The following is a 125,000-nucleotide window of genomic DNA, read 5'->3' as shown; positions in this document are numbered from 1 at the left end:
TGCAAGGTCAAATTTGAGGAACGATACAAGACAGGGAAGAACAAATGGTTTTTCCAGAAGCTTCGATTTTAGGTATATTTTTGTTTCCATCATTTAAAAAAAAAAAAAAGATATACAGTTCCTCTCTCTGTTAGGGTTTTGCACTGCAATTGAGGGTCACAGAATGCATGTCTTAATTCTCTCTAGCACTTTCCAATAGGTTAGTAGCTTTTCATAAGATTAGGATTTTTACAGCTTTATCCCTGTGAAGTTTGAACTTTAAAATTTGAGTTGAAGATTTAACTTCAGATCTTTTAGCATGAAAATAAGCCATAAATGCAGTAGAGCACTATTATAGATTATTAGTTTCTTGTATGATTCAACTTATCCAAATAGCTAAAGTTCGACAACATGAGCAGAAAAAAGAAGCTAGGAAAATACTACTGTGAACCTGAGTAGACCTTAAAAACTTACAAATCTTATTTATCAAATGAGCTGTTAACCTAAGTTTTCTAACAGCAAAAGCATAAGTAGTTAGGCATACATCTTGAATTAGCTTTTGCTAGTCTAAGTAGACCTTTATGACCTTAAAATTTCATCATCATCTACAGTATATTCTTAGCCAGAGTTGAATCATATATAATGTTTTAGTAAATGTAACCTTAAATTTTCTATCATCATACAAAAATCCATAGTCATTTAAATACTTTGCAGGCCTGTTGCTGCTTCCTTAGTCTAAAAAGAGATACAATGATAAACAGAGAGCTCATTAGGACTAAGAAGTTTTACAGTTGTTGTTCCATGCCACGTGGTTGTCTGAAGATGGTGACGTCACAGGGCATGTATCCTTTAACCTTAGAAAAGATGGCTGCCAGCCACATGGCTGCTTGCATCCTGATAAGGTCATTAGCCAAGATGGAGGAGAACCACGCGGTTGCTATTTTAAAACATGTTTTCCTAGGATATTGAGTTTAGTTTTTTTTTTTTTAATGAAAGTTGAATCCAAGTTACATACACACATAGAGTTGAACCCAAGTTACACGTGCGCACGCGCACACACACACACACACACACACATGCACACACATGCACACATACACACACAAGAGTTGAGCCTGTTACATACACAGACATATAGTGTTGAATCCAAGTTACATACATACACATATATATCCTAAACAAGAGTTGAGTCATATATAATACACTGCAGAAAATTAAAATTACCTGTGTATAGATTTTTAATTATAAGCCTTTAGTTATAAGTTTAAAGCCAAGTTTTGTTAGAGACTTTATAGACTTTAAACCATACTTAGTGGATTTACAAATCTTTTTTTGTTTTGTTTTGTTTTGTTGTTTTTCAAGTCGAGTCAGAGTCTCTCTGTGTTAGCCTTGGCTGTCCTGGACTCACTTTGTAGACCAGGCTGGCCTCAAACTTACAGCGATCCGCCTGCCTCTGCCTCCCGAGTGCAGGGATTAAAGGCATGCGCCACTATGCCGGGCGGATTTACAAATCTTGAGATAGAGTTTACAGCATAATTTTAAGAGATTTTTTTTTTTTTTTTTTTTAAGAGCAGAGTGCAGGGAATTTCTATAAGCTCTATAAGAAATGCTGAGGGAGTGGAAGCTGTGGGACTTAACAGACAACTCCTGGGGGAGGCGAGGAAACCTGAAATCTGCTGGTCTAGGATGGCACAAAGAGAGAGAGAGCAGGTAGCTGGAGAAAGCAGAGAGGCACCCATGGATGTAGCAGGCTGCAGGAGCCAGAGAAACGCATAGGTGCCACATGGAGGGCAGAGCAGGCCAGAACCCATAGAGAAAAGAGAAAAATGGCTAGAAACCAGGCAAAGGGAAGCCGCAGCTGAAGAGTCGATCAGCCTCTGGAACTGGAATCAAATTTTGTGGTTGGCAGAAGCCAGCAGGAACAAATGGTCCTCACACACCTTAGGAGAGTCAGATGAGCATCTTGGTTAGGAGAACAACCAGGAGCAGCAGCCTTCTTCCTCAGAGTGATTGGTGGGCTGGAAGGTACATCTGTTGTGGGTATATTGGAGTGCCCAGTGCAGCTCAGATCCCCGAAGGGGAGCAAAGGACCTGGGATGTCCTACCAAGTCACTCAGCACCAACGTTAGGGCCTTTTTTGTGGTTATCAGAGAACCAAGCAATGAGGCAAAGATCACACCACAGAACAGATCTCATACAAGAGGGGTGTGCGTGTATGTGTGTGGTGTGTATGTGCCTCTGAGTGAGGATAGAAAGAAGGGAGTAGGCTGTGAAGGTATGGGCTTTACAAAGGCCATATATGCAACCCATGGCAACAGTGGAAATGTGTTGCTATTGGCAAGTGGTAATGACGTGGCCATTGGCACTGAGTCACTGTGTTATGCCCAAATTGTGAGAGACACCCCTCATGATCCCCCGCAAGAGACCACCCAAGAGCCGAGCCCAAATGCAATCACAAGAAAGTCTTTATTGCAAGCTTGAGCTTGGGCCACACCTCCTATGCACTGACAGAGCAGATGCAAGGAATTGACCCCAAGTCTCAATTGAGAGGGCTTTTTTTTTTTTTAAATATAGGTTTTAGACAAAGAAATGGGTTTTACAGTATATAATTGGACAGAAAAACTGCAAGCAAGGAGTTACAGCCTTTGGACTTTCGTGGTTGGGTAATAGGTATGTGTCGGCGCCGCACCGTCCAGCGGAAATAAGACACCGACAACCAGACTTCTTCTCTAGATCTTTACTCAGGATTTTGCTAAGCAGGAATGGCCCCGAAGAAGGGAAGGACAGAGCTTAAGTAACAACCAAGTACCAATCAGCTTTTGCCAGGTGCTAACTCCTCATAGGTCAAAGTCAGAGCAAGGCCGCTCGTCACAAGATCGTCCGTTACCCCTGCACAGCCCTTCACCATATGAGGACTTGTTTATCCTGGAGAGCACTCGCCAGCGAGAAGGCAGAAGGCGGAAACCGGCGCCATGTCAGGGCACGGCACTTCGCAGCTCTCCACAGGTATGGGGCAAGTTGACCTATAGAAAAGACTGGTTGCCAGACCTCAAACAGCTAAGAATGGATCTGCGGAGGGAGGGTGTTTAGGAACTTTGGCCCGTTGCTATGTGCCAGACCATCCGCTGGTCAGCCTGACCAGCAGAGAGCATATCTGGACTCTGGGTGCTTTCTCAGGGTGAGCTGAATGCGTTGCTAGGGGTGTTCTGTTTAGACTACTTTATGGTTTTCCTGGAATCTGGGCTCAGCCCTTGGCCAGGCTTAACACAAAATGGAGTTTCTTTTTCAAAATGGAGTTTGTCTGGTCCTTACCACTGAAGTCCAGCGTCGGGAGCACCTGGTTCTAGCACGCGGGAGGTTCTTGGTTTACCAACACACTCGTAAGTTGTTTCCTCAGATATTTGTCGCAGCCATAGCAAGTCAACCAACACAGAGACATGAACGAACGAGAGTCAGGCACAGTACGGAGGAGTCTGTGAGATGATGGAAAGACACATACACTCACATACACACCCACTCACACACACACATACACACCCACTCACACACACACATACACACCCACTCACACACACACATACACACCCACTCACACACACACATAATTTTTTAAGACAAAAAATGGCTTAGGTTTGTTTTGTTTTGTTTTTCTGAAGTAGACAGATGATGAGCTCATTAAACGAGGTATTAAGGATGGAGAGGTGGCACTGAGGGAGTACAGTAATGGTGGAAATTCTGCTAGGAGTGTTGTTTTGTTTTGTTTTGTTTTTTGATGTTTTGATGGTTTTTGTTTGGTTGGGTTTTGTTTTGTTTTTTGTTTTTTCAAGACAGGGTTTGTCTGTGTAGTCTTGGCTGTCCCGGACACACTTTTTAGACCAGGCTGGCCTCGAACTCACAGAGATCCACCTGCCTCTGCCTCCCGAGTGCAGGTATTAAAGGTGTGAGCCACCACTCCCAGCTCCAAGTGTTTGTTTTGAATACGCAGACACCTCACCTTTCTGTCTGGCTTAGAATGAATGAAACCACAGTCGTACAGTTGGGGAGAGGGCCATGCATGTGCCACAGTGGAGGTCAAAGGACAATTTTGCAGAGTCAGTCAGTTCTCTCCTTTCCACCTTCTTTGGGGTCTGCTGATCAGACTCAGACCCCCGCCTTGTACAACAGGCACCCTTACCTGCTGAGCGTTCTCGCAGGCCCTCTGAACTGTGCCCACTTCGCTTGACTCTCACTTGTCAATAAATAAATTGGATTGGTGGCAGTCTAGAGGGCCTAGCAGGGCTCTGACCTCTCAGGGCAGAAAGAGAACGCCCTGCTTCCGAAGAGATAGCTAACTCACTTTTCTCTGCTTTTTAGTTCCTCCCTTACCCTCAAAGAGCTGCCTGCCTCCTGCCCACACTGGCGAGGGTGGATCCTTTGCTCAGTCTTCTGATTCTCATGCTAAGCATTCCCAGAAGCACTTTTGCAAAAAACAGCCCCAAATCATCCTGTGTTTGCTATCTGGGTTCCCCTTAGCCCAGACGAATTGGTACATACAATTAACCATCGCAGCAATGGCCAAAGCTCTGGCGTTACAGGAGCAGCAGCCCCCAGCTCCGAAGCCATGGGTAGTAAATAAAGGAAGGGACCACTTGTAGGCAAATGTGTAGGTGTCCCAGGCAGCAGGAAACTGAGGGCGTGCCAATCTGATGGCTTCTATTTTCACTTTGAAGTAGGAGGGATGCTTCTGGGGAGATGGGGAGGAGGTGGGGTGTGTAGAGGCTCAGAGAGTGAAAAAGTGAGAGGCTGAAAGAGAAAGGGGTCGGGGACCGACTAGAAACTAGAGGTTTCCAGGTCATGTTGACTTCCCAGATGGTGAGACTCACAAACTAACCTGCAGTTCAAACAAGAAAGCTTGGAGGAGACGCTTCCGCAATCTAAACAGGCCCAGGAAGAAAGGGCATGGCCTTTAGCCCACATTCCTATGGTCTGGTTTTTCTGAGATGGTTCCAGAAACAAATTATTGGTCATAAAATGACTTAAAATATGCTGCCCCGAGGATGGGAGAGCGTCATCATGATGCGTTTGCTACCTCTGTTCCGCATGGAGAGGTCAGACGGCCACACTCAAGCTTCTGGAAAACTCTGACCTACTTGAAGCACTCAACCTTGCTCTCCTATAAACCTTCTACATTCCCAAAGGCAGGAGGGAAGCAGAGACGATGGTTTCCTTCCCAGGTTGCCCGCCTACTGTCTCTTCCCAACACTCACCTCTCCACTGTTGGTTTTTCTGTGACCCCATTTTAGTGACACCAGTAAAGAATAAGCACGCATTCTTATTTAGACCTTCCTGTTAGCATACTGCCCCAGTCTGCCTAGCAACCTGTGATGTCATTACCTACCTGACACTAGTCGTGTCCCTGCCCAGGAATGTATGTATGTGTGTGTGTGTGTGTGTGTGTGTGTGTGTGTGTGTGTGTGTGTGTGTGTGTATAAAACCATCTCGTCTCTCTATATCACTCTCTCTCTCTTTAAAAAAAAAATCTATTTATTATATATACAATGTTCTGCCTGCATGTACGCCTGCACGCCAGAACAGGATACCAGGTCTCATTCTAGATGGTTGTGAGCCACCATGTGGTTGCTGGGAATATGAACTCAGGACCTCTGGAAGAGCTGCCAGTGCTCTTAACCTCTGAGCCATCTCTCCACCCCACCCCCACCCCACCCCTGCCCCCACCCCTACCCCCACCCCACCCCTGCCCCCACCCCACCCCCGCTTCTCACTTGTTCGTTTCTCTCCTCTTGCTGTCTTTCTCTCTTCCTCTGTTTCTCTCTCTCTCTCTCTCTCTCTCTCTCTCTCTCTCTCTCTCTCTCTCTCTCTCTCAGGTACCACTTCTCATATAGTAAAGTCCTCTATATCATATCTGTTGCCTGGCATCTTATTTTTCATATTTAAAACTGGTGGTCCCCATACATGGAAAGCAATCCCACAGTCTTTACCGTAAGAACTTTCTCCACCTGCACACAACAGATTTGCTTTCTCTAAACTCTATTCTCAAGCCACTAACAAGCCTTACTCCCTTCTCCCCTCTCCCGCTGCTTGGCTGCTGCTTGGTTCCTCCACCACACACAGCACGGCCAGCCATGATTCCATCATTACCCTGGCAGGGATGACCACACTGCGGACCACCAGCCGTGCCGTCAGACTGAGATTCTCTGACGAGGCTTCTTGGAAGCTACAGAAAACCCACCTCTCAGGTCAAATGGAACCAATCCTGTCAGTCAACAGCCTGAAGTTCCCCACGTTTCACCTGTCTCACAGGGTGAGATTCCTCCCCGTTTCCCTGGGGGCTTGCACCCAACACCAGCTGATTGCTGAGTCTTTCCTGTTGGCTGATGTAAACGCTCCCTGACCTTCTTGGCAGCCCACACCCAAACCCTTCATCTAGGACCTTCCTTGGGTGAGATCTCCCTCTACCAGCATGGTTCTGCCTCCCTCCCCTCTGGTTCGTGTTTGAAACCCTAGCAGTAGGTAACTGTGTCTTCTCTCAGGCCATGGCCTTGGTCTCTGACCAGCAGCGGACCAGCTGCTGAAATAGATTGTATCTACCTCGTCGAGTTAAACCTTGCTCAGGGGATGCCCTGACAGGCCAATGACTTCTCCTCTCCTCATGGGAGCAGTCCATTTACCGTCCCTTCAGGCTTCCTTCTAGGGATGCTTCCCGGAGAATTTCAAGTCCCTGCGCCCACATTAAGGGCTGCTAAGCTTACATACCTCTGCATCCAAACTTGGACAGATCCAAAATGAGACCTTTTAATTACTGCCAGAAGTCAGGTAAAATGGGAGGGAGCTCCTTATTTTCAAGCCTTGTCTCTCTGCACCCTCTCCCAAAAGTTTCAAATGTACACCTAAAGGGAATTTTGTCCTTAACCTATTAACTTTGTCTTCTGCCCACATATATGTGTTCCAGGGTCCTGTGGGTTTCCTACATCCAGAACAGAGCCAAAGTAGCTCCACACAGGTGCTCGCTCTAGGCCAACCTCACAGATCATCTCAGCTGGACTGCATTGCCCCTCCTGGCCACAGGCGTTCTCAGTTCCTGGACAGCAAATATGACAGCAAATACAAAACCCTGGCCAAGATTTCAACCTTTTAAGTCCCTGTTGCTGCCCCACTGTCAGCAGGAAGAAGTCAAAGACATTGATTTTGTCATCCTTTATGCATTTATAAGAGGCTGAGGTGGTGTGTTCCAGACCCAGGACAAATGGCTCCAGATTCTCCCAGCACTCCTGGGTCCCAATCTGCTGCAGGACATGGCTGACATACCTGCCTTCTGCCCTGAACTTTCCAGGGCAGAGTTTTTCCTTTCCCTTCACCTGAACATTTTGTTGCTTTTGCTTCTCTCTCTCTCTCTCCCTCTCTCTCTCTCTCTCTCTCTCTCTCATATCCCTACTCATATAATAAATGTCTCCATGTCATAGCTGTTGCCTAGGCATCTTATTTTTCATTTTTTAAAAATTTTATTATGTATACAATGTTCTGCCCCCATGTGTGCCTGCAGGCCAGAAGAGGGCACCAGATCTCATTATAGATGGTTATGAGCCACTGTGTGGTTGCTGGGAATTGAACTCAGGACCTCTGGAAGGGCAGTCAGTGCTTTTAACCTCTGAGCCATCTCTCCAGCCCCTTATTTTTCATTTTTAAGACTTTGTTAAAAAAAAAAAAAGATTTTGTATATGTTATTTCATCCTATGTGTTATAGTCATACAGATATCATTATTTCTTCCCTTTTGCCTCTGATGTGTGAGTCTATATGTCTGTGTGTGTGTACGTGCATATATGTATGTGCGTGTACACATGCATGTATGTGTGTGTGTGTGTGTTGCTCAGATTGAGAACACTGACTAACTAAATGATCAGGAAAGAGGCTGGCTGGAGATAAAATCCAGGCCTTGCATATAGCGCTAGGCAAATGTTTTCCACTGAATCCTATCTCCGATCCCCAATACCCTATATTATTTCAGAGGCACAATACCGAGTGAAAAACATTCCACAATCCCCTTCCTTAGTATCTTGTAGAATCTTTGCATTTCTACTGCGAGACAACTCCAATTTCCTCTTTTGGCTACTTCCTATGTGAGGTTAAGTAGCCTCCTGCCCCAGATGTCAATATCTCAATTTTGGTTCCCAGGGACCTACATAGAAAAGGGCAGTTCACAGGGATTGGTTTAGGAACTGGTTTTGTTATGTGATAAAGCTTCATAGTGACCTAGAATATACTACATAGTCCAGGGTGGTGCTGAAGTCATGATGATCCTCCTGTCTCAGCCTTCCCAGTATTGGGATTAGAGGTGTTAGCTCTCTGCCAGGAGGTTAGGAATAAGGGGAAGGTGAGATTCTCTTGAATTATCTGGTCAGGCCCAACAGAATGATAAAGAACCTTACTGGAGTAGAAGAAGAGCCCAGGCTCACCTCACACGCACAGGACCTTCCTTGCTTGACCTTCCCAGCAAACTTTGCAGCCCATTTAGCCTTTTGTCATGGTAACACAGTATCCTCTACATAATTCATGTTCCAGAAGCATGCAGTTGAGGTACAAGGAAAACATGCAAAAAGTTCAGCATTCTCTTCAGCTTCATGTGGCAGGCAGGGTGTACTTGGATGCACCTGCGCAGTCACGAGCAAATTTTTCAGCTGTTTTTCTCGTGTTCGATCAACCACAGGAGATATGGAGAGTTTTACAGTACATCTATGTCAGGCTTTACTTATAGATATAGAAATCTAAATTCAATGTAGGTTTCATTTTTCACAACATATTTTCCTTTTTTCCCCCAAGTGTTTGAAAATATAAAAACTGCTGGGCATGGCAGTATACAACTTTAATCTCAGGAGGCAGAGGCAGGAGGATCTCTGTGAGTTTGAGGCCAGCCTGGTCTACAAAGTGAGTTCCAGGACAGCCAAGGTTATAATAGAGAAACCCTGTCTCAAACAAACAAATGACAACAACAACAACAAAAGAAAATATGAAAACAATAATATCTGTGTATTATATAAAAGTAGGTAGAGGATAAATATGGCTAGTGTGGCTTATAGTTTGGGTTATGTGGTAGATTAGAAAAAAAAAAAGGTGCTCAGATCTCTAAGCAAAACTTAGTTTCTATTGCAGGTGTTTTTGTTGATAAAGTGCCATTGTGTTTGTGTGGTCACCATAGAGCTAGGGATCTGCCAGACAACAGAAGAGCCAGTGAAATGGTTCGACAAGCAAAGGCTTGCTGTTTAACCTGAAAATCTGAGTTCTATCCCTGGAACACATGTGGGGGAGAGAGAACCTAGTCCTACAAGTGGTCCTCTGACCACATGCACACACACAAGCATGCACACACACATGGGCACACACACAGAGACACAGGCACACACATAAACATGCACACACACGGACACACACACAGAGACACACACATGCACACACACACACAGAGGCACAGGCACACACACAAGCATGCACACACACATGGGCACACACACAGAAACACAGGCACACACATAAGCATGTACACACACATGGACACACACACAGAGACACACATGCACACACACACAGAAGCACAGGCACACACACAATCATGCGCATACACAGACATACACAGAGGCACAGGCACACACACAAGCATGCACACACACATGGGCACACACACAGAAACACAGGCAAGTACATGCACAGGCATACACACACAAATAAAGTGACAATAGGGGACAAACATGGAAAGGAAGCAATGGCAAAGCTGGGACAGGAGTGGTGTGTCCTTGTGCTATAATACAGGTAAGACGGAAGGGAGGGAAGGAGGGAGGGAGGGACTGGTAAACTTCCTGAAGAGAGGCCAAGGGTCACAGAGCCCTACTGAGGTCAGAGCACTGTCGTACTAGGAGTGACTTCAGGAAGGCCGGAAGGTGAAAGCCCTGGCTCGGTGTGTATGAACTTCAGACATCGGTAAAAAGTTCGCGGTATGAGCAGATGTGGTGAGTGGTTTACGTGCAGGTCGAAGTTTTTGCCAAGAGAGAAGGAATGACCAAGGTGTCAGCGACGAAGAGATGAGAGTAGAGGTTCATACATGATCCAGAATAGAACAAGGAGATGGAAGTGTAGTGGTCCAGGGCGCAGGAAAGATCCAGCAGTGTGTCCCACAGGTGGGGGGCATTTGTTAGCTTGTGTTGCTTCCTGCTGTACTTTTCTCCCTCCTGTGTGCACATGTCTGAGGAGAAGATACGGAAGGGAGGGAGGGTTTACTTGGCATGTGGTCCATCCAACAGAGGAAGGCACTGCAGCAGCAGGAGGGCAGGCAAGGCTGGCTGCCACGTGTCACGGACCATTTTAGTTAGGTATCGGTCTTCAGGTCGGGAGTTTTTGAAGTGTCAGTGGACAAAGATAGGCGAGTGCACACAGCAGAACACAAACATAAAGGTGTTATTTGATTCTGAGTGTATTTTAGAGACTAGTAAGCCAGACTTATATATACATTTTAAAACGGGGGCATTCACACGTGGTTACATTATTTTTTTATACAAATCAAAATACAGGATGCAGTGTAATTATGTTGTCATCAGTTTTGAACAATCATTCATAAGTCATCAGACTGGTATCAGTGCATTTGCTCTCTTTATCAAAGGTCAATGTTCTCTCATTATGCCAAACATCTGTGAGTCAAGGCAGTTTATTTTCTTAGCTCATCCGCCACTATCTGGGGTTTTACTCAAAACTTTTTTGTAAGTCATAATATAAGCTATTCATAGGTGACGAATTCTTAGCCATGTTTACATTAACAAGTGGAACGGAACTTAGTGGTGGGCTTCACTGAGTGACCCTTGGCTGCAGTTTCAAGGCGAGGGTCTCCGAACAACACAGTTACCTTGATAAGACAAGGGAGAACAAAAGTGAAATGTTCCAAAAACAAATGAATGAGGAGAAAAGGAGGAGGCTGCAATTACTACTCCTGGCGAGAACATCAGACTCGTTTTCCAGGAGGCTCTCCCAAATGAGCAGGGGTCGTTGGCTCGGTTCTGTGGTAATGTTTTGTCACACAGACTCCACCGGACGGGTTGTGACAACCATGCTGCATCTGCCCTCCCTCCTAAGGCAGAGGGTCGGAAGGAAGTGGGGTCAGGCTGGGACACCTCAAGGCCCACCTCTGTAGAATCACGCCCTCCAAAGGTGCCACAGACTTCCAAGACAGTGCCACCAGCTGGAGATCAAGTGTTCAACTCTCAATTTATGCTTCTATGGCCTTGGAATTTAGGGCCTTTAAGATCCTTCCCCTGCCCGGTGTGGTGGCACACGCCTTTAATCCCAGCACTTAGGAGGCAGAGGCAGGTAGAGTTCAAGGCTCATCTGGTCTACAGAGCGTCTGTTTCTGTATGTCTATGTGCACACACATGTGCATACCTTCAAGTGTGTGGGTCCTCAGGGAGGCCAGAAGAGGATGTTGAATGCCCTGAAGTTATAGGCTTTTGTGAGCTGTGCCACCTAGCAAATGTGTTTCCTCCTCTACTGTGACATCTCTACAACCCCGTCTTCTATGGCGCCACCTTGTGGACTCTCCAGGGGGCGCGAGTCAGAGGCGTCTTAGGCTTTGTATTCCCAAAACAGAGCTTGATTTTAATTCTTTACCGTCTATCTGCCTTCATAAAAGACATCACAAACCCTTCCTCCCCACCCCAAGCATGCAAATGACTAGTGTGGTGATTTTCCTCAGTCGGCCCAGCTGTCTCAGATCCACTGCTGCTCCTCTGCTTTGGGCCTGTGTCATCTCTAGTATGGACTACGGTATCATCCGTTCAGTGAACTCCTTAGTAGCCATATCTTCTTTCCAAGTCTTCCTGCCATTCATTATGTAGTTCTTTGGTCTTCTTTTGATTTTCTAAAGCATGCAGTAAAATAACATTCGTTCTGATTTGTATGTCTTCAGCACGAAGTACCTCATGCTGTGCTTTCTGAGCCCTGCTTCCAACTTTTCTACCTCAATCTGTTTCCCATAGGGGAAAGTCAACTGAGACACATTTGTGACTGTGCTATGGAAATGCTCAAAATTCCTCAATATAATATGGGCGTGGCGGTGCACATTTATCACCCAAGCATCTGGGAGGCTGAGGCAGGTTGCAGCCCGACTGGGCCACAGAGTGAGGGACAAGCCTGATGGACATCGGGGCACACTGCTTTAAAATCCCTGCTTTAAAATCAAGGCAAACCAACAAAGTCCAGATCATCGGTGCATGCTCAGTGGTGTTCACTGAAAGGATGCACTGTGTTTGTTGTTCTTTCTTCTTTTTCTTTCTTTCTTCTTTCTTTCTCTCCTTCTTTCTACCTTTCTTTCTTTCCTTATTAGTGTGTGTGTAATGAATGTGAGTGCATCCGCCCTTGGAGTCCAGAAGCTCGAGTCACGGGCTGTTGTGAGCCGCCTGGTATGGGTGCTAGGAACTGAACCAGGGCTCTCTGGAGGAGCAGTGTGGTGGGTTAGTGAGAATGGTCCCCATAGGCGTGTAGATCTGAATGCTTAGTCATATGTATGTATACATGTATATGTGTGTGTGCATATAATATATATTATATATACACATATATGCATATACACACATATACATGTGTATGTGTGTATATATGTGTATGTACATATATGTATGTATGTATATATATATTATGTTTTAAAAAAACATTTTAAATTTTTTATTTTTTGCCTTGGTCGTGATGTCTCTTCACAGAAATAGAACAGTGACTAAGACAAACAGCAAAATTCTTTACCACTGGATCATCTCTCCAGCCATTTTCTGGTCCCTACATTAGAGTTCTTAGGCTTCTTCTTCCAATCCTGGCCCCCATGCTAAGCTGACCTATTGGCAGCAGAGGCTGCTGTCCTCCGTGTCCATCTTTTACTGTACTTTGTTCCCTGACTTGCTCCAGACACATCTTTTCTCTAGATGCCTTTGATCTTGCTCGTTCTGTGTGGACTGATCTCAATTCTATGATCGAATAGCTGACAGCAGGTCTGAAGGCAGGAAGGATGTATAAGGCAGGAAAAGACCAGCCCACAGCAGAGCAGACACGGTAGTGGGCTTGGCGAGTGGCGCTCCCGGCTGGCGACCAAGTGTTCAATGAGATGAGTCTGTGGAGGACGTTTCACATCTAAACATCAACAGATGGACTTTGACAGTCTCCCCCACAGGCTTAGGCTCAAGACTGTTCAAAGTCGAAAGGATCTTGTGAGAATCAAGGCTGTCTCTGCTGTCATTTCCTTAAGGTAAAAAATGACCTATGTTCTTCCCGTGTGTGACAGTACGGAGTCAACAGTGGCCTCTCCTGGATGGATTCATCTTGTATTTGAGGTGCTACCCAGCAGGTGCGCCATGTTCCTGACACCTCAAGTTCTCTGGAGTCCCCACACAGCTTAGCTTTGCCTTACAGCTCCATGTGTCAGTCTCATAGCCCTTCTCATAGCCCTATCTGTGGAGGTGGGTGAGCACCTCCCTTCCTTGATCCATACCTCCTGGCAACAGTGGCTTTTCTCCAAACCCTGGTACAAGCCTCTATAAACTCAGAACTCTGATGCTCTGCACATGATTAAAACAGTGAGTCCAAGCTATGCATCACAGCACTTGGCCTGGGAAGATCACCCTACTGGCTGATGGTAGTTACACAGTTAACTAACTACAGGTGCGCAGTAGCAAAACTTTTCTTTTTTTGGACCTAAAACTATGAAGTAAAGTTGCATGATTCTAGTGTCATTTTGCAAGATACTCCCATTAGGGATTTGAAGATAACAGGAAAATCATGGTGAGAGCAATGCTGAAAAGCTTTTCAAAGTGTAGTTGAAAGGCGAATAGGAAAAAGGGATTCTGTCTGCTCCAGCTGCTGCGTGGATGGAACATGAACTCTGGCCACCTGCATGCTTTTAGTGACAGCATCTGGGAGGACGACAACTATTCTGTGCTGCAGCCTTAAGGCGCACATCAGGAGGTCACTGGTCTCTTGTGTTATTGACGTTTCTGATGCAGTGGTTACTTTGCTCTTGTCTTCTCAAAGGAAATAATTCAGAGGAAAGGTACAAACAATCTAAGCAGAAGTTTACTTGGCAGAAGAAAGCAAAAGCACCCCCAAGATCAGATTAGAGTGGACTGTCCCTACAGAGACGGGGTATAGCAGCACAGTGGGTTCTGTGTTGCCTCTGTGTGTGTGTGTGTGTGTGTGTGTGTATTTTTTTTAAAGACTCATTTTTATTCTTAATTATGTAGATGCCTTTGTGTTGATATGAGCACATGAATTCAATGCCCATGAGGACCAGAGGTGTCAAATCTCCATGGAGCTGTGTTGGAGGTTGGTCTGATGTATTTTGATGCTAATTACTGCTTGCTGTCTCTGCCCTACCTGTACTTTGCATAAGAGCCTAACCTGTTTGACCAATAAAAGACCATCACGCCTGGGCAGGGTAAATGGGATGGCTAAGGTTGGGGAGGTTGGGGGGGGGTGTTTGAGGAGACCGAGAGAATCTGGGGGTGGGGGAAGGAGAGAGACCAGAGGAGAGGAGAGGGGAAAAGAAGGCTGAGCCATGGGTTAGGTGGAGAAGCACATGGCCGGCATGGATGGAGACTTGGCCCAGAGATGATAATTAGCAAGTATTTGGGATTACGGATGGGAGATAGCTTGATAGAAATGATTAGAAGCAGATGGCATGGGATTAGGGCAGGTATCCTATACCTGCCCCACTATGGGAAGTAGCTTAAGGGATTAATATCTGCCCCGCCCCAGGTTAACTAAGGCTATTTTAAAATATAGCAGGTGTCTATGTCTTGATTGATTGCTACTGGGTTAGAAAATACTGCCATAATAATAATTTAACCACAACAGAGCTGGAGTTACAGGCTGTTGTGAGGCACCAGACTGTGGGTGCTGGGAATTAAACTCAGTCCTCTGCAGGGGCAGAATGTACTCTTCACAACAGAAACCAAAACCAACATGTTAATCATCACAGTCCAGAGAAGCTGGGTCCCCTTGACAATACAGGTCCTTTGTTGGGGCATGTGTGCCAGGAACTCTCTGTTCTCTCGGTATTTGATATACCAGGAGTAACCTCTAGCGCATTTACCTACAAAGGGTGCTTTGAGCATTAGGAGATGGCTACCAAGACACCACTGCAGTTTCCTCACTAGCTCCTTGGAGACTCCTCATGGCCCATGGTCGATCTCGTGGCCATTGATTAAGAAAACTAAGGCTAAGCCAGGCGTGGTGGCACACGCCTTTAATCCCAGCACTCGGGAGGCAGAGGCAGGCGGATCGCTGTGAGTTCGAGGCCAGCCTGGTCTACAAAGTGAGTCCAGGATAGCCAAGGCTACACAGAGAAACCCTGTCTCGAAAAAACCAAAAAAAAAAAAAAAAAAGAAAGAAAGAAAAAAGAAAGAAAACTAAGGCTTTGTCCTGAAGGCTGGGCAGATTTACAGTAGCTTGTTGGAGCCAGGTGGTGATAACATATGCCTTTAATCCGGTGGTTTTCACCCTTCCCAATGCTGCCACATTCCACCCCCCCTCCCCCCACCCCCACCTCCTTCCCGGTTTTTGTTTTTTTAAATAGGGTTTCTCTTTCTCTGTTTAGCCCTGACAGTTCTGGAACTCACTCTGTAGACCAGGCTGGCTTCAAACTCATAGTGATCCACCTGCCTCCCAAGTACTGTGATTAAAGGTAGCACACTAGACATTGAAATCCTTTAATACAGTTCTTCATGTTGTGGTGACCCCAACCATAAAATTATTTCATTGCTACTTCATAACTGTAATTTCGCTACTGTTATAAATTGTAATGTAAATATCTAATACTTAGGATATCTAATATTCAATCCCCAAAGGGGGTGCAAGGCTCACAGGATGAGAACTGCTGCAGGTAATCTTAGCACTTCGGAGACAGAGGCAGGCAGATATCTGAGTTCGAAGCCAGCCTGGTCTACAGAGTGAGTTCTGGGACAGTTAGGACTACACAGAGAAACCCTGTCTCAAAAAACAAAAACACAAAACAAAAACAAAAACCCCAAATCCCAACAATGCAATAGCTTATTGGTCATACAAAGAAGGACGGGGCTCTCTTCTTGGATCTTTTTCCCCTTGATCCACTGCTCATGTCTATTGTCTGCTTGGCACTTCCATTATCTGTATGCATTCTTTACAAAAGATTTAGATTCTTATGTTTCACTGATGTATTATTATTATTATTATTAGTAGTAGTAGTAGTAGTAGTTTGGATATGTGTGCATGCGTGGGTGTACATGTGCGTGTGTGCATGCATTTGTGTGTGTGTGTGTGTGTGTGTGTGTGTGTGTGAATGCATGAGCCACAAGCATGTGCAAACTAGGTATTAAGGTTTAAATATGAATTGACCCCATAAGTTCTTAGCTATGTGTACTAGACATTTGGTTCCTGACTCCGTCTGTTAGGAGGTTCTATAAACCATAAAAGTTGGAGTCTATCTGGAAGAAATAGGTCTCTTAGAAGCACGTGTTTGGGGGCTGTGTCTTGTCTCAGGCTCTTTTGACTTTCTGCTTCCCAGGGACCATGAGGTGAGCACTCTCCCCACAAGCTCTCTACAGTAATGTATAGTCTTACCTTGGCCCCCTGAGTCAGTGGAGCGGAGGACAATGGAGCCAATGCAGGAGCTCTATTAAGTCTTTCCACTCTGAAGTTTCTCTTAGGGAGCTGGACATCATGATGTGAAAGTCATGAACACTGAGAAACACCAAGATTCAGCCTTCACATGTGCTTCTGAGGCCCATGGAACTGGTTTGTGAGAAATGTTTGAAAAAGTCCCGAGCTGTACACTAGAGACATTCTATAATGTTGTGAGATCAGCTTAGTGGGTGATTCTGGTGGGAACACAGAAAGCCAGAATGCCAGCGGGAATGCAGGCAGTGAAAGCCAGGCTCACAGAATGTCAGATGGGAACAGGGACTCCATTAGGAAGTGGATGAGCGGCCATTCATATTACTTGTGGAAGCAAGACTGATCAACACTTGTAGGACAATGAGTTTAAAAGCGACAGAGTAATTAAACAGCAGAAGAAATTCCAACAGAGCACAGCATTTAGGCTGTGGCAGGGTACCAGCGGCTCTGTTTGGATGAGTTTGCAATGGAAATCAGAAACCAAAAGTGAGTGGTATGAGAAATGCTCAGCAGCTGGGTGATGGTGGAACACACCTTAATCCCAGCATTCCAGAGGTGAATCTCTGTCAGTCAGTTCGAGGCCAGTTTGGTTTACAAAGCAAGTTCAAGGCAGCCAGGGCTACACAGAGAAACCTTGTCTCAATAAACAAACAAACAAACAAACAAACAGAAACAACAACAGAAAAGAAAAGCATTTGGTTTGGTCATCAAAGGAGCATACGGCAAACAAGGCTGGTGCCGTTAAAAAACTATTCTAGCTATGGCGGTAAGGAGATGGCTCAGTGGGTAAAGTGTCTGCTTCCCAGGCACAAGGACCTGACAGCCCAAGAACCACATTAAAAAGCCAGGCCCAGAGGCTTGTGCCTATAAAAAATAAGTTTTCTCTCTTTTCCTGCCTCCCTCCAACACCCACCTCTGTATGTGTGTGTGCAAACAGACAGATCCTTGAAGCTCATTGATCAGGTGTTTTCTTCAGGTACTAAGCTTCAGCCTCAATGAGAGAACTTGTCTCAAAAGGACACGAGGAAGTCTGGAGGGATGGCTCAGAAGTCAAGAGCACTGGCTGCTCTTCCAGAGGACTTATGTTCAGTTCCCAGCACCCACATGGTGGCTCACAATCACCTGTAATTCCAGTTCTAGGGAATCTGGTGCCATCTTCTGGTTTTTATGGGCACTGCTTGTACATGGTATACAGACATACCTATGTGCAGGAAACCATACTCATAAAAACAAACAAACAAATACATATTAAAATACCCAAGTGTTCATGGCACATTATATATTGATATTACATGTCAGATCCCTGGGATTTTGCCAGTAGTTTTGTCTTAAGAAATAACATGGGGCCAAAGTTGTAGCTTAGTGGTAGGTCACTTGACTAGAATATGGTCCCAATTTATTTTTTTAAAAGCACAAATGGGGCTGGAGAGATGGCTCAGAGGTTAAAAGCACTGTCTGCTCTTCCAAAGGTCCTGAGTTCAATTCCCAGCAACCACATGGTGTCTCATAACCATCTATAATGATATCTGGTGTCCTTTTCTGGTGTACATGCAAGGAGAACACTGTATACATAATAATAAATATATATCTATCAATATATATTAATTAATATATGTTATATTAATTCCAAGAGAACATCTGGGCCTGAGGAGCAAAGGTACTCTTGAGAGCACAATGGAAGGTGAGGAAACTCTGGATGCCTCCCCCTCCCCTTCAGCAAACTTGGCAGTGCTGAAATTTTACCTAGCAGGCAACTGCCTATTCTTATTTTGGAATCTGTGCCTTGTTTAGAATAGAAATGCTAAGCTTTTTTTTTTCTAAAAGTTTCCATCAGATTAGGAAGAGAGCAAATATTTTAAGTACCAACACTGTGACTTTTGTAACCACTAAAAAAAGGAAAGATTACAAAAATAGCCTCAAGGAACAAGACACCTATTTCCTCTAGACATGGTTTCTGTGACTCCTGCCCCCGCCATGTGACTATAAAGTTGTCACGGTTTTCTTCTTCTCTTGGACTGACTAGGCCCTGGGCAGGGTGGCAAGAGGCTGTGGTAAGGTCCTTGGCTCAGTTATATTTCTTCTATGAGAAGCATTCAGGGCAGTGACGTAGCTCAGTGGCAGAGTGCTTGCCCAACATGTACAAAGACCTAGGTTCTACCCACAATGCTGCAAAAATGAAAAATATAGGACAAACACACAGACAGACAGATGTTGCCTATTTTTCTTTCTTTCTTTTTTAAACATTTATTTATTATTTATACAGAGTTCTGCCCACATGTGTGCCTGCAGGCCAGAAAAGGACACCAAATCTCACTATAGATGGTTGTGAGCCTCCATGCGGTTGCTGGGAATTGAACTCAGGGCCTTTGGAAGAACAGACAGTTCCCTTAACCTGTGAGCCATCTCTTTAACCCCTCTGATTTCTTCTTATATGTGGAATATTTTAAATTATACATATGTGAACATAGAAAAAGGAATATGAAGGGGGAGGAGCTTAAAGCGTGGAGTAGGAGAGCATAAGGCAGGTAATGGGATGTATGTGACAAAAAACAGAACGGGGGACCTGTTAGGAGAAGCAAGTGTTCTAGAAAAGAGGGGGGATGGGATGCGGATAAGGGCAAACGAGAACAGAGCATGACTGATACGTATGCATATGCATGAAAATATCACTGTAAAACTCATTTCTTTGCATGCTAATCAAAAATGGAAGGAAGGAAGGAAGAAGATGGAGGGAGAGAGAATGCAAGTAGATAGTTCGATAGAGCACACACGGAGCACGGCAGGGCTTGGGTCCAATACCTATCTCCGCAAACCAAACAAAACAACCAACTCTTTCAAAATAATCATCATGGTGTACATCAGTAGTCCTAGGTCTTGGAAGGGAGAAACAAAGGAAATGGGCTCAAGGTCATGAGTTCAAGGCCAGCCTAAGCTACAAAGCACTGCTTCGATTATCAAAGAAAAAGTGCCCACTACTCTTGCGGAAGACCTGGGTTTGCTTTTCAGCACCCACACGGTGGCTCACAAACAGCTATAAGGACAGTTCCAGGGGACCTGATGCTCTCCTCCATGGACACTGCACACACAGGATGCACATACAACTGTACATACATGCAGGCAAAACCTCATACACACAAAATACCTTACAAAATGATAACAAGAACTGAGGGGAGGGGAGGAGGTGATTTTGTCATTTTGTTTTTGTCTATACCCTAAATAAATTGCAAAATAAAAACTTTGTTGGATATCCTTTCAGGACCTACAATCAGGGAAGATAACTTTGCAAGAAGCGACTGGCTCAACAGGAGAGCAAGTTCTGCAGGGAAGACAGCTTTTGCCTGCCACCGCTCAGGCAGCAACACAAAGGGGCACAAGGCAGAGAGGCTGCCAAACCAAGCCACGGAAGCACTGTTCCTGTTGGAAAAGCTTCTACATGTTCAAATGGTGGAAAAAAAACTTCATGGAACCCAATATGTCAAAGCTGGTCTCACTGTTCCTTTATATTTTTGAGGGGTAACAGGATCCCATGTAGCCCAGATTGGCCTTGAGATGACTGTGTAGCCAAGGATTACCTTGAACTTCCGACCCTCCTGCCCGCGCGCCACAGTGCTGTCATGAACCCTGTAGGCCACCAGGCACAGTTTATGTGGTACTGGGAACCAGTCCCAGAGTCTCGTGTGTGCTAGGCAAGTGCGCTGCCCACTGAGCAGTGCTGCCAGCTCTGGGCTCATCAACCTGGCTTCCCGATGCGCGTTCTAATCATGTCACTGCTGCTTATTTACTCCATTTGAAACTCCTTCCTCTCTGCGCTTTCCTCCCCGTGTATGCGGTGCCCAGCTCGCATCAATCCCTCGGGTTTCTTTCTCTATTTGATTTCCACCAAGGACAGGACAGCTCAGCGATTTGCTTCTCAGCCTTCCCACCCACTAGCGCTGCCACTGCATCTGTGTTAACTTAATCACGTAGGAAACACAATGCTCCTTTGCTTTTTGTTTCCAGTCTCCAGCTTGTCCTGAAATCTCTTACAGCAGCCGCTGTGAAACAGAGTTTGGTTAGTAGGGTTTTCCCCCCACAGCCCTCTTTGACTATACAATAACATTGCTTTCTTGAATCGCCTCCCTCCCAAGTTCTGCCTGGCATGTTGTTTTTCCAGATGTTACTTTTCTTTCTTCCAAATTACCACCTTTTCTGCACAAGTCCCAATTCTGGCCAAATTAACTTTGTCGTTGCTTCTAGTCTAGGTCATTTTACTCTTAATTATTTCAAACTGACTGTCCTTTGTTCAGATTTTGATTAGATGGAAAATGCCCAACTCAGAGGTGGGGGGAATAATCCAGTGGTTACAGCACTTGGTGCTCCTGTAGAAGACCCGGGTTCAGTGTCCCGTGGAAACAATGGGTAGCTCACAAATGCGTGATCCAGCACCCTCTGGCCCCTGTGGGCACAGGCACACACACGGTACACACAAACTCACACAGGCACACATACATACATGTAAATAAAAATATTTTCAAAATGTCTAATTCAAATTTTGTCACCCCCCCCCCACACACACATAGGGTTTCTCTGTGTAGCCTCAGCTGTCCTCAGACTCAACGCACTCTGTAGATCAGGCTGGCCTCAACCTCAGAGATCCACTAGCCTCTGCCATTTATTATATTATATTATTTTCTTTCTTTTTTTGTTTTGTTTGGTAAGACAGAGTTTCTCAGTGTAACAGCCCTGGCTGTCCTGGAACTGTCTTTGTAGAGCTCCGCCTGCCTCTGCCTCCCTAGTGCTGGGATTAAAGGTGTGCGCCACCACGCGGGCTGTCCTTATTCTTTCATTCACAGATGCTTTACCTAGGCACTGTGACTTCCTCATAGCTGGGAGTGGTGGTCTATGGCTGTACTCTGAGGCAGGAGGAAACTTAGGGCCAGCCTTGGCTATTTAGTGAGTCTGTTGCCACCTGGCCTACATGAGCCCTTATTTCAAAGAATAGAAAATATCAGGGCATGAGGTCATCTCTCTAATCTCAGCAGGAGGCTGAGGCAGGACTACTGCCGTTAGCTGATTTTCAGGCCGGTCTAGGTGACAGAGAGAAGCATTGACATCCTTCTAGAGTCTCTGCCTTGTACAGTGTGTTATCATTAAATATTGAGAGGGGGCAGTAAAATTTGGGCCAAATTTGAATAGGGCCACCCTAAGGTAGGGGAAACAACATCAACAATGAGGAAAACATGGTTTCTTTGTTTGTTTGTTTTTTGTTTTTTATTTTTTCCTAGGGAAAGACAACATCAAATCATGAGACAACGTAACAGCAGTAAGAACAGGAGCAATACTGACCACCAGTGTTTTCCTGTGTTTTTCCTTCAAGATACAACCACATTTATTTTTTCGCCTCCAGATTTTTGTATTTGGAGAAAATATGATCACTGAAACAGAATGTTAAAATTAGACATTGTTTATATGCTACAGGAAGGAAAGAGGGGGAGTGTTCACAAAACATAGACAAATTCCCCAAGTTAACCCAGTTTCTTGAAATATAAAACCAAGAGGCCTATTTTTATACTCACAACTCTTCTGCTAGACCTGCTTGGTGGTTAGGAGGGAGGAAACATCACAGAGGCCCCAGTGGTGCGAGGGGAAGGTGGAGCCCTAAGCCAGCAGGTGTCAAAATGTGTTGAAAAGGGCTGAGTAAAGTGGGCATGCTAGCATTCATCAGCACTCTGGAGAGGCTGAGGCAGGGAACCACGCAGTTAGATTAGTTTGGGTCACACTGTGAATGTCGGACCATTGTGAGCTACATATTGAGATCCTGGCTTGAAAACAAAAACAAAAACAAAAACAAAAACAAAAACAAGAGGAGGTGAAGACATTTGAACGGCTCAAAGGTTGGCAAAACAACACGTTGAGAAATAACCCCTTGGATTGAAGCCTTGGCTTTCTCTTTCATTTTCAGATTCATTCATTCATCAACGACACTGCCTATAATAGACAAGGTTTATAAACATCAAGGTTTATTAAAAGAAATATGCCACTTGAAAATAGAAGTTGGCCTAGCTTTCTTAATACAGGTGAAATAGACTTCAGGGCTAGAGGAACAGCCCAGTGGTCAAGGGCACTTTCTGCTCTTGCAGAGGACTGGGGTTCACTTCCTGGCACCCACATGATGGCTCCAGCACCACGGCATCCAGTACTGTCTTCTGCCTCTGCCAGCACCTCATGTGCACACATTCCCACACTGACTATACACATATATGTAGTTAAAAATAAAATATAAGGACCAGTCGCGGTGGTGCGTGCCTTTGATTTCAGCATTCTGAAGCCAGAGGCAATTGGATCTCCATAGGTTCAGTGCTAGCCTGGTGTATAAAGTGAGTTCCAGGACAACCAGAACTAAATAGAGAGACCTTATCTCATAATAAACAAGCAAGCAAACAAACAAACAACAAATAAGATGGATGAAAATGAAAATCAAATCTTGAAAAAAGAGAAATACACTTAAGGATTTGTTTTAAAGTTTATCAGTTTACTTTATAATAGGAAAAAGCTCAGCTGGGTGTGGTGGCGCACGCATGTAATCCCAGCACTTGGGGAGGCAGAGGCAGGTGGGTTGCTGTGAGTTCAAGGCCAGCCTGGTGTACAAAGTGAGTCCGGGACAGCCAAGGCTACACAGAGAAACCCTGTCTCGAAATATCAAAAATAAACAAATAAGTAAATAGGTCAGTTTCAGGAATATACAGCTATTGTGTATGTGGGCTCTGTGTAATGGCCAAATACATACTGAAAAACAATAATAAGCTTAGAGTAGTGACTAATGAGTCCACAGTCGTGGTACGTTGTTATGGAGAAGTGCATTAGATTGTTGTGTCACTGTGACAAAACATCTAACACAAACAACTGAAAGGGACAAACTTTGTTTTGGTTCATGGCTTCAGTGCAGGGTCTTGGGGTTGGATACTCTGCCTGGAGGAACCCGTGGCAGAGGAGGCCTGTTGCCTCATGGTAGACAGGGCGTGGTGGGAAGGGAGGAAGGATGGGGACCACACATGCTTTTCGAAAGCATGTGCTGTTCTTTCTTCCTCCCACCATAAAGCTGTTACTACCTGACACACTGTTGCCATCTGAGATGAAACATTTCACACGTGAGTTTTGCTATGCATAACTCAGCCCGTGGGAACATTCTTATGCAAACCACACCTGGTAGCTAAATTCTTGCACCCCTCTGCCTGTATTTTTGCGTTGTCCCACATTTTCTCTGACTCTTGAGGGTTGTCTTTAAGTTGAAAAGTCGTCTTTTTAGGTTTATTTTATGTCTTTGAGTATTTTGCCTGCAAGGATGTACGTGCACCACATGCATACAGGGTCCACAAGAGCCAGAAGAGGGCAGCAGAGTAACTGGAACTAGAGTTAAAGATGGCTGCAAGGCACAAAAAGGGTGCTGGGAACCCAACCCAGGCCCTCTGCAAGAACAGTAAGTGCTTGTAACTCTTCCTAGTCCTAGGCTATTTTACAATTGCCCTTCATAGGACACTCATGTGCATGGAGATACTTTCCTGTACTAAAATGCATCCAAGTCATCTACCCCTTGGCAGTTTCTGCAACGTTCAAGTGTTTGATGAATACATGGATTAATAAACAATAGCTAAGCTTCTTAAAGAAGATTTATTTATTATGTATACAATGTTCTGCCTGCATCTGTGCCTGTCCTCCAGAAGAGGGCACCAGATCTCATTATAGATGGTTTTGAGCCACCAAATAGTTGCTTGGAATTGAACTCAGGACTTTTGGAAGAACAGCCAGTGCTCTTAACCTCTGAGCCTTTTCTCCAGCCTACTAAGCTTTTTCTTTACTCCCTTGTGCTATCAATACATATTTTCCAGAAAGCCTTTATGTTATAGGAAGGAATAAGTGGCTCACTCAGTTTCGTGGCTGGTAAATGACAAAGCCAAGATCTAATCCAGGGCTATTGTCTATTTGCTAATCCTTAGCATAATTAGTTACACATATTATCCCACTTTTTTTTTTTTTTTTGGTTTTTCGAGCCTTGGCTGTCCTGCACTCACTTTGTAGACCAGGCTGGCCTCGAACTCACAGAGTTCCACCTGCCTCTGCCTCCCTAGTGCTGGGATTAGAGGTGTGCGCCACTACTGCCCACCTTCTTTTTAAGACTGGGTGTTGGCTGTGTAGGTCTGGCTGTCTGGTATTCACTATGTAGCTCAAGCTGTCCTCAAACTAGCTATAACCTCCTTGCCTTCTTGTTCTGAGTGCTAAGATTACAGGAATGTGTCCCTATGCCTAGCTCCATAACAAGATCACACGCAGGGCATGCCATTTCCTTCTCTTAGTAAATGTGTGAATAAAAGAAATATATAGGGCTGACAGGACAGAAAGTAGATTATTGAACCTACTCCTCAACTGTTACTCACTAACAAGGTTATTTTTAATTAATTGGCATAGAATTTTGTATATTGATGCAAAGCAAGTTCAACTTTGATATATTGGTATAGAAATCAAATTCAAGATTATTCTCCACATACATTAAATATATATTTCTATTCTAATAGGAGGTAGTGTACCCATAGAACTCAATTACAGTACAAGGTTTACTTCCAATACTTTGAAGGTGCTATTGCAGGCTAATTAGAATAACTAAGTAATACAAGCTGTTAGTTAATCAGCTCATGGGCATGTCAGTTACTGATCTATTTTAATCACAACAATATACACCCTAGGTTTAACAGATAGATATGATTCTATAGACAGATAAGATAAAATAGTTAGATAAAGTCTTCAAAAACCTGAGACCTACAGAATATGTCACTTAAAGATATTTTTACGATTTTAAGGATCCTTTGACAATAAGACAGGTTAACTCCTGGCAACACCCAGCCTACCTCAGAGAAGATGATGAGCATCAAAGAACCTCCTTATGGAGATGGCTTCAAATGTGGCAAACAAGCGACTGGGCAAAATGTCTTTTGCCTAATGTTTCTGCTACAGACAGAATTCTTCCTAAAAGTGGGCAAGCTTGGACGCAGGCAGAGTCAATGGCCAAACTCTGCCAAGTCAGGGTAAGCAAGTCCTCAATAGTTCCTGCCTCACTAATATGTCTGTCAGATATATTGGGCCAGAAGGCTGAAGATGACGCTCCAACATTAAAGAGTTTGGGTGACTGTTCTGGCAGCAAACTGTCTCTGTCATCTTCTCATTTTGGAAGCTGCTAACCTGCACCTCTTGTCTACTCAGATAATTAATTTTATTCCTCCTCAAGTCTCTGATGGGGTTGAAGACCAGATAGTTTAGTTTTACAATTAAGCTTAGTTGTTTAGAGGTTACGATGTTTTTAGATCTAGATAGAAGTTTTTAGGTTGATAGAGATGAGATTTGATATTGATTTACACTCAGAGTTGTAGACTCACCAAGATAAGAAAGATTTTTTCTTCAAGGTTGCCAAATACAAATAGGCAAAGCACTATGAATGTATTTTATATAATTCCTAATTGTTTCATGGTCCTTCTTGCTGCATTTAGTATATTGTATATATGTACAATAATATAAATGTATATGTAAAAGTTAAAAAGTAGTAATAAAAATAAAAAACACGTGAATAAATACCTGCTGTGTCTGAGCCAGGGGTGCAGTGGTGCGGTGGGAGCAGACAGCGCCCACGTGGTGCGGTGGGAGCAGGCGGCACCAACTCCATGAGCTGGTGTAGTAACACTGTAGAGAGCCAGGAGCTGACTGTATTTGGTCAGAAGGCTCGTAGCACCGGAAGGGATCACGTTAGCTAGTTATTGACAAGAAAAGTGGATCTACTTGGGGGTTCACAGGCTTTAGAATCTGATGTCTTAGCTGAAATTTGAGACATGAGTAGAAATCACTTAACTGGAGAAAGGAGGAAAGAGAAGGGAGGGGCTATGGGCACTCCAGACACAGGGTGAGAAAAGAAGAAACAGTGTGTTGTGTTTTAAGACAGGGTCTCATGTAGCCCAGACTGGCTTTAAACGCCCAGTAACACAGGGAGCTAAGGAGGACTTCAACCCTGTATCTTCCAATCTCCACTTCAAGTGCTGAGATTACAGCCACAGCCCCAGTTCCTTCTTGCCCTGGAAAAGAGCAGGATTCATAATCTGAATTATGGCATCCACTGAATGCATCTGGCTTTCTCATTATCACAAAACTGAAGCCTTATGCATTGGTTATCTAGCATTGTCTCAAAGTTGCTGGGTTTTCCCATTGCTTTGATATTATTATGGATTCTGAAGTTTTACAAATTTTATCTCTTTCAATTCATTGGAGTTATTGGCTTATTTTTATTTCTCTGCATGCATACACACACACATACACACACATACACACACACACACAGTGTATGTATGTTTTGAAATAATTTTCACTATGTACCCCAGGCTGTCCTCGAACTCGTGCTCCTCCTGCCTCAGAATTAAAGGCATGTGTCCCTACCGTGAACTAATCATTGATCTTCTTGATTCTCAGATTGCTCCACTTCTGGACAGAGGGAGCCTGGATCCCCAAATTTCTTTGTCATGACTCCAGAAGTCCTTTGCTTCGTTCCTATGACCAGCCCCTTCTTTAAGGATGTCTTGGTTGCTGGTTGTTGTAGGGAACGGTTTTGGTACTAGAAGAATTTGCTAGCCCTGCTTTGCCAATGCTTATTCAATATTTCTATGGTAATTCTATGAATACAGTTAGAACCCTCCTTCCCCCCACATGCTGGCTAGGCTGGCCTTGAATGCTCAAGCTCAAATTACCTGCAGGCCTCAGCCTCCCTGCAGGTGGGATCTGGGACATACATCGCCAGTAACAGCAGGAAAAACTATTTTCAAAGATAGAAATATACTTGGGTGTGGTGGCACCTGCCTTTAGTCCTCACACTCAAAAGGCAGAAACAAGAGGCTCTCTGTGAATTTAAGGCCAGCCTGATCAACAGCCTGAGTTCCAGGACAGCAGGGAGACCCTGTCTCAAACCAAGTAAGTAAGCAATTAACTAACTAACTGGAAACAAGCCAGGCTGTGGTGCAACTTGGAGTCCTAGGACTTCAAAGTCATCTTAAGCTGCACAGTAAGTGCAGGCCAAGCTGGGCTACATAAGGCCTATGTCAAAACACCCAAGCCCCCAAAACAAAATAGAGAAAATGATTATAGACTTATGCTATTTACGTTTATATTTTAAAGATTTATTTTTTTATGTTTAATTATGTGCATATGTTACAGTCTGTATGACTTGCGAACATCTGTGCAATGCTTCTGGAGGTCAGAAGAGGGTCTTAGACAGCTACAGCTGGAGCCCCAGGCACTTACAAGAGCTGACAAACATGGGGTGCCAGGAACCAAAGTTGAGTCCTCTGGAAGAGAAGTGAGAGCTGTACAGAGGTAAAGCTCTGAGCCATCTCCCCAGCCCTCCTGGCTTAAATGACAAGTTAGAACCACTGTATTGCACTTGCCTAACATAGGTCTTAGTTTTTCTTACTGTGAAAATCTTGCCTCCTGGTGAGATTGGAAGAGAGGCGGTAATGCCTTTTTAGTTACTGTTCTACTGTGAAGAGACACCATGACCAAGGCTCTCCTTTGTTTTGCTTTGTGAGACAGGGTTTCTCTATGTAGCCCAGGCTACCCTGGAACTCACTCTGTAGCCCAGGTTGGCCTTACACTCACAGAGATCTGTCTGCCTCTGCCTCTTGCGTGCTGGAATTAAAGGTGTGTTTGCATCATGCTGAGCTAGAGAGTTCACTCTCATCTTAGTCCATAGACAGGAGAGAGTGAGGGAAAAGGAGAGGGAGGGGAGGGGAAGAGGAGACGGAGAGTGAGAGAGTGAGAGAGCAAGAGAGTGAGAGAGGGAGAGGGAGAGTGTGTGAGAGAGAGCGTGCTGAGAATGGCTTGGCCTTTTGAAACCTCAAAGCCCACCCCCAGTTATACACCTCTTTCAACAACAAGGCCACATTTCCTCCAGTATATGAGCCTATAGGAGGCATTTTCATTCAAACCATCAGTCAAGAGGGTGGTGGCGGCACGTGTCTTTAATCCCAGAAATCAGAGGGCAGAGGCAAGCAGATCTCTGGGCCAGCCTGGTCTACAGAGTGAGTTCCTGGATAACAAGGGCTACACAGAGAAACCTTGCTTCAAAATCCCCCCAAAACAAAACAATGACAAAAAACCCCACCATAGTCTCTCTAAATATATTCATATATATGTCTCTGTGTGCATGTATGCATATATGTATGTATGTGTGCATCTATAAATATATAATCCATATATGTATATGTATATATAGCCACATTGTTATAAAATAGTTTAAGACTTCTTGGCAGTTACTTTTGTTTTTAAGATATTTTCAGCTGGAGGCATAGAGATCTCATGCTACTAAGGAACTTAATTCTTTCCTGTGATTGCTTTTCTCTTTTTACAAATTAGGTTTATTCATTTCACTTTGTTTTCAAATGATATTTCTATTACCTTATAATTATACAGGTCACATGGTTTCAAAGTTAATGCTGTAACATATATTCAGATGGTGCTGGATGGCTTAGCAGTTAAGAGCATGTTTTTGTTGTTGTTTGTTTGTTTGTTTTTGTTTTGCAGAGGACCTGGGTTTGTTTCCTGGCACCTCACAACTGACTGCCCCAGGGACTCTGATACCTTCGTTTGGCCTCCTCACACACTTGCACTCCTGTGTACACATCTCCTGCCCCCTCCATGCACAAAAGTAAAAAAAAAAAAAAATCTTAAAAAAAGATTTATGTGCATTGGTGTTGTGTCTGCACGTGTGTCTGTGTGAGAGCACTGAATCCTCTAGAACCAGAATTGGAGACAGCTGTGAGCTGCCGTGCGGGTGCTGGGAACTGAACCCTGGGCCTCTGAGAGAGCAGCCAGTGCCCTTACCTGCTGAACCATCTCTCTAGCTCCTCCAAAAATAAACCATAAGAAAAAATATGTTCAGAAATGCTTTCTTTCACTCCTAACCTAACTACTCTGTTCCCTTTATTTCTCTAATATGTAAGTGCTTTTATTAGTTTTTTTTAGCCCTCAGTTAAAAATAATATGTGTGTATAGTGTTTTAAAATGTTGCTTTGGTTTCTTAGACAAAGGTTTTGTGGGAGCTGGTTCAAAGCTGAAGAGTATTGCTTTTGTATGCTAGCATGTGAAGCTCCTCCCTTTTCTGTGAAGCCGCACATCCTGCAGGGAGCCTGGAAAGCTGACCACGTGCAGCTAAAAGCCACGGATTATGACTAGGTCCCATCTCCTGTGTGCTGTGTGGAATAACTAATGTGGAGTCGGCTCACTTTCATTCTTCCTGTTAACTTCAGTCATCTGTACTTGGTCCTGTCAGTGCTCTCCTGTTACCTAGTGCTAGTCCACAGCAAGCTCTGTGTGGGCACCGCTCATTATAAACTTATCAGATCGACCTATCTATATATAGCTCTTCTTTACAAGGCACAGCTGATACATGATTAGAGTGTTCCTCAGGAAGGTAACAAGTGAGTGCGGAAATGATGTGTCAATCCAATTAATCTAATTAATGGCATTGCCTCTGAAAAGATAATGGCCAAAGACAGTGTAAAAACTGTAATTTCTAGTGACAGTTGACTGGCAAAGGTAAAAAGATGGACACAGGAGAAAACAGTGGGGGCTAAAATCTCAAGACGTAAGAGCAACTGTAGCTTGGATTTGATGATCTGAGGTGACTTGGGCCCAGTTCAGTTTCTAGAGAATGTCAACATGAAATCAAAGTATTTAGGGCGAAACATCAGTAACTTGTTGAGAAGCCAAAGAACATGACTTCAGACAAACCCAAAAACTGAAGAGAATTCACTTTTGACTGATATTTATCATCTTATAAAAAAATGCCCCCCTAAAGGAGAACATTTTCTGAGTTTTTTAGGAGGCTGGCGCTGACTGCTGAATATTACTTTTTTGCTCTTTCTTCTCTCTCTCTCTCTCTCTCTCTCTCTCTCTCTCTCTCTCTCTCTCTCTCACACACACACACACACATATGCCAGATTCTACTTCAAGAATGTTGGAATATGGGTGTGTGGCAGTGGGCCTGTTTTATTTGGTGCTGGGGAATGGAGCCCAGGCCTTCATGAACGTTAGGCAAGCATTCTACCTGCTCAGCTACATCTCCCATGGCAATGCTTCTCAGCTTGTGGGTTTCTACACCTTTAAGGAGGGGAGGAGCTAACAACTTTTTCACAGGGGTCGCCTAAGACCATTGGAAAACACAGATGCTTACATCATGACTCATAACAGTTTCAAAAATACGGTTATGAAGTAACAATGAAAACATATGGTTGGAGTCACTACAACATGAAGACTATATTAAAGGGCCGCAGCATTAGGAAAGTTGAAAACCATTGTCCTATGGAATGATTTATTTATTTATTTATTACTTACCATGGCTGGCTACTTGTACCAGGTACTGACAGACAAAACTCTGTCCGAATCGCTTTTGTATCATTATCAAAAATGAGCAGTGTGCTCTGCGTATATTGGCACATACCTATAATCTTAGCAGTTAGGGAGCTGGGATTCTAGGAAGTAAACTGAGGTCAGCTTAGGCTATTTTGGTGAGCTCAGGGTCAGCTAGTGTTATTAAGCATGATTGTCTCAAAACACAAAACAAAACCAAACAGACAAAAAATGGTGTTTTTGAAACAGTAAGTTTGCATCATTCTTTCTTTCTGTTTTTTATTTGTTTGTTTGTTTTTGTTTTTTGCAAGGGGGCTGGGAAAGTAGCTCAAGGGCGGAGGCAAGACATTTTGAGTTTGAAGACAGCCTGAGCTGCACAATCAAACTTTATCTCAACAAATAAATTACTGGGGCTGTTTTGCCATTAAGGATTAGAAGAGAGAAAAGAGTAGTAGGGGAGGTGGCCTTCTATGCAACACTTAATGATGGAAGACATGTGTGAGAGATCTTCAGGGATCATACCCGACAGGGAAGCCTCCCTCTTAACCAGCTTTATGACCCTGGATAATCACTGCAGCACTGCAAAACCAGTACTAGCAGGCATTCTGGCATGCACCTGCTATCTCAGCCTGGATGGCTGAGGCACAGGGACTGCTGTGTATCTTAAGCTAGCCTGAGCTAAATAGTGAATTCTAGGCTAGCTTAGACTAGCCTGAGACTCTCTCAAACAAACAAAAAAGAAATGAAACAAATTATTTATCTATAAGATGCAGGCTCTTGGTGGGCAAGATGGTCCAGCTGGTGAAAGTGCTTGCTGCCAAGCTTGATGACTAGAATTCTGCCCCTGGTATGCATGTGGTACAGGAGGAGAACTGACTTTCAAAAGTTGTTCTCTGATACCCACATGTGGGCTTTAGCATGAGCATGCCCACATACATGTCCACATATCCACACAAATAAATAAACACAAAAATGCAGGCTTCTTTCCTAGCTCTCAGGGAAAAAAAAAAAAAAAAAAAAAAAAAAAAAAAAAAAAAAGGAAAGAAAGAAAAAAGAAAAGAAAAGAAACACAAGCAAAGCCTGACAATTCTTACAGGATTTCAGTGAAACGGAAAAGCAGTCGGTACTGAACCGGTGTCTAGTATGCAGCAAACAACGCACAGTAGCTTTTATCTAAAAACCAACTTGCAGGAAGAAGGGCAGCCTAGGAAGCTGAAGGTGTGTTGATCAGAGGTCATCTCAGGGTTTATCTGTCAGGAAAGGAAGCACTGATCCCAGCATTAATTAAAACAAAGGAGGACAGTTACTAGGAACTGGTTAAGCTGAAGCCAGGCTTAATTCCACTAAAAGTCTTCAGGAAGCATCTTAATTATAATCGCCTGCTGATGGTGCCTCAGGCAGCAGGTAGGTGCAAGTACTTTATTAGGAGCTCCGCTAATTAGGAGGCTGAGCCTGCTAACCTCTAATTGTGTAATTTGCAAATATTTTCTACATCACAACATCTTGTAATTCTGAGAATTATGTCCCATTAAAATCATTGCTAAACTTCAGTTTTCTTGTATTTTCCTGTGTATCACTTTGGTCTGTTGTTGTTCTTTGTGGTTCTGCAGATTGAAGCCAAAGCTTCCGTGTACTGAGCAAGTGCTTGGCCATTGAGCTACCTTCCCAGTGATTCTTTCTTCTTTTAACCTTTCTGAGACAGGATCTCACTCTAGCCCAGGTTGGCCTTGAAGTCTCAGAAGTCCTCCTGTCTACCTTTGCTTTTGCATTAAAAAAAAGAAACTGGGGCCAGGTGTGGTGGCACACTTCTTTAATCCCAGCACTTGGGAGGCTGAGGCAGGTGGATTGCTGTGAGTTCGGGCCAGTATCTACCAAGTGAGTCCAGGAGAGAGAGAGAGAGAGAGAGAGAGAGAGAGAGAGAGAGAGAGAGAGAGACAGACAGGTACCGAGGAAATAGATTTTCATTAGAAAAGCCATCTCTCATCCACACAATAAAAAGGCTACAATTGCTAGTGGGCAAATGTCAAACTGAAGGACCTTTGTAAGTTTTTTTTTTTTGGTTTTTCGAAACAGGGTTTCTCTGTGTAGCCTTGTCTGTCCTGGACTCACTTTGTAGACCAGGCTGGCCTCGAACTCCCAGCGATCCGCCTGCCTCTGTCTCCCAAGTGCTGGGATTAAAGGCGTGCACCACCACGCCCGGCATAGGGACAGTCTCTTCTCACTGTGTAGCTCTGACTAGCCTGGAACTCATGATGTAGACAAGACTGGCTTTGAACTCACAGAGATCTGCCTTTCTCTGCTTCCCCTGTGCTAGGATTAAAGACATGTGCTGCTACTGTCAGCTCATTCTAACTGGAAGAAGGCTGGAAGGGTAAAAGGGCTTTCAGTGTACCCATCCCCTTTCCCCAAAGATCTGAGACAGAGGTTTGATCTCTGTGTATCCAAAAGGATGAAGTTCAGGTCGTGTGAGGACACTTCAAAGGTCAGCTAATTGGCAAAACAGCCCAGGTTTACAGGAAATGTCACCCGAAATGAATAGGGACAGAAGAAAAGGCCAGTGGCACAAATGTCCATGTGGGCATCTACCCACCAAGGTGTTTACCATCAGACTACAAACTGGACCAAGATTACCAAAGAGCTCTGGGCCAGAAAGCCAAATCTCCCCAAGCAGGAAGGCAAGGGGCAAGCGCAAGGTAGTAACAATTTAGAAGCTGCAGTAAGAGCAATCTTATGTATAGAATTCACTGAAAACTGGCTAAAATGAAGGAAAAATACAATACAAAGAATGCTGATTACATTTGTAGTGGACCTTTGAATTCAGCAAGGATATTTTAAGGAAAGTCAGTCAGTGCTTAGGAAAAAGCTACCAGTGGATCCAGAGAAATCATGTGCAATTGTGTTATTTTTGTTATAGAAATGTAGAAATGGATCGAAGTTTCTCTAGTCCAAAAAGTCTGCAACAATTTACCTTTTGATTTTTTTTTTCTTTTGAAGAATTTAGCTTCATGCACAGGCAAAATTCTTTTTCCAAGAGGACTTTTTAGAAAAGGCATTTCTGGTTCATTATTGCTTGAGGTAATTTTTCTATCCCGTTTTAGTATTTTGGAAGCTAAGAAGATCATGCTGATATCTTCACTTAGGAATTTTCCATTCCCGATCATTTCAGTGCTATAATTTTCCCAGTGGCATTTTAAATGTTGATTTTGGTATTTGCTATGGAGTATATTGGTAACGCTGGGCTTGCCATATAGCAAGGAGTGATCTAGTTACATCCTGTGACTGTTTCTTCAACCCCCATCTTTTCTGATAGTCTGAAGCTGTGCAGAAGCCCCCACTTTGGCAGGCTGATGAAGTACATAAAGTGGGGGTCAATTTACAAAGACGTCAATGTTCTTCGGGCTTTTTTTTTTTTTCCCACGCTCACTACTTTACTGCTGTAGGTTTATTACTTGCAGCCGGTTAGCCAGCACCTTAGGCCCTTCCTTTGGGCTTATGAATGCTTAGTAATTAGAGAGCTGGGTGTGCCAAGATAAACCCATTAGCCCAGCACCTGGGACAACGCGGCAGGAAGACTGCCATATCCAAAGCTAGCCTAGGCTGCGTACCAAGGAAAGGCCAGTCAGGGCTATATACCGCAGGCAAGACCTTGCCTCAAGAAAACAAAGTTACTACTAAAACGCGTAGGAAGGGTCTTTGGAGTGTGAAGTGACATCTGTGACCCAGTACACAGTACAATTGCCTATGGTTGAAACAAGTCTTTCGGGAAATTATGACTATCTGAGATGTGTGTGTAATTTTTTTTAAACCAGGGTTTTAGTGTTTTAGTATGTCGCCCAGGGTGGCTAAGAACTCGAGGCAATCCTCCTGCCTCAGCGTTCCAAGCTCTGGGTTGACAGGTATGCGCCCCTACACCTGGCTCTAACCTGCCAATTCTTCCTGGAGTTGACAGAAAACCACCACGCGCACTTGTTCCCCTTCCTGACGGCCGTCTTAGGAAACACTAAGAGCAGACTCCTCTGGCAGGCTCGGTTGCAGCCGTCTGTTCAGGAGCCAGGAGTGTGGCGCGGCTGTCACCAGCGCCGGGCCACCGGAGCACCGGAGCGCGTCCTCAGCAAAGTGTCACGCATCCAGCCGGAGGGAGGACCGGTGGATGATGCAGGGCGCGGCCGGTTTCCCTGCTTTTCCAGCTCGGCCCCGCCCCTCTCTCCGGGCCCCGGCGAATTCAAACCGGGCCCCGGCGAAGGGCAGAGCACCGAGTGATCGATCGCTCCCGCCCCTCGAGCCGCCATTTTTGGAAGGTGGGAGGAGAAAAGCGGGTAGGCGCGGTGCCTGCTCCGCGGGATGCTGACTGGACTTGGCGGCTCCCTGCGGCACGCCGGGGCTAGGGCAGCAGCGCGGCTGGCCGGCGCCCTTCCTCCGGCTGCTTCTCCGGAATGAGGCCTCGGCGCCCGCGCGGGACGACTCGGCTCCTCCTCAGAGCGTGAGTGCGCCCTCCGCTGTCAGTTGGCGCGCGCTCCCGTCGCCGTCCCTCCGCGCGCTCCCGCCCCCGCCCCCACCCGCTCCCCGCTCTCGGCCGGCGCAGACTCGCTTGTTTGTTTCTGCAGGAATCCTAGGAGAGGCAGAAGCCGCCGCGATGCCGGGGAAACTGAAGGTGAAAATCGTGGCCGGTCGCCATTTGCCGGTGATGGACCGTGCCAGTGACCTGACGGATGCCTTCGTGGAGGTTTGGTTCCTGGTGCTGCCCCTCAGAGCACGGGGCGCCGAGCCCTGCCCTTCCCGTGTCCCCCCCCGGCTCCGTGGTGGGATGCCCGCCCGCTCTCAGCCCATAGGGATGTGGCCATGCCACCCGGACACGTCCCGCCGCCAGGCTCGCGGTGTCCCCGGGGTCAGGGCGCCTCTCCGACCACCTGCCAGTCCGAGGCGTGGCCGCGGAGACGCTCGCACGACCTCGTTTATGACTAGGAGGTTAAGGGCCATGGCTGCAGCAAGTCCGCGCAGCCAACCCTCAGGGGCACCCGCAGTGCCACGGTGCGACGACATCCAGCCCTTACCCCAACACTGCCTGAATCATCAGTGCAAGTCACATAGGACAGCAGCACTTTCAGCGGCTCTTGCGTGCTCTGCGAGGGAGATGAGCTGTCTCAGGGTAATTTATTGCCTTGAGGGTAGGAAGTCAATTAAGTGCCATGGATTTCAATTGCAAAATTGCTTTTTAAATCTAATGATTAGTTTAAAAGTCATGCAAATTAGCGTAGGCCTACAGCCCGGAAATTAATAACTCAGAGCTTGAAAGAAGCCAAGGAGAAATTGTAATAAAAGTTGACATGATGAGGCAGACCATTATTAGAGCAGTCATCATTTGGGCTATTAATGCTTAGGGTTCAAAGTTATATGATAGTAAATGTCTACTCAATATGTTCTTAAAGGTTCTAGAACCTAACTAACTGCAGTTCATCCTATTTTTATGGGAATTGTTTAGTTCAACTCCTTTTTCAAACAAAACAAAAAACAAACAAACAAACAAACAAAAAACAACCCACCAAACTGTTTGTTCTTGGACGAGATCTTAACAGAGATCTACAGGTAATTGCAGTTTGCATTGCCTTTGAGGCAGCCTGGAGAAAGATCCGCACAGCAGATACTAATAACTAATAGCTATCCTTGAGCTTCGTTATTGACCCATTTCTGCAGCGCCCTTCTCGGGACAGAGCTGCTAGAAGCCTCATCCCAGAGCCAGGCAGCAGAGGCCTGGGGTGGAAGTAAGGAGCCTTCCTTGTAAATGTCCACAGCCTAGCTACAGTCTGTCCTGTTACACTGTTTCTCCCTCTTCAGAGAAGGAGATGAGTGTCCCATTGAAGTATGGAAAGTCTGGAACACCCAGGGTATTTTCAGACAAAGGGAATGGCAAAGGCACAGAATGTGGTCCAGGGAGTGTTCAGGAAGGCATTTTAGGATAAGGTAGACCTGGAGTAAAACGTGGGCATTGGGAGTTGGTGGAGGGGAAGCTGGAAAGGTGGGCAGGCGTCAAACCTCACTTTTAGACTGTATTCCCTTTGTAAGCGGGAGAGGGTTTGCGGTAGAAATGAGATTTCTTTTTAAAAATTAGGTTTTCCATAGGATGGCCTGAGTGGGTATGGTAGTTTTTATTCTGAAGGTCGAGTTTCACTAAATTGCCCAGGGTTATCTTGAGATTAAAGTCCTGTCTCAAGTAAGGCATGGTATTGCATACCCTTAGTCCCTTAGCTCAGGAGGCAGAGGCAGGTGCAAATCTTGAGTTTGAGGTCAGTGAGGTCCGCATAGTTCTAAAGCTAGCCAGGGATACATAGACTCTGATCTCAAAAATAATTAAATAAAATAAAAACAAATAAGACCTTTCTGTGTCAGTGTTCTGAGTAGCTGGGATTGCAGACATATGCATCAAACAGCCCTTCCAGTAAATACCTACTGATACCTGTTCCTAGACCTGTGCTTTTCTGCGTCTAGCTAGTGTCTGTATGCTGATGAACAAGATGAATTTGGTTTCAGCTTTGAAGGAGCTTTTGTTTTGGTGACCAAGATAGACATTTAAAAAGCAAAGAACTTACTAAGTATGTGTTACAAACTAGGAGAAAATGGTTCTGAGTGCACAGGAGAACACCATTGAGAAAGATAAGGGCCGTTGATCTTAGGTTGTGTAGTCAGGGTTCATTAAGCAGACACCTGCTGGATGAGACTCATCAGCCACTGACTGTACTTTGATTTTGTGTAAAAGGACGAGGCAGAGGAGAAGCTGGAGGAGACGGGTGTGTTATGGGAATGGAGGGGTATGTAGGTGGTGAAAGGAGGGGAGCCGCATTTGGGGAAATGGTCAAGTGGGGTGATGGTGCAAGGCTTGAGAAGCTGTGGTTGACTTGGCTTTTATAGATTCAGTGGGTAACTCTTATCGAAGGACACTTTAATTGCAGTGTGTTGAATCCAGTGGAGAGTCTGTGTCCTTCAAATAGCAGGCCCACATGGTGGATTTGGTAATGGAGAGGTGGATGAATTCCAGATCTATTTTGGAAGTAGATTAGAGCATTTGTTGGTAGGTTGGAGCCAAGGACCCAGCAAAGAAGAACTAAATGGCAGTTCCTTGCTTTCTGGAGTAGCTAGGTCATTTTCTGGAACTCTGCAGGAGGGTAGGGACTGATTGAGGAGACTCAGGTTCCACCTGGGAGTGTGAGGGCTTGAGATGTCTTTTAATAGCATTTGCTAAAGAGAGTTGATTTGTGGCTACGATGCTCAGAAGAGCAGTTTGAGTTAAAAGTGAGGCCAGCTTGCTCAAGCCTGTGAGACCAAGCATGCCTTTATTATTTTCTTGGTTGAGCTGTGGATTAAATTCCATGCTGCCCACACACCCTTTAATAAAACACACACACACACACACACACACACACACACACACACACACACATTTTTTGAGACAGAGTTTTTTTTTTTGTGTGTGTGTGTGTGTGTGTGTGTAACTTAACTGTTCTGGAATTCTTGAGATTCGTCTACTTCTGCCCCCCAAGTGCTGGGAGTAAAGGTGTGCACCACCATACTTGGCTGTATATTTTGCTTTTTAAAAGTATTGTTTTGTGTATGTGTATATGACGTGTGTATGGGTGTGCGCATGCCATAGGATGAGTATAGAGGTCAGAGGACAACTTTTAGGAGTTGATTTTCTCCTGACTATTTTAGAGTTCAAATTCTTATTGTAAGGTTACGTGGCAAGTTCTTTACCTGCCGAGCTATCTAGCTGACCCCATATCACGTATTTTGAAGCCTATCTTGATGTATACTCATAGGAAATATAGTTTATCCATACTTATGATAAAGTGAGCACAGAGCTGAAGCAGTGCAGCAGTTTTTGTGCGTACTTATTTCCATGTTGAAGTACTCCTCATAAGTTGTAGTAGAAAATGCGAACTAATCAGATAGAGTGTAGTTTATGCACAAGTTGCTGGTAAAGCTGTAAAGAGTAGCCTGAACTTCAGAGGCCACCTCTAAAGACAAGCGCCTGTTTGCGTATCTCATTGTAAAATGGGTGCAATTTGGATTAAAAAGATATCTTGTGTTTTGTGGATGGTTATATTAGACTCTAGAAGGCGTCTCTACCCCTCCTTGCTCCCAGATAATTGAGACTCTGCTTTAAAGCAGAGTAACTGGGCAGGTATCAGCTCTCTAAGCTATTTTGATGTTTCCCAGCTACACACTCCGTGTTACTTGCCTTAATCAGTCCTGTCTGGGCTGCTTCAGTTCTGTCAGTCCAGCCCTGACGGCTGTGTGTTCACGCTTCATACCGTGCCATGGAACCGCCCTTCTCTGGCTCCCTCTCCTTCTGCTACATCTTCTACTTCCTCTCTCCCTCCTCTGGCCTCGTGGTCCCCCTGAGACCCTACGCCCCTGGGACCTAAGCTCCTCCTACTTCTCTTCTGCCTAGCAACTTTGTTAACTAATCCACTTTAAATTAGGTAGGGCAAGGTCTACACAACAAAGACCAGTGTACGTGGGTATGAACTCATCTACTCGACAACCAGATCTTGGAGGCCAGTAGTTAGCATAGGAATACATAGCACCAGACCAACCCCCAACATTTATTTGTGTGTGTGTGCACCCTCGTACATGTATGTGCAGGTGTACTTGTGCTGTGGTGCATGTGTGGAGTTCAGGGTGCTCTCTTCTGTCACCATGGGTTCTGAGGAAGCTCAGGTAGTCAGGCTTGCAATTCACTTTTTCCTGCTAAACTTAAGTTTTCACTGATTCTGTGATCTAACCAAATTTGCTTGAGTACTAGGTCAAGCACTGGTTCAAGTTGTGTTGGCTGAGGGGATGTCTTTCTCCTCTATGATGCGAAGACCAAGCAGTAAAGGGGGTTATTCTTGAGCAGGGAATGTTGCTCAGTGGTAAAATGTGCAAGCGCATGTTTAATTGACAGTATGGACAAAACCCCAACATTTATTTTTGCAGGAATCTCTAGGATGAATAAGATAGGGAGTTTTAATAACTGGATCTTTACATAAATGTTCATGCTATAAATTGGCTAAACTGTGCTGTCACTTTGTGTTCACCCAAGAGTCTGAGGGAGCAAGGAGAGGAAAAGAAATATATATTTATTTAATCAATATTTTCCATGTGTTTTCATGGGTAATGCATGATTATGAAATGTCCCTGCAACTCTTTTTAGAGGAAAAGCAGATTTGAACAACAAGTAAAATAATGTAAGTAGAAAATGCTTTCCCTCACTGTGGGACTCTCAGTTACAAGCCCTGCTGCTCTAAAGGAACTTGTAAGGATGTTCACTTAATTGCCGAGTAATGAACGCTCCTTCAAAGTAGACAAGACTGAAGGACTGTGGTTCTCACTAGTAGTGGCCATGGTGGTTCGAAATAAACTTTTCCCTTTTACCCATGGAGTAGCTATTTTGGTCTCTTTACTGCTCCCATTTTGTTCACCACTGTTGTGGAAAAAGAGGGCTGCAGACTTAGAACTTAAAACATTGTGTCCTGTCTTCACTGTGAGTCAGAACCCTTAAGTATATTTGGCATTCAGTGGTTTTATAATTCTAACAAACATTTTACTTCAAATATAGCAGTTTTAGGTAAATAACAATATATTGAAAATACTTAAAAGTACAGCTATGATTGGATCAGGCCTCCATATATGCAGTGAGCAGAAAACAAGAGCTGAAGGTGCGGTTAAAGCTGGGAGTGGCAGGTGCCACCTGCAGTCCCAGCCACAAGTAGAAGCCATGGGCTGTATGCTTTTTATATACAGTTTTTAAATGCCTTTCATTAGTAAAAAAACACTTGAATGTTTTTTAGCCAGTATTAAAGATTGTCAAATGAACTATTTATACTTTTAAAGTGTATTTCATTATTTATCCTTAAATAGAGTTTGTCTCTTCATAGCTGAAAATGAGAATTAAAAAGTCTTTCAGGGGGCTGGAGAGATGGCTCAGCGGTTAAGAGCACTGTCTGCTCTTCCAGAGGTCATGAGTTCAATTCCCAGCAACCACATGGTAGCTCACAGCCATCTATAATGTGATCTGATGCATATTGTTTACATAATAAATAAATCTTAAAAAAAAAAAAAGGTCTTTCAGCTTGGCTGTATTTGCGTTCTTTTAAGCATTTCATCAGAGGGTACTGAAAGGCTGACTGTTGGGACTTGTGCTGTGCCAGGTACTATTTAGTCAGTTATTTTAGGGTTCTAACAGTTATAGAAAATTCCAATGTTTAAAATTCATGCTTGTTTGCTAGACTTTTTCTTTTTTGAAATATGTTAATTTCACTTGATAACTTGTTGCACCAACACCTGTAACCACCTTTGTAGAAGAAATTTCAGATTTTTGGTGTTATGTAAGATTGTAGGTTGGAGATGCTGCCTGCCTTTTAAAGAAATTTATTAGTAATCTGTTTGATGTTGTTTAGAGTTGATTTCTTTTCTTAAAAGTTGCTGATTCTTCACTTGAAGCCACCTTGTCATTGTGCAGACTGTGTCCGTGTGTGGGAGGCAGACTGCTTTCCTGTACTGTGCTGATAGTCACCTCAACAAGTCATACTCTAGGCTATCGTTTTTATATGTAAAAGAAAATACTTTCTTAAAAAAGGAAATTGAAATACTTAGTTCTTGGTGATTTTGGGGGGATGGGGTAGGGTTCAAGACTGGGTTTCTCTGTGTAGCCTTGGTTGTCCTGGACTCACTTTGTAGACCATGCTGGCCTCAAACTCAACAGCGATCTGCCTGCCTCTGCTGGGATCACAGCCATGCACCCACTGTGCCTGCCTTCTTTGTGATATTCTTTTATTTTTTTGTGCTTGTTTTTTTGTGGTCTTGGAACTTACTCTTGTAGGGCAGTCTGGCCTCAAACTCTTGGCAGTCCTCCTGCCTCGCCTTTCTGACTGCTGGGACGATAGGCATGTACTACCCTCCCTGGCTAATTGTGACAAATTGGGGGACTTACTTCTTTACTTGGCAAATGCCTTTCTCAGATTCTTGTTTATCTTGATTTTATGATATTCTAGTAATGTGTAAAAGATTGCTGTTTTTTAAAAATATGCTTTTAAACTTTTAATCAAACTGCCTAAGTACCAAATACTTCAAACTGTAAAATTAACTAGAAAAATATGTAGAAGAAAAATTACAGTTTTGAATATTTTACTTTAAATTTCTTAGACTAAGCAGCAAGATCAGCAAGCATTGTAATCTTACCCGATGAAGCAGCATTTGTAAGTATCTGTATATACATAGCTCTGCTAAGTAAGTATTTTGTTAAAGTGACAGCCTTTAATTTCTTGGTCAAGGTTCTTGATGGTAAATGTTAGGTCCTGCTTCAGGGCGTGGCTGCCATGCCCTGCCCTCTGCCTAGGGGCGGGGCTTCCCCTCTCCGGGAGACTCACTATATAAACCAGACATTTTGGTTCCTGGGTGTGTGTGTCTGTCTGTCTGTCTCTGTCTCTCTCCCCTTTATTAGCTCATGAGCTAATTGGTGACAAAGCTATAATATATAAATGCAGGTTTATTAGAAGTGGCACGGGAGGGGGAAGGGAAGAGGGAGCTCGTGCTGGGGGTTGGGAGGGGGAGGAAAGGTGAAAGCATGGGGAGGTGTGGGAAAAAAGGAGAGAGAGAGAGAGAGAGACCCTGCAACCAAAATGTCTGGTTTATATAGTGACTCTTTGGGATAGGGGAAGCCCACCCCTAGGTAGAGGGCAGCCATGTCTGCTATGCCCTGCAGACCTAACAGTAAAGCTGAGGGAGGGCCTAAGGGTCAGCAAGGTGGTAGTGCGTAAAGGGGGCCTCTGCCGAGGACCTACACAGTGGAAGGAGAGAAACAACTCCCCAAAATTGTCTTTTGCTCTCCTCCGGTGCCCCATGACATGAGCACACAAAACAAACAAAATGTGATGTTTTGTTTTGTTTTTGTTTTTGTATGGAAAGAACCTTAAAAAACTCTAGATTGAATTCAGAAATGGAGTCAGGTTAGGGAGCCGCTTCAGGCGGCTTGATCACTTCCTTCTTTTTTTTTTCTTCCTTCTTCATGTTGGCCTTTGTGCTTTAGTGCATGCCAGCATTGCCTGTGAGCTCTCCATCCAGCTCTTTTACTGTCATTGAGGATGGGGACATAAAGTACAGTAGTTTATCACTAACCACTGTTTGCTCAGGTATGGGATCTAAAAAGTACGCACAAGGAAATTAGAAAACACAGGAACTATTAGACTTCCTTGTATTTCTAGTTTCTCTTGCGTAGGTAAGAGGGTGTCTTCTTTACCTTCTGATTTTGCTGTAGCTGTTCTCCTTCAAGAGGTCATACTGAGCCCTTCCTCAGTGCTGACATCATGATGCATGTTTCTGTTCCCTGTGGAGCTGGTTGGGTAGACCTGTAGGTGGTCCCTGTGCCTTGTCTCTTACGTGCTGACTTGGGCAGATCAACGCTTCTTCCCTTTTTTAGATTATGTTTTTTTCCCCCCTTCATTTTGTTAAGCGTCACTTTGCTTAGCTGCCACTGACATTTACTAGCCCACTCCCTTTTCTGTTTTTTGTTTTGTTTGTTTTTTTAAACAGCCTCTTGCTTTGCAGACCAGACTGGAGTTGAATTTAGAGATCTGAATCCTCTTCCTTCTGAGTCCTGGGGTGACAGGCCTGTGCCACCACTCCCAGCCTAGCATTTATGCATATTTTGATATTTACATCTCAATATTTTCTTCTTCTTCTTTTAGGTAAAATTTGGTAATACAACCTTTAAGACAGATGTGTACCTCAAGTCACTCAATCCTCAGTGGAACTCGGAGTGGTTTAAGTTTGAGGTAAGCTGGTGCCTGTCGCTGTTGTTTGCGTGTAACCCCTTTTCCTGGGAATGATAAAGTCCACTTTTCCTTTAAGTATGTTAGTTTTTCTACCTGGGAAGTGTTTCCGCTTCTGTTCATTGGGAGTATTGAACCTTTGAAGCATTACATCGTAGTTAAATATATGCTAATGCAGATGAAAAATGGGTGTCCTCCTAGGCACTATGTCCTTGCTTTCTTTGGGTTCTAGCATATACCAGATCTGCACGGCTTAGGAACAAAGTCTGTCCTTCCAGCTACTTTAGCTGCCCTACAGCTGAGGTTGATCCTCCTGCTCTGCCTCCCAACTGCTAGGATTATAGGCATCTCACACCGTGACTGCTCTTAGCCACTTTCCTAGTTTTATTTTGAGGCCAAGTCTTGCAGTATTATCTGTGCTAGCCTTGAACTGAGATCCTTCTGCCTCAGCCTCCCTTGCAGCTGGTGCCTTCTGTCCTGCTCACCTTCGTTTTTACGTACACCTCAGTAGCATTAAGTACATTTACGGTGTTTTGCAAACATTACTATTTTCAAAACTTTATTACCCTAAACAGAAACTGTACTCTTCGAGCCGTAATTTTCATTCTCTCTCTCTTTTTTCTCTTGACTCTCGTGACTTCTACATCTCCTGTTTCTTTGAATTTTCTTATGACGTAACTCATCATGCAGTTGAGGGCGACCTTGACCTTCTGGTTCTTCTGCTTCTATTGCCAGAGTTCTGGGATTACAGGCTTTTGTTTTAAGTTAATTGATTGATCGATTGATCGATTGATCGATCTATTTGTTTACGTGTAAGGTGTTTTGGCTATTACATATATGAGCACCGTGTATGTACATAGTGCCCAAGGAGGCTCAGAGAGTTAAACCTATGTCTGCTGGAAGGGCTGCCAGTGCTCTTAATCACTGAGCCTTCTCTCCAGCCCATGGCCATTTATTTTTAAATTTAACAATTTATCTTTTTATTGTTGAATTGTAGAAGTTCTTTATGTGTATGCATATTTTCTTTACATATGTATATTTATGCTAGAGATTGAGCTTAGGGCTTTGTATGTTTTATGTATTTTTAATATTTATTCCTATCATATACCACTTCCATATGTTTCTTCTGTTCAGTAGGTTTTACTTTTTTGATTTTTGTTTTTGTTTTTGTTTTCAAGACAGGGTTTCTCTGTGTGGCCCTGGCTGTCCTGGACCTCACTCTGTAGACCATGCTGACCTCGAACTCAGAGCTCTGCCTGCCTTTGCTTCCCAAGTGCTGGGATTAAAGGCGTGCACCACCACTGCCTTACTTCTTGATACTTTTATTGATGTATAGATTTTTTTAAATGAAGTTCAGTACATATAGGTCCGTGTTGCTGCTTATGCTTTTGGTATCACAAGTGCACTCACTGTGTTTTCTTTTAAGAATTTCATGGTTTCATTCTTATCTATAGGCCATTGATTAATTTTGAATTAATTTCTTTAATGGTATGAGGTTAAAAAGCTAGCTAATTTTTTTCTTGTATGTGTAGAAATTCAGGCATTTGACCCCCCCCCCCCCCCCCCCCCCCCGCTTTTTTTTTTCAAGACAAGAGTTTCTCTGTTCTGGAACTCGCTCTGTAGAACATGGTGGCCTTTGAACTCATAGAGATCTGCCTGCCTCTGCCTCCCAAGTGCTGGGATCAAAGGTGTGCACCAACCCCCTACCTGCCACCGCCCCCACCACCTGGCTTAATTCCTGTTTGTTAAGAGATATATTTCTCCATTGAAGGGCCTTAGCATTCTTTACAAGTCAAGCAGGTACTGGAGAGATGGCTTAGTGGTTAAGAGCACTGGCTGCTTTTCCAGAGGACCACTGGATACCTGGCTTTCATGTGGACAGCTCACAACTGTCTAGAGAGCTCCTGAGGATCCAGTGCTGTTTTCTGGCATCCATGGGCACTTAAAATAACTCACATATGCATGTGTACACCACACATGTGCGTGCGCGCGCGCGCGCGCGCGCGCACACACACACACACACACACACACACACGATCTTTCTAAAAAGTAAACGGAAGAGGCTCTATGTGAGGTACACTAGGAGTTAATTCTCATTGGCTGTGGTTGCTGTAGGTTGTTGGACATAGATGTGAGTCTATGGAGATGTTTGCCTGACGAAGGATGAGGGTGAATGAAGGTGGGGCAGGAGTTGAGAGTGGGATATGAGGTTTGGTAGAGAAGAGCCTGACTCTGTGGAGGGTTCTGAGATGGAAGGAGAGTGGACAGTGTTGGGGTGTGCTCATGTCCAAGAGGACCTGCACCTGGGATCTTCTCCTAGGCTTGGAAGGACGCCGCTTCTCATCTCCTCCACCAGATGTGTTTCCTGCCTCTCCTTTCTCCATCTGCATTTTGTCTTCTGTGGAGTAGTGCTCCTTTCTAGATGTCTTCTGGTGTTTGATGGCTGTCTGGAGCGCTCTCTACCCTACTCCATTCTCACGTGTTATGCCCATGATATGCTAAGTTTTTGTTGTTGTTATTGCTTTGTTTGTTTGTTTGTTTTTAGCTTTCTAGCTTCTTTGTGGTGCTCTCTGAAAAAAACATTAATTTCATGTTGTGCCTACCTATCTTCTGGCAGTGCTGCCTTTTGTCTTTGTGCACTGATTCTTGTTTAAATGTCTCAGTTACTGATATGTCCAACTCCCCTGTTGTGAGTTTTGGGGATGGGGTGATGAAGCATTGAAGAAGCTTTCACTTACAACACTGTACTGGTGCATCATGGTCCTTATGTGGTGCAGAGAATGATTCCTGTACCTTCTTTTCCTGATCCCTGCTTTGCAGTCATTGTGCAGCCTGGGTAAAGGGTAGCTCCCATGTCCTTTAAGGAAAGAAAATGAAGTGCAGCAGACTGTTGGAGGATCTGAAGGATACTGTGTTTTTTTTCTGCAAGTCTTCCAGCCTACCATGGAAAGATAAAAATCACACTGCTTTGCTCCTGGTCAATGGCAGGATTCTGATCTCTCCTTTAGTGCCAGAAAACTTACTCTACAAGAGTCAGGATGCTGTGCCATGCTAAGGTCTGATCAGAGAAAAATGGAAGTCCTATTCCTGGTACTTGCTAATTTACCCATGTCTGCACTTATGCTGCCCATTTTCAGCATCCATTTTCCTCAGTGTGTAGCCTTTCAGAGGCACACCAGGGTGGCTATAATTCTATGTTCATACAGGAAAGTCTTATGTATGTTAATATGAGCTAGCACCAATGAAAGTGGGTGATATTCTTAAATCAGTTAGTTAAGCATAAGGTTGTTTGAATATTGACATTTTGAGACACTTGCATCTTTCAGATAATACAGAGGGTATATACTGTCTTAGTCACTGCTCTTTTCTGTGAAGAGACACCATGACCAAGGCAACATTTAAAGAAGAGCACATTAACTGGGGCGAGCTTGCAGTTTCAGAGGTTCAGTCCACTATCATCCAGCAGATATGGTCCTGGAGAAGTAGCTGTGAGCCACATCATTATCCACAGGCAGAGATAGAGATAGAGATAGAGATAGAGAGAGAGAGAGAGAGAGAGAGAGAGAGAGAGAGAGAGAGAGAGAGAGGGAGAGAGACACTGAGCCTGGCATGAGCTTTCAAAACCTCAAAGCCCAGCTCAAAGCCCACCTCCCAGGGACTTCCTTCAACAAGGCCACACTTCCTAATCATTTTAACTCTTTCAAATAGTACCACTCCTGGGTGACTAAGCATTCAAATATATGGGCCTATGGGGCTCATTCTTATTCAAAGTACCACTTTCTACTCCCTGGCCCCCATAGGCTTGTAGCCATATCATAATGCAAAAATACATTCAGTCCAACTTCAAAAGTCCCCATAGTCAGCCCAGTCTCAACACTGTTTAAAAGTACAAAGTTCAAAGTCTCTTCTGAAACTCATGGCAATCTATTAACTGTTAACCCTGGTAAAATCAAGAGCAAAAAGCAGATCACATACTTTCAATATATAATGACACAGAGTAGACATCACTATTCTGAAAGGGTGGAAAGAGAACACAATGAGGAAGTACTGGACCAAAGCAAGACCTAACGCCAGCTAAACTCCAAACCCTGCATCTCCATGTCTGCTGTCAAAGCGCTGTTCAGATCTCCAGCTCCTTTCAGCTTTGTTGACTGTAACACACTTCTCTCTCTTGAGCTGGGTCCACATGTAGTCCTCAGCTCTCCTTGGCATGTATCCCACGACTCAGGTATCTCCAACTCTTGGGAATCTCCACCACAATCCAGGCTTTACCTTCGCAGCTTCATGCAGTGGCCTCTCTAGGCCTTTGTGCAAAGACCCCTGAGACATGCCTGGCTTCAGTACCTTTTCCTTAGCTGCAGATGGAGATTCTACAAACCCTTTCTTGTATCCTTGACTCTAAAGCCAGAGTGGCTGAAGCTGCCAAGTTCTTCTTGCTGTAGCTGGATCATGGCCCCCTTGTTCAAATACATTTTCACTATCTTTCTCTTTATGGATGTTTCCTTCACTGCTTCAGCTTTTCTAAATTACTTTTCACAAGTTGGAAGCTGAGACTAGTGAAGTTTTGCCCTGAGGTCACCACTTCCTTTATTCCATTTCTATAGCATCGGGCTTTTGTTTAAATGGTTTTCGAGCAGGGTTTCTCTATGGCTGTCCTGGAACTTGCTCTGTAAACCAGGCTGGATTCGAACTCACAGAGATCTGCCTGCCTTTGCCTCCCAGATACTGGGATTAAAGGTATGCACCACCACTATCTGACTTTGTTTAAACTTTTTAATCTCTTTGCATACCGGATTTTGCTCCATTACACTTCCCAGTGCTCCTTTTCTCCGGAAACTGTACATTTTATATTTTTCTTTGCTCAGCTTGCTTTTTTTCATTTATAGATCTGCACAAGAATGATCACTAATAATCACAGAAGAGAGCCAGTACTAAGCTGTCTTGAAGTCTCCTCTGCCAATGCTATTAATCCTAAAATCTTTAATTTTGCCTCAGGCAGATTGTGTGTGTGTGTGTGTGTCTGTGTGTGTCTGTGTGTGTGTGTGTGTGTGTGTGTGTGAGAGAGAGAGAGAGAGAGAGAGAGAGAGAGAGAGAGAGAGAGAGAGGGAGAGAGAGAAGGGCAGAAAGCAGTTACATTCTTTGCCAAAGAATTGCAGGATGGTCTCTAGGCCACTTACTAATATTTTTCTCTGAACCCTCTTGAGCCAGGCTGTCATAGTCTACATTGCTCTTAGAACTTCTGTCTTCCATGCTCATACAGATTAGTGTGGCCCATTAAGTCCTGCTTAAAGTGTTCAGCTGCTTTCCTAATCCAAAGTCTCAAAGTCCAGTTCCTGCCAGCAAGCAGCATGGTCAGGACTGTTGAGGTAATACCCCTCCCCATGGTACCAACAGTCTAAGTCACTGTTCTGTTGCTGTGAAGAGACAGCATGACCAAGGCAACACTTATAAAAGAAAGCACTTAATTGGGGGCTTGGTTACAGGATCCACAGGCAGAGAGAGGCAGAGGCGGGGAGACAAAGGGGGGGATGGGATGGAGGGAGGGAGGGAGGGAGAGACAGAGAGAGACAGAGATGAGTGCACCTGGCATGGACTTTTGACACCCACACACTTCCTCCAAAATGGTCATACCTCCTAATCCCTTTAATCTTTTCAAATATCATCACTCCTTGGTGACTAAGCTTTCAATGATATGAACCTACAGGGGCCATCTTTATTCAAACCAGCACTTATGCTAAGGAAGTTGAAAAGCTCCTACTAAGCCAGGCAGTGGTAGCTCATGCCTTTAATCCCAACACTTGGGAGGCAGATTTCTGAGTTCAAAGCCAGCTTAGTCTACAGAGCAAGTTCCAGGACACCCAGAGTTACACAGAGAAAGCCTGTGTTGGAAAAACAAAACAAAAAGAGCTCACAACCAATAGGGTAGTCACTTGTGGCATGGGCATAGTGAACATTGGCAGCCATTCCTAGTTATCTCCACGTGAGATGGGCCTGTCTGTCTTTCTTTCTTTCTTTTTTTCTTTCTTTCTTTCTTTCTTTCTTTCTTTCTTTCTTTCTTTCTTTCTTTCTTTCTTTTTGATTTCAATGTCAGGGTTTCTCTGTGTAGCCTTGACTGTCCTGGACTCACTTTGTAGACCAGGCTGGCCTCGAACTCACAGAGACTGCCTGCCTCTGCCTCCCACCACACCCAGCTGTGTCTGTATTTCTCAAAAGAACCACTTCGGAGTAGCTTGGCAAGGCACTCAGTCATTGAAGCTAATCTTCCTTGAAGTAACTTTTCTCCAAAGGTTCCAAAAGAATGGATCCTTAAGGAAGTTTTTTATCTAACCCAGCTCTGGGTACTAGCTGTGCTTATAACTACTTACTGGGAAATGTAGTCTTTTGGTCTGGCATATTGCTATGCAGATGAAACACCTAAACATCTAAAGTACTACTAAGGAGCCAGGCTTGTTGGCACATGTCTTCAACCCCACCACTGGGGAGGCTGAGGCAGGTAGATCTGTGAGTTAGAGGCCAGCTGGTCTACTTAGTGAATTCCAGGTTTCATAGAAAGACCCTGCCTCAAAAAATTTTACACACACACACACACACACACACACACACACACACACACACACACACATTTCTGAGGAAGTTTCTACTTTTTGCTGTTCTGGAGTTGCCTCAAGGCCTTGTGCTGTATGCTAGACAGTTTTTCTGCTGCTAGTAACTAGTGCTTGGCACTAGTTACCACACTTGTGTGTACTAATCTCTCTACCTCAGTCCTTCCAGATAACCCTAAGATTCCCTATGGTTTGGTAGTGTAGAGTTTTGTGATGCTTAAGATTTCCAAGGTTTAAGATTTAATTTCATCGTGTGCTTTCAGGTGGATGATGAAGATTTACAAGATGAACCCCTGCAGATCACAGTTCTTGACCACGATACTTACAGTGCAAACGACGCCATTGGCAAGGTGTACATTGACATCGACCCTTTGCTGTACAGTGAAGCTGCTACAGTCATCTCAGGATGGTTCCCAATTTATGACACCATCCATGGTAAGGAACTACGGTGGGAGAAAATGAAATGCAGCCTTGATTTTGTTTACCTTAGGGGCATTTGTACTATGCTGTGCTTTTAAAATAATATTTCTAAGAGATATGTTGAGAAATAGACAAGTAGCCAGGTGTTGCTGAGAGAATCGCCATTCCTCTGAACAGTTAAAATGCTGGCTGACTCCATTTGACAGACGAAGTAAATGCATTATTTAAAAGCTGTCTTGAGGGGTAGGTTTTGGCTCTGGTGAAGCATTTTCTAGCCAGCATTGTACTCTGGGACTGTCTCTAACACTGACAAGAAAAAGGAAAGAAAAAGTAAAATACAGAATAACTTATTTGAGGTCTATAATTTTTTTAAAGATTTATTTATTTATTATGTATATAGTATTCTGTCATCATGTGTGCTTGTATACCAGAAGGAGATGCCAGGTCTCATCATAGATGGCTGTGAACCACCATGTAGTTCCGGGAATTGAACCCAGGACCTCTAGAAGAGCAGCCAGTGCTCTTAACCTCTGAGCCAGCTCTCCAGTCCTGATATTCTATATTTTTAAAATATATTTTTTAACTGATTAATACTGATATTTCCTTTTTTGTTTTTGTTTGTTTTTTGAGACAGGGTTTTGCTATGTAGCCCTGACTGTCATGGACTTGCTTTGTAGATCAGGCTGGCCTTGAACTCACAGAGATCTATTTGTCTCTGCCTCTGTCTCCCTGAGTTCTGGGATTACAGGTGTGTGTGCCACCGTGCCCTGCTAATACTGATCTTTCTTTTCTGAAAAGTTCCTCAAGCCTTTTTCTAGTTTAAAGCTGGGTTCTTATCCAGAAATGATGGCTCATGCCTTTAGTCCCAGTACTTGGGAGGCTAAGTGGTTCCTGAAAGCTGTTGTGGGCTTTGTGAGTTGAGAGCTGTTTTCTTCATAGTGTAGTCTAGGCAAATCAGTGAGCTCCAGGCCCTAGGAGATCTCCTGTCTTAAAGAGGAGTGGGTGGGGAGACGGCTCAGTCATTCAAGAGCAGGAGTTCGGATCCCTACCACCCGTGTAAAAACATGGCACCTTCTGTAGCCCCAGAACTGGAGAGTAGAGACAGGAAGCTCAGGGATGCTAAAGCACTGATTATGGCCCTGGGTCAAAAGCAGTGCATAGCTGTGAGCATGAAATAGTTCCTCAACATTTTTCCCCTTTTGCTCCTTTGAGATAGGGTTCTCTGTGTAGTCCTGGTTGTCCTGGAACTCACTCAGTAGACCTGACTGACTTTGAACTCAGAGATTTGCTGGCCTTTGTCTCCCACATGTGCTGCCAGCACCAGCTAGTTTCCCAGCATTTAACCATTAAGGTTGTTTATGAATTAAAGGAGCTCTGTGTTTGAAATATCTCTTGTTTGAGTAAATTAGTAAGGGCTTTCTTTTTCTTTTCTGTCTTTCTTCCTTTCTTTTTTTTTTTTTTTTTTTTGGGGGGGCGGGGTGGTTAGCCTTAGCTGTCCTGGACTCACTTTGTAGACCAGGCTGGCCTTGAACTCACAAAAATCCTCCTGCCTTTGCCTCCCACGTGCTGGGATTACAGGCGTGCGCCGCCATGACCGGCAGTAAGGGCTTTCTTAAAAGGCCTTTCTTCATCAGTACTGAGTTGATAAGAGATCAAGACAGTCAAGAAAAGCTGTTCAGTAAATGTTTAGCTAGGCATGGATACATTTGCATGTTAAATCAGAGGCTTACGTGGATTAGGAGTGCATTCTTGTGTCATAAAGAACTGACCTGAGTCTTGCCCTTTCTTTCACTTGTTAGTTCCCGGTACTGTGTAAATTAGTAAAGTTGAATTAAGTATTAATTTCTTCTTTAAAATGAGGATGGCGCTATTGCAGGATGACCTAATGGGTTGATGTGAGCACAGTGGGCATGTAGTGGCTCATCTCCTAGGGATCAGCAAGTCTTTCCACCACTGCCATCGTCCCTTAAAAAGGGACCTTTTCAGGCACTCTTGGCTCCCGTGGATGAGCCGTCAGGTAATAGTGGACACAGTGCTTCCCTCAAGCTCTGGTGTACCACAGGGCCACTGGCAGTGAGACTGTCTAGGAAGCAAAGCTAACCTTACTTGTATGGCAGTGTATCACCTGAAGATCAGTAAGTGCATCTATTTGTGTCATGGTTTTATTGTACATTTTCTCAGCTTAGAAACTTGATTTCTCTTTTTAAATTTAGGTATCCGTGGAGAAATCAATGTTGTTGTCAAAGTAGACCTCTTCAATGATTTAAACAGATTTAGACAGTCTTCATGTGGAGTTAAATTCTTTTGCAGTAAGTAAATGCATTGCCTTGTTTAACATAAAAATTTAATAAGTTTTAAATGTGAAAAACTAATATGTAGAAGAGTTAATGGAGGAAGTATTAGAGTTTAGTTTTGATATGAGAGAGAAAAGTATTGAATTTCTAGATGTCACGTTGGCTCTATGACTTTTTATTTTGTTTTAGAGTAAATGGTGTCTAATTTTTACAAGTTTTTGGAAATTTTTGTTAGAATTTTTGTGAGGCTCCAGGACAGTGACATGTGTCCACAGCACACAGCCTGTACCCGTGAGGCCCCAGGACAGTGACGTGTGTCCACAGCACACAGCCTGTACCCGTGAGGCCCCAGGACAGTGACGTGTGTCCACAGCACACAGCCTGTACCCGTGAGGCCCCAGGACAGTGACGTGTGTCCACAGCACACAGCCTGTACCCGTGAGGCTCCAGGACAGTGAGGTGTGTCCACAGCACACAGCCTGTACCCGTGAGACCCCAGGACAGTGAGGTGTGTCCACAGCACACAGCCTGTACCTGTGAGGCCCCAGGACAGTGACGTGTGTCCACAGCACACAGCCTGTACCCGTGAGGCCCCAGGACAGTGAGGTGTGTCCACAGCACACAGCCTGTACCCGTGAGGCCCCAGGACAGTGACGTGTGTCCACAGCACACAGCCTGTACCCATGAGGCCCCAGGACAGTGAGGTGTAGTCTGCTCTGGCAACTCACGCCAGCCGTTAGAACGTTGAGCATCCCCAAGTAGTCATTATCAGCATGTGAATATGTTTCTTGAGGGATTGGTGTGGATGTTCCCCCTTTTGAGTCTGACTAGATCCTACTTAAATCCAAGATGCATTTATGTCAGTAATTCTCAAATTGATCTGTTAGTGCTATGACTACTGCACCATGGAGGCTGTCAGGAACTCAGGACTGTAGGCCTCCTCAACATGTTCAGAAAGGGACTGTAATGTGAGATGGAAAGACATTCTGTCTTTTATGTTAGTATCAGCTTGACAACGTTCATTTTGTTTTTATAAACTGAGATTTATTTTTCACTGGTTCAAATTCATGTGGTACTATGTGATATTTTGATTTTTCTATTTAATGTCTATAGCTATTCTCTGAATCGTAAAAGTACAGTTTATATTTGCTATTCTTATGTGAGAAAAGTAAGAGCCCTCATGACAGGAAATTATTTTTAGGATAAAACAGATCCTAAAGATTCTTTGAGAACTGTTAACAGCAGCATTGAATTATAGAGGAGACAGTGTTGCATTTTAAAACAAAAAAACTACACGTATACTCTTTCTTTTTTGCTTAGATGTGTATTTTGTAAAATTTTGTTTGGCTTTGTGATTTATTAAAGAATAACAAATAATTTGTTTTAACAGCAACATCTATTCCAAAGTGCTACAGAGCTGTGGTAATCCATGGGTTTGTGGAAGAGCTGGTGGTCAATGAGGACCCCGAGTACCAATGGATCGATCGAATTCGTACACCCAGGGCTTCCAATGAAGCCAGACAGAGACTCATTTCTTTAATGTCAGGTATCCTAGTTAAGCAACTTTACTCTTGGTTGACTTAGTCTTAAGTTTTTCATTTTCCTTTCACATGGTACATGAAAATTAGCAACAAAGGCCATTTTTAAGTGTTGATTCCTTACCCTAGGCACCATCCCATTGAACCATTGAACACTTTTAACAAGTAGAGATCTGAATCAGATTGTGTGTGTGTGTGTGTGTGTGTATGCTTGTGAACATAACATGTGGACACACAGGTGTGTGCATGGTTGTGGAGGCCAGAGAACAACTTCAGGTATTATATCGAGCACTGTGTTTTTTTTTTTTTTTTTTTAATGTAATAATAATAAAAAAATCTTCCTGAAACAGGATTTTGCTCTGGTCTGGAATGCACCAGGCTAGTTTGACTGGTTAGTTGATCTCCAGAAATCTACGTCCTAAGTGTTCGGATTACAGATGTGAGTCAATTTAAAAAGCAAGAAAGCAAAAAGAGTGGGTTCTGGGAATTGAACTCAGGTTCTTATAATTGCAGTACAAATACTTTGCCGCCTGAGCTGTTCCCCTAGCCCCTGAAATCTCTATCACTAAGTAGCAGCAGGGCCTTGTGTCATAAGTGCTGTAATGTGAAGGGATGGATTATGTAGATTCTGGAAAGGGCTCTGAGCGGGGAGCAGTTGTAGTTTCCCCCTGAGCATCATTTGGAGTCACAGCTTAGGCAAGCCATGTGTCTATGCTCTGCTCTCTGTTCCCATGTTCCCTCTGCATGGTCATTTCTTGACAGCTGACTATATAGCCCTTCTGACCTTCTCTACCTCTTTCCTGGCCTGCAGTGTATAAATGCCAGGAGATGTGGAGCGTGTTCTGTGCTTGTATAAGTGTATATGTGCATGTGTGTGTGTGCATATGTATGTCTGTGTATGTGTGGGCCAGGGGTTAACGTCTGTTTTTTTTTTTTTCTTTGATCATTCCCCATCTTAAGCTTTTGAGGCAGACTCTCTCACTTAAGCCAGAGCTCACCAATTGGCCAGAGTGGCTGGCTCGCAAGCCCCAGGCATTCTCCTGCCAGTACTTACTCACTGCTTGGATTACAGGTCCATGCTGTCATAGTTGAGATTTGTGTGTGTGCGTGTGTGCGTGCGCACGCCCATGCATGCGCACGTGCCATAGTGTGACTTTCAGGAATCATTTCTCTTCTCTGATATCGTGCTGCAGGTCTGAACTCGGGTCTTCATGCCTGCACAGCTAATACTTATGTCATTGGAGTTTCTCTCCAGCCCCTGTATTTGGAGCATATCTTTCTTGCTCATCCACGTAGCTAATACCTTGGGGATGAGGAGAATGCAGGCATACAGTGCAGAACCCAAACTGTTTTTGTCAGTAAGGGACAGGAATGAATGAGCATTTACTTGCCATGCTTTGACTTGTAACCAATAGCATCTTACCTCCTGCAAGTAGAGCCTGGACCAGATAACCCTTTAAGTTCTCATCATTTCTGAGAAACCATGATTTTCAAACTTTTATTTTTGTATTGCTATTATGTCCTTTTTTAAAGTTAAAAATCAGTTTGTTTCTTTCTGTAGGTGAACTACAGAGAAAGATTGGCTTGAAAGTACTCGAGATGAGAGGAAATGCAGTTGTTGGGTACTTGCAGTGTTTTGATCTGGAAGGCGAGTCTGGGTTAGTGGTGCGAGCCATAGGAACAGCGTGCACCCTGGATAAATTAAGTAGCCCGGCAGCATTCCTTCCTGCATGCAGCTCCCCATCCAAAGAGATGAAGGAGTAAGTATGAGTCAGTGCAACTGCTGTCATGGATGTTTCCATCTTTTACCTGCAAGTTTCATTTTCTCACATTTTGGTAGCAGTGTTGAACATACCGTTTTCACTTGTGTGATTTTTCTTAAACCATTCCAGATCCTTAGACATCATCTATCTAAAGCATAAAATGAGTACTCATGTCCTGTGTGGAATCTGCCTTCCTGTCTAGGAGATGCTTGCATCTGACTGTTTACTGTGGGCAGTGTGTGAAGAAGACTGCAGCTTGTCTTATGCAGGGTTCTCAGGCTCCGGTGTCCACTATGTGTAGGAGCTCATGAACATAAAACACTGGATCTCATTAAATAGTAATACTGGGGTCTGTGTAAGGCAAGGTGGGCAAGCTTCTCCCCACTCATCTCCTCCCCTCTGTTTTCCTTCCTTCCTTCCTTCCTTCCTTCCTTCCTTCCTCCCTCCCTCCCTCCCTCCCTCTCTTCTTATCTTCTTTCCCCCTCATTTGAAGTTGGTTCTCACTTTGTTGCCCAGGCTGATCGAAAATTCTTGGGTTCAAGCTATCCCTAGCTTTGCAAGAGCAGGGGTAGAGGTGCCCAGCATTGTTCATGTTTAAGTAAACTTTTTCTTTGAAAGGTCAGGTAGTAAATATTTTAATTTAGACTGTCTTTATTTGTAAAACACACACGCACACACATATGTGCACGTACACACACACACACACACACACACACACACACACACTGACGTATCAAGAAAGTACCCTCTTACTCAGTACCAGACACACAAAAAACAAAAAACAAAACAACAACCAAACTACAAGAAATCTCAGAAAAGAGTTCACAGTCTGTGATCCAAGGACATTTAGACTTACAGATTGCTTGAAAGGTGTGTGCTCAGTGCAGCTAGTCAGGGCCACCATTGCTGTGATGAAACACCATGACCAAAGCAACCTGGGGAGGTGAGGGTTATTTGCCTTGTACTTCCATATCACTGTTCATTGTAGAAGAAAGTTAGAGCAGGAACTCAAACAGGGCAGGAAACTGGAGGCAGGAATTGATGCAGAGGACCTCCATGTACTGGCTTGTTCCCCATGGCTTTCTTAGAGAGCCCAGGACCACCAGCCCAGGGATGGCCGCACCCACAATGGGCTCTTGCTTATGGTACTGAATAAGAAAATGCTCTCCTGGCTTGCCTACAGGCCCATCTTATGGAGGCATTTTCTTAATTGAGGTTCCCTCTTCTCAGATGACTGTACCTTGTGTCAAGTTGACATAAAACTAGTCAGCACACCTAGCAAGGCTTGTGCCTGTGATTGACTTGGCCTGCTATCAAGGGCAGATTCTGAGCACGGTTCTTGGGGGATAGCTTAGGCATCCCTAATCAGAAAACAGAAATCTGGAATACTCTAAAATTGGAAACACAGAGTACCAGTCCTCAAGAGCCTTGGGGTTTGGAGCACTTAGATGTGGCGTTCTCAGGTTAGAAGTGCTCAGCTGGTGAAGTCCCCTCAATATTCTGAAATCTGAGATGCTCGCTCGATGCTCTAATTCTTAAGTATTTCAGAGAAGTGTTCTTCTGAACTGTCCGTGGAGAGTATTTGAATAGTGATTTGTTTTTCTGTTGTAATAATTGTGTTGAAAGTCTTGCTGGGGATCAGAGATGCTGACTAATCTGTATTGGAGCAACTCTGTGCAAGTGCCGTGACCCCTGTTCAGCCTAGATGCCATCAGTACTGTAAGGACCAGTGATCTGGGGCAGTGCTAGGAGTAAGGCATCCTTCGCAGAGCAGCTGGCAGGTAGATTCAGCCTCAGGCTGTTGTCTGCTGACTTTTCTACTTTAGATTATCAGGGTCAGATTTCTGTAGGTGGAGAATCTAACCCACTTCCTAGTTCAGCAGTAGTTGGCAGAAGGCAAGCGGAAACAATCCCAATTCTCAGGAAAGGGTTTTCCTGTGCTCTTTCTGAAAAATGAAAATTTCTTTATTTTGAGCATAGACTTGTTTGATCTCCTCCTTTGCTGGTCTGTAGTTATTTGGATTAAATTCTGTTTACAAGTTTTAGCACAGGAGTAGGAAGTTTATTTGGAAATGTACTTAGAAATGAAATGAGTTAAAAAGCTGTAACCTCAGTTTGTTTTATGTTCCATTAGAAGTGTGCCCTAGGGCTGGGGATGTCAGTGATATGTAGAGTGTTGGTCTGACACAAATGAGGCCCTGGATGTGTTAATGAGATTGTAATAAAAATGCATAAATAAAATGTGTCCTGAAAAATTATGAACGTTCAGCAGAGACAGGTAGAGTTAGACTGCACACAGATGATGGCCCCTATCCCCTTCCATAGCAAACTTAATTAAAGACTTGCTTTTTGAAGCCAATCACCATGCTACATGCTTGTAGTCCCAATATTTGGGAGGGTGAGAGGCAGGGGGCTTTCAAGTTGGAGGCCAGCTTGGTACTTGGTAAGATTAGGCTACTTGGTAAGATTCTGCCTCTAAATAAATAAACATGTACATACATACATACATACATACAAGCATACATACATACAAGCATGCATACAAGACCTGAGTCTGTTGGTTGGCGCTGTCTAGTTTTCCCTACGCCTCAAGAGCCTAGCCTGCTGCAGGTACATGTCTGAAGTAATCTGTACCCTGAGGTTCTGAATGAAAAGAAAGTGGTTTTCTTGGTGGACCTTAGAAAGAGCTGGAAACAGCGGAGTTGTGTTTCAAGCACATTCATGAGGAGACCCTCTGTAACCCTGCTGGGATGGGGCTTCTCCTTCTTCACAGCCGTTTACTTTAAATTGTGAGACAGAGTGCACTGTTCTGCTGTGCATCTTACAATCGAGGCCATGTTTAGAGAGCCCGTTAGGCTGTAGGCTGCTCTGTTTCAACAGGCTGTACTATATTTGTTGTAAGGAATCAGTTTGACATTAGTTATGCTTTCGTTTATTATAACTAATCTAGTCTTGCGTTATTGCATAACATAACTGTTTTAGATTGGAATTTGGTAAAAGGAAACAGACTGGATTTAATAGGATATCTGAATGAATGAATGAACGAACGAATGATTAGAATGGATAGGATGAATTTAACACTAGAGACGTGTTATTCTGAGGCAGACTTTGATCCAAGGAGACTGGTAGAATTCGGGATGCATCATGGCAGTGCTCCAGTGTATTGGGACTTGGACTTGGGTTGTACTTAGACATTTTCTAGTGTTCATAATACTTCACCTGCATTACTGGCGTATGTGCTCTGTGCAGTCTCTCTTCTCTCGCTCAGCTATTGCGTAGCAATACAAATCCCTTTGGTTCTTCTCACTGAAGCTGCATTACATGTGATTTATCACTGCTCTGCACACAGATGCTTTCTAAGGGCCTTAGGTGCGATCTCTTGTGTGCACAGAACTGCGCTGTAGGCCTTCCAAGCTCAAGGCTTCAAAGGCTCTTTCTCACTTCAGCAGAGAGAAGAAGCCTGCTCATTAAGCTGTCTGTATAAAAACAAAGCGCCTCTAAGAAGTTTAATGCGTCAGTCATCCTAAGCGGGTTGTAGATTTGTGTAATCACAGCAGCAGAGCGTCTGTCTGCAGGAGTGTGAAGTCCTGGTCCCTTGCTGTCTGAAGGAGATGAGTCTGGATGTGCAGTCTATGCCATATGGTAAAGGCTGCGCTGTACCTGCTCAGACCTAGCCACTTCCCTCCTCCTCTCCTCAAGCTGCCCATTCTCACAGTCTTAAGTACCTTAGCCATAGAAGTTTGCTTATAAAAGCATAAATAACTGCTAAGCTTTCTTCTTAGAAAGATATAAGTAAAAAACATATAAGAACAAGCAACTCATACCTAAGTTTCAAAGATGACACCTTCTTTTCACTTTTATAGGTGTTTCCTCCCATAAAATAATATTAAGTCTTGTTTTGGTGAAAATGAAAGCAAATATGTTAAAAAAAAAAAGCTTAAAATTCATGTCTTAGTAATCTTTATTAGTTTCATTGACAATTATGCTTGGTATTTTCTTATTTATAGTTCTTGATTTATTGATCTGATCCTTTAAAACTATACTTATATCCTAGCACATTAATTATTAGCTGTTCCTTTTTAATTTCAACTTTTTGCATGCTATGGATTAAAAAATGTTTCTTTCCCTTAACAAAAGCTCCTTCAAAAGAATTTTAACATAATTTTTGCAATCTGTTGTATGTACTGTTTTCTTTTCTTCCACTTTGACCACAAATTCCTTCAGGTCTCCGCTGGTTCATCCTGCAAGCCATGGATGCCGCTCGACTCACAACAGCCCAATTCACACTGCTACTGGCTCACGACTTACTCAGAACTTCTCTGTGTCTGTTCCCACTCTCATCTATACTGGTACGAGACCACTCAGACTCCAGAGCTGGGGAGAGGCAGGCCACGGGCAGAGTGGCTGCAGAGGCAGGCAGGCAGGCAGTGTAGGGAGGGACCAGAAGTCTTTTCTTCTTTCCTCTTATGTCAAATCTAGCTTCAGTGAAGGACTTCTGTTTAGCTGACACAAAGGCTCTGACTGTGGCAGCGAAGGTGTTTTCCAGCTTCCAAAGTCTCTTCCACAGATCCTCTCAGAGCCCTGTGATTTTTTTTTTATTGCATTCTGAGAACCCTCCGATTGTGTTTATGTGAATATCTCTGTATCTGTTTAGAATTGAAACTGATGCACTTGTGAGTCATGTAGACAGCAGCACTTTGATTTGCTAGTTTTCTTTATAATTTGAGACAGTAGGGTCTGCTTCATTCTGTGGAAGAGAGCTATTGGAAAACAGGTAAGCAACTCTTTGCCTCAGATGCAGTGTTTCTGCGTAGCTCTACTCTACCGTCTTCGCTGTGTTTTTAGCTGTGGCACTCTGATGATACAGGATAAGGAAACAGTTTTTCTTTCGGAGACACTGTGTGTGTAAATATGAAGACCGTTACTGATATTTCCACACACCATTTGTGGCCATCATTTTCTTTTGTAACTTACAAAAACATTATTTGAAATATTTTGTCATTTGTTTATTCTTTTTATTTCTCCCTTTAATACATATATTTTTAATCTCCATTAGTCTACCATTTCATGCTTCTTTGCTTTTGCACTCGGCTTATTAACTGTTCCAATGCAGATACTATTTATCTGGAGATGACTGGGTACACAGCAGCTTGTTGTCTTTGGACTCATTCCCAGCTGCACACGTAAGAAGTGACTGCCGGCCCCGCCCTAGAGCTTCCCTGATGTTTGGGTCATGCTGCCAACTGCCACGCCCTTCGGCACATGATTGCTTAATATGTCTCCACCTTCTTCTGGCAGGACTCCCTTCACTGAGGACCCCAATCCCAATACTCACTCATCAGGACCCTCAACCCCTCTGAAAAACCAAACCTATTCCTTTTCACCCTCCAAGTCCTACAGTCGGCAGTCCTCTTCTTCTGACACAGATTTGAGTTTGACACCCAAGACGGGTAAGGCGCTTCCACCCACCTTTTATTTTTCCTTTTAAAAACTTGTTTCTGTTTCTTGTTAGCTTCCCATCCAAATCTTTCCTCCTGTTTTTGCTGTTAAGTTAAAGTCAATGTGAGTGCTGATCATTTCAGTTTTTAAAAGTGTTTTTTGTTTTTTGTTTTTGTTTTTGGAGAGGCACTATTTTGTTTGGAGAGTGACATTTTAATTAATTTAATTGTTGTTGATATCAAGTCCAGAATTTATTTTTGGGTGTTGACATTCTTTATTTTATGTGCAAGTCAAGAGGAATGCTATCTTAAAGCATCTGCATACTAATCCTAGCAGTTTGCAATCAAATTGTGTATTCGAAAAGTAATTCCTCTTAAGCATATGGTTAATTCATTTTTTATTCATCCTTATTTCTTATTTCAGAATTTAGTTCCATGTTTTCATTATGGAAATAGTTCAGAACTGGAATGGTTATATAGCAGGATGGATGTCTTTCCATCTGCTTTTTGGCTTAAGGTTAGCTCAGTGTAGAATATTGCCCTGAGCTTAACTGGGAAACAGAAAACAAGTCAAAAAAAAAAGAGAGAGAGAGAGAAAACGACATTGGTCGTGTTTTTATGCTAATTTGTTTACATGCTAACTTAAAATAGTACCTAAATACTGATCATTTCAGTTATTAAGTTAATTTTTCATGGAGGAATTACTTCGTGTGGAGAGTGACATTTCAACTATCTAGTCACTCTTGATAGCGAGCTCATGGGCTCAGGGTTCTTAGCTTTGCCAGTCTTGTTCGCCAGATTGAAACTGCAGTTTAAATTTCATTATCCTTGAATATTCTTCAATTTATTAAATTTATAATTTTCCCTCTCCTGTTTATGTTATGAATGGTTTCTGGGTTTTTGTTAATGTTTTTTGATAAAACACTGATAAAATATTAGCTTCTTAAGAGAGAATTAAATTATTTAAATAATTTTTAAAGAAAGATTGAAAATTGAAAGATTTACTGTTGTTAGTGTTTTAAGTACTGTTTCTGATAGTTTTCCTATCATACTGATTAAAGCAGTTTTTATTTGTATTATTTTGATTTTATCATCTTTAATAACCTTTAATGTTTTATTATATTTTAGTGTTAGAAGAGGAATTTATAAAAAAAGGATCCAGATTTTGGGAAAATAACCAAAACAAAATCTTACTTCCCAAGCAGTGTTATTTATTCATTATAGTTTTTCCCTTTTTTCTTTCTTTCTTTTTTTTTAAAATAAGTATGGTCCTGGACTACAAGTACAATAAACACCCATTTCTTTGTTTTTGTTGCCATCCCTGCCACGCCTCTCTAACGCAATCAATTTTGACAGTTACTTTATTTCCATATATATATGCTCAGTCTTAACATATTAAACCAACCACAGGTCAGAAATCCTTGAGAAAGATTGCACCTGTTCCCAGTGCAGGCAGATGTTTCCTTTCAGTTATGGCCCACATGATACAGCACTAGAGCTCCTCCAGCTTAACATGTGCATTGTTGTACGTGTTGTAAGAAACGTAAAGATGATTTACAGTAGGCAGGAGGATGTGCAGAGGTTATCTGCAGATAATACCCCACACTATATAAGAAAACGTAGTATTTGTGAATTTTGTTCCTGGGACAGTGGTACTGGTGGCCCAGCACCCATCCCCTATAGACGCTGAAGGCTTGCTATATATAATTACAAATAATAAGATAGTATTTTTTAGTGATGGATGCTTTGGAATGTAGCATTTTAACTTTTTTTGTGCCATTAAAATGGAACCATTCAAATTATAATGCAATTTTTAAAAAAGGAGTAATGTCTTTATTATTGACATGCCCAATAGTGTCCTGGCCTTAATGGTGGTAACAGTCAGAAGAAGGTAGACTTGGGGTAGTCTTGTCTTCTCTGCCCCCCTTTCTTTGACTGGAGATGAAGCCAGCACATTCTGCACGCCCTGCAAGCGGTCTGTCTCTCAGCGTCGTCCCCAGAGACCGGATCTTGTTAAGTTGCTGAGGCTGGTCTCTACCTTGTGAGCTGAAGCAGTTGCCATCAGCTGTTCAGGGCTGCTGGGACCTAGGGTGTGTGTCTCATGAGTAGTGACGTCTCCTCACAATGGGTTTGAGCCTTTGGTCTAGTCACTGTGTTCTAGGCTACTTTTCAGTATGCCTACTGATTATTTCTTGTCATACCACAGATAAAGTTTAGAAAGTATTTTCTTGGCCTTTTTGTTTCTCAGTTCCCACAAAACGACAAACATAAAGATTGTAGAGTCATAAGGAACAGAAGCATATCTCTCAAGCTTTCTGACCGGCACCAGCTGTGCTAGCAGTGACTTTTGGAGTACTGGTTCTTAAAACCTCACTTACAAGCAGTGCGGTATCCTGACATTTACTTACAAGCCGACTCCAGTGCTTTATTTTGTTTGCCTGCCTCAGTGGCTTATTGAGTCCTTCACCAGCTTTGCATGGTCCAGAGGGGCACGACATTTCTCAGTTAGGAAGCGGCAGAATCATGTCCTAAAACTTCTAACACCGAGACTCAGAGCCTTTGTCTGCTCCCAGCAGTCTCTGAGAAATGGTGGGACAAGTGATGGTTACTGACTTACTATATAAACTGAGAAGTCAGAGATAGAGTAGAGGTGTCCTGACGAAGTTATGTGTCTGCTTTTAGTGAGTGCTTTTTTCATTAGTTTTCTTAATTTTTTTAGGATCTAATTTATTACATTTTAAAAATGAGACTTTAAAAATATTTTTCTCAAGTTCTCAATAGGAGTAGAAGGTTTGAGTGCTGTCATACATGTATGGCAGAGATTTACACACTTTATTTGGGTGAATTTTACTTTCTTAGGCAGGCTGGCTATATATATTTCTTATGATCCGCAGGGTATTTGACCTATGTAAATCTCTGTAAATAGCAGTATGATCAGATTAAAATATGAAACATTTTAGAGGAAAAGTAAAAGAATTATTGTACACCTTAAAACTGGAGAGAAAAAATTTGGCTATTTTGCATTCAAAATACAGTAGTCTTTATTTCTAATGAGTATTCCATTAATACAAAAATATGCAGTATATTAGCTACTAACATTTGAAGGTAGCAAACGTTACTGCTTTACGTGTTTATGACGGAGGCACCGTAACACGAGAGTGCTGCTTTTAACCACACAGGCTCTTAAACACACAACCAGCCGGCCAACCAACAAAAGTTGGTAGGCAATTTAAGTATTTGAAAACGTCAATTAAAAGTGACATAAAATTTTGCCAGTGATCTAAAGTTTTTTTTACTGACGACAGATTTTGAAAGGGCTTTGTTAGTTTAGAAGACAGCTTTGGTTTGTGTTATGTTGGCCAGGGGCTCTGGGCGGGTGGGTGTTGTTATGTTCTGTGTTAATTTGTCTGCATTTGAAATCCATTTCGACTGTTATGTTTTGCTCCGCCATTGCTCTCCTTCTCCTGCATTTTCTGATCATCTTCTGAATCTGCGTCTTTGCTGCTTTCCTCCACAGCACCTTACCCACAGGGGCCTGGGGTCTACCTGTGTCCCAGCTCCACCCCCCTCTCTTGTGGTTCCCTTCACCTTAAATCCCGCCTCCTCTCGGAATCTAGCCTTACCCCTCATCACTCTAGCCTTGTCAACCCCGTTCTGAGGAAAAGTGTTTCTTTCAGTGAAGAGCTGTTCCTGGCTGCTTCTGGTAGGATCACATTATGTCAGCTTTTTAATCCCTTTATTTTAAGTCATCTTTGAAAACATTATTTTATGCCATAATGAATGATTGTGTGCTTTATATATCTATTAGTAATTTTTATTAGTAGTTAATCAGAATTACAAACATGTCATTAGAGTTTACTTGATAGATAATGATGAGTATTCATTCACTGAACTTTATATTTTAAAACAATGTGCGTCTCAGGACGTGGATGTGGATGTTCGCTGTCCACACCTAGGCTCTCATTCAGGTGTCTGCTGTAGATGCTTTGCTCCTCTCTCTCCACACCTGCTCCATACACATCAGACCTGTGCCATCCTGTTGCTAAACCATAAGGCTACATGAGAAAAATTTTCTGTTTGAACCAGTTTAAGTCTCATTTTGGTGATATTCTTTTATTATAATTTTTTTCTATTCAGTACATTAATCAAATTATTCTGCCATGTTTTCTGGTACTTTATTTATCACTGCAAACTTACCTTTTATTTTGTGACTTTTAATATGCTTCATATAAAGATCTTAGTTTTATTTTCAGTTAGCATTGTATAGTCTCTAAAAATGTTAAGATTACCGTAAGAAAAACTTTGTTTTTAAAGAACAGAATGAGACTACACACATGCTAACCCTTGTTTCCTTATCCAAGAACAGCTAAAAATATAAATGTGAATTAGCTCCTTCCTCAGGCACTGCAGTGAACTTGCCTGTATGCATTGTTAGTTTTGAGAGGATGGTATTCACCCCACATGTACAACACTAGCCTTTCAGCCATTCCATCTCCATACAAGTCTTGGCCCATATTTGTTCTTGTGTTACTATCAAAACAACAGCAACAACAACAACCTCTAGGGAAAGAAATGTAAAATTAGCCTTGAAAATACCTCTGAGATCAAGGAACTAGAATTCCTTCATCCATAACTGTACATTTGTGGTGTTTACACGTGTGAGCTGTTGGTTTTTGTTACTGAGCACACGCTGTAGTGTGCCACCGAGTTCAGACGTGGGCATCAGCAGAGAATATCCTTCATCTGAATGCTGAGTCCATGCTCCCTAGAGCTCTTGTCGTGTTTTACATGAGCAGGGAGTGTGTTCCTCCTCCATGTTTGAACTGTTAGCATAGTAATAGTTATTTTGTGATTATTTTTATTAAAAGTATCAACTTTTAAATATTGAATGTTATCAAAGATTTGTTTCCTTGTTTTAATATTTTTATTAAAAATAATTGATTCTAAAATTAGCTGTGACTAGAACTTTGATGTCTTGCTTTAAAGAAATTCTTAGTGTAGTAAAGTAAAATATATGTGTTAGTTACCATCTCAAAATATATTAAATGCATAAATCATATTCTTGTATTTTGACTCATGTTATCTATGAACATGAATGCGGTTGAACTTGCTGTTTTATGGTTGTTGTTTGGTTGTTGTTTACATGTGGTGTCCTATAGGAATGGGCAGTGGCAGTGCTGGAAAAGAAGGGGGGCCCTTTAAAGCTCTTCTACGGCAGCAGACTCAGTCGGCGTTGGAACAGCGGGTAAGATTTGGCTTTTCTCTGCTTGCACTGTCACTGTGCCTTCCTGTGTGTATAAAACTCCTGAAGGTTATTTTTGATCATAACTGTAATGTTGCAGTTTTAAAGTTCAAATGTATTTAAGATATCAAAGTACTTTATTCACCAATATTTACTTTTAGTTTGGAAAAGTTCTGTACGGTTTTTGATTTGTGCTCCAATCTTTAAAATATTTCTTCTGATATACCCATTGAATGCTGAAGTCAGTTCTATACTTTATTAAAGTTATAGTATGGTTACTATGTTAATATGGTTAACTTTTTAAGAAAATGGTTAATATTTTTGCCGTAAAACATCTCTAGCATTGTATTAAAGCAGCACTTTAGCATGTTAACGTTTATCTGCTGACATCATTTTTGTCACTGGCTTGTTTATTAGATACAAGAAACACATATTCTATATCTCTGTAGATTAAAATTGATAGAAGACTGTCTAGTGTAATATGCTTATTTTAATTATCATGTTTAATGTTCCGTTAATTTGTTGAGTGGGAAACTGAGTCTAGTTTTTGGATGATTCCTCTCTCTCTCTCTCTTTCTCTCTCTCTCTTATAAACGTCTTGCTAAGGGAGGATCGCCTCATAGGTTCTGTAGAAGGCGGGTATGTTTCTGATTGTGTATGAGAGCCTGTTCCTGTGTTAGAAGCTTTTCTACTTTTAATCTTGTTCATTTAAATTTTATTTAAGCTTTTAGCAAGTGTTGCTGGCGTATTCTGACCTTGGTACTCTGGGGCTCATGCTCTTTCCTGCTAATGCAGTGCATGGTTCCATGTGTCCTGTCCTGTGCTTCAGAGAGTGCTCCATAGCTTTCTTTATGTCTGCTTTGGAAGCTATAAGCACTTAGGGAATTTGATTGTGTGTTCATTTTATACCATCACTTGGGAGAGAACAAAGGTGAAGCATAGTGAACACCATAAAAGGCACACCTCCTTTCTGCAGTTTGTTTCCGAGAATAGTTCGTTTGTTTGTCTGTTTCTGATTCTATGACGACAGAGAGTTGACCTTATTCTTTTTCCTTACTTCAAATATATACGCATATATATGTGTATATACCATTTACCTTTAGGACAAGGGTAGAGGGAGCAGAGCTGAAGCATAGTTATGAGCTGAGCTCTACCTAGGTCTCTGTTTTCTTGAAGTGCTTGGGATTGAGGCCAGAGGTGTGTATACGCTCGACAAGCGCCTTCCCTCTGAGCTGTGTCCCTAGCGCCAGTCTCCAGTTCTTTGTTTTATACACCATTAAACTGCATTTGCTTTTCAGCCACACTCACCTTTTCTTTTCTTTTAAAAAAAACTTTATTTAAATAATTTATTCAGATTATATCTCAGTTGTTATCCTCTCACTTGTATCTTCCCGTTCCCACCTCCCACCCTCCTTCACCCTATTCCCCTCCCCTAGGTCTGTGACAGAAGGGGACCTCCTCCCCCATCATATGGTCACAGCCTATCAGACTGCTTCCCCTTCCTCTGAGTGCCACCAGGCCTCCCCACCAAGGGGAAGTGGTCAAATAGGGGGCACCAGAGTTCATGTCAGAGTCTGTCTCCACTCTCACACAACCATGGAGAATATGCTGTCCAGTGGCTAGATCCGAGTAAGGGGTCTAGGTTTACTGCATGCATTGTCCTTGGTTGGTCCAGTCTCTCCTTTCCAACAGCACACCAGCTGCTACCACCAAAGGCTCACCTTAATAGTCATATCATAGATTAAAACCAAACAGAGCCAAAGATTAAAACTGTGGAGAAGAGGGTCACAGTGGAAGTGTGGGTGTCTGTTTAGCATGTTTTAGGCCAGAATAGTTTTATCTTTACCTTCTTCCATTTTTAATCCAATTGACTGATGAATTTAGTGTCCTGGGAATGCAGCTGTGTGAGGTGCTGGTGACTGCTGTGCGTACAGATCTTTGAAGTCGTTTCATGAGAAAAATATTAAAGTTATTTTGGATTGGATTTAGATAAAGTTGTGGGGTTTGTTTTGTTTTTTGAGATGGTATATAATTTGTAACCCAGGCTAACATGGATCACTGTGTAGTTCAGGCTAACCCTGATCACATAATCATATCACCTCAGCCTTGCAAATGCTGGGTTTACAATGTCCAGGTATAAGTTTTGTGTGTGTGTGTGTGTGTGTGTGTGTGTGTGTGTGTGTGTGTGTTGAATGTTTTAAATTGAAACAATTTCATGACCTTCCCCCTTTCTTTCTTCTCCCCAGTTCTTCTCATATCCACCCACTACAAATTGATAGCCTCTTTTAAAAAATTAGTATTACATATATACATATATATGTATGCAAAAGTATGTAAGTATAACCTACTAAATTTCTGTTGTTTGCAGGCATATTGTTTCAGGGTTGACTACTCAGTGTTGGACAACCAATAAGTTGGCCCATCCTTGGGAAAAGCTAATTTTTTTTTTTTAAGATTTATTTATTTTTTTTATGTATACAGTGTTTCACCTGCAATGTATACCTGCACATCAGAAAAGGACACCAGATCTCATTATAGATGGTTGTGAGCCACCATGTGGTTGTTGGGAATTGAACTCAGGACCTTTGGAAGAGTAGCCAGTGCTGTTAACCTCTGAGCCACCTCTCCAGCCCAAGAAGCTGATTCTTTTTAGTTGCTTGTAGTTCTTTGTCTAGGGGTAGGACCCTATGAAAGTTCACCCTTCCTTGTTGGCATATTCACTGATGTTGCCGTTCTTCTGGCTTGTTTGTAGGAGAGAGTGTTTCACAGCAGACATTGTATTCTGGCTCGTAACACTCGCCTGTTCCCTTTCTCCAGAGGTTCTGAGTCCCAGATGCAGGAACTCTGATGTAGATGTTTCTTTTGGGGTCAGGCTTCCCATGATCCATTGAGGCCTGTGTTGTAGTTTTCTGTGATGGTCTCCATTTGCTGTACAGAGAGGCTTCGCTGCTGAGGAGTGGTAGCCGCACTTGCCTGTGTGTACAAGGATATGATTGTAATGTGTTGAGCAATTGTGCTGTTTAGTAATGTGGCCATGGCAGGATCTTTTCTAATGTCTTAAATACAGACACACTGGGCTTCTGTACTTTTTAAAGTATATTTTATTACATTAAAAATGTATTTTGTATGGGGGAAGGCAAGTGTATGGGTACATAAGTTTTGCAGGGCAAATATGGAGGCCATAGGACAGCTCACAGGAGAGATTGTTCTCCTTCCACCGTGTAGGTCAATTGAACTCAGATTGTCAGGCTTGGCAGCTACTCCCTGCACCTGCTACAGCCTTTTGCTGGCCTCCGATGTGCTTCTAAACATTTTAAAATCTTGGACATATGAACATGTTAGACATACATTACTAGACAGTCTTTATAGGATTAAAAGCAAAGTTGTTGCGAACTACAGCTTTCTTGTATAGTTAGGTAAAACTAATGTGTAGCTGCCATGGCTTTGCATCTGTACCATTCTTCCATGCAGTTGTAGTCCCTCGAGTTCCCTCATGTCTAGAAGAGGCGGCAACACAGCAGAGTCTTTGGCTTTTCTTGGCTGCTGCTAATGCCACTTTTATTTGGGAAAAAATACAGTAAGTTCTGTGTAGAGATGTGCAGGTGTGCATGAACACATTTGTGCAAGGATCTACTCATAAAAAGCATACTTGTTTTGAAAACTGTTCACACAGGATTTGAGTTGTGTATTTTTCCTCAGTAAAGAAACCTGGAACTATATGCTGAAGCCACACCGGCGTACCAGCACTTGGAGGCTGAGGTTGCTGGACTTTTAGTTCAAGAGCAGCCTGGGCTACATGGGGAAAAAAAAAAAAGAGAAGGAAATGAGACAGGAAGTGAAGGAAGAAGCCTAGTAAACATAGTGACCTACTTATTTCTGAGGAACATGTACACTTTTAGGAAACATGGACAAAAGCAAGCTCACAGTGAATTAAGATCTCCTTAGAGTGAGGCAGAGTTGTAAAGTCAGTCACTGTCGGGGAGCTGGCTTGTTTTCTGAGGTGTATTTTTAGTTTTAATGCTGTGCCTGGATGTGTTTGCTCATATATGTTGTCCAGCATGTGGAGGCCAGTAGAAGACCTTGGGTCCCCTGGAGGTGGTGTGTGAGCTGCCTCATGTGGGTGCTGGGAACCAAATCTGGATCCTCTGCAAGAGCAGCAGTTGCTTTTAAATACCAAGCCGTTTGTCCAGCTTTAGCACGCAGTTTTGTTTTGTTTTAATCTAGAAATATAATGTATTCCCTGGGGATAACAGAAAATATTTGATATAAAAATTGAAACTTTTATATCTTTATAGAAAACCCCTATATAACTCTTGAAAATAATACTTCTGCTATGTTTTATTGATTTTTCAATTGACTTTCTTTAAACACACTAAAAATATCATGAATATTTTTATAACTCATACTTTTGCTTATATCAAAGCACCAACAAGTAAAATCCAAATGGGGACAACCGGGAAGGGCACTTTAAACAGTGATGGACTTTGTGGAGAAAGTATCTTTTATAGTGTCTCCAGCTGACATGCACATTGAACACAGGGTGTACTTGGACTGATCTTGGGGAAGCTGCCTTTTTCAACTATACATTCAACAGGTGTAATGTATGGACTGTAAATAAAACCAGCTTCTGAACTATAGTTGACCAGAAATAAGAACGTATGTGAGTGATGAGGTTTATGCTCAAGAGTGTAGGAATAAAAGACCCCACATATCCGCAGCTTTCTGAAGCGGTCTGTCTCATGGTCAGGACAGATTTGAAAGTGCCTTTTCAGTACTAACCGCAGGCTGTGGCATGGGTCAGCACGCCCCAGTCATCTTGGTGCTGCCCTCTTGTCACCTGCTGTCAGGAATAGCAGTAGCTTCTTTGGTGGGAGGACACTTTGCAGGTGGAGTTTGGCCCAAATACCACTGATGCTGGCTAGATGAACCAGGGCCCTGTGAGAGAGGCTTCACCAGCACAGCAAGCCTTTCCCTCTTGGAACAGCCATTGTTTATTTTCTGCTCTGCCTTGCTTTAGTATGAGTCTTTCTGCTAATTCCTTTATCAAGTTTCCTGTTCTGACCCCCTCCCTCCCTCCCCCTCCCCCCTCCATCTTGTCTGTAGATGATCATGTTTTCCATTTAGCTAATAGACATTTTGTTTACAGTGGTTCTTGTCTTAATATTTAAAGGATGGATATATAAAAAATAAGTATAAGTACATTTTATTCTTTGCGACCATCATATAGCTTGGCTATTTAAAGGAACTTAAATTTTAAGTGCTCTTAAATTGGGGGAGAAACCCTAGAAAGTTCAATGGATCTAACTTACTAACTACATTTTAATAACATTAGCCATCTATATGTGTCTAATGCAAAATTTAAAATAAAAAAGTTTAGAGAAATAATGACTAAATGTCTTACATACTTTTAGCCATTTATTTCCTTTCGTGTTTTAGTCTAGGTCAAATATAAACAATTCAAAAAAAATATAAACAATTCTTTGGGTAGGCTTTTCCCTCTTAAACAGTTCATCTGTTCTTGTCCTTATTAAGGTAAAGGATACTTCTGAGTTTTCTAGCTGTGTGTGTGTGTGTGTGTGTGTGTGTGTGTGCGCGCGCGTGCGCATGCACATTTTCTACCTTTATGCCTCCTGAGGATACAGAACTGTTCCCTTGCTGGTGGTTGCGCATTGATGTACTTACGCACCATGCTTCAGCAGCCCTGTATCCCATGCTGTAAGCAGCTGGCAGTCTCGCTGCTTTTACATGTGCTTCCTTCTAGCAGTAGCTCTTTTCTTTTCTTTGTTGCATTTAATCTGCCGTGGCCTAGAAAATGGGATAAGGAGGAATTTTAGAATGACAGGGATTTTAGTACCTGTAGCTACTTTACAGCAGTGTGAGCATCCCTTGTGGAGATCGATGCCTTGGGAGTGCAGTGCATGAGACTTAGTGCTTGCGGCCCTTCAACAGCTCCGTGGGGCTCTTTCCCAGCTCTCCTGTTGAAGGTAGCCGGGGCTGTTGGGAAGTGACATCTCACAGTCAGGCAGGTCAGGTAGCAGTCACCCTTTCTTTGCATCCACTTTTCCCACTGCAAAGGCCAGTATTTGGGCAACCACAGGTACTCCCCTCCCCTCCAGGGGCTCTTCCGGTGAGTTCCCGCTCCGTTCATTTTTCTTTTCAGTTCTTCGTGTCGTCCTTAGGGCGGGAGGGGAGTGGCAGCTTGGAGGAACCTGCAGGCCTATGTTCCTCCCCTGACTCTCACCGTGTACTTCTGCTTAACATGTACTGTGTGCTTCTGTGTGCTTCCGACCACACAGTGCCTGGCTCTCCCTTCAGCTGGCTGTTTACCTTGCTCTTCCTCACTCCTCCATACTGCCAGCCCTTTCACTCCAGGGCCCGCACTCCCTTTCTCTAGGCCTCTTGTTATGTGCAGGCCTTGGGAATATTTGCCAGTGGCCTGTATTGCCTATGTGTGAGAGAGACATCTTTGTGGAGACCTGCATGTGGGTCGCCAGGTTGTCCAGTCCCATGCCTCGCTGGGAAATGGCATTTGAGAACAGAGAAGAGTGTGCTCTGAGTAGCTCAGCTGGGAACTCAGTCAGAACTGAAAAGGCAGCTGGATTCTGAAGGCTGCTGCGTGTGTAGGGAAACAGATTTGGAGCCAAGAGTGTAGTGTATTTATTTTAGGCCGTGCATGTCCTGTGCTAGGATCTGCATGTGCAGAGTCTTCTGCTGTCCGTGTGGTCATCTTTGCCCTGTCTCTTCTCTTCCCCAGGAGTTCCCCTTCCTCACTCTGACGGCCTTCCCTCCTGGACTTCTTGTGCACGTCGGTGGTGTTGTCAGCGCACGCTCTGTGAAGCTTCTAGATCGGATCCACAACCCTGGTGTGTTTTCTAAAAAGTTTGGTTTTTACTGCCTTTACTTAAGGTGTGATTGTAAAAATTGATTTTTATGACTATCAAAAGCAAATTTAACCAGAAAAAAGAGATGAAAAGAGATTGTAGCCTGGAATAAGTTACTTTGAAATATTTTCAGTAGCACAATTAAAGGTAAAGTATACTTTAGTTATTTTTAATGTACAACAAATAAGCACAGTTTGATTTATTTTTGTGGTGTCATTTTGAGGAGTTATTAATTAATGTCTGAGTCAGCTGTTATAGTTGGTGTACGAGTGAGGGATTTTACTCTAGTCTTCATGGCCCTACATTTTGTTGGCGATGGCTTCCACTTTCTCATAGGGTCAAACAGGGAAGGACAGTAGCTCATGTCTTACAGCACTGCAGTGGGACAGAGAGCATGCAGCCGAGGCCTGGCCCTTAGGCCTGTGGATTAGAAAACGTGCGTGAGTTTTCTCCCTCTACAAGCTTGATCCACAGTGGGAGCTCCCTTTATAGTCCTCTCTCAAGGACCAGATTCCCAGACATGAGCAGAAGTGCTGGAAACCTGAAGGGCTATTGGCATCTGTGCTTTGTATATTTTGGAAGACTTTAATTCACCACTTCCAGCTACTTCTTTGGAAATGTAGACAAAGAAGAAAAGAATGCTCTATAATTATTGGTGGCAAACATTGCAGATAGTGCTTTGGGGACTAGCAGAGCATTGTTAGTCTTCACAGTTAAGTTTACTCATTGCTCTGTGACTTGAGTTGACCTGGGAACCAGATTGGAATTCTTGTGACTGCCAATGAGATGTCAGAAGGGCAGCGCTAGTCATGGCTGTGTAGCTCTAAAATGAGCAAATACATAATTTTGGTGCCATTATTTTATTTTGATATTGTTCATTTCCCCCGTTTCTTATTTTTATGGTCAATTTAAGATTTTACTTTCCCTATGGTATTTGTACACTCTGTAGCACATAGGGGCAGTCTGACTGCCTCTGTGTAGCACATTAAATCATGCAGACGATGTCAAATTCCAGCTTTCTGTAGGAAATTCAGTTATGAGAAGTTAAGGAAAGACCCATTGATGGACCCTGGTAGTCACTGCTTTCCATGGATGAGTGACTTATGTTTTCATGGCACCCACTGATATGATACTGTCAAAAATAGTTTTAGAAATGTATTCAACTGATGTCTTTTTTCGTTTTGTTGCTTCCATATAGTTGTATAAACTTTGGAGACTGGGAGAACAAATAAAAGTTATTTAAGTTAGCTTTAAATGGAAATATAACTATCTAAAAATGTTACTTACTCTTACAAAATCTGGCGGTTTTATTTTTTGTTATCATTTTTTGAGAGGTTATCATTCCCACCAGTTCTTCCCAGCCATACAGGAAACCTAAGAACCCAGGCGCGAGGGCAGCCTCATAGAATGAGTGAGTGTGCTGTTGCTAGCAGCTCAGCAGCGTTCCCATCTCTTTTGGAGTAGTTGCTGTCATGCATAGGAAGCCTCAGTTATTTTTATGGTTTATTCTCAGATGTTCATGTGCATCTGTTTATATGTAAACACTAGGAAATGGTGTAGAGTTACATTTTTAGTTTGCCTTGTTTTCAGTCAAATATTCATCAAGTGTCTATGGCTTCAGCATCTTATTTTGATTTAAAAAATACTATTTGGAGTCTTCTGTATAAGTATTGTGAACTAAAATGGAATGTTTACCTAACAGCTTCTCCAAGCCCCTTGAGTAATTTTAATTGAAAAAAAAAAGATAAGTTTGTGATGTTAACACTTCGTGGAAACCTGGATTAGCCCTATCAGCAGTGGGGGTCAGCACTGCTGCTGTGCTGAGCGAGACTTGAGCGGTGGCCAAAATACATGTGCAGTGTCTTTTCTGGCAGGTGTTTTTTTGACTAGTGAATATGAAACATTTTAATTTTATTTTCAGTGGAAAAGGGAGACAGTCTTATTTAAAACCATTGCCACTAGCTCTAGCTGTTGGTTACTTCAGCGTTCTTAGAACTTCTTTCTTCTAAATACCAGGCAGGTGAAGCATGAGTAGGAAGAGACAGGAGCAGCTCTTCAGCGCAGGCGGTCAGATGGCTGCAGGCGTTAGTGCTGGGTTCCTGTAGCGTGCGTCTCCTGCCTTTCTGTCTCTACTTCTTATTAACTCTGCTGTCTGTGTCTTCCAGTTCCTGTCAAGTGCTGTTGTGAATTGTGTTTTGTTTGTAGTTTTCTTTTTTTTTTTTTTTTCCTACTATTTTGCACCTAAAACTGATCAACTAATTTGCTGTTTTGAACTCAGCCTTTGTCGGAATTATGGGTAACACAAGATCTTACAAACTGCTAGACTGGAATAGTTTCAATTCAGGTATTTTAATGATCATTCAGTATTACATATGCTGACAGAAATTATGGCAGCTCAGTGAGATTTTAGAGACGTTCTAGATTAAATAGATCAATTCAGTTACATGGATGCATTCTATAATAGTTATGCCGCAACTTGTAATTTGCATAGAAATGCAAGCATGAAAATGTATGAGCTAAAATGAATCAAAACTGTACCATAAACTATGAATGACTTTGCTTATGTGACTACCTTTCAGAATATAATTAAATTCTATTTATGCATTTGGCTAGTGTTTTCATACCTGGTAAGTGATACAGGCATTAGCTTTATCATTAAGCAGCATTTGTTAACTTGATAAACCTTAAAGCATGTTTAAAATGCTTGGTCAGGCTTAATAGAATATATTTACTGTCTTATAAATCACCAGGAAATGTGACTCAGCATTTTCATTTATAATGTTATAAATATTCCAAAATTTCATAGCAGGGCAGATTTTTTTTTTTCAGGAAGATTAACAATATGTATAAGCTTTCCTCCTTCACATGAGATTGATTCCAATTTTTCCTATAAGTAATTTGAATACAGTCTGTAGCCATTAAAAAGAAACAAACCAAGAACACTTTACAGCTGACGATGTGTTTTAGTAATGCCAATTATTTTTTGATAAAAGCATATTTTTACTAATATAAATATTTAAAATTACTTTTGGATTTAAGCTTTCCAACTATTTTAACTAAACACCAAAGCTGATAATTTAAGGATATTTTTTCAGGTCTTGTATCAATGTATCTTATAATGAAGGAAAAGCACCAAAGGGCTCAGCATTTTAGGTAATGCTTTCCTTGTATGCATGAGTTAGAGGGGAAAGCCCTGTTGACTATGAGGCAAGTCATGTTCATGCTCTGGCTTCGTGAGCCTGTGCAAATGGAGAATGATCTCAATTCCCGAGGAAGTTGCCACAATTTTCTAGACAGGGTTTTATCATTATGCTGACACTCATCAAAATGAAAATGATTGTTTATTGATTGATTTTTTTTAAAGTGAAAAATGAAATATGCCCTATTAGATTTGTTTTATAAAGTAAGAATATATTCCAATACATGATTAGCTTTCTTAGTGCAATTAGAAAATTAGGTTGTGCATAAAAATGGTTGATCACTAATATCTTAAGGACATGAAGCCTTGTCAAATCAGCCACTTTCAGGGTATTACAGTTGTTGGTCAGATGACAGAAAAGGTTTATAAAAGGAAAGGGCAGAAGTTAAATATCCTAGACACATGGCACTGCCCCAGGCAAGCGGAGACAGACATGGTTGAGGAAGCAGTATATCTTGCCATCACTGAAAGTCAAGTCAGATGGGAGTGTGTGAAAGAGAAGTGGGTCTGGAGCTGCGTGCGGGACGGCTAGGGAGGAGGGGTGAGAGTCTGGTGGCAGGCTGAGCTGTGTAAGTGTTCCAGACCCAATCTAAGCTCTGAAGTGAGACTGTTTTCAGAAGAATGAACCAAACAAGTTATAGAACAGTTAAGGAGAATCAAGGTGACGCTTTCAGTTTAATGTATTCATAGTGCCATCCTGTGACCAAAATAAGGCTGGTGTTGATATTAGTTTAGGAAAAAAAACCTTGATAATTCTGAAGAAAATATGATATGTTTGGCAAGTATATTCAAATAATTTTTTTATATCCTTGTGGTTGGAATATTTTGTCATTGCTGCCCCATAATGGCAAACTGTGAGGAGCTGACCACCCTTAGGGCTGAAGGGATGACTTAGTAGTTAGGAGCATTGGCTGCTCTTCCACAGGACCATGCTCAAGTCCCAGCACCCACAGGGCACCTCACAGCTGACCCTAACTCTGAGTCCAGGGGATCCAGTGCCACCTTCTGGCCCTGACAGGCACTGCATGCACATGATGTAGCCATAAATACCAGCAAACATCCATACATAAAAGTTAAAAAAACAAAAAACCTAAACAAAGAATTGGCCCTCATTACTGAGAAAAATAATTGTTGACATTATTTCTAAAATTGCTCGTTCTTTATTTCTTGAATTCTTTGACTCTTTGACACCATGAATAATGTGAGACCTCAGTCAATCTGATAATGGTCACCCAATAACAAGGAAAAAAAACCTGAATGGGAAACACTTGCTACTACACTTCTGTATTTCAGACATTTTGCTGAATGAGAAATATGCCATGCAGCATTGCCAGCTCTGTGCTGCATAGTGACTTTTCAGTCAGTGATGAATCATGCATCGTGGTTGTTGCCTATCAGATCACATTGCCTTGGGATTGGCTGCCTTACATGTGTCACTGCATGCCATGATGTTCTTGCAGTGAACACTGCCAGTGTGGCATTTCTCAGAACACGCATCTCTGTCACTGAGTGAGGCATGACTGAACTGGAATTCATTTTGTGCTCTACAGTTTGTTAGGCAGTGGAGGACACAGATTGCCAATCACTTTGTACTTGTAGACGATAGAAAAGTACTGTGTTATTGTGTTGTATGGTGTACAGTGTAGAAGCAGGCATGGGGGCTGTGCTGTTTCTTCAGCTCATGTTTGGAAGCTATATATCCGATTTTCATAGGTTTCTAGTTCTTTTAGTGAGATACTTAACCCCATATGAATGCATTCTGTGTGCTGTTGTTCTACACTTCCAGCATTTGTGAGTCAGTCTGAGCCAGTGCTCCTCTGATGGCCCGATAGTCACTTCATGAACTACAGATGGTCCTCTGGCCTAGCCCTCCTGCCCTTTGTCTTTGTCTTAGCCATCTTGTCTCACGTTAACTACAGTGATGGGGCGCTCTTATCCACTAGGAAGAAGTGAGCCCTTCTCATGAATCTGATCATTTACTGCGATTTTTACCTTTCATTTTCTCATGTTTCTGTTTTGCAGACAGAATTTGAGAAAAGTGGGTGGATGTTAATAGCTTGAAAGGAGGCTGAGCTATCACTGCTCTTTATATTACACCCAGGCCTGCAAGCAGATCAGTGATGAGATAGTGACAGCATGGCTTGGCTCTTCCTGGCAGACGCTGCCGCCTCTCCACAGACCTGGGGACAAGCTAGAGAGGCTTGAGCATTTGCTACATGCCAGACCATATCTAAATGCTTTATAACAGCCCGTCATTTGAGTCTCAAGAGGTCTTTGAGGGCGACTCCAGTCTTGTTCTGTGGGTGAGCAAAATGAAACAGGAGTTTCCTTAAGGGTATCAGTAGAACACAGCAGAGCCACAGTGACAGCATAAGTGACCTGGCTTTGGGACCTACACTCTTAACTGTGGATGAACGTGAATTTGCCAGTGAACATGGCAGGCCTGTCAGCTGCTTGTCAGCTCTCAGGCAAGGGGATGGGGTGATTTTTGATTTGACATTATGTCGAGAATTAGGAAAAACAAATTAGTTAAAAGTAGATTGCTGGTTTTGGTTTTGAGATTTTTGTTTTGAAGTTTTAAGAATACTTTTAGATGAATCTTGAATTTTAAGGACATAAACCTATTATTTTCTTAAATCATAGTAGTCTTGAGTTATAAGGCACGCTTTAGTGGTTTGAAATTAGAAAATGCTGCATTTTCTTAATCACAGTTATGTTTCTTTTAGAAAGCTCATTTTTTTGGAGCAAAAATTCAGGTAAAACCTTGAAAAATAAGTTTATTACTTTACTAAATATTCAATTGTAAGAAAATGTGAACAGATGGGTGGTGGCCACAGACACTTTTAATCCCAGCCCTTGGGAGGTAGAGGCAGGTGGATCTCTGAATTCAAGGCCAGCCTGGTCTACAGAGTGACATCCCGGACGGCCAGGGCTGTGTAGAAAGACCTACTCTAAACAACAACAAAACAAAAGAGAAAACATGACTCAACTGATGTGTGAGGAAATAACGTCTGAATTTATTCATTCTATTTTGTTTGTTAGCTTGTTCTTGTTCTGTTTTAGCAACCCTTTAGCACACTCTCGAGTCTTTCACCGAATGTTTTTGGCATGCTTATGTGAGTTCAGCCCTGCGTGAGCACCAGGGACACAGTTAAGCTAGGTGGGCATCCTGTTAGTCATAACGTGCTGTGGGAGATGTTGATGGTCAGGTGAGAATTAAGGTGTATGTAGATAGTTTTTGGTTCTCAACTGTAGTTGGTTTTCAGGAAGTGGTGAGGCCAAGAAGTCCTAGCAGCGACGTGTGTGGCGTGCTTGCTGTATGTACCAGTAATCTAGATAAGGAGTGTGTAGTTCTGTGATGCGCACACAGTGGGGTCTCAGTTAGGCTGCATTCGAGTCTGACTTATAAAAGGAGCAGCATTCAGTTAGATGCAGAATGGCCTGTAAATTGCTGTACCAACATCTAGGCTTTGATGTTCTCTGTGGCCCTCCATATAGCAGACATATCACGTACAGTGAGCATCTTTTTCTCAGTCTCGTTCTAATCCCCACCCAGTTAGAGGCTGTGTACTCTGTACTGAACCTGAACTGTTCAATTTCTGTTACTCCAGGGGAAGTCACTTAACAATGTTTGGGAATGTAACTTCCCTGTGTCCCTCGGCAGCTAGATTACCATATCCAAAGCTTTTCTTGATCCAGCCTTTATCTCTTCTTGTTCATTTTAAGTTACGTTGAACTGGATGTGATGGCTCATGCTCATAGTCATGGTGCCCTCAAACTGAGGCAGGAGCATTGTGAATCTGAGGCTAGTTTGGGCTGCATGCTGAGCCCTGTTTCAGCAAAAAACAGAAAATTATGTTGAATAGCTATAAATAGAACTGATTTTCAACACTCTGGGTAGGCAGGCATGTCTTAGTTACAAATGTGTAATTGCCTAAAATCACTAAAGGGTTCAGTTTAGTAGAGGCATTTGTGTTGAGTTCATCATGCCTTCCTTCCTGAGATACACATTGGCACTGAAGAACTCTCTAGTAGTTCCACCCACACTTCTGACACAAAAAGATGGCAAGATATCAAGCTGTGACCATGCTCTAGAAAAGTGGACTCTACGCCAGCCACAGGGTAGCATTCCTAAGGCCAGCAGTGTGCTCAATATAGCGCTCAGGGCATTTCAGCTGCTAACAGGAGACATACAGAGATTTGTGTAGCCTATAGAAAGCTTGACCCACAGGGGGAAAAAAGCCTTAAAACAGTGTAAAGCATAATTTGTACAATAATTAAAATTTATTTTTTCTAATTTTTAATTAGATATAATTGTATAGATGATAAGAACATGCTATTAAATGTGGAGATCATTTTCTTACTCTTGTGGAATGCTTGTTAAATGAGTTCACATCTCAGCTGTATTTTCCTAAAATGACTAATAGTAACCCTGTGCTACATGGATAATTGCCATACATTTTAAAGCCAAACTGTTTTGCTTTTTATAAAAGTATAATAGAGCTTCAAATTTATGCTTTCGTACAGTAAAAAAAAAAAAAGTTTCAGTAGTGTGTTTGCTATTAAAATTTAGTTTTTAAATCTTAAAAGAGTTTGTCAGGGATTAAATGATGTCATATAGGTGATTTTTTTTTATTGATAATAAGACCATATTAATTTACAAATGCTTTTTGAGTCTGGCTCACCATTGGCACAATTGTAGTGTAGGCTTTGAAGATAAATAGAAGCTTTCTTAAAACTAAATAAACTGGTTAGTCTAAATTTTTCTGTAGGTCAATAACCTTCATCCCTTGCTCTTGCTTACAGTGTAGAGGCTATGGTTGCCAGGGTGACCACTGATGAAGTACTCCTCCTGTACGCTTGCCTTGCTCTCACCTAGAGTCTAGGGCCATTCCTTTCTGTGACCATTTCAGTGAGCTGCCATAGTTTTCAGTCTGTGCCGTCACCTGACCCAAGCATGCGCCAACACATCACCGTTCCTGGCTCCCGTCTGCCAAATCTGCTTTGCAAACCCTTTGTTTCTCAGCTTTTGCTTTATCCAAATCAAGTTTAACATTTTCCAGAGTGTGGACAACACGCCATTTGCTTCCTTGGCACCCATGTCATGTAACTAGCTTTTTACACTCGTCAGTATTTCGCTAAGTCCAGTACTGGCATCTCATGCGCTTGCGTGGCTGTGTCAAATGAAGGCTGCTTGTGAGCTTGCCTGAGGGGTATGGATGCTGCACTTGCACTCAGTCAGCTCGCTCTCGCTCTCGCTCTCTTTAAGGTTTAATCAGCCACTTATTCTTCCATGGCTTTGGTTTAACTATCTGTTTTTTATGTTATATCAAGGTAAGTCTGATGTGGAGTAACTGTATTCTGTGTGGTTGCCCACACTTCAGGGGAGTTAACACTTCTCCATTTGAATGTGCGGGGCATTTCTGAATATACACATCCCAAGCTTGATAAGTAGCTCCCTCCATCTCCATATTACTTTTACATGGTGTTGTGGATTGCTGCCTATAACACCCATTTTTAAAAACAGGGTATCTACCATGTGTTTCTTGTGGTACAGATAAGGTGAGTCTATGGTGAGAAAACTTTTAACATGGCATGATATGATTGCCTTTGAAAATATTTTAAACTTCCAGAGCAATTCAGAGTAAATAGCAAATTCCACAAGTAAGTTTAAGAAAAAGTTAGACTTATTTGGTGCAGTGTTCTAGTTAAACAATTATTTTCTAAATTGAAAGTTATTTCTATTTGTGGGACTTACTTTCTTAGAACTTTATATTGTTTGATAAATGAGAATACTACACAGGTAATAGCCTGATCTCTGCTATAATTTCCTTTTGGAAAAGGATGAGGTTACATGGATGTTTCAATTGGTACACAAGCATGCATGTCCAGACAGGCGTCGTTGCTCATGCTTGTAATCCTAGCACTGGGGAGGCTAAGACAGCCTGATCTGCATAGTGGGTTTGGCTCCAGTTGAGCAAGACCCTATCTCAATCAAAGAAAATAATAAAAAGGCATGTGTATCTTATTAGCAGAGGTGACTATGTGCTCTGAAGTGTATGTGTGCTCTTAATGTGTACATTTCAGCGAGGAATGTGAGAAGTTTGTAAGGGGCTGTAGATGCAAATCACCATTTGAATGTTTCTGTATTTCTCAGTTCACAGTATGGGATGTAGCCTTTTCTGTTCACTTTCTTCTTTACTTTATCTTGTTCTTTCATCTTTCCTCAGTTTCAAGTCTGCTTCTTTCTTTTCCTCTGAAGGAAGGTTTTTTAGGGTAGCTCTGTCTCAAACCCCAGACTTACCCACCAGCTGGCTGACATTTACCTCATTTCTCCCCTTGCCAGCTCCTCTTTGCAGAGGAGACAGTCACCACAGGAATGTGAGCTCTAACAAGCTTCTTAGCCTTTCTTAACTTTCTCTCTTCACTACTTTCCTAGTGAGTATGCTTCTACTTCATTTATTTTCAAAAGCTATGGTAAGAATTTGATGTAACTGCTGTGTCTTAGAAAGTGGTATTTGCTTGGTTTTCTGTACTAGTGGTACCTTTTGTGTGGCGAATGTACAGTAAGAGCTTATCATTGACTCTAGAGGTAAGCCCTCAGAGTTCTCCCACACAGGCATGGGCCACAAAAAGAAGCAAGAACCGGACCACTCTTGGCTTTAACACCTTTGCCCATGAAGAGTGAGTGTCACTTGCAGTGGCTGCTCACTTGTTAAGTGCAGGTGGCTAAGAAGTGTGAAGCTGCCCCTCACAAGGGAGTTAGCGTTTCCCATGACAGGATACAGTTCAGCAATGCTGAGCATTATTATTGCCACCACTGAGAGGGGCCCAGTGCCAGGACATGCTAGCTGTACCACTTAGCTCATCGCTAGTCCCTAAACAGTCTTGTTATGGTTGAAACAGGAACCCCAGTTTGTTGACCAGGCTAGGTTTAAACTCATGGGCTATGCTTCCCAAGTAGCCAGGACTGTAGGCATGAGTTACCATGCCCATAAGCCATGTATGGAGTTTATAATTGTGTGTTTAAATTTGCCCTTCTATATTAACAAATTATCTGTGGTAACCCTTTAAAATGTATTTTTCAGCCCCTCCTATGTTTTTTTTTTTTCCTTTTTTAGATTTACCAATCCTTTTATGCCCTGTTATTTTGCCCTAGGACTTAGATCTTTATAAAAGAATGGTAAACAAAGTTTTTTTGGATACCATTTATAAATAGTGACAAATCTTTACCTTGAGAAGAACTCTAGAATGTAGTGGATTATAAAAGTAGGTGACAGAATACAAAACCAGAATTTAAATCAAATTTATGGATAGACCACATAAGGTCTTCACTCAGTGAGATGAGACACAGCATGTCGTCCTCTCAGCTTAGAATCTGAGCACAGTGTGGTGGCACATGCCTGTGACCCTAGCATTCAGAATTGGAGGCAGAAGGATCAGGTCAAAGTCATCCTCAGCTACACAGTGGGCGTGAGTCTAGACTGAGATCCTATATGAGTTCCTGTCCTCCAAACCAATCAAACAGACAGACAGACAGACAACATTGGAGTCTGGGAAGTCAAGGTCTCCATTTAAAGTTACAGTTACTAAAACAGGGTGCCCTGCATTGTCCCTTGAAGCGCTGAAGCTAGTAGAGCAGAGTGGTCTGTCCTAGCAACCAGGTTTCAGAGCTAGATCTTGATTCTTATATGAAATCAACACTTTAAAAAATGGGAAACATAAAGTGTGGAGCTATCCTTCACCTCCCAGAGTCAGGTGTACTACAAACGTTGCCTACTAATGTATAGCATGCTGTTGGGTCGTGAACTGACTTAAACTTTATTTTTCAGATGAACCAGAAACTCGTGATGCATGGTGGGCAGAAATCAGACAAGAAATAAAGTCACATGCTAAAGCCTTAGGCTGCCATGCTGTAGTGGGCTACAGCGAGTCAACCAGCATCTGGTAAACGAACACTTGGATTTCTTGACACTTCTGGTTTGGCTTGTGTGAGCTGGGAGAAATGCAATACAAATCTAAGAAGAGGGGTACAGTGGGAACCCAAGACATGGCCTTGAGAGTATCAGATCAAGTTCAAGATGCCTCCTCACCTGACCTTTGTAAACTTGAGAGCCTCGGTTTATCTGCTGACATGATGATGATGCAGACCACTATGGGCTTTGAGGGTTATAGCAGTATGTGATAATAACTGGCACACCCAGTTATTAGTTCTTGGTCTGCAGCACTTCAGCTGCTGGCTATGGGGACCCTGCCAGTGGGACATTTGGAGAGAGCTCTAGGTGTTTTGTAAACGAATTGTAAGTAGCTCTAAAGTTTGTCTTCAGCCATCCTTAATCCCAACACTTGGCAGGCAGAAGTCTCTCTGAGTTCAAGGCCAGCCTGGCCAACCTAGTGAATTCCAGGCCAGCCACGAGCTACCTCGACCCTGTATTAAAAAGCAAAGTCATCCTGCTTCCTCCATTTAGAAGTTGGGATGGTACTTTTCCTCACTAACAAAATATCCCTACCCAACCCTGCTAAGTTAGGGAGAGGCTTCCACAGGCTGTTTCTCTTCCTCCTAACTTTCATCTGAGCTGGCTCTCCTGTGTGCCCACCTCCAGTCATCCCTCTGCCCATGCCCCTCGTCTACTGTCTTCCTCCTAGCCACTGGAGTCAGGCTTTCTTGTTCTTAAGCCCTCTTTGGAGTATATTTTGGACTTGCTAATCCATTGAAACCATTTTTAAAATTTGAAACTGAAATTTTACTCTCAGAATACAACCTGATGTTTTCCCGCCAATACAAGTAGCTCCTTCATGCCGGTTTTGGCCCTATTATCTTAGGCCACCTACGCTTTTCCATTGTTTTTGTTATGCTGTCTTCCTTGAACCCTATCGTCATGCCCTTCTAGAATGCTGGCAGTTGCTGTACTTTCAAAGCCCTTTGACCCTGTGCTGTCTTATGTCTCCCCTTGGTGTCACACGGTTCCTACTACCAGATCCTCTGCTCATGTGGGGCCATCACTGCCCGAGAGTTGTCATTGTGCAGTAAACATGAGGACTATAAGCTTAACTGTTTGAGGCCACATGTTACTCCTTTGAACCATTCGAGCACCACAGAATAGATGCCTTTTTAGATTTACCTTTTGTGTTTTATGTGTAGGAATGTTCTGCATGCATGTAAACCACAAGTGTGCCTTTTGGATGTCCTGGAACTGGGCTTATGGGTGGCTGTGAGCCACCAGTTGAGTGCTGGGAATCAAAACTGGGTCCTCTGCAAGAGCAATGTCTCTGGAGCCCCCGTAGTAACTTTTCTTCTCGTGTTAACTACCAGTTTAGTGATAACTGCTCTGTCTTCTTTCCTGGTAGGTAGGTAGTCCTGCCTTGTGAATGGGTTTAGTTCCATATGCTTTTATGTCTGAAAGTTTTGGTGTTTAAGACATGATTCTTGCCATGAAATATACATCCTGTTGAAGTGTGACATGTCGAGCTGTTCCAGGATGCTTCAGGATCGCAGAGGACCAGAAGTCTGAAATAGGATGGGAATGCTAGTGAAAATGGAGTGTGAGTGGACCGCTGTCAGAAGTGTCAGTGATGACTGATGCGTGAGCTGAGGCATGGGGGGTGGAGGCCTGGGTGGGAGCTGCAGAGTTCGTGTACGTGTGAGAGTGCTGGAGGGCAGGCTCAGGGAGGCTGAAGGAGGCGGGCGGTGAGCTTAAAGCTGGATCAGCGGCACCAGGACCTCCAAGTCCATCGAATTTACTTCACAGTTTGGATTCATGTGCCAGAAACGACTGCTCTCAAAATACCTTTGCATTTGAGTCTCATGTTTACTAATTTTTTCCTGTTCCAACCCCTCCTTCCTACTGTTCTTGATGGGATTCTTTGAAGCACACCACTGTGCTGAACTCTGGTTCCCAGGTGCTCACAGCCCGTCTGCCTTGAAGCCTGGCGCCCCGTGCTCAGGTGTCACATGGCTGCTCTTGCTCTTTGGCTCCATTTACTCCTTAGTTCCCCCTTCGTGTTCCTAGTCTGCTCTCTGTCTCATTGGCTGTGGGTGATGCTGCCCAGCAGTAACATCGACTGCCAGCTGGTTTTGCTTTCAAGACAGGCAATTTGAAATGAAAAATTAAGTGAATTCCTTTTTAAAATCAGACTCAGATATGCAGATATGAAGGATGCTTTTTAAGTTTCCTGTAGTATATTTTGGGTACTGCTTTAGATACTTTTGTAACTCTAATTCAGGTTAAGCTGTAGCACTATAGATTCCTTACATAGTTGTATTTTTACAACAATTTTAATAAAGCTTTTATAGATATTTAGAGTAATAGTTTGGTAGCTTGTTACTGGATTTGCAGTTTAAATTTTTTAATATTTCAGGAAGCTATGGATGTTAATTTATTTTGGGCACTTTTAGGTTGTAGCAGCTCTTGCCCTCATCAGGTGGTCCGTACTTTGCTTATTTCCTGCTAGGTGTAGGGTCCTTGGATACTAACTTTTAGGGTGGTCTGACCTGGACTCAGTTCGTCACTCTTGATATTTAGTGTTTCCCGAAGGCTTACAGTTGGGAATTTTAACCTGTGGCTTTTTGTCTTCTCTTTTCTAGTGAAGAAGTCTGTATTTTATCGGCATCTGGCACGGCGGCTGTACTGAACCCTCGGTTTCTGCAAGAAGGCACCGTGGAGGGCTGTTTGGAACAGAGGTTGTTATGGCTTGCTTTCCTAAATAGAGAAGGGAGAGACTGACTTTTTAAAACCTCAGAGCTCAGGTCGTTTTCTGTGTAACTGACAGTGGGATAGTGGCCCCGCAGTGCTTGCTGGTTTCTTCTTGGCCAGCCTGTACTGGTAGATGTGCGGGGCTGTCTTATACACCACTGTCTCTGCTGTCTTGAAGAAGCCCCTTGTGTGACTGACTGCAGAAGAATCAAGTACATTTTTTTTTTTGGCTTTCTCATGAAATGGACCTGCTTTGTTTACTTTTCTTCTTTTTGTCTCATCCCCACAACACAATTTATTCTCATCAATTCTTCTTTCACAATCACGATCAAAGCACTCACTATATTGTGTTAAACTGCTTAAAAGCTTTATGAAAAAAAGACTTCAAGGCATGTGAAGTGGAAAATAAAATGTTAGATATATATAAATATATTAGGATATATTAGCTTAATATTGGCATCTGCTGTGATAAAAACAACTAAAGTAGATAAATTAAGGAGGGAAGTATAAAAGTGCTCTGTGCTCTACCTAAGTGTAACTCTGCAAGAGGCTATGCTATGGAATGATGTGCCAGTGTGGGTGATGAGGACCTTGGCTATTTTATTCTTTTGAGAATATTCAAATGGATATTAGCCATTCATTATTCTAGAGCCTTCAAAACAGGGGCATTGTTGAGGAATTGGACTATACTGTTGGGTGCATAGTGTGTTACACCTAGGCTGAGAGTGAAGCAGAACCTGTGCTTGTTGGGCAGGCTACAGACAGCCACGCCTGAGGGATACCCCAGTCAGCCTGCATTCTTGAGGAAGGTAGAAGGTCACCAGTGGTTGAATTTAGAAATCTGTTTGTGTTAGGCAAGCGCTTTGCCATGGAACTACATTCCCGGGATCTTAAGAGACTAATATAATACATTTTCCAAAGCTGCTGGGTATTTGTTTTATAAATTCTAATAACACTTTAGAGCATTGTTTAGTGTGTGTGCATGTGTGTGTGTAGGAGAGTTGTGGATGCACACATGCCATAACATGTGGGTGGTAGTCAGAGGACAACTTGTCACAGTGATCTCTTTCCTTTCAGTGTGTGGGTTCCAGGGATCAGACATAGGTGACCAGACTCTGTGGTAAACCACCTTTCTACACTGAATACTTGTGCCAGGTCCCTCACGTCATGGCATTAGCAGTGCTTACTAGAGATAACTTGGAGAATGTTGGAGAGTAGAAAGAAAATTGATTCCCTGAGTCTTAGTGTTTAGAGAAAGTTCTTTCTGTGTTGCTTGTGTGTTCATGGGTTGTACTGCACTGATCTTGTGCCTCATGCTGTTGCCGCACACCCAACTCTGTGCAGAGTGCTTAGTTAAAGATGGCTCCACCTAGTCTCCCTCCTGAGTCCCCACAGGAGGTCAGCTTCCTTCTGATGGAGTGTCTGAGCAAGCTGCTCTGTGTCCAGCCTGACTCAGCAGGGAGGGACTTGTATTTGCATCTGTCACAGGGACAGGGAGGGCAGAATTAGCTATGGTTTTCTTAATCTTCAGAACAAACCAACCAACCCGAAAGACATTTCTAAGTAGTCATTGCAGGTTTATAGAAGAGGCTCTGATAGTTCAGGTAACCGGTGTTGACTCACTGCTGATCGTGGTGCTCATTGTAGGTTTGTTTGTAATATGTATGTCATATGAAGTAGTTCTTTTGGCCTCTCAGGAATGTTAAGCTATTAGAAATAAGGAATCTTAGTGTATACCTTTTTCTAACTTACTTTTCTTTCCTTTTTAAATACTTTTTTTTTTTTTTTTGGTTAAAACCCCCAATTTCTTATTTTTGATTCTGGGGTGATTTCACACATGCATTTGGTGTGTGTTGCTCACTTTTGCCCTTCATTATCACCCTCGCTTCACCTCTCATCCCCACCGAGATTGTTTCCCCTAGTGGGTTCCCCGTCTGCTTTCGGTCTCCTTTGGGGACCCACTGAATTTAATTAAAGTTGCTTCTGTGAAGCAGGGGTGGAAGTTACTTACTGGAGCATGGGCAGCATACCGGATGGCCACCCCACTGAGGAAAATGATCCCCCTCTCTCGGAGGCCATTAGCTGTCAGCACTGCAGTCGCCTCCCGAGGAGGGGGCGGGGCTCCATGAGCTCCTCCCTCAGGCGCTATAGGATGTTAGTGCTCTTTACTTTGTGCAGATCTTGTGTCGGAAACCACAGCAGCTGTGTGTTCCTGGGTGTGTGATCATGTCATCTACAGATGACAGTGTTTTATAACATGTCTCATCCTCCTGTGTTGCTCGACCGTGGTGGGGTTGATATGGATGTTTCACTTAGGGCTCAGCACTCAATGTTGGGTCACTTAATTCTCAGCACTTTGACCACACATGAGTCTCTCCAGATAGAAACTTCTCTGACCACGGCTAAGAGTAGCATTAGTCTACGGATATAAATGCCAGTGTTTAGAAGGCAGTTTGACCATGTCTACTCAGAAATGACTGTAGTAGTTTCCTCAGTTGGGCTTATGACCTCCCTGGCCAGGGACTCCTGACCAGTTTACATACTAGGTATGAGTTCTCCCCGTGGAATCAGCCTGTAGTCCAATCAGTAAGCAGCAGGTTACTCACAGTAGGCAGACCACTATTGCATCAGTGGGCATGACTTCCTGACAGTTTGCTGTTGCAGATCACAGGGTCTTGTTACTGGGTAACACTTTCTCTGCAGAAGCCTGCCCCTCACTTAGCACTTGTGAGCTGCTTGCAGGTTAGTTCTAGCAGGTGTCTGTGTGTCCTGAAACCGAAGCATTCATTCATCTTACCATTCAGTTCCCACAGGCAACCAAGAGTTGTTTGTTTATTTGTTTGTTTGGGTTTTTGTGTGTTTATGTTTGTATTTACTAACTGTTAGGAAAATATTACCTTTGCTGTCTATCCGTCTGTTTTTATGATATTTAGCTCCCAAATGTTTGTGTTAGACGTCATCTCTGTCACGTCATGGCATGTGATCAAGCAGAATTAGTATAACATGACTTTTTTTCCTTAGAAGAGTAGTAATGGCTCCAGTTTCATGGTTGCTAGGAATTTATTAGTTACAGTGGTATTCCTACTGCTCTGGTATAAGTTGTATGGGTTTATACACAGACACTCTGTATGTAACTTATATTGCTTAAATGTTATAAGTATTTTAGAATTGCCCTATGACTCTTGTTTGCTATTTTTCTTTTTTTGTTTCTTTTCTTTTCTTTTCTTTCTTTTTTTTTTTTTTTTTTTTTCTTTCTTTTTTTGGTGAGGGTGACTATGTATTGGACCCTGAGTAGAGAGCCTTATTTTTAAAAATCTATTTATATAGGATTGAAGAAAATTTGCCTGTGGGCTGCGGATTCTGCCATATACCATATGATGAACTGAACATGCCATTTCCAGCTCATCTCACGTATTGCTGTCACTGCAGGAAACAAAAAGTCCCTGATGTTCTCTTTACAACTATAGATCTGCCCGCAGATGCAGTGGTTGTTGGAAAAGGCTGTCTTATTCAGGCAAGGTATGTTTGTGAAAACTGTATTTGCTGTCCCTGAAATACCATGAGGTGCAGAGTCAAGCTTGTTGTATAATATCTATTAATTCTTACACGTCTGATCCTGGACCAACTCAGCAATTCCATATGAACCTTGTATTTATCCCCTGTACGGCTGACAGAAAAAAAAAAAAACACTCAAGTGTTTCAGTTCTATTGTATAGGTGTTTATTACATGTAAGAGTTGATTTGCCTACTGGCTTGGAGTATGGCTAAATATCAACTGCTTTAGAAACTGATATATTCTGGAACTGGGTGATTTTTTTCTTTCTTTTTTTTCTTTTTTTTTTTTTTTTCCTCTTTTGAAGAACAGTGTTCCATAACATTTCTTTTGCACAAAACTCAGCTGTTTGTTAGAATAGGCCATCCTGAAGAATAGGCCGCAGACAGCTCCAAGTGTCTAGGCCACCAGCAACTGCCAGGCTTCCTTGTCCCTTGGGTGTTTCTGTCTTCACCTGGAAACTTCAGAAGTAATGACATCATCAGTTCTTTTCTCCTTGAGACTCCTTTGATTTCACAGTGTCCACTGAATCTTTTTTTTTTTTTTTAATTATTTACTTTTATTTTACATGCATTAGTGTTTTGCCTGATGTTTGTCTGTATGAGAGTGCCGGGTCTGCTGGAACTAGAGTTATAGGCTGCCATGTGGGTGGTAGGAATTGAACCCAGGTCCTCTGGAGGGACAGCTGGTGGTCTCTACTACTGAGCCCCCTCTCCAGCCTCTGACTCTTCAGGCTGTTGACTCATGCTCATGGGAGCCAGGGGTTTCGGCCCTGTGAGTCCCATATTTATAAATCTAGTGCAAAACATTCTCCTGAGTTTACACCCATTATACAAACCACTGCTGTTTATGTTATTTCCGTTGAGCTGATGGTCCCCCACTTCCTGTTCATGACCCCCACTTCCTGTTAATGCCCTCCACTTCCTGTGACAGTCCCCATTTTCTGGACAGCCTCCCAGTTCCTGCTCTTCTTCCTCACTTCCTGCTCATGTCCCCCACTTCCTGCCAATGTCCATTTTAGGAATCGTTGCTATTGTCCTCTTTTACACATCAGATTAATTCCAGACTTGTATTGAGTTTTGTTCTGAAATATATTTCTATTCTGTTTAGTGTTTTCTTCTGTCTTTTGCTTCCATTTTGGAATACCTCCCTGTCCCCCAGAGAATATATTCTTTAGTATTTCTTAATATGTTAGTGATGAATATTTGGCGGGGGCAGGGTCTGGAAATGTATTTATTTTTATGTTGAAAACAATTTCATCTGTAGGTGGTTTTGTGAGCACAGTAGAGACAGCTTTTACCCCTGCCTTCTGGCTGTCATTGCTGCTGTGTGAGCGGTGTGTTGATCTGACTATGTTCCCTTTGAAGGCTTTCTGTTGCATAATAGGTGCTCAATTAATTTGTGTTCTTAGCTAACATTTCTCTCTGCTACTCATCCTGTATCACAACCTAAGATTAAGAAAAAATTACTTGTGTGGTATTTTGCTTACATGTATGTGTACACACCGCGGTCATACCTGGTGCCTTACAGAGGCCAGAAAGGGGCATTAGATCCCTTAGAACTGGAGTTAGAGATGGTTGTGAGCTCCTATGTGGGTGCTCGGACTTGACTTCTGGTTCTCTGGAAGAACAGCCAGTGTTCGTAACTGCTGAGTCACCTCTAGCCCTGGAACTTAAGATGTTTAATTGTGTAGTGATTCTGATCAATTAATTAGGTTCTAGAGAGAGAGAGTTTCTAGAGTGTGTGTGTGTGTGTGTGTGTGCGTGCGCACGTGCACGCGGGAGTGTGTGTGTGTTTTGTTTTGCTTTTTGAGATAGGGTTTCCTCTTTGTAGCCTTGGCTATCCTGGACTTGTTTTGTAGACCAGGCTGGCCTCAAACCCACCAGAGATCTGCCTGCCTCTGCCTCCCTGAATATTGGGGTTAAAGGTGTGTGCCACTGTGCCAGGCTGAATTGGGCATTTTTAATGTCTACGTAACTGAGCTACAACTTCCAGTAAAGACATACCCAGTGGCAGAAATATCAAAGCAATAGTTTTTGTGTAACAAATCTACTTGAGACGAGTGTGTTTCCAAACATGTTTTTAGGGAGTCTTAATAGTGCTGGAGCTCACACCCAGGACCTCAAGCACCCTAAAAAGAACTACTGCACTGAACCAGTTCCCCATCTGGGCATTTCTCAGGAAGGTACCAAGAACTGACAGAATTACTCTCCTTTGTAGGTTATGTCGCTTAAAAAAGAAAGCGCAGGCAGAAGCCAATGCCACAGCTGTCAGTAATCTCCTGCCGTTCATGGAGTATGAAGTACACACCCAACTGATGAACAAGCTCAAACTCAAAGGGATGAACGCTTTGTTTGGACTAAGAATTCAGATCACAGTGGGTGAAAACATGTTGATGGGCTTAGCGGTGAGTTGAGAGGCTGTTGCCTGTCTTTCACCAGCTCTGTAGCTGGAGACTCTGTGGTGTGGGTTTCATAGGGTTACATACCTGGGGTATGAGGCAGGATCAGGAGACAAGGGCTAATGGCTACACAGCAAGACCCTGTCTCAAAAGAATAAGTAAACAAAAGTAGAAGACTTAGTTAAAGAAGCAGACGTCAAACCTTTAACAATTGGGCCTGTTTTAAGATTTGGCTCTGGCAATTGGCCAGTTCCAAGGGATCAGTGTAAAAATTATTACTTCTAGTTCATTGAGTGGAAGCCACTGACCTGAGCTTTATTATTATTCATATATTGGACTATTGACAATTGCAGGATTTTCATCTGTGTGTTGCAGCTTTCAAATTGTATTTCTTGTGCCATCTTTTCATGACAGGTAGATACATTTAAGTTATAAAATCTATGGGCATTCTACTCCTTTTTTCTATATAAATTTATAGTTAAAATACAGAATTATTTCCTATTTTCTTTCCTTTTTTTATTAGACCAAGTATGTAAGTTTTATTTATGATTTTAGGTTTTGAGACAGGGCAGGGTTCTTGGTAATAAACACATCCTGGCCTCCTGAGTACTGGATTTGTAGGAATACACCACCATTCTCAGCTGCACATTTCTGTATGTGGTAGATAATTACGTGATTGTGTTGCATTGGGTAGTTCATGGCATTGGTGTAACTAAGGCCTGCCTTGGGTAATGCTTTCATGCTCCCTAGTGACACCATTTGCAGCCAACTGCCATTTTCCATGCCACTGCCCTGTGTGCTTTGAAGTCTCATGGTCTGAAGGCTAGCCTCTGTGTGAGCTGACAGGGCAGTCTCTGTTAGGTGTCACTTAAGAGGAGAGGATGGTGCTGCCACAGGCCAACATTCCAAAGTGACAGGGCCTTATGCGCTGTCATTGATTTAAAACCCAGGCCTGTCTGGTTCTGCAGCACACAGGTGTTGTGGGTCATCAGTCAGTGACTGTAGCCAGGTATTGACATGAGGAGCTAAGCTATGGCTGTGCTGATTGAGTTCTTGAAGAGCACTGTCAAGGGCCAGTTTCAGCTGATGTGCAGACATCATTGTAGAATATCAAAAAGTTGACAGTTGATGGATTTCATATCAAATATACAAGCATTCAAAATTGAAAGAACTGCCTCTCCCTTTAATGCTTCTTCCCCCCTTATTATTGCTTCATATTTATTTGTGGGTGTGCACGCGTCATGCTGCACATACTGGGTTCACAGGTTGGGACCAAAGGGCAACCTGAGGACGTCTCTTCTCTCCTTCCACCCTGTGGGTTACATGCATAGAACTCAGGTCGTCAAACGTTGCAGAGGGTGCCTTTACTCGCCATCTTACCAGCCCTGTTTTTGGTTTTTTGAGATAGGGTTTCATGCAGCCCAGGCTGGTCTTGAACTTGCTGTGTAGCTGAGGCTGGTCCTAAATCCCTGATCCTCTTGGCTCTACCTTTTAAGAGCCGGGATTGCAGGCATGTGCTGCCACAACCACCTTTATGCTTAGATTTCTTTCCATCTTGCTCTGCTTGTGGTAGCTTAAATACACATGCACACACGTAGACTTTATTTGCTCTATTGTTTCCATAATTTTCCAATACTGATCGTGTATAGTGATTGCTGTAGAAGGAGAAGTTGTCATGATGTCAAGTAATTGTTTGTGTTGCTGGCTTTGGAGTGAGGAGGGGGATGAGCCGTGTGGAGGAGGCTGCTCAGGGTTCTTCTTGCCATGTCCTGTCCCTCCTGACTGTAGCTGTGCTTCTCTAGGCAGCCTGCAACTCACGGGTGGGAAAGCTGTTGCAGTAGCATTTTTCTTTTTGCTAAGGTATATTTGATTTCAAGTGATTTTTATGTACTTATTTTAGATTTTGAGACATGGTCTCCTACTGTAGCCTAGACTGTCCTGGAGCTCACGGTGGATGTCACATTCTCCTGCCCAAATTGCTCAGAGTTCAACTTTTCTTTTTCTTCCTGTCTAGGAAGTACACATTCCTAGACAGGGAACTTGAAGCCATGCTTTGATGTTGTGTTTGATTGTGTCCCTGTTGCTTTCACAAGTCGGCCACAGGGGTCTACTTAGCAGCCTTACCAACGCCTGGCGGGATCCAGATTGCTGGGAAGACCCCTAATGATGGCTCCTATGAGCAGCACATCTCCCACATGCAGAAGAAAATAAATGACACGATTGCCAAAAACAAAGAGCTGTATGAAATCAACCCTCCGGTAAGTGAATGACCCTACCCAGGGAATGCACCAGTTATTGGTCAGGTGTAGTTCATTTAGAGGACATCTCCCCCTCCTGTCTGTTTAAGTGTCTTTTCTTGGGCGAGGCCTCCTCTGACATCCAGGCTACAGAGGGCAGCTCTCCTTTCAGATTTCACTTGTCACTTCCTCATTTGTTTCCTGTGACATGCATGTGCATGTGTCTATGTGTGTGTGTACTTGTGTGCAGGTTCTCAAACTCAAAGATTTTAAACTTTTTTCTCTTGCCCATTGTGACTTGTAGAGCAAAGCTCCATTGTAGCTGTGTTTCTTGTCCTAGAAAGGTCTCCCTGTAATGAGAGCCTCTCAGTACAGACTTGTCAGGTGTAAGTTGTTTTAAGTGCTGGCTTCAGCTGGGTAGTGACTTACATCTGTAATCCCAGCAGGTGGGCAGCTGCGGCAACTCACTGCTGTGAGGTTGAGGCCAGCCTGGGCTACAGAGTGAGATCTTTCTTGAGAAAGAAAGGAAACAGAGCCTCTTTGTAAACAGATTTCTTATGGTGAACTTGCAGTCCTGAGAATGTTTCAGTGACTGCTCCTTTCAAGGTGCTCAGCAGCCACAGTCAAGCGTACTGAGCTGGCAGGTGCCTTACACACTGCTTCTGCACCACAGACACCTTTAGCTGGAGTCTGAGTTAAGAGAAACACGCCATAGTTACAACGATTTGTTTCCTGAGTTGAAAATGTAATCTTTTGAATGTTATGAGATAAGTAAATTTTTCATTAAAATTGCTTCCCGTTACTTATTATTTAGTGTCAGTTGCTTTGTGTTTCTGTTGGACAACAACTTGAGCCTTAAAAAAAAAAACAATGAAATGCTGCTGTGTTACTATATTAATATCTGAAAAATAGCCAAGCCTAGCTTGCCACCTTTCTCTAGAACCCTCAAGGCTTGCGGGAAGCCAGAGCTGGCTAAAGGCTGTCTGCAGTGTGCTGTTGCCAGGGAACCACACCCCTTTCCAACCACCTCCCCCTCCCAGCTGCTTTTATGGGTGGCTTTTTTTCCTGGCTATCTGAGCTTTCTTCCGACCTATGTTTGAGTTTCTGTCCAAGCTTGGATTATGTTCCTAATGGGATGGGCACCATTTGTAAAATTAAGTTGTGATTTGGGGGCCTGTTTCTAGTCGCCTGTTCTAGCTCCAAAATAATGCGACAGAGACCTGTAGATTTATTCAGTCAGCTTTAAGGCTCTGGAGCTGGGCAGATAGCCATCTATCCTAACCCTCTGTGCCAGTCTGCCCACTTCCCAGGCATGCCCCCAATTACCTGCCACAGTGGTCCTGCCTGGACGCTCCTGCTCCATCAGGTCAATCCTCATGGCCACACCCTTCCTCTGCCTCTCCCTCCTTCTTCTTTTCTTTCCTGTGGCCCCTACCTGAGACTCCCAAGACTGAATGCAGAACCCCTGCCTCCTTGTCTTCTCTGGCCTAGCTTTAGGGTGCTTAGCTTCTATATTTACCAATCAGAGATTTTGGGGAGCATTCTTTACACAGCATTGATCAGTGATCGTGGCAGTGCTCATGTCCTGACTGCAACCAGATCTCGGGGCACAGAAATCAGCATCTGAATACACAATGAATGCACCAGAACACCCCCACCACTTTTATAGATAAAAAAAGAACATCTGTGTCTTCTATGACCCTAAAGATTAAACTTAAGTATGGAGTTCACTGAATGTTTCTTATGGATGTTCCCCCCCCCCCCGGAAGCTGCCTATTAATATAAAACTTTAAAAGCAAACTGAAGAATTGAGTCTTCGTAATTACATTTCTTTCAGGAGGTATCTGAAGAGATGATAGGCTCACCCATCCCAGAACCTAGACAGCGCTCAAGACTTTTAAGATCACAATCAGAAAGTTCTGATGAAGTTACAGAGCTAGACCTTTCACATGGGAAAAAGGACGCTTTTGTTTTAGAGGTAATATTGCATTGCATTTTTTAATAATTAAAAAATAAGATGCCAGGAGACAGATGTTATGTGGAGTTTGTTGTATGAGCATGTGGGGAGAAGGAAAGGGGGAGGGTACCCCAGAGAGATGGGGGAAAGAGAGGGAAAAAGAGAGCCAGTGGTTAGGAGAGAGAACGGTAGGTGGGCCTGTCCTTTTATACTGCCCTGGGTAGGGCCATGCCCCGTACCAGGTAGGCAATGACATCACAGGTAGGCAGACTGGGGCAAAATCCTAACATTCCTTCCTTTTCCTATAATTTAAAAAAAAGAGGACGTTGGATTGTTTTTCATATAAGGTAAGTTAAAGTATATACATGTAGGTAAGGAGGAAAGGAGAGAGAGAGAGAAAAAAAAGCCAATAATAACAAAATGTCCAGATTATATAGTGAAGGGGAAGGAAAAGCTCTTTGCTGAAAGTTCAGGGTAGAGGGCAAGATATGTCAGCCATGTCCTGCAGCAGATAGGGACCGAGGGCTGAGAAGATAAATATTTTATAATTGGGTTCTAAACTGATGTGGCACTTTGTTCTGAGTTATAAGTATCAGGGAAGTTGTAGAAATCACACAGACTTGAAGGTAGCAGCACTGGTAGCTGGTGCTGTAATGTAAATAGTTCTGAAGCCACCTGGCTTGAAATAAATTATAAAGTGAGAGTTGAGCAACCATCATCAAAACCCTAAAATCTGAATTGCCCAGAAATTCCAAACTTGAGGCTGGGGCTGTAGCTCATTTGGTAAAGTGCTAGCCTAGCGTTCATGATGCCTGTGCACAACCCTCCGCTCCATGAAGACTGGATGCACATGTTGCCTTCACCTGGGACCCTGGTGCTCCAGAGGAAGTGCTCTCTGTATAGTGGGACACTAAAGTGTCACTCAGGAGAGACAAGCAGCTGAGTGAGATCAGAGGTGGTTTTGTTTTTGAACCTTTATTCATTTTTAATGCATTTTGTATGCATCTTCAGGTTGTCCCTGAGGACAGGGAGAGCCAGATACCCAGTACTAGAATTATAGGCTTTGTTACGAGCCACGCAGCATGGGTGCTGAGAACAAAAGCTGGATTCTCTGCAAGAATAATGTGTGCTCTTGACTGCTGAGCCATCCTCCTGCCTCCTGAGATGAGTTTTTATTTTCAGAAACCCAAAGTGGAGCCATTTACCATTGCTCTGCAGTGTGAGATGGGGGGAAATGAGAGACAGTGGAGAAGCAGATGGTTCAGGGAAGTCCTTGGCTCTGAGCTGTGAAATTACCATGGCCAGCGGGAACATCGCTGCCTCCTGGAGCTTGGCAAAATGGGGTTGTTAGGACTCTACTTCAGATATAGGAAAAGAGAGTTTCAAGGTGGGCCCTGAAAGTGTCTTACACGCTCCAGGTGGCTCAGCCTCACCTGAGCTTTGACCCAGAGGAGAACTGCTGTGCCAGGCACTAGGATCCTGCTGGCCAGAGGCACACAAGCAAAAGGACTTCCAGTGCAGCCAGACAATGAGGGCAGGGGAAAGAGGTGGGGAATGCTTGCCATCTGCTTGTGTGGTGTTTAGGGAATTGTTGCTTGGGGTGTGACCATTGACTAGGCAGCTAAACTGAAGAGCAGGTAAGCATGGCTGTGGGACGTTGTGATGTAAGAACACTGGTTTTATTTAGGCTTGCTTATATTTTATAGAGAACATTTTTATAAGCATTTTGAAAACTGCATAAAAATAACCTCAGTATACTTTAATGTATAAAAGGGTTCACTTAGAAGTATTTGAAGTTGTTACTGTGGGGAAATTTGCTGATGCTAGAATTTTTGTTTGATGTTACATTTTATTTTTTGTTTATATGCGTGTGTCTCTGTGTGTATGAGCATATGTGTGCGGGTGTCTGCAGAGGCAGGAAGAGGATGTCTTAGTTACTTTTCTATTACTGTAAGAGACACCATGACCAAGGTAACTTCTAGAAGAAAAGAGTTTATTGAGGCTTACAAGTTCCAGGGGTAAGAGCCCATGCCCATCATGGTCGGAAACATGGCAGTAGGCAGGCAGATGTGGTGATGGGGCAGTGGCTGAGAGCTTTCATCCTTACCTGCAAGGAGCAGGCAGAGAGAGAGCTACTCCAAATGACTCACCTCCTCCAAGGCTGTACCCCTTAATCCTTCCCAAACAGCTCCATCATCTGCAGACCAGGTATTCAGGTACATGAGCCTATGGAGGGTGTTCTCATTCAAGCCACCACAGAGGGCATTAGAATCATCGGGGCTGGACTTTCAGGCTGTTGTAAGTGTCCCTGTTTGAGCTCTGGAAATGGAACTCTGGTTCTCGGAAGAACAGCAAGCGCTCTCAACTCGGAGACATCTCTCCAGTCCCCATGTTAAGTGCGTTAGCAGGAGAAACACTGCCTTTCCTTAGTTCTTAAAGCTTCTGCTGTTTAGATAATGAAAGAAATTGTTAAGGAATCAGGACCCTTCCGTGTGTTGTGGTTGTATAGTAGTTTCATCTCTGTGTTTCTAGATCGATGACACTGACGCCATGGAAGATGTGCATTCCCTCCTTACTGATGTTCCCCCTCCTTCAGGTATGCAGCAAGCTTGTTTTGAGATAAAGCTGTGTTCTTGCTACAGTTTGTGAGAGGCCTTGCTTTCTTCGTTACTTAGTTATTCATTCATTTATTGCTTTTGAAATGGGATCTCATATATCTCAGGCTAGCATTGAACTCAGTATGTGGAGAAAAGTAATGAAAGTTTTGTTGGTTTGTTTGTTTGAGACAGGGTTTCTCTGTGTAGCCCTGGCTGTCCTGGAACGCAGAGATTTGCCTGCCTCTGCTTCTCCAGTGCTGGGATTAAAGGCATATGCCACCACCATCACCAGGTGTAATGGAAGTTTTATCTTTAAAGTTTATGGTTGAGAAACATCATTCCTAAAAACCAAAATCAGTAAAATATCACATTTTAATTATAATTTGTTTTGGCAGGTTTTTATAGTTGTAATACAGAAATTATGCCTGGCATAAATAATTGGACATCAGAAATACAGGTAAACCTTTTATCAGATTGACGCAAATACCATACACATTATGAGTAAGTTTCACTTAACACCTTTTCTTTTTGACCCTAATAGTAATTACATACACTATCCCTTTAAATTTCATTAGTTATTCATTATTTGCTAGGTTTATCAAGCATTGGACTTAGGAAAAGCTAACCAGCTGCCGTGCTCTTCTCTCTCCACGTCTAGATGTTCACCTCGGTGAGAGTGGTGCGGTTGAGTAGTCTCAATCTGACTAACCAGGCCCTCAATAAGAACTTCAATGGCCTCTGTGAGAACTTGCTCAAGGTAGGAGTCTCCCACTCAGAACCCACTTTAACTAGACCAGTCTCCTTTGTCCCTAGGACTGCAAGTAGCTGAGATGTGCTGTCTCTGTGAGCCTATTAGTCTCACCTGTGCCACACTTGCTCTTCTAAGAGACAGTATTATAAAAGAAGCTATTTAGTTTAGTAGCTTAACTTTCATAAAAATCTAGCATACATATAGAATGTTTTTGACAGCCTGAGTTGTTGACAAACTTTAATCCTTTGTTGGTGCTTGTTCTTTGTACAGAATGGTGGGTTTCATAAAGTTGTGTTAGTGCATTGTGGAGGTGTGACTGGGCTCCCATTGGTCCCCTTCCTTCCAAGGTAGTCCTGCCTCTGACTTCATGTCCTCTGTGTAAGCACTTGGACCTTACCAACAGCCAGTCACTGCACTGTACTCTCCAAAAGAGGGCCAGTGTTGCTTTCCTTTCTTGGTTTTCACCTTTCATGACGTAATGTCCCTGGACAGAAGTAACTCCATGAATTCATTAGCAGTGAAGAGTGACGTCACCATTCCTCTTTTTTATGCAGAGTTTGTACTTCAAGCTCCGGTCCATGACCCCTTGCTGCCTCTGTCATGTGAACTTTACAGTGTCTCTGCCTGAAGATGAGTTAATCCAGGTAATGAAGGTGCCGTTGATTGTAGCAGAGGCTTCTGGCCTTTGGTGATGAGTTTTAATTTAATGTTAAACGATGAGTGGCTTCACAGCGAGCTTTAACCCAGGCTATGTGAAGGTGTGTATCGCGTGTGTTGGGCCATGTGTGTCATTTTCTTTCTGCTGGTCATCTGCAGGGACTCAGGTGAGGGAAGTGTCTTTAGGTATCGGTCATTCAGAAAGGGTAGGGTTACGTAGACTTCTGGGTGCGAGTCTCGATAATCACGAAGGGTCAGCTGTTCAATTGATGCAGGTTATCCCAGGATGCTGAAAGAAGACTGTAAGAGATGTTGCCAGTGATTATTTTACTAGTCATGCTTGTTTCTGTAATTCTAGGTTACAGTCACAGCAGTCGCAATAACTTTTGATAAAAACCAGGCCTTACAGACCACAAAATCCCACGCTGAAAAGTCACTGCAGAGAGGTAAATTCTGATGTCTAGGAAGTCAGTTCGCATTTGTCTGTTAGGTTTTTAAGCCTAAGACTGGAGCAGGAGATGGCTGCTAAATAACTGGTGTGTGTTTGCCTTTTAAGCCTCTACAGATAATGAAGAACTGCTGCAGTTCCCGTTGGAGCTCTGCTCAGACTCACTGCCTTCGCATCCTTTCCCAGCAGCTAAAGGTTGGTGGCATAAGAAGCTAGTAGGCAGCATGGTCCTTCCTCTCTCTCTGCCTCCTCACTGGGGTCAGCCTGAGGAGTCTGTCCTTCATCCCAACACTGCGTGTTGTTCTTACTTTACTTTGTGTAAATGGTAAAGGACATTTCTCTTGTGTTCCATTCTTATGTCTCAATTCTACAAAAGTTTTACTTTTGAAGATTTTTACTTTCCCACTGTATATATTTACATATATTATATTTACTATTTTATCTGATACATTTTCTTCTAGTAGAGATTTTTAAGCATTTCTAGATTTCCATAGAATGTCCAGGGGGACACTCAGATTAGCCAGTGCATCCATCCTTTACACAGTCACTCTAATTGGAGGACGTTGTTTTTCATAAGAATCTGATAGTTTTTGAAATATAGGATAATCTCTCCTTAATGGAAAACCCTCTGGAGTTCTATAATCTACAGAAAAGTACAGGAGGGTTGCTTTTTTCATTTTCTTTTTTTGTTTTAGCATCATTTTTGTTTTTACTTCCCAAAACTGTTGTATTTAATCTTATGTTACCTATAATAATATAAATTAGAATGTAGTTTGCATTTTTCCTTAATTTTTAACTGAGAAATGATTCATTTGTTATTTAACATCAAGTTGGTTACTATAATTTCATTACACAATTGAAATTTTCCTATCTATGAATATTTCTATTGGATAACAAATTATGTATAAGATAGAAAAACTCTGTGTGTGTGTGTGTGTGTGTGTGTGTGTGTGTGTGTGTGTGTGTTTTCACTGAATCAGTACAAGGCCTGTCTGTCTGTATAGGGATATATGTTTATCTCATAGTCCATAGATATGAAGAGATAAGCCAAGATTCTGACCTGGTAACTTTGGTCATCTTTCTTGTGTCACACAACTTAGAATGTGTGCAGAAAATCTTACCATTCCTTGACTTCCTTAGAAGAATAAAGAGGAAACCCAGTTCAAAGATATCTGCGTTCAGATTGCGAATAAACAGTTTCTAGAGGAAAAAAAAATATTGTTAAGAATCCTCCCGAGGGAGGAAAAAAAAAAAAGAATGCTCCTGAGGAGCTGACGAAATAGCTCAGAGTTTAAGGGCCTTTGCTGCTCTGGCAGAGGTTTGGGTTTGGTTCCTAGCACATCCGTGGCAGCTCACAGCTGTCTGTAGTTAGTTCCAGGGGACCTGATGCCCTCTTCTGGCCTCTTTGGTTATCAGGCACACATACCCAGACATACATGTGGGCAGGACACTTGTACACATAAAATTAAAGTGTCTTCAAAAAAGTCTTTCCTGAGCTCCTTAGGTGCCCTCCCCCTTTTCAGGGATCATTTGTTTTTCTGAAATGAGAAACCACCCCTAAAACCTAGCCAGTAAAGGTTTAATATGTTGCTTTACAAAAATATTGGAGTTGGGATGCATACTAGGTGAATTTTAACCATGCTGTCATTGGATTCTGCAGAAGATTAGAAGGAAATTTATAAGTTTGCCTTAAGCATACTTAGATGGCTTCCAAAATGTTGCAGTCAGTTGCATCTACTACTTCTGTGGTCAATATTATGAAATGATATTTTGTGAACTAAAGAACAGTGCGAAGAAACTAAGGACAGACTGTCTTACATGTGTGCTGCTGGTGTGTTTAGGGCTGTTGTAGGCAGCATGGGAGGCCTGGGATGGAGGGAAAGTGGTGGGAAAGCCTGTGGGCATCCCTGTTCCTAGACAGCTGCGACAGTCGGCTTTGGCTTCTCATGTCTGAAATCTGAAAAGCTTTAGGCTTCCTTTTAGCCTTTAAGTTAAAAAATTCCTTGGTTTTCTTCTATGTTCTGTGATTGTTACATGTTTGTATTGTTAAAAAATAAAATGAAAAGGCTGAATTGATGCTTGAGTTCAGAGAGCTCCCATCATTCCCAGGGTTTCAGGAAGCTCGGTGAGTGAGAGCAGTGAGTCCGAGTCCTCTCCGACTTGTAGAGTCCTTCAGCGCAGCCTCAGGGTGGTGACAGCACTGCCCTTCTGTGTCCTACTTGAGAAAGGCTTTCCAGAGTTAGAAAACCATTGAGTCGGAGCACAGCACCTTCCCTGCCACCCTAAAATCAGAGCCATCCTGGCTACTACTGCATGTGAAAGTGTGCCTCCCAGGGCTCCATGCCGAAACTGCTTTTCTGGAACATGAAAGCCACCAGTGAGCACTTAAAGGTGTATCTGTGCCTTTCCCACATGGCTGTGTAAGTTCTTGTCTGTGCTGCGTGTGTACTGTCTTTACTCTCTCACCTGTTCGGGGGGACATGGGCCGAATATACCTTAGAGCGTTATTTCAAGATATCGTGGGCGACTGCGGGCGAAGTGGGCTGTGAAAAGGTCTGAAGACTAGCCCATTGCCTTATAGCACGAGTGGAGTGCGTGTGTGCTGTAACCAGGCAAAGTGCTGAGTAGAAACAGAGAGTGTGGGGAGTCTCTGCTTAGAGGTGTATAGGAGGCGGGAGAGGAAGGCAGCGGGTAGGGAGGAGTGCTCAGGGTCTAGCCTGCTCTCTGAGTGACCACGAGGATGTCCAGGGCAGCTGCTCACAGTGCACAGTAAGGGCAGGGTTTGTGTGGCTCTGCTGAGTTGGCTAGCTAAACTGGCAGAATTATTTCTTTTGAACAAGTCTATAACCGTTGACTTCTACTTGACATTCATGTTAAAAAAAAAGGAAAAAGAAAAAAAGAAATGATTTGTTATGTGTTAATTTCCTTTTATGTTAACAGGGAGAATAGACTGAAGAGCCAAGCATGTTTATTAACAGTTGCACTTTGTTTTTAAATTAACTTTCTATTTATTTTTTTTATCAACATCGGTAAATGTATGCACTGCTGTTGTTACTTGCATCTAATTCACTGTACAGAGTAGATCAGGGTCTGACTTGTCCATCCATGTTCAGTTTTCTTTTTCTTGATGTATTGTTTGGGGTGTCGGGGCTTCCTGACAAGTCTTAGGAGGAACATGCATGGTGTGGCATCGCCATGAGTGCTTTTTAGGGTGCTGTGCTGTAAGAAGCGGGGCAGGGCAAGCTTTCCACTACTTTCATAACGGTTGAGCCTCATTGATAGCCATGCTTCTGGCCATTTTCTGCAATTTTTTAAAAGAAATATATTTTAAAATGATACATATAGAAAAGAGGAAGAGATCAAATATAGTAGAATGTAGAATCTAAGTGAAGATATTCTGGGTAAAATTTTTTTAAATGAGATTTTTCTAATAGAATGCAGATGAACTCAATAATTTTGTGCTTTAATGTTTGTGGAAGGTTAATACTACTTGAAATTTTGAAGAAATAAATCTTGAAATATTAGTTACAGTAAGCCACAGGAGCCACAGACTCCTTCAAATAGATCTCAAATATGTTATAAACCTAATCTATTATTCAGTGATAGTTTCATGTAGATATTGATAGCTCACTACTATCAAACAGTCTAATAGGATAACATAGTTTTTATTGGCTCCCGCTTCCTGTCATCATGCAGCTCTGGGCTTGCTCAGCCCTTCTGCTCACTGGCAGGTGCAGCAGCCTGCCAGGGGGACTCTATTTAATGCACACTGACGACGGGAGCCAGCATGAAAATCTGTAAACATTACCTTTTATTTTTCCTACAAATGGAGAATGTTTATGAATTTGTAGCCATATATAGCAGCTCTTTATGCTACTACAAATGTCTTTGTATAGTAAGAGTCTCTTGCATCTCTGCTGTATCTGCTTTGTGCAAACTGTATAGTTTGATGTTACGATCAAAATGGTGACAGCAGTAAAAAGAATCTGTAGTCCTTACCTAGTTGGATGGCCAAAGCAGTGGCAGGTGAGAGATGCTGTTTGGGTAGAGAATGAGGAAAATGAAAACTAAGGAGAGAGAGGCAAACCAGGTGTGACCAGAACTTGGGAGGCTGAGGCAGGCCAGCCTGGGATGTTAGAGTGTGAATGAAGTGAAACTTAAACATAAGTACAAGAATCTATAGCCCTTCCAAGAGATGGGACAGAAGGCCGGGGCTTGGTCAGCGGAGAAGTGCTCCGACTGTCTTCAGGGCAGCATGAGGTCAGTGAGACGCAGAAGAGCAAAGCAAAGCAAAAGGCCGAGGCTGATAAGGAGAGAAGTCATGAGGCATAGTCTCAGGAAGAACTGATGCCCAGAAGTGGGTGCAGGAATATGACAGAAAACTAAGGAAGGTAGATTATCTTTAATTGAAGATGTATGTGACCCACATGGAAATTCATTGTATGCCATCAAATGTACACATAACTAGCATGTATACATGCCTTACTTTTGATTTTTTATTATAAGCTATTCATATTGAAGCTGCTGTTTCTATCTTTATACCTTAGTAGTTTACAACTCCTATGGAAATTTCTTTATCAATTCATCCACATCTAAACAGATTTATATCAATCTTTAACTTTATTATTAACTTAGTCATTAACCACGTTTTATAGATATAAGGTATATCTAATTATTCATAATATTGATAAAAATGTCTAAAAGACTGTAAAACTTAGCTGTGATCATAGTAACTTAAAACGTTGAGTGTTTAAATGGGAAAATAATAAAAATTGAAGACTCTGGGTTACTTTATCAGAGAATATTATTTGTAGGAATTTTTAAGACAGCAATTTTAAAAAAGATGTTCATTTTTAAAAATTTCAGAGCAAAGATGATTGATAAATTGTACTGATAGGAAGGGAAATGTCACAGGAGTTGATGATTTTTGTCACATCAGCCTCTGTCCACTATGTGGTGTTCACCAGAAAACAAGGTGACTTAGAAAGAATGAAGCTCTCTCCCTTAGAGTCTGGAGGCTGGGAAGACAGGCTCGCAGTGAGTGAGGCTCTGTCAACCTGGAAGGGCCTTCTTACTGCGTTGTCGTGTGGAAAGAAAGATCAAACTGACCCTTTACAGTGGTACCAGTTTCACTGGAGGATTGAGCCCTGTGGCCTATCCACCTTGTAATACTGTTTTCATGGCAGCAGGGTGTCAGCATGTACCTGAGAGGAGCTAAATGTGCAGGCCACAGCTACAGCTGGCTATTACACACTACTGAGGAGAATGTTCGAAGCATATGAAAGGAGGAAGGAGGAACCTCTGCCACTTGTGCTGCTGTTGTTTTGGTCATTAATAGACTAATTTCTGCTAGACCATTCTTAACTTCAGTTTGTTTTATCCTCCATCCTTGTGGACATGGGGCTTGCTAAGTGTTACTCGAGTAAACTAAGAGAGTAATAGTCTGTAACCTTATTTGCTTTGCCTGTTTGGATTTATTTCTTGGGGAGTGACAGCATTGTCACTTAATGGCACCTTTTGTTTTGTTCTTGGTTTGCTAACATGGTCTTGCAATGCGCTGTAGCCCTAGCTGGTCTGATACTTGCTGTGTAGCCCCTACTGGGCTTGGATTCTGCATAGTCCTCCTGACCCAGACACCTGGGATAGTAAGTGTACCCAGCATGCCTCATGTGGTGACTTTGTTAAGAATCAGAAGTAGGGCCAGCACGATGACTCAGTGAGTAAAGTCTAATGACCTGAGCTCCATCCCCAGCTCTCATATGATGGGAGAAGGAAGCTTGCTTTCTGCAGGCTGTCCCTTAACTACTCACATGGGTGCATGTACGGGCACACGTGTGTGCATGCACATATGTATTCTGAGGACTTTTGTGTCTAAGGTATGCAAATTGCACTGAAGTGCCAGGGTTCAGTTGTTGTCATTCAGCTTATGTTGACATCTCTGCAAGAGAAGAGCTGTGATCAGAGCAAGTGTGTCCGTGATTACTGTGCTCCTCCAAGTGCAGTAAATACCGTGATCACTGAAGAGTCTGTGATTCAAAACCTCCCTTTATAAATGCTCAGGGGGAGAGTAAGAGAGACTCACACAGTGTAAAAATCATGTGGTCTAAAATAAGGCTTTTTTTTTTTTTCTCCCTTCGTTTTCTTTCTCAAGAGCATGCACTCTTGCTAGCTTATTCTCTGTAGAAAAAGAGTAAAATGTTGCTTGTTTATGTTTTCTTGAGACAGGATCTTATAGCCCAGAGTGACCAGACTCACTGCATAACTGAGGATGCCTTTAAACTCTTGATCCCCCTTAAAAGTGTGCACTGCAGTGCTTGGCTCGTCATTGTGTTTGTTACAAACACAAAAATTTTCATACTGTTTGTACCACCTCTTTTTCGTGTGGCTCAGCTTAGGGTGCCACTAAATCAGACAATAATACTGAGTTATGGAAGAGAATTTCATTTTAGTGGTTTCTAAAATTGTTTTAGTTGTTTCTTCTTTATCATGGAAAAAAAGCTCATAGAATGCCTAATCCAAATTATACAGTCTCTGCCTTTCTTTTTTTTCTGTTGATTGGAGATCAAATCCCAGAACCTGTGCATGGTAGGCAGGCAGGCTATGAAGCTATAGTACCCTAACTCTTGAACTGTCCGTATGTTCCCAGCTGGTAGGTGTTTGCTATGACCCAGCTTAGCTGTATGTTCTATAGTGTATACTCAGAGTCTATCCTAACCAGCCATGGCTGCAGGGAACCCTGGAGACCTGTAAGCCTGGAGTAGGCTGGTTGTTTCTCAAGTATGCATTGAGTCCCTTGCTGTCCTGACTGTTAAGCCTCTGAATAAACATCAGGACCAGCTGGCTTCTTCCTGTATCTCCATCTCCTTCTGGGCTTGCTAAGTTCCCCAGTTGGCTGAATCAGGAAGACTGCTTGGCCTGTGGACATGATGGTCAGTGTTTGGACATGTATGCTGCATGGCTCCTTCCCAGTCATCTTGTGGCCTGCACCTAGCCGGCTTATTACTCAACTCCACATCAGAGGCCTGTCAACTACTGCATTCTCTGGTTAGCTACCAGATTTGGGGGCTATAGTCCGTTTAGGAGAATGTTCTGTCTGTCCAAATCATGTTTTGAGTAGTTAAATTTTATTAATTTGAAGTAGTACCAAGAGGCCAATACATTAGAGATGGAAAACATATTTACTTTGTTCTTAATGAGCTATTCTAGCATAGAGAGAGCATGAGGAGCAAAGGCAGCTTGGCTTTAGCAGTGCTGTCACGTTTTCAGTGTCTTGCATATGCACAGCAGAGACCTAAGGTGCCAGGAGAACCTGTCAAGTCTCCTAGGAAGAGCGTGACATTGTTTGGGATTCCTAGTCACCTCTCTGGAGATCTGTCACCTCTTAGTTTCACAGCAAAGTCTTGCTACCACCAGAGGGAGTTGTTGATAAAGTCAATGAAGAAGGTGGAGAGGAGGCAGCGAGGCAGGCAGTGGTGATGACTGTGGACCATGGGTGCTTACTTGGTGTGTGATTTTTCAAAGGACTAGCTCTCACCCCTCCCTAAAACATTGCCTTCCGTTCTTCCCCCCCCCCCCCCCCCCCGCCGCCCCCAGTCTTCCTTCTGTCCAGGCTTCTTACATTGTGCCACCATTCTATAGCATGCTACTGTTTGTAATTTCTCCAGAAACTCACTTCGTGTTATCCTAAGCAACCATCTTGCCAAGGTGTTTATTAATGGGGCTAGTTTTTTAATAAAGGAACTGCATTTTAAATCCTAATGCTTGTGTTTGGTTTGCTTTTATAACGAAGCCAGAAAGATATGCTTAGTCTATCTTCTGGCTTACTGAAGATCCTAACGAGCAGCAGAGAAGAGGTGCTGCTTGTCCGCATCCAAGCTAATGTTGTCCGTATTGTCTTATTAGAACACCTGGAGAGTGCGAGCTCTAACTCAGGTATCCCAGCTGCACAGAGAGGTGAGTCTGCCTAACTAAGCGCACGGTCACTGCAGGCGTAAAGCTGTAGCTCAACAGACGTACAGTCACAGTATAGGAGTGCACTGGACAGTGGACTGACCCCAGAGACGGCTCTGTTGTGTTTAGAATGTCTTAAGAATGCAAAAGTGCTTACTTTGCTATTACTATTTTTAAGTACTTGAAAGTTTTCTGAGTTTCTAAAGTTTTAGTTCTTTAACTTCTTATAAACAGTAGCAATGTTAAAGTCACTGTTGGCAGTAGAGGTGCTAGCTGCTCCCCTCCTCCTTGTCAGAAGCTTTGCTGCCAGAAACCAGACCTACGTGGAAGCAGAGCCTAAAAGACTGAGGCCCTCTGGTTTTCTTGCTGTTTTCAGAGCTGGGTCCTTGATGGTGGAGAGAAGATATTTTAGTAAGAGATAGGTCAGCTAGTGGGGTGGTGATTTCTTTCTTTTCTTTCTTTTTTGTTGTTGTTTTTTTCTTTTTGCTTTTCCCCTTTAAACATTTTTCCACACTTATATTTTAGTTTTAATTTTCAGCAAAAAGTAGGAAAGGGGGTTGCTCATAATGGGTTGATTATAAATTGGATTACAACTTGAAATCAAATAGAAGCAACTAAATTCCTACATGAGGAGAGTGGGGAACCAAGTCCTCTGCTCAGGAGCCGGCTGGCTGGGCTGGGCCCGAGACCATGCAGTCACGTGCCCAGCACTCCTCCAGCCGCTCCTGGCTTTGGACACATGGAAAGGTAAAGGGCGACTATCCACCAGCTCTCCTGTCTGATCTGAAAAGGTCACTGGTTCTCTAAGCTACAGTGAAGTGAAGTTACATCATCAGAGGAACATTATGGACAGTAAGACACGTCATCCATATTTTTTCTTTGTGTTTTCTTTTGTTTTCTGTCTGTGTTTTCAGCAGCGTCAGCTGATTACAGTTCCTTTGCAGACAGATGCAGCAGCTGGATAGAGCTCATTAAACTGAAAGCTCAGACCATAAGGCGCGGATCAATTAAGACAAGTAGGCGGACGTTTCTACCACATTCTGATGACCTGAGAAGCATATCCCTGATTTCCCAGTGGTGAAGGCTAGACCTCACTGCCTAGTAACAACATTGCCAGTCAGTCGTGTTTGAGTGTGAAAGCTGAAGATGCTTGGTGTGTGTGAAGTTATCACAGAGCCCTTTGGTGGCTCCTGTTAGCTGAAGAACTACCTTTTACATCTTACTGCTTGTCAAAGGACAGAGATGCACCTCACAGCCCTGTCTAGGAGGACCTGGCCAGCTTTCTTGTTGAAGAGACACTCTTTCAGGACCCAGTGAACTGCTGGCTGCATGGCTGTCAGCTTCCTACGCCCGAGGGACAGGGATCAAGTATGTCTACAGAGAAAGCAGACAGCTTATCTTCTTGCTAACCTCGAGGGAGATGTTTTTATAGCCTGTGTTTTGGCAGGTTTTGAGGAAACAATATTTGAATGAGTTTATATTTAAAGGAAAAGAACTACATTTTAGAGGAAAGAATGCAAGACATATATCAGAATTGTATTTTTAATCCTAAAGGTACTAAATTAATAAATACATGACCTTGGCTTCCTCCTGCGGAACCAGGGCTGATGGTGACTATGGCTGTTGTGAGGTTAGAAACACACTGATGTGTGGCTCTGCAGCTACTAAATAGGCGGTGGTAACTGCTTCGCTTGTTACTGCCCCAAAGGCCTTTAGACAGCCAAGACCGTGCGTCAAGGCTGAAGCCACATAGTTGTTTAATCAAAAAAGTATGGGAAAGAAACACAGGAACGCATCACACCTAGTGCTTTAGGCTGCCTAGAAGCCGACAGTGCTGGAGTTGTCTGAAAAGGCGGGAAATGTGCAGGGAGCAGAACAACTTCACCCTCTCCTCGGATGATTTGTTCCTACAGCAGCTACCTTACTGCTCTGGCGCTTTCCTCTCTCCACTGTGTAGCCGTCATTGTGTGTCTAGCCACACTGCATCAACATTTTCCTTTGCAGGAATGCCATTCTCCTTCCCAAAGAGCTCCATTCCAGCACCCCTCATGTCTCTCTCTAAGTTGCATGTGCTGCATGGTAATCTCTCTTCTTTCATGACATGGCTTAGCCTCACAGACAGCTGAGTGTTGTCACCACTTGTTTGGAAGCCTTAGGGGATGAGAGTCGCCGGTGTCTGTTCTTAATGTGCCCTTATCTTTCTCCAATTTTAGCTGTGACAGTTGAAAAAGCAAGTCCCATGGGTGATGGAAATTTCCGGAGTCGCGCTGTGCCACCTTGTGCAAGTTCCACAGTTGGGGTTGTTAAGATGACACCTCTTTCTTTCATTCCTGGAGCAAAGATAACTAAATATCTTGGCATCATTAACATGTTTTTTATTAGAGAAACTACTTCTCTCCGTGAGGTAACTTGATAAAACTTAACTGAAATGTTTTTTTTTTTTTTTAAGAATTAGTAATAAAACTGTTTTAAGTTATGTTTTCTTCTAAGCACAGACATTAATATTTTACTTGCCTATTTGTGACCTATTTGGTTAGATTTTTGTATTATACTTACCAACTTTTATACAGTAGCCCATTTTACAAGAGTTGTATCTGATTTAAGCCCACTTGTTTGTAGAAGTTCTAGATCTTTATTGTAAAGCAAGTAACTTTCTCCTATTTGATTCAAGAGTGAAAACCACCCTGGCAGGGCATGCTAAGTTTTCTAAATAGGTATATATATTTGAGATATATATTTAAATAGCAGTTTTTAAGGACCCACACGTAGGAATAGTGGATTTTTATAGTAGATGTGTAGCGCAAAGATAAATTTATTTTAGCTTTGTGGTTTTTCCCTCTGAAAAAAGAATGAGGCTGCCTGCTCCCACTCTAGACAGTGCCCAAAACCCTGTTTCTCCAGGTTTTTATTGCACACAGGGAATTGTTACATAGTGGCTGTAAGATTTTATGTGGTTGTGATTAAACTCAAAATCAGGGCCACTCTGTTGTGCCATTAGTGACATGAGAATTTCACTAAGAAGAAAGGAAATTCTGTTCTGTCTTATGAGTCAGGACTGCTGAACGAATTAGTATTAAGGACAAGGAAGCCTAAGTGACTGGCAAGTGGGGCGCTGTCCTTGTTGTACTGTCGTGGCAGTTTGTGTTGTGCGTATTTTATGGGGTGACCCAGCTGTGCTTTACTTTGTGTCACAGTAAGGGCTGTGTTCCTGGAGCAGCTGTCTCTGCCACACTTCCTTCCTCAGCATGGTGCCTACCTGGCACACAGCAAGCCCAATATGTCTTTATGTAAACAAATAAATATTGTCTGACAGGTTAATTAATTAGATTTTTAAGATAATCTATTTTAGGCTGGAGAGATGGCTCAGAGGTTAAGAGCCCTGGCTGCTTTTCCAAAGGTCCTGAGTTCAATTCCCAGGAACCACATGGTGGCATCTATAATGAGATCTGGTGTCCTCTTCTGGCATGTTGGCATACATGCAGGCAGAGTACTGTATATTTAATAAATAAATCTTTAAAAAAAGATAATTCATTTTAATTTTATTCTAATTATGCTTATGTGAAGGATAAACTATATAGCATCAGAACCTCTTAATAGAGAATTAGTCACTTAATTTTGATAAAATAGATTTGTTTTAAAATTGGTATGGCTTTTCTGTTTTCTAGTTGTTCCTACTAGTGTATGGGTATACTGTTTTGAACCTTTAGGTTGTATTCTGTTGTGAGATGGGTAGTGCTGTGTTGTCCAGGCTTGTCTTGAACCCTTAGTCTCCTAGATAGTGGGGTTCATGCAGAAGCCGCCAGCCACACTGGAGTCACATTTTCATTTCCTTACTCTTCGCTGCTGTTGAAGTTTTCCCCGCTGCTGGGTTGCTGCCTGGTTGGTCTTACTGCAGCAGAGACCTGCACTGCTAACTTGAGGCACTATTGCCTTGTCACACATGTATGAGAGCCTCATTATAGTCAGCTGTGTTCTCAGAACCAACCCTCCGCACACATTCTGCTCCAGTCTCTGGCTTCATAAGCAGAAGGCAACTGAAGGGTCGACAGAGCTGCACATCTGACTGGAGGCTGAAATAGCTTGATCTAATTCCAGAATTTCAACAGAGATAGTTTCACAAGATTTCTAGGTGGGGGATTGTCCTAGATTTTTAAAAAGATGCACTGGAGCTGGAGAGATGGGTCAGCAGTTAGAGCACTTGCTCCTCTTTTAAAGGATCCAGGCTCAATTTCCAGCACCTACATGGTGGCTCACAACCATCTGTAACTCAAATTCCAGGGAACCCACTGCCCTCTTCTGTCCTCTCTGGGCACCAGGCATGCAGGTGGTGCACAGACATATATACTTAAAAAAAAAAAAAAAAAAAAAAAAAGAGGTGCTTAAGAAAATAATTTAGTTCCTAACAGTAGACTTCAAGTTCCCTTAGCTCCAGTTTAATTCAGAAATTTTCTTTTTGATCATTTATAACCTCTAGTTGAGTTGAGAGGAATCTTAGGTTGAAAAGCATGTAAGCTACTGACTAACTTTTAATTTCTGTTTTGTTTGGTTTTGAATAGAAATAGTTCCTCACGCTGCTCCTTCCATTCCATAGCAATGTGTGTAGCGCTAAATTATGTATCAGCACACAATGTGTAAATCAGCTGCAGCAGGCACCACCTGTGAGCTACACATGCATAGGCCCAGCTGAGCCGAAGCTGGAAGTTCGTGAGTCTGGCCCTCTCTGCAAAATGGTGATGACGGCGATGCTAGTAGCAGCAGCAACTAGTGCTGTGGATTAGTAGCAGAGCACTTGCCAGGCAGCACCACATGTTTGTAAAACATACAACATGTATGATAATAGCTAGCCTTAGGCAAATTACAGTATATCGAGCTCTAATAAAAGTGTTTTAAAATCATTACTCAGATGTATATTTATTAAAAGTGTGTTTATTAATGCAAAAAACCCCACCCAAACCCTCTTCACCATGAGGAAAATTTAAATGATTATCTTTTACATTGAGATGGCAGAGACTGTGTACCATGTACTTTGACTTTTCTGTGTGTTCCTACCCTGTGTGTGATGCAGTGGTCTTGGACTTTATTTGCAGGAAGGAGGAGTCAGTGGTTTCCTTCACGCTTTCATTGCTGAAGTGTTTGCCATGGTGAGAGCACACGTCGCCGCCCTGGGAGGGAATGCTGTTGTCTCCTACATTATGAAGCAGTGTGTCTTCATGGAGAATCCAAGTAAAAACCAGGTGAGATGGCTAAACGTCCCTAATGGGAAGAAGTCTGGGAACGCCCCGCTGGCCTGTCCACTTGCATTCCCTCCCAAAAGAACTGCCTTCAGAACTCTGATTCTAGATTCTTAAAACATACTTTAGTGCCCTTATTAACATACAGACTTCATCACTCGGTTGCTGTTACGTATCTCACACGAGTAGTTGTCACCCTTAATTAAGTAAGCACTTCTGGAATTTCTGCACTACTTACTGTTTCTGCCTCTGTCTTGCTGAGCTTTTGAAATATGGATGTGACTGTGTCTCCTCTCTGAGGACAGCTGAGACTCTCTCTGTATACTGGGATGTCTCGTTTTACCTGCCTTGATGTGGGGAGCACGCAGTGGGAACAGACTGCCTATTAATTTCTAGTAAAACATTACTCTATTAATTAGGGATAGAATAAGTCTTAGTAGAATAAATTTTCAAATAGCATTCTTTTACTAATTTTAACTAAATAGCTCCAAAAAAAGTTAAAGGTTTCCTTTCAAATTAAATAATCACATAAGCAGCAAGGTACCCTGAAGGCAGTGCGCCCCACCTGCCCCACTTAGCGTACATCGCAGGTCATGTTTTTGTATGACACACATTAAGAAGTAGACAAAAGTACTTGTGCTTAGTGGCAGCAGGTCTCTGGCCCAGGCAGACACTCTGAGAACAGAGGGCAGACACAGCACTCAGGACGCTGCATGCAGATTTCATGGACGTGACAAGTGTACATGTGTTTCTATGTGCGGATAGACTTTGCTGCCAGCTACAAACTTTGGTAATTATAACTAAGGGCAAATTATTTGCATGTTCAGCACGTGTGCCTTTGAGGAGGGGTAAATTTATCTTCCCAGTGAGATTCTGTTGTAAATGTGTGAGAGTTAGAAGAAGAGAGTCAACTTAAACACAGCTTTAGCTTTATTTCAAAGCCATTGATTTGTTTCACCAGTTTCCTGCGGAAGGTAAACTTCTCAGTTCTTCTTGTGATTTACACATTTGTCTTAGTTTGTTCTACTGTATTAATAGATTTTTTTTTTTTTATAGCCTTGCTCTAAAACTAGAAGACAGTTTCTGGTACAGTGGGTGAAGCAGATTCCAGTGGGAATCTTGTCATGTGCCCTGAGGGGCCCTGATAGACAGCTGGGCACATGAGGCAGGCACCGCAGCGACCTCTGCTCTCCACAGAGCAGGCTAGAGTGTCTACAACCCTTCTGTGGGCCTGTGTGTTCTTCCCACCAAGGGACCCGTCCTGTCCTTGTTGCTTTTTATATCTTCAAAATGTGTATGTACATATATGTAGTCTTTTACATAAGGATGTTTTAAAGTATGTTTGGATGAACTGTACCTGATACAAACTTCAAAACTTTCATTAAAATATAAATACAGGAGGTAGAAGAGGCAGGCAGATCTCTGTGACTTTGAGGCCAGCCTGCTCCTCATAGTTCCAGGCCACCCAGAGGGACACACTGAGACCCTGTTTCAAAAACAAAACGAAACAAGTAAAGTAAATAGAAAAGTTTCTCCTTGGTCTGTGTTCCATCTAATTCGTTTCTCTACTTCATACGGCCAGAGTCATTGTGCCTTTCTTTGCTTGTGTGGTCTCATGTCACCTCTGTTCCAGAGAGTGCACCATAGCAGAGAGGATTGAGCTGCCCAGGAGCAGTTCACATTTCACACTGCTTGTGTACACAGGGCAGCCTGCTATGCACATGGTCTGTAGCTTGTTTTTTACTTAATTGTTCTTGGTGACTTTCTCCGTGAAGGCCAGAAGCTTGTCCTCATTGTCCCTGCAACACTCCGCACCCCGTGGCCTGGCCACTCAAGTCCTCAGCGCTCCCTGCTGATGGCAGAAGCTGCTTCTCGGGTGCAGACAGTGCTGTAAGGAGTAACGTGAACGTGAGGGGCTAACACAAGTGAGCATATCCAGAGAGCGGCCCCTCGTTTTTTGCAGTTTTCATACAGTGACAGAATTTGCCTCCATTGAGACTACTTTGCACATTCTAAGTATTCTCATTAATTTGTCACATTTACAACACTTAGCCATATTGATAGAATTTTCATTCTGTTTAGTATTTCAGGCATAACTTTTATATCTTCCCTTTTTCTTGATATTATTTATATTATTTTTTGTACTTTGCTTTTATAAACATGCTTCATTAAGAAGTCATGTCCAAGATTTTTCTCTAGGGCCGGAATCTCCGGCCGGATCACAGGCCAGAATGTGATCACAGAGCACATGCTCTTTCTGCTCTGAGACTGACAGACGCTCTGCTCCAGCGCATGTGTTCCATTGCCCGAGTAACACCAGCTCTCACGTCTTCCCCGGTGTGTGGAGGTCTGACTAGCAGACTTTGTCATGCAGCCCCAGGCTTTCTGGGTCTCTTCTCATCTTCTGCTGGGTTGACTTTATCCTCGTGATTGACTAGGCCTGTGCTGCATTTGGTTTTCTGCCGGAACCCTTGCATGGCAGGTGTATGATCACCTTGGCTGCATGCGTCTGAGCATCTCTCTGCTGTTTTCACAGGCACAGTGTCTCATAAATGTCAGTGGTGACGCGGTGGTTTTTGTTCGTGAGTCTGACTTAGAAGTTATATCGACTCAGCAGCCTGCTGTCAACTGCCAGCCATCATGCACTGGAGAGGTTACGACCTGAAGGCAGGAGCCCAGCCACATGGACTGCATCTGTCTCCATCGTCTGCCATCATCCTCTTAGACCAAAAGTCTCAGCGTGGGGTACATGAATGAGGAGCAGAGGATAGCGTTGGTTTGGTTATGTGGACATCTTGGAGACTTGAGAATTTCTCATCTTGACATTTCATTTGTCCAGTCTATGCAGACAGGCCCCATGGATTCTACCATCTTTACTTATGGGAATTATTTGTAATTTATGTTGATTTTAATAAAATTATAATTAAAAGTGAAATGCAAAGATTGTCAAGAGACTAGGATAGGTACCTTTTGTAACTTAGCAAACTGAGCACGGGTCCAGATTGCTAATGAGTTCATAGTTGATTTGGAAATGGACGAAACTACTGTGTATTTTCAGAAATGTTACTATGTGGATTTCTCAGTGTCTTTTACTCGAAATGAGGAGTTGGTTAGCTGGACAGGTGATGTGCTTCAGCCATCTTTGAACAGAAATTTTTACAGTTGGAGTTGCCCGATTGCTCTAAGGCACTTCCCGGTGAGGTGCTCACATCCAGGAGTGTTGGATGCCTCACGACTGGCTGTGGCTCCATATTTAATTGTCTAGAAGAAGCTTGGCTTCAACTGGGGAGAGATGGCTGTGAAATGTATCTAAGTAGTGGAAATACAGTTGACCCAGGGAGAACAGGAGTATTTTCTAATAATACTCTATTGCATTTGTACTAATTTAGGGATTGGTGAGGTACACTGTTTGGTATAGACCATGAGAAGGAGACGGCTATGCTGTGACATGTTGAATGTGTGTGTTAAGTCTAACCTATGCCAAGTACCCACTGCTAATGAAATATCAGATTCTTCTTTTGCCCAGTTAAATGTCCTTATAAAATTTAGGATTTTATTCTTTGAGAACAAATCACTCTAAAGATGAAAACTCATTGTTACACAGGTGTCAATATTTTTCTGTATTTTTGTTTATAATTTTATTTTTTAAATAAAAGTTTATAAACAGAATACTCCTAGCTCTTTGCCTCTTTGATGTGATACATGCTTCTGAGTCCTTCCCAGCTCTTGCCTCCACTCACTCCTGAAGTCATTAAGGGCTGCTGAGCACCCTGATTTTCATTATGTACCAGCAGCTGCTACTGAAATGCCCTTAGATTCCAGGGCATAGTTGTGTGAGCAAACGTGTTATGAGGTGCCTTGCCACTCTGGGACAGCCAGTCTGATAAACAGGGTGGCTTAGCTGAAGGAGCTTTCTTGTGCATATCTTTGCCCCTTTCACGCAGTTCAGCTCTGGTGACTGTGCTGCCACTGTGATTGTCTCAGATCATTATCACCACACAGGACAGCACTATCCCCAGCAGCAGCTGCCACATTTTAACCTCTTTCCTTTCAGGTCTTTGCTGGCCCTAACCTTTCTATGCTGTGACCTTCATTCTGAGCATTTTGTATAAATGGAGTCATAATATGCTTCTAGGTCCAGATCTGTCATCTGTGTCACTCGGGACATTGAAGGTGTGCTGATAAGAGCGGAGTCACCATCCTCACAGTAACTAAAGCCTCCTTTGCCTTTAACTGATCTCCGTATCTGCAGTCCATGGAGACAATTGCCTTTCATTTCCAGGTGGGGATGTTGGGCGGGGACAACACTCTGCCTTTTACTGAGGAAAACCTAATTTTGTGGTGCAGACTGTGAACTTTCACATCAGCAAAACTGCTCCCATGCAGGCACAGTTGGGTCTCAACAGGTTTGGGCTGCTCCTGTGAGGCATGGCAGCTGTGAGGGAGCTGGAGTAGGTATGTATTAGGTGACAAAGGCCAACTGTGGTTCCCCTCTGCGCCCTAACTACTGCATCTTGTCCTCAGCCCCTGACAGACCACCAGGTGTGCCAGGTTCCCATGTGGCCCATTGTAAAGTAACCCTGGACATGGCCAGGGCTTCCAGAATGATCGGCGAGGGAGGGAGGGAGCGGCTGGTGGACGTAGGTAAAGAAGAACCTTTGGGGACTTCAGCAGGTGAGCTCTCTCCTGTTCACTTGCATGTCCTTGCCGTGGTGCTGTGCCCACTGGGTCAGTGCCTTCCAGGGTGTCTTCCTTCTCCCAGCTGGTCTGTCAGACGCTGGGCTCTGCTGGAAAAGCGGAGACAGGGATGAGGCAGCTTTATGCTCCACCCTCTCTAGCCTCAGAAGTTCCTGTAGACAAAGAGACCTTGACTCAGGCCAACAGGACGCTCACAGCTTTACACTGAAGACAATGAGTACTAGCCAAAGCAGGGTTAGTGGTTTTATTGAAGACATTTTAATACAGGGGATAAGAAAAAAAGCATTTGTTCAGGAGAAAGGCACGCCCTAGTGGGAGAGGTGCACGTGTGAGAAATGGGTGTTCTGAGACTGTGAGCACCCATCTTCTTTCTTTTTCTTCCAAGCCTTCCCACAGCAAATAGGCTGGTTTGGTGGGTTTTTACTGTTTTTGTCCTCTATTCTCCGAGCTCTTTGTGCTCTCCTGCTATTCCCTCTGTTCCTCTCAGGGCGGCTGCACTTCAGGGAAAAGACCCTGGTGCACAGTAGCCCAGAAAATCACCGAGAGCTTCTAGCCACTGACAGGGTGGCCCAGAAGCTATGAGTCTAGCTGTCACGCTCTGGCACCTGGCGCAGGGTACATTGGGTTGGACCCCCTGCAGGGGATGCACCTGTGCAGGCTGCAGCGGTGCCCCACCCCCCTGATGCCTCGCCTGGCCCCTCCCCAACCCCTGCAGTGCTTTCCCACCTTTGCCTGGCCTCTGAGGAAGCCCCAACATAACTGTTGTGTGAACAAAGCTTCCCAAAAACTTTAATAAATTCCCCCAGGATACCTACTTGTAGGAATTACCTGTTGTTGTTGCATGTCTGTTCATCATTGTATGTTTTTCGTGTTTACATGTGTGTAAGTTCATGTGTGTGTGCATGGGTGTGAAGATCCAAGGTCTGTGGCTGGTGACCTTTCTCGCTCCCCACCTTACTTATTGAGGCATGGTCTCACACTGACCCCATCACTGCCTTTCTGGCCAGTCTAGCTCCAACCATTGCCTGTCATGGAGTGGCCACACCCACTCATAGGTGTGCATGTGTTCTGGGGAGCCCAACTCCCACCCTCACATTTGCAGAAGCGCTTTACCCACTGAACCATCACCCAAGCCTTGCCTTGTTTTGACACACGGTTTCTATAGCTCAAGGCTGGCCTCAGCTTGCTACTGAGCAAGGCATGGCCTCAAACTTCTGACTCTTCTGTGTCCAGGTGCTGGTATTCCATGTGTGTGCCCCTGTGTGCAACTGGAGTCTACTCCTTGCTCACAGTTGTCTTCATTGGGCTGCCTTTGTACCCAGCAGCCATTTGGGATTTCCTAGGATTCCGGAGCCCTTCCCAGGCAAAGAAATAGCAATGTGGCTATGACCAAGGAGTGCCTGTTCTGTGCTGGGTATGCACATACATGCCTGCTAATACTTAAAGGCCATGAGCAGAATGAGCTTGGTGGCAACTCCATTTTATATGGGCAGTTTGTTGGTCAAGAGCTTACTTTGGTCAACGCTGGAGTTTCCTTAACTATTTGTGTTTAGCCCCTGAGCTCCCATGTACATTGTCACTCAGAATACGTCAACACAGTTGGCCCCTACGAACACTGACTCCTTCCAGAAGGCTATTCTGTCTTCTGCCCTTGCTTCTGGCTGGCATGTGTGAGTCATCTGAGGTGGGCAGGTGCCAGGACTTAGTCTTGGAAACACCAGGACCAGTTGTTCACGGCATGCCTGATATCTCCTTCATCTTCATCGCTGCTCAAAAGCTAAACTGTGAAATTTAAGTGACAATAATTTGTTGGGTTTGCTAAGCTCACTGCCCCTCTTCCCCCACCTCTGCCATCTGGCTTCCATCTCCTGATGCCCGTGACTTCAACATGCCAGGGGCACATGAATTGGATTCTCATACTTATTATTATACACACATAGACATAAAATTTTTACAAATACAATATGGGACTATATATACATCTAAAAAATTTAAAGGTTTTATTTTTCATTATTGTGTGTGTGTATATATATATATATATATATATATATATATATTGCATGTAAATGTGCCACTGCATGCTTGTAGAGGTCAGAGGACAATTTTATGGAGTCAGTTCTTTCCTCCCACTTTTTTTTTTTTTTTTTTTTTGGTGTGTGTATGTGTGTGTGTGCGTGTGTGTTTGAGACAGGGTTTCTCTGTGTATCCGTGACTGTCCTGAGCTTGCTTTGTAGACCAGGCTGATCTCAAACTCACACCTGCCTCAGCCTCCCCGAGTGCTGGGATTTCAGGCGTGCTCCACCCTGCCCAGCTCTCCTTCCACTTTTATGTGGATCCAGGGATTGAACTTGGACCACCAGGTTTCCATGGCCAGTGCTTTTATCCTTTGCACCATCTTACAGACCTTATCTATATGATTGGTAAACATAGTAATTAAAAACAATCCCATTACCAAGCAAGTGTTTTGGTGGTACTGGCACCCGAACCCAGGACTTTGTGCACACTGTTTAAGTGCTCAGTCAAGCAAGCCTTCTGCTGTTCTTTGGCAGTCATTGTATACCCTCTTCCATGGGAGTGGATTCCTGGGCTTGGAAATTAACACTTAATTCTGTTGAGATGTGTCCATGTATGGATGTTTTCCAAAGAGCATAAATGGAGCCTCTTTTAAATAGAGTTCTCACTATCTGTGAAAGGGGAAGTTTTCTGTTCTGCGGTGTTTTTCTTGATGGGGTGGTAATATAAACTACCACGCGAATGACAAATGTCCCCATGTCTTGTTGTCTTTCTCTAGGCTTTGTGTTAACTCTTGCCATATCTAGGCTTTCAATTGAATTATAGATTATCCTTTAAATTAGTGACATTTTTTTAAGATGCTCTGGTTAAAGTGCTGTCCCTTTCGACTTGGTTTGCTGGGCCGTCTTGGAAGTTCATCACGTTTAAACATTCCAAGTGCCCACAAAAGGTTGGCATCAACCACTTTCCTTTGGTCCCTCTTAGAGACAGGTTTCTCATTAGCTCTGGGCCTTGTCCAGTTGGCTGACTGGCCAGGAAAGTTAGGGATCCTGCAGTCCCCCTATTCCTAGTGCTGAGATCATAGGCATGTGCCTCTGTGTCCAACTTTTTAAGTGTGGTTTGGGGATTGAACTCAGGCCCTAATGCTTGGGCAGCAAGCATTTGACTAATGGCGTCCTCATCACAGCTATGCACCAACAGGTTTTCACTACTGAGCAATCACACAGAGAACGTAACAGTTGTATGGTGTAGGGCAGTCAAGGGAGGCAGAAAGGCTGCTTCACAGTAACTTGAAATGATTAAAGAGTGCCCTCTAAGGTAAAAAGAACCATATGCTTGCTTGATATGGTTTGAATGTGAAGTGTTTCCCACAGGTGTGTGTGTGTGTGTATGAGAGAGAGAGAGAGAGAGAGAGAGAGAGAGAGAGAGAGAGAGAGAGAGAGAGAACACATGGTCCTCAGTTGATGGTATTGTTTTGGGAGGCGGAACCTTTAGGATGTGGCAGAGGCAGGGATATAGAGATGTGGCTTGAGGGTTGTAGCCTAGTTCCATTCCAAGCAATGGTCTATCAGTGAGGAACAGTCCATGGAGCAAGCGTCCATGACCTCAGCTGGAGCTCAGCCAGCCTTTCTCTGCCACACTGCATCATCTACTTAAAGCACAAGCCTGACTTAGTCTTTCCTCAACTACGTTGTTTTTCTTGGTATTACACTCAAGGTAATAAGAAAATATAGAGCACATGGTCATTTACCAGTGTGCTCTGTATGTGGTTGGGTACGAGAGTTTCCCACAAATGCCAGCGCAGTGATGCCTAGGACACCCGAGTAACTAGACGTGCTATGACATTAGAATGGCTACAAGCGGAATTTTGGGGCTTGATCACCACCTACGAGAGCTTTGTCACTGGCCAGGATCTTATCTGGTATTGGCTGTCTTTACTGATCCAAGCTCTGGACTGTTTCACTGGAATAAAATGAAGAGTATACGTGCTGTTTTGTCTTTTATCTCAAGAGGTTCATGAAGCCATTTCTTAGACTCTGAATTGAATGGAGAAGTTGGGCTAAAGAAAATGGTGGAAATGACCAGGAAAATGCTATCCTAACAAGTGAAATCCAAGGTGTTAAAACCTGTATATTACATATGTATTTAGAAGATGTGTTAAAAATTATATTTAGGTTTTGAAAATGAATTAATACAAATACTGTACATTTAAGGTATATGTGACGCTGTTCTGAGGCATGTATATTGTAAAATGGCTAATTGAGCTTATTAACATATTAATTGCCTCATGTACAAACATGTTTAGGATACATTTTTGCTTTGTGGTAGGTGAGTGCCATTTTTAAAAAGTCATTTAAAACATTCTGGGTATGTAGCACAGTCAGCAGAGTGCTTGCTCAGCGTGCATGGAGCTCCAAGTTCAGTAGCATGAAGCCAGTGGTGCCCTCTTCTTTCTTTTGTTAGTAAGGCCACTTGAAAATCTCTGAACAAGCTGGGGTGTGGTGGTAGTGCATGCCTTTAGCCCCAGCCCTTAGGAGGCAGATGCAGGCAGATCTCTGTAAGTTCGAGGCCAGCCT

At 43.1% G+C, this 125,000-nt stretch overlaps 1 protein-coding gene and 1 pseudogene across 21 annotated transcripts; both read left to right on the top strand.

Annotated features, from left to right (window-relative positions):
* LOC127196899 (60S ribosomal protein L27-like) overlaps nt 1–72 on the top strand; it is a 402-nt pseudogene extending 330 nt beyond the window's left edge.
* A 35,294-nt stretch (nt 73–35,366) lies between these two features.
* C2cd5 (C2 calcium dependent domain containing 5) lies at nt 35,367–118,849 on the top strand. Of its 21 annotated transcripts, none has more exons than XM_051155550.1 (30): nt 35,367–35,537; nt 35,662–35,780; nt 43,777–43,863; nt 50,726–50,897; nt 53,096–53,191; nt 54,567–54,722; nt 56,276–56,474; nt 61,776–61,927; nt 65,433–65,618; nt 67,075–67,160; nt 67,764–67,796; nt 73,912–74,020; nt 76,317–76,382; nt 85,070–85,184; nt 87,823–87,918; nt 91,259–91,450; nt 93,705–93,891; nt 95,979–96,143; nt 97,963–98,100; nt 100,612–100,675; nt 101,072–101,133; nt 101,335–101,433; nt 101,982–102,071; nt 102,443–102,530; nt 102,641–102,727; nt 110,435–110,485; nt 111,397–111,498; nt 112,696–112,886; nt 115,570–115,716; nt 118,250–118,848. In XM_051155550.1, exons 2-30 carry the CDS (start codon nt 35,691–35,693, stop codon nt 118,376–118,378), a joined length of 3,435 nt encoding a protein of 1,144 aa, XP_051011507.1. In that variant the 5' UTR covers nt 35,367–35,537; nt 35,662–35,690; the 3' UTR covers nt 118,379–118,848. The 21 variants fall into 21 exon arrangements, with proteins under 21 accessions (XP_051011507.1, XP_051011506.1, XP_051011505.1 ...); XM_051155549.1 differs by having other exon boundaries at nt 35,370–35,537; nt 97,960–98,100; nt 111,400–111,498; nt 118,250–118,847; XM_051155548.1 differs by having other exon boundaries at nt 35,370–35,537; nt 97,960–98,100; nt 118,250–118,847.
* Nucleotides 118,850–125,000: the final 6,151 nt, after the last annotated feature.

Source organism: Acomys russatus, chromosome 13 (assembly GCF_903995435.1).
Source record: "Acomys russatus chromosome 13, mAcoRus1.1, whole genome shotgun sequence".
Lineage (NCBI taxonomy): Eukaryota > Metazoa > Chordata > Mammalia > Rodentia > Muridae > Acomys > Acomys russatus.
The sequence above is the reverse complement of the archived record's forward strand: the minus strand, read 5'-3'. Positions and strand labels throughout refer to the sequence as shown.

What these genes read in the sequence shown, in the direction of transcription:
- C2cd5 (XM_051155548.1), top strand. Translation starts at nt 35,691, where the DNA reads ATGCCGGGGAAACTGAAGGTGAAAATCGTGGCCGGTCGCCATTTGCCG. An exon ending in TATCCCAGCTGCACAGAGAG is followed by an intron (nt 110,486 to 111,396) that starts GTGAGTCTGCCT and finishes CTGTGTTTTCAG; the next exon opens with CAGCGTCAGCTGATTACAGT. An exon ending in GCGCGGATCAATTAAGACAA is followed by an intron (nt 111,499 to 112,695) that starts GTAGGCGGACGT and finishes CTCCAATTTTAG; the next exon opens with CTGTGACAGTTGAAAAAGCA.